Source organism: Neofelis nebulosa, chromosome 16 (genome assembly GCF_028018385.1).
Source record: "Neofelis nebulosa isolate mNeoNeb1 chromosome 16, mNeoNeb1.pri, whole genome shotgun sequence".
Lineage (NCBI taxonomy): Eukaryota > Metazoa > Chordata > Mammalia > Carnivora > Felidae > Neofelis > Neofelis nebulosa.
In genome coordinates, this window is record NC_080797.1 from 2,322,124 (window position 1) to 2,441,986 (window position 119,863).

The 119,863-nt window shown below is 59.4% G+C and overlaps 13 protein-coding genes across 26 annotated transcripts; 10 read left to right on the forward strand and 3 right to left on the reverse strand.

Annotated features, from left to right (window-relative positions):
- Positions 1 to 5,957: 5,957 nt before the first annotated feature.
- TNK1 (tyrosine kinase non receptor 1) lies at positions 5,958 to 12,785 on the forward strand. Of its 5 annotated transcripts, none has more exons than XM_058703091.1 (13): positions 5,958 to 6,039; positions 7,354 to 7,581; positions 7,756 to 7,826; positions 7,941 to 8,135; positions 8,276 to 8,431; positions 8,524 to 8,807; positions 8,990 to 9,263; positions 10,380 to 10,474; positions 10,820 to 10,984; positions 11,219 to 11,298; positions 11,603 to 11,901; positions 11,983 to 12,078; positions 12,162 to 12,785. In XM_058703091.1, the coding sequence occupies exons 2-13, from the start codon at positions 7,419 to 7,421 to the stop codon at positions 12,273 to 12,275; spliced, it is 1,992 nt and encodes a 663-aa protein (XP_058559074.1). In that variant the 5' UTR covers positions 5,958 to 6,039; positions 7,354 to 7,418; the 3' UTR covers positions 12,276 to 12,785. The 5 variants fall into 5 exon arrangements, 4 of the variants coding, with proteins under 4 accessions (XP_058559074.1, XP_058559072.1, XP_058559073.1 ...); XR_009254767.1 differs by having other exon boundaries at positions 5,981 to 6,101; positions 11,745 to 11,901; positions 12,162 to 12,213; XM_058703089.1 differs by having other exon boundaries at positions 5,981 to 6,101.
- A 131-nt stretch (positions 12,786 to 12,916) lies between these two features.
- On the reverse strand, positions 12,917 to 17,759 carry PLSCR3 (phospholipid scramblase 3). Of its 3 annotated transcripts, none has more exons than XM_058703094.1 (8): positions 17,221 to 17,759; positions 16,824 to 17,000; positions 16,330 to 16,565; positions 16,180 to 16,222; positions 15,860 to 16,080; positions 15,453 to 15,614; positions 13,756 to 13,917; positions 12,917 to 13,566 (listed from the first exon to the last, which is right to left on the reverse strand). In XM_058703094.1, exons 2-8 carry the CDS (start codon positions 16,828 to 16,830, stop codon positions 13,510 to 13,512), a joined length of 888 nt encoding a protein of 295 aa, XP_058559077.1. In that variant the 5' UTR covers positions 16,831 to 17,000; positions 17,221 to 17,759; the 3' UTR covers positions 12,917 to 13,509. The 3 variants fall into 3 exon arrangements, with proteins under 3 accessions (XP_058559077.1, XP_058559078.1, XP_058559076.1); XM_058703095.1 differs by having other exon boundaries at positions 16,824 to 17,004; XM_058703093.1 differs by lacking the exon at positions 17,221 to 17,759 and having other exon boundaries at positions 16,824 to 17,214.
- A 6,790-nt stretch (positions 17,760 to 24,549) lies between these two features.
- TMEM256 (transmembrane protein 256) lies at positions 24,550 to 25,633 on the reverse strand. The gene is made up of 4 exons (XM_058705724.1): positions 25,493 to 25,633; positions 25,209 to 25,240; positions 24,878 to 24,958; positions 24,550 to 24,783 (listed from the first exon to the last, which is right to left on the reverse strand). The coding sequence occupies exons 1-4, from the start codon at positions 25,575 to 25,577 to the stop codon at positions 24,640 to 24,642; spliced, it is 342 nt and encodes a 113-aa protein (XP_058561707.1). The 5' UTR covers positions 25,578 to 25,633; the 3' UTR covers positions 24,550 to 24,639.
- A 701-nt stretch (positions 25,634 to 26,334) lies between these two features.
- NLGN2 (neuroligin 2) lies at positions 26,335 to 41,070 on the forward strand. 2 transcript variants are annotated; one of them, XM_058705715.1, is made up of 8 exons: positions 26,336 to 27,125; positions 29,561 to 30,259; positions 33,127 to 33,177; positions 35,303 to 35,452; positions 35,626 to 35,811; positions 35,936 to 36,128; positions 36,480 to 37,076; positions 37,984 to 41,070. In XM_058705715.1, the coding sequence occupies exons 2-8, from the start codon at positions 29,806 to 29,808 to the stop codon at positions 38,855 to 38,857; spliced, it is 2,505 nt and encodes an 834-aa protein (XP_058561698.1). In that variant the 5' UTR covers positions 26,336 to 27,125; positions 29,561 to 29,805; the 3' UTR covers positions 38,858 to 41,070. The 2 variants fall into 2 exon arrangements, with proteins under 2 accessions (XP_058561699.1, XP_058561698.1); XM_058705716.1 differs by lacking the exon at positions 33,127 to 33,177 and having other exon boundaries at positions 26,335 to 27,125.
- A 363-nt stretch (positions 41,071 to 41,433) lies between these two features.
- On the forward strand, positions 41,434 to 42,758 carry SPEM1 (spermatid maturation 1). The gene is made up of 3 exons (XM_058705720.1): positions 41,434 to 41,649; positions 41,747 to 41,804; positions 42,012 to 42,758. The coding sequence occupies exons 1-3, from the start codon at positions 41,512 to 41,514 to the stop codon at positions 42,728 to 42,730; spliced, it is 915 nt and encodes a 304-aa protein (XP_058561703.1). The 5' UTR covers positions 41,434 to 41,511; the 3' UTR covers positions 42,731 to 42,758.
- Positions 42,759 to 44,759: 2,001 nt separating this feature from the next.
- Positions 44,760 to 46,626, forward strand: SPEM2 (SPEM family member 2). Its single transcript, XM_058705718.1, has 3 exons — positions 44,760 to 44,965; positions 45,064 to 45,121; positions 45,264 to 46,626. Exons 1-3 carry the CDS (start codon positions 44,828 to 44,830, stop codon positions 46,559 to 46,561), a joined length of 1,494 nt encoding a protein of 497 aa, XP_058561701.1. The 5' UTR covers positions 44,760 to 44,827; the 3' UTR covers positions 46,562 to 46,626.
- Positions 46,627 to 47,274: 648 nt separating this feature from the next.
- Positions 47,275 to 51,189, forward strand: SPEM3 (SPEM family member 3). Its single transcript, XM_058705714.1, is given in 4 exon segments — positions 47,275 to 47,488; positions 47,611 to 47,668; positions 47,769 to 50,893; positions 50,895 to 51,189. Coding segments are annotated over 4 exon segments (3,429 nt in total). The 5' UTR covers positions 47,275 to 47,350; the 3' UTR covers positions 51,003 to 51,189.
- Positions 51,190 to 51,314: 125 nt separating this feature from the next.
- On the forward strand, positions 51,315 to 55,160 carry TMEM102 (transmembrane protein 102). The gene is made up of 3 exons (XM_058705717.1): positions 51,315 to 53,114; positions 53,450 to 53,682; positions 53,828 to 55,160. Exons 2-3 carry the CDS (start codon positions 53,469 to 53,471, stop codon positions 55,144 to 55,146), a joined length of 1,533 nt encoding a protein of 510 aa, XP_058561700.1. The 5' UTR covers positions 51,315 to 53,114; positions 53,450 to 53,468; the 3' UTR covers positions 55,147 to 55,160.
- A 1,251-nt stretch (positions 55,161 to 56,411) lies between these two features.
- On the forward strand, positions 56,412 to 60,885 carry FGF11 (fibroblast growth factor 11). 3 transcript variants are annotated; one of them, XM_058705721.1, is made up of 5 exons: positions 56,412 to 57,371; positions 59,028 to 59,138; positions 59,334 to 59,437; positions 60,216 to 60,414; positions 60,712 to 60,885. In XM_058705721.1, exons 1-5 carry the CDS (start codon positions 57,179 to 57,181, stop codon positions 60,780 to 60,782), a joined length of 678 nt encoding a protein of 225 aa, XP_058561704.1. In that variant the 5' UTR covers positions 56,412 to 57,178; the 3' UTR covers positions 60,783 to 60,885. The 3 variants fall into 3 exon arrangements, with proteins under 3 accessions (XP_058561704.1, XP_058561706.1, XP_058561705.1); XM_058705723.1 differs by having other exon boundaries at positions 56,412 to 57,325; positions 59,072 to 59,138; XM_058705722.1 differs by lacking the exons at positions 60,216 to 60,414; positions 60,712 to 60,885 and adding an exon at positions 59,849 to 60,206.
- Positions 60,886 to 62,667: 1,782 nt separating this feature from the next.
- On the forward strand, positions 62,668 to 70,801 carry CHRNB1 (cholinergic receptor nicotinic beta 1 subunit). 2 transcript variants are annotated; one of them, XM_058704396.1, is made up of 11 exons: positions 62,668 to 62,786; positions 62,872 to 63,011; positions 63,603 to 63,647; positions 64,325 to 64,434; positions 64,524 to 64,632; positions 65,175 to 65,322; positions 65,654 to 65,863; positions 68,520 to 68,743; positions 69,240 to 69,421; positions 69,744 to 69,891; positions 70,182 to 70,801. In XM_058704396.1, the coding sequence occupies exons 1-11, from the start codon at positions 62,726 to 62,728 to the stop codon at positions 70,320 to 70,322; spliced, it is 1,518 nt and encodes a 505-aa protein (XP_058560379.1). In that variant the 5' UTR covers positions 62,668 to 62,725; the 3' UTR covers positions 70,323 to 70,801. The 2 variants fall into 2 exon arrangements, with proteins under 2 accessions (XP_058560379.1, XP_058560380.1); XM_058704397.1 differs by lacking the exon at positions 62,872 to 63,011 and having other exon boundaries at positions 62,683 to 62,786.
- Positions 70,802 to 71,837: 1,036 nt separating this feature from the next.
- Positions 71,838 to 86,969, reverse strand: ZBTB4 (zinc finger and BTB domain containing 4). 4 transcript variants are annotated; one of them, XM_058704392.1, is made up of 6 exons: positions 86,838 to 86,947; positions 84,514 to 84,545; positions 78,990 to 79,085; positions 78,658 to 78,728; positions 77,160 to 78,265; positions 71,838 to 76,471 (listed from the first exon to the last, which is right to left on the reverse strand). In XM_058704392.1, the coding sequence occupies exons 5-6, from the start codon at positions 78,254 to 78,256 to the stop codon at positions 74,500 to 74,502; spliced, it is 3,069 nt and encodes a 1,022-aa protein (XP_058560375.1). In that variant the 5' UTR covers positions 78,257 to 78,265; positions 78,658 to 78,728; positions 78,990 to 79,085; positions 84,514 to 84,545; positions 86,838 to 86,947; the 3' UTR covers positions 71,838 to 74,499. The 4 variants fall into 4 exon arrangements, with proteins under 4 accessions (XP_058560375.1, XP_058560376.1, XP_058560374.1 ...); XM_058704393.1 differs by lacking the exon at positions 84,514 to 84,545 and having other exon boundaries at positions 78,990 to 79,077; positions 86,838 to 86,950; XM_058704391.1 differs by lacking the exon at positions 84,514 to 84,545 and having other exon boundaries at positions 86,838 to 86,948.
- Positions 86,313 to 89,903, forward strand: SLC35G6 (solute carrier family 35 member G6). The gene is made up of 4 exons (XM_058704898.1): positions 86,313 to 86,439; positions 87,055 to 87,281; positions 87,973 to 88,167; positions 88,667 to 89,903. The coding sequence occupies exons 1-4, from the start codon at positions 86,313 to 86,315 to the stop codon at positions 89,678 to 89,680; spliced, it is 1,563 nt and encodes a 520-aa protein (XP_058560881.1). The 3' UTR covers positions 89,681 to 89,903.
- A 1,516-nt stretch (positions 89,904 to 91,419) lies between these two features.
- Positions 91,420 to 114,320, forward strand: POLR2A (RNA polymerase II subunit A). Its single transcript, XM_058704390.1, has 29 exons — positions 91,420 to 91,927; positions 100,806 to 100,938; positions 101,056 to 101,192; positions 101,296 to 101,469; positions 101,580 to 101,861; positions 102,113 to 102,274; positions 102,373 to 102,593; positions 102,730 to 102,862; positions 103,345 to 103,469; positions 103,568 to 103,778; positions 104,374 to 104,583; positions 104,720 to 104,888; positions 105,058 to 105,152; positions 105,261 to 105,464; positions 105,590 to 105,812; positions 106,311 to 106,494; positions 106,874 to 107,045; positions 107,138 to 107,243; positions 107,337 to 107,542; positions 109,224 to 109,448; positions 109,586 to 109,832; positions 110,087 to 110,187; positions 111,063 to 111,167; positions 111,310 to 111,492; positions 111,680 to 111,883; positions 112,080 to 112,266; positions 112,367 to 112,480; positions 112,638 to 112,787; positions 112,896 to 114,320. Exons 1-29 carry the CDS (start codon positions 91,835 to 91,837, stop codon positions 114,050 to 114,052), a joined length of 5,913 nt encoding a protein of 1,970 aa, XP_058560373.1. The 5' UTR covers positions 91,420 to 91,834; the 3' UTR covers positions 114,053 to 114,320.
- The last annotated feature ends 5,543 nt before the right edge of the window (positions 114,321 to 119,863 follow it).

A 119,863-nucleotide genomic window follows, 5' to 3' on the forward strand; every position in this document is an offset into this window, starting at 1 on the left:
AGGCAAAGTGAACTGGGCCACTCCCTGGGCCAAGGCCTTGAGAAACTGGCAACTTCTGCCCTCTGCCTCCGAGGACATTCACTCTGAAACCCAGTGACCATACTGTGACGATGTGCAGGCTACAGGGAGAGTCCACCCTGCGGCGGACGGGGGGGGGGGGGGGGCGGGTTTCAGTCAAAAGGCAATATCTTCTCCTACCACGGGAGCGATAATACAGTCCCCAGCTGTCAGGTCACCTGCAGACTGTGCGTTTTTCCAACGACGGCCCCAGACCCAGTAGGGCAGAGAACTTGTCCCCACCTTGCTCTCTTGGAGTTCCAGACTCTCAGAGCCCAGGAGCGTGAGCAAGTGGTTGGTTTAGGCCACTAGATATCACTACTCAGCAGTCGAGGACAGTGGGGACAGAAGAAAGGAGCCTGGGACTGGGCACCTAAGGGCCTCACGACACAACTGGCCGCGTCACCATCTAGCTACGTGCAGGAGAAACATCACTCACCAGCTTCAGCCTTAGTCTTCCTACCAGTGCGGAGCCCGATGCAGGGCTTGAACTCATGAACTGTGAGTTCATGACCTGAGTCGAAACCAAGAGTCGGCTGCTTAACTCTTGAGCCACCTGGGCGCCCCCCTACCTGCAAAGTCAATGTTAATGGTGGCTAATGTATGGAGACGATGTGTCAGACACAGCCAGTTAGCTAAAGCTGTGTAACAAATGATGCCAAAGGTTAATTGTCTAAGGCAATAAACATCATCTCATAGTTTCTGTGGGTCAGAAATTCGGGAGAAGCTTCCCCGGGTGGTTCTGGCTCATGGTTTCCCATGAGGGTGCTTCAAGACGTCCATCAGGGTTGCGGAAGTCTAGGGTTTGACCGGGGCCGGAGGATCATCTCTCAAGATGTCTCATTCACGTGCCTGGCAGGTTGGCGTTGGCTTGTTGGCAAGAGGCCTCAGTCCTTTGACTCGCGGAGCCCCTCCACAGGGCTGCTTGAGCGTCCTCATGGCCTGGTGCCTCGGTTCCCCCAGAGCGAGGGGTCCAAGAGAGCGGGGCAGAATCCTCGCAGTCTCGTACGAGCTCACTCGGAAGTCACACACCATCCTTTCTGCGACGTCCCTCTGATGACACAGAGGAGCCCTCGTCACTGTGGGAAGGCACCGTATTCAACAGTGCTGGTGCCGGGAAGGAGTTTCATCGGCAGCCACTTGGCTACCGGCTGGCGACCACCCAGCTGTGTAGACACAGCTAATTCTCCAATGACACCGAAGGTACGTACTGCTAACAGATGCAGCTCGAAGAGGAGGACACAGAGGCCCAGAAATGGGAAGTAACTTGCTCAGATTCACAGGGGGGTAAGTGACAGAGTCACAGGATGCCAACTCAGGTGGTCAGGCTCCCAAGGTGGGGTCTAAGCTACCATGACCCTGAAGACAGACCTTCAGCTCCTCTGTGGCCCGGAAGGAACAGGGTGGATTCAGGACCGCTTCCACTCCGGAAAGCCAACCGACAGACGCGTACAGGGTGGTGGGCTGGTGACTCCAAAAACTAGCAAGACAAATGCAGCCTGGGAAGGATGGGACCTGGGGATGGGGTGATGGGACGGGAGGGTTTCACCCAAGGGTCTAGGGAGAGCCAAACTTGGGGGCCCAAACAGTGAGGAAGCAGGGACGGGTTGACCAGAGGATGCTTACGGTGAGGTCTGGGCACTCCTGTCCCCATCACTACCAGCAAAGGAGCTCTTGGCGTCAAAAAGTCTCCTTGGCCTCACCCTACCCAGATGGCATTGTCTCACCCACTTGTTCAACAAAGGTTACTGAGCGCTTATCGTACGAGCCAGGCACAGGACTGGGCAAGAGGGACGCAGCAAGACCCAGGCGAGGTAAAGTCCTTTTCTACCTGGAGCTTGGAATCTAGCAAGGGAGACAGACAAGTTACCGGCAAATTCTACAAGAACAACGAGTGCGATGATGGGAAGGCGCAGGGATCTTGGGGTTTGGGGGAAGGGAGCAGATCAGGGAGGGACAGGCTTCCTGCGCTCAGCCAGATTGGGATAAGGGTGGGAGGACTTCCAAGCAGAGGGAAGAGCCACACAAAGGCTCTGAAGAGAGGTGATTCCCCTCATTGAGAGGTTGGCGTGGGTAAGGCGGAAGGGGAGAGCCCAGTGACTTCAGAGATCAGGGCAGGAAAGTGGGAGCTAAGGGGGAACGAACGTGGTTCCCCAAAGGAGAGGGGAGTTTTCCGCAGAGCGATGGACCCTACCCCCGACCCGAACCCAAGGCCGTAGATTGGGAGGACCCCAGCAGACCTCTCTGCTTCCCCTTCTGGTTCCCTGGCCTGTGGGGAAAGACTTGGCCGGTGGTGCCAATGTGCTCATCCTTCCCGGATACAGAGCCCGCGGGGCAGGGCAGGGGTTGGGGAAAAGCAGACGAAGCGGGAGTGATGCCAGATCTGGGCCGCCAGGTTTAAGGGTGAGCAGGACCCCCCATCGTGGCTTAGAAGGGGCGCTCCTGAGGGTGGTCAGACAGTGCTTCCCCACACAGGTGCGGATGACAGAAGCTTAACTCCAAAAGTAAGAGATGAATAGGGACAAGGGGAGGAATAAAGAGGCCTCTCTGATTCCCTGGGTTTTGTCCAAGCCCAAGATGAAGGTGGGGTGAGCCTCTGTGTCTGGTTTCCTGCTGGGGCAGAGGACCTGGGCCTGGAGTCCAGTCAATAATGCCCCCTCTCTTCACCGCCTCTCCATCCCGTCGCCAAGGCCGAAGCAGGGCCAGTCTCTGTCTCCGGAACCAATGGGAAGAGCCCCTTCCCTGAACTCCCTGCTCCTTCTCCCTCACCTTTGCCCAGCCCCTTCCTGCACTAGGCTGGTTCTGTCACTCCTCCGTTCAAACCTTTCAGTGGTTATCAGGGCCCTCAGGCAAGGCCCAAGCTCCTGACCACGTTCTCCAAAGCGTTGTGGAAATCCAACCAGGGCCATGGTCATGGCTGCTTGTCCACTCGGGTCCCCAAAACCTGGCATGGTGCAAGCTTGCTGAGGGGGGTGAACTGATGCCCGGTCTGGCTTCCACCAACCTCTCTGGCTGCACCTGCCTTCATATACCCCCAAGCGCGCTTCACGCACACGTTCAACTCCCAGAGGACCCCAAGGCACTGGACTCAGAGAAAACTCAGGCGTTACACGCTCTTCCTCGAAGAAGCTCACGGAGCCACGTGTTTCCCACCAAGAACTTGGGCGACATCAAGACGAATCTCAGAAGCGCGTTGAGTCAAAGAAGCCAAGTGCAATTATAAACAGTGTGTGACTCCGTTGATAAGAAGGTTGGGAGCAAGCAACAGTGATCTTCGCTCTATAGAAATCAGAATAGTAGTTGCCTCTGGGAAGTGCAATTGACAAAAAACGGGCACGAGGCAAGTTTCTGGGATCGTTGGAATGTTCCGAGTCTTTTTGTACATTGGCTGACGTGCATTGCGCCACGTGGTTAAATCTGGGCATGTTACTGAATGTGAGTTATACCTCAATAAAGGACTGTCAGTATACAAAGTACAGTAACGATCGCACGAATATAACAATAACGAAAGACCCTCCGTGTCCGGATTAAAGAGCACATCAGATGTAAGCAAAGAGAGAACAATGAGCTGGAAGATGGACCCAAGGAGATTATCTAGATGGCAACACAGTGACACAAAGATTGAAAGATACAGAAGGGAGGCAGATTACATGGAGGACGGGTTGAAAAGGTCTAGCATACTTTTTTTTAAAATTTATTTTGAGAGAGAGAGAGAGACAGAGAGCGAGTGGAGGAGGGACAGAGAGAGAGAGAGAGAGAGAGAGAGAGAGAGGGAATCCCAAGCAGACTCCATGCTGTCAGCACGGAGCCCAGCATGGGGCTTGAACTCACAAACTATGAGATCATGACCTGAACCGAAATCAAGAGGTGGCCGCTTACCCGAGAGTCACCCAGGTGCCCCTAAAAGGTCTAGCATACTTCTAGCCATAGTCCCCAAAGGACCAAAGAATGGACGAAAAAGAATATTTGACGAGATACTAGCTGAGAATTTCTCCAAACTGATGAAAGGTATGAATTCACAGATACAGGAAATACAAAATACTAAGAGAATAAATTAAAGAAGAATCTCTTCCTGGATACTTTGTAAAGAACTACAAAATACCAACGAATACCAACGATAGCTCTTTTTTTTTCTTTTTTCTTTTTTTTTAGAAATGTTGACACTTTTTTAAAAAAGTTTATTTATTTATTTCGAGAGAGAGAGAGAGAGAGAGCGAGCACAAGCAGGGTAGGGGCAGAGAGAGGGAGAGAGAGAGAATCCCCAAGCAGGCTCTGCACAGTGTGGAGCCTGACGTGGGGCTCAAACTCACGAGCTGTGAGATCATGACCGGAGCCAAAACCAAGAGTCGGACGCTTAAGTCCCTGAGACACCCAGGTGCCCCACCAATGGTATCTCGAAAGCAGGGAGAAGAAGGCAGATCACCCACAAAGGAATGACCAGGTGACTGAGCAGACGTCTTCCCCAACAATATGCACCTGTTATATGCCCACACTGTCCCAGGTGCTAAGAACGCTAGGGTGAACAAGACAGCCCCGGCCCCTACCACGCGGAGCCCACGGTATATCAGGAACAACAGACGTGGAGGAAGCAATTATAGCGTGATGAGCTGGCCTGGCTGGAGGGCACGAGAATTGGCAAAAACATCAAACAGGTAGATCTGTGAACTGGGAAAAATTTCTCATCGGTGCCGCAATACCCTGCGTGTTTACCGAGATGGGGTAGGTTTTTTTTTCCTCCACGGGACTCTCGGGGCAGCTCACACATCCTTCCGAAGACTTGGTGACTTCCTCCCTGGAGCCCTGGAGGAAAGGGAGAGGGATGGTCCTCTTCAGACCCTTCTTCAAAGTCCTAGACTCTCTCCTGTGGCCACAGTCCAGGTAGCAGCGCGCAGAGGCTACATGGGGGGAAGGAGGGTTATGCCAGAATGAGGCCACTTAAATGCCAGTGATGGGGAGGGGTGTCCCATGGGATGGGGCTTAGGAGCCCACTCCCAACTTCTCCCCACCCTGCACCCACACACAAGACCTTCCACATGCTCCCCAAAAGGTCCCTTTCAGGGGCAGCACACTGGACCCAGGTTCAGAGCTGGGAAACGGACAATCCCTCCAATTTTAGACTCTGTCTAGGCTGGGGGTTGACTTCCTGCACCATCAACACCTCTCTGGCCTGGCTCCATTTGTTTTTTTTTTTTTAAACTTTTAATGTTTATTTATTTTTGAGAGAGAGAGAGAGAGAGAGAGAGAGAGCGAGCGCACAACTGGGGGAGGGACAGGGAGAGAGGGAGACACAGAATCCGAAGCAGGCTCCAGGCTCTGAGTGGTCAGCACAGAGCCTGACGCGGGGCTCGAACCCGCAAACGTGATCATGGCCTGAGCCAAAGTCGGATGCTTAACGGAGTGAGCCCCCACACACCCCGCCACCCCCCAGGCGCCCCTGCCCTGGCTCCATTTCAAGGCACCTGCGCACCTTGCCTTTCTCCACGTGGGGGCTAGGAAGCTCTCTCCCCTGCTGGGACCCGGGGACTTTGTCCTGTTTAGCCTTATACTCCCGGCGCCCGGGCCCGTTATCTCCATCTGAGGCCGATTCCTTCGAAGGGGGGGCTCTGGCTGAGAGAGGTGATCTGGGGAGAGGGGAGCATGGGGGACAGGACACCGAGGACGAAGTCTGGGAGGGGCGCAAGGTTCTTTGAAAGGGGCTGGAAAGAGGGTGTGCAGCAGGGGAGAGGGAAACGACGGAGAAGGGCTTCTCGGGGTCTGGCCTGGCCGAGGAGGGGCCCCCAGCCCGCGGTCGCGGGGCTCCAGGAGTCGGGCCCGGGGACCCGGGCGTGGCGTGGGCTGGCCGGGACCCGCGCCAGGCCCCGCCCCTCGGTCCCAGGCCCCGCCCCCACAGGCCCCGCCCCGCCGCCTCGGCCCCGCCCCCCCCCCGGGATTTAGCGCTGGCGGCCTGGGCGGCTCCGCAGCCGCCGTTTCCGCTTTCTCCAGGTGAGGGTCCGGAGGAGCCGGGACGCCCCGCGCAGGGGCTGGCGGAGCCGCCGTCACTTGGGGTGCGTCCGCGGGTGCCCTGTTCGCCTTCCCTCCTTCCCTCCTCCCCCTCTCCTTCCCCCCTCCGCGGCCGCGTTTCCCCCGGTCCCCCTTCCCGTGCTTTCTCCCTCTCACCTGGCAGGTGGTCCCGGGTCTCTCGTGTCGTGGCCTCTCCCCCCCGCCCCGCCCCTCCTCGCGCCCAGTTCCTCATTCAACCCTTCCTCCAGGTCTCCCTCGCGTGGGGGGACGGAGAGGTCCCGGCGTGTGTCAGGGAGAGCGCTGTGCAGGCAGCGGGCGCCCGGAGCACCGGGCCTTAGCGAGCGAAGATTGGTGGAGTTGGGTTGGTGACGCTCAAGGTGGCTTGAGTGACTCAGGGGTGCGGGCCGGGCGCTACCTGGAGCTGAGCTCAGGTGGGTGTGGAAGGGACTGTGCGCCTGGCAGCACCTGCCTCTGTAGGCAGCGCCCGAGCTCAGCTGGCCTGCACCTGACCGCCAATCACAGACGCCCAGCGCGATTTCAAGCGTTGCCGCCTCCGGTGTAGGAAAGGCAGTGACCCTGGGCTTCTGTGGGCGGAGGGGCGGGATGCCCGAATGATTCAGGCCTGCGCGCCCAGGGTGCCCTGGCGTCCCCGTGGGTTGTGGCTTTACGGGGACCTTCACGTCTCGGACACGTGGACGGCCGTATCTCCCAGGCGGTGAGCTGCCGGGTCACAAGTAGGCACAGGAGGGAGGGTATGTGGCAATATGAGCTGCGTTTCATGGCAGCGTCCCGAAGTGTCTCAGATCCGCGAGGCCACCTACCTGGGTGGCTCAGACACCCTCTGCAGCATGTTGTAGATCTCTGTGCGTGTGGCAGTGTTTTGAGCGTGGGAGGCATTGTACCTGTGTGTGTGTGTGTGTGTGTGTGTGTGTGTGTGTGTGTGGTTAGCATATCTGGGCATGTCTGGTAGGTCCCTGGTCCCTGGGCGTCTGGTCTGGGTGCGCTAAGCATACACAGGCTGCGTGCCTTCACAGCTCAGGAGTGAGCAGAGGAACGTGCCTGGGGTCTCCAGGGTGCTCAGCTCTCAGGTGTGAGGAGGGCCGGTTTCTCACTGCTGAGGGGGGTAGGGTAGTGGATCTCAGGCATGGGGGGCGCTCTCCCTGGGGTTTGTGGGAGCGGCGGGATTCCTGGCTGCTCCGGGTGTGTCCCTCCCTCTGCCCCCGCCTCCCCCGAGCGTTTCTGATGGGTGGAGGGTGGAGGCGGCTGGCGAGCGTGTTTCTGGGGTCTCGGTCTCAGGTGCCTTCCTTGGGCTATTGTGTCTGGAGGTGACTGCATCATCCTGAGGGGTTCCTTCTCCAGACATGCTCCCTGAGGCCAGCTCGCTGTGGCTGCTGCGCCTGCTCCGGGACATCCAGCTGGCCCAGTTCTACCGACCCATCCTCGAGGAACTTAATGTTACTCGGCCGGAGCATTTCGACTTTGTAAAGCCTGAGGACCTGGACGGCATCGGCATGGGCCGGCCCGGTAAGGGGCCCCTGCGCAGAGGTCCTGCTCTCTTGGTCCCCAGCCTCGTAGTTTCGAACCCCCTCTGCCCCCCCGCCCCGACACACCAGCCCTCTTCTTTGCCTGTAAATCCTTCTGCAACCTCCACCCCCACCCCCACGTACCACCAAGTCCTCTGATTCTGACCTTCCCCAGCCCAGCGCAGACTGGCCGAAGCCCTGAAGAGACACCGTTCCGGGCTTAAGTCTAAGAACTGGGTCTACAAGGTGTGCATTTCCCGGTGGGGGCCGTGGACTTAAAGGGCCAGCTTAGGCCCGGGAATGGGGTGGGTTGAGTGTCAGGGAGGAGGGCACCCACTTAATTTCCCACCCCTGCTTCAGATCCTTGGGGGCTTTGTACCTGAGCAGAAGGAGACCACCCCCCCTTCAGACAGCCCCCTGTTGTCCCTCCCTGAGCCCGAGGGGGGACTCAAGTGTCTGATCCCGGATGGTGCTGTGTGCAGAGGGGAGCTGCTGGGCTCTGGCTGCTTTGGAGTGGTGCACCGAGGGTTATGGACACTGCCCAGCGGTCAGAGTGTGAGTACCCGGGGAACCCAGTGCATTCTGGGTGCTGGGGCCGGCCGCCCGACTCTTCCGCGTGCCCTCTGTGCTCTGGCCCCCACCGTAGCTGTTCCCTAAGCGTCCTTCCCATCCCCCCCACCCCCCACTCCTCCCAGGTCCCAGTGGCTGTCAAGTCCCTGCGCGTGGGTCCTGAAGGCCCCGTGGGCACCGAGCTGGGGGACTTCCTTCGAGAGGTGTCCATCATGATGAACCTGGAGCACCCACACGTGCTGCGTCTGCACGGCCTCGTCCTGGGCCAGCCTCTGCAGATGGTGAGCAGACCCGGACAGCGGCTCCCAGGGCAGGTGGGCGGCAGGGTCCCCTGGGGCCGGACCTCTGCTCACGCGGCGCCGTGCTCCCGCAGGTGATGGAGCTGGCGCCACTGGGCTCCCTGCACGCGCGCCTGGCCGCCCCGGCCCCCACGCCCCCGCTGCCCGTGGCCCTGCTCTGCCTCTTCCTGCGGCAGCTGGCGGGGGCCATGGCGTATCTGGGGGCCCGGGGGCTGGTGCACCGAGACCTCGCCACGCGCAACCTGCTGCTGGCCTCCCCGCGCACGATCAAGGTGGCCGACTTCGGGCTGGTGCGGCCGCTGCGCGGCGCCCGGGGCCGCTACGTCATGGGCGGACCCCGCCCCATCCCCTATGCCTGGTGAGGGCGCGGAGCCGGGATCCCCGGGCACTAGAGGGCTCTAGAGGGCTGGGGCGGTGTGGACGGCTCCCTCCGGGGAAGGCTGGGACGAGGATTCTGGGAGGGCCCCCGGAAGTCCTCGAGAAGATCACCCAGCTCCTCCGGGAGGGACCCGTGCGGCCCGTTCAGCTGCATTTCCACAGGTGCGCCCCAGAGAGCCTGCGCCACGGGGCCTTCTCTTCTGCGTCTGACGTGTGGATGTTTGGGGTGACGCTGTGGGAGATGTTCTCTGGGGGCGAGGAGCCCTGGGCCGGCGTCCCGCCGTACCTCATCCTGCAGCGGCTGGAGAAGGACCGAGCCCGGCTGCCTCGGCCTCCCCTCTGCCCCAGGGCTCTCTACGCCCTCGCCTTGCGCTGCTGGGCCCCCCACCCGGCCGACCGGCCCAGCTTTCCCCACCTGGAGGGGCTGCTCCAAGAGGTGGGAGCCCCCACCTCCCCAGATGCACCCAGTCTCTGGTTTCTCCCAGAGCTCCGCGCACAGGAGTGACAGATACTCCTGGGCTGGGGTCGGGGACCGGCTCTGGATAACCCGGATTCAGTGTCTACCTGCAGCGGGGCCCAGAGCCCTGGGGAGACAGCTTAGGGCTGCGGAGACAGATGCTGAGGGCTGGGGGACGGAGTACGGAACAGAGAGCAGTAGGTTTGACAGGCAGAGGGAAGAAAGGTCTGCGTGCGACTGGGAAATACAGCTAAGGCGGCCCCAGCATCTCAGGTGCCCCGTGGACGGCTATGTGAGGAATGATACGTAACCAGGGCCAGCCCTGGGCCCTGGGAGATACCGTGCTAAGTGCTTCACATGTCTCCTTCTTGCACGTTGGCCCGCTCCAATCTCACAACAACCCCGTAAGGCCATTATTATCTGGAGTTTACAGATGGGGGCACTTAAGGCAGTGACAGTTTAAGTGGAGGAGTTGGGATTTGAAGCAGTCAATCGACCCAAGAGTGGCGTCCCCTAAATCGGTAAACTGCGTTGTTGAAGACTCTGTCTTTACCCTGAAGGCACCTGGGAGCCATGGAGGGATTTTGAGCAGGGGAGTTCCCAGTCACTTTGCATGTTCTCTCACTCTGGCTTGGAGCAAGGAGGGATGAAAGGAAGGAGACTGAACAAGGGAAGAGCAGGTGGCTGACAGGGGTCATGAAGCAGAAATGAAAGGATGTCTGCGGTCAGGGTCAAGGCAGCGGGGCTGGGAAGAAAAGGAAAATATTTCCAGAGACGCTGGGAGGCAGAGCGGTGCGTGGAGTAAAAGCAGTGCGTGGGAGGACCCTCCCTTGGTTCTCCTGGGCAGAGACAGCCCCCCCCCCCTTTGTTGCTTCCTGACCCCTGGGGTACGTCCGGCTTGGTGTGGAACCCAGATCTGCCACCCCCTACTGGGGGATAGGGACAGTCCCCCCTGGGCCCGGGACGGAGAACATACCTGGTATGGGTTTGATGGGTGGGTACGTAAACAGGAGTCTCCTTCCTCTCCTGCTCACGTGATCTTGCCCTTCTGACTCAGGCCACAAGCCCTGCCACCCTTTCTTCCTGTCTCTGCAGGCGTGGCCTCCTGAGGCACATTGTGTGAGGGAGGTCACAGAGCCAGGCGCCCTAAGGATGGAGACTGGTGACCCCATCACCATCATCGAGGGCAGGTGACAGCCTCGGGCCTCGCGAACGTCCCCAAGGAGGAGGACTCCCACCCGACCTGCCTGACCCTGGTCCCAATCTGCTGCCCCCCCCCCCCCCCCCCCCCCGCCCAGCTCCCTGAACCCTGACCCTCTGCCTCCTCCCTTCCCCGCTGGGCCCCGGGAGCGCCACTAAAGTCGTGGCTCCCACTGGAGCCACCAAGCCCGTAGAGCCCTTTTGTGTTAGGGAGAAAAGAGCCTCCCTTCTTCCAGGCAGCTGCCGCTGCAGGCACACAGCTTGCGAGCTGAATGTGGGCCGGAGCCCAGCCCCCCCTCCCCCTCCGTCCCCTCTAACAGTGCCTCTTCCCACAGCCCGGACTCCACGACCTGGAAGGGCCAGAATGGCCGCACATTCAAAGTGGGCAGCTTCCCAGCCTCAGCAGTGACACTGGCAGACTCGGGGGGCTCGCCAGCCACCCGTCCGGTCCACAGAGTGTCCCCTGCCCGGGGCGAGCTGCACCAGGGAAGCACAGATGGGTGAGTGGGGGACATAAGCCCAGCAATGCCTCTGGAAGGGAAGCTTGGGAAGGGGGTCTGGGGGGGGGGGCGGGAAGCTGGAGGGAAGGCTGGACTTGCCTCCCAGCCGGGGCTTGCACTCTGGGGCTCAGCCTGCCTGGGAGCGCCCCCCCCCCCCCCCGCCCAGAGTTTCCGGTGGGGGGGTGCACACTGATGTGCCCGGTGGGGAGAATGAACCGGATTGCTCTCCAACAGGGACAGAGGGAAGGCCAAGCTTCGGGATTTGCCTCCGGCACGGGGCCAGAGAAGGAAAGTGCCCCTGCAGAGGGCGAGAGGTGGGTGTGGTGCCGGGGACCCGGCTTCTCGCAATTCTGCCCCCGCTCTGAGTCCTGACCTTGGTGTCGGCGACGTGACGGCCCCCCATCTGCCCTCTCTAGCGCCGTGCGTCTCCCCCTGCAGCACCCGCCCTCTCTGTTCTCTGGGGCCTCGGCTGCCTGGGCTGGGGTGTCTGTTTCGCACACCCGTCTTCCTGTCCCCCTAACCAAGGGCCCCCCACGAGCACGGCACAGACACAACGGGGAGAAGGCAGGGCCCAGCATCTGGGCCTCCTCTCAGGTTGATTACTTCTCAACTGTGCAGTCATTTCCAAGAGCCTGGAGTCTGTTCTGTCCCTGGGCCCCCGCCCCACAGGGGGTGGTTCCAGCCCCCCCGAACTTCGCCATGCCAGAGCCGTGACCCGGGGACCCCCTGGCCTGCCATCCTGCCCTCCCTTTGCCTCCAGTCCTTCTCAGCCCAGCCAGCCCCCCAGGGAGCGGCCTCCGTGGCCCAGAAGAGAACCCCTCCCCAGCCACCCCCCGGGAAAACCTGGAGCCGGCAAAGCCACCGTTCCCTCCGGAGGCCTCTTGCCCGACCCCGAGTTGCAGAGGAGGGTTATGGAGGTGAGAACTCCCTGAGGCGGCCTGGTGTCCCGAGGGGCTACAGGTGGGACCGTGGCCTAAGCCGGACTTCGTGCCCCGTAGGTGGAGCTGAGCGTTCACGGAGTCACCCACCAGGAGTGCCAGGCGGCACTAAGGGCCACTGGGGGAGACGTGGTTTCTGCCATCCGGAATCTCAAGGTAAAGCCAGACCCTTCTCTCGGGTTCCCACCCCTCCCGCCCCTGCCCTGTGGCAGCCACCGCCCTCCCTCCTGCCTCCGCAGGTGGACCAGCTCTTCCATCTGAGCAGCCGGTCCAGGGCCGACTGCCGACGCATCCTGGAGCATTACCAGTGGGACCTCTCGGCCGCCAGCCGCTACGTCCTGGCCCGGCCCTGAGCTCTGCTCCCTTGGGTGCGGATACTAGCCTGGATCAAGGGCCTGGCCACGTGGGACCAAGCAGAACCCGGACAGGTCCCATCAGGGCAGATTTTCCCACCTGGGGAGATCGTTGGCAGGTACGGGAGGAGCCCGGGGTCGGGCACTGCTGAATGTCTCCTCCCGCCCTGCCCCTTGGCCTCTGAGGGCTCAGGCTCCCTCGGCTGGTTCATAGAAGGATCTCCTCCGCTCTGCCTCCCACATTGCCAACCACGAGGAGAACTTGGAGGGACACAGCTGCCACACGTCGCACCCACAGGAAGCTTCCACTTGCTACAGAGGGCGATCCAATGGCCATCCTGGGCCTCGGGAACAGCCATCCCAAAGTGCCGTCAGCTGCCACACAGGTCTCTGTGGGAGCAGTCATCTCGGACGACGGAAGCGATCCCGCTGACTTGGGCTACGTGGCCCAGACTGCCTTGGCTTGGTCCCGGGCCATAATGGACGATGAAGTCGCCCTCTTGAACTCAGAGACGCTGGATCTTGGCAGCACGGATCATGAAACGGGCCGGCCCCCACCCAGCCCAGCCGTCCTATTTGCCCATCGTGTCTTCCCATACCAACTCCCTTCTCCTCTCTCCCATCACATACATCTTCCGAAATCCAAAAAGTTACAAAGTTTATATGAATATAACATACAAAGATACAGCCTCCTTCCTAAGGCAAAGGGCAGGATGGGGTGCTTAAGGCTCCGGAGGAAGCTGCGCGAAGCACCGGCTGTGGGCAGGGCCTGGGGGAGGCGGGGATCCCCTCAGAGCGCCACGGTCTGAGGTTGAACCGACTGGCCAAGCTGATGTGGGGCAAGAGCGGTCACGCCTGCCATCTTTGGTGCTGCAAACCCTTGCCCACCCAGCTCCTGCCAGAAAGCCTGAGGGCCCTGGATTCCCAAGGCCGGATCTGGAGCACAGGCCCCGGAAGGGGGCCGGGGGAAGGGAGGAGAAAGCGGACATGCCTGTGTGCCAAGGGCTCGGAGAGACAGCGGTGCGAGGGAGAAGGGTTCTCGTACATACCCTTCCCCAGGGGCCAAGGCGAAGGAGGCCAGGGGACCGGGGTAGGGGTAGGGCGCCGTGGCCCCTAGACTCTCGGGCATCCCCGTCTGTCCCCTGCGGCAAACGTCGCGGAAAGCGGCCGCCTCTGACAGGTGGCCATCCTGGATTCTGGTTGAGGTGATGGTCCCCTCGCCCTGAGGTGGCCTCTAACTGGTGACGGCAGAGGGCCCAGCGCCTCCTCGCTTCTCGAAGAACATGTAGTCCTGACGGGAGGGCACGGTCAACGGGGCTGGCGGGGCCGGCCCGGCTCAGCTCTCACAACCCAGGTCCGGAACCTGCACCCGCCCCCCGCCCCCATAGAGCGTGTCTCTAATCTAGCAGGAGGCCAAGGTGCGCACAGAGCCTTGATGGAGAGCGGGGTGGTGGGAGGGGAGGCGGGGCCGCCGACTCACAATGAGGAACGTGGCTCCCAGCAGCACTGCCTTCACCTTCACGTCCAGATCCAGCGGGAACTGCAGGCCGAAGTCATCCGCATCGGTGAGGGCTTCTTGGAGCAGCCCCCCCCACTGCTTGCTGATCCGGCCCACGCTGCGTGATTCATCCGGAGTCTTCACCTGTCGGGAAGGCAGGAGCCAACTGGGGGGTGGGGGGGGGCGCGGCTGACCTCCCCTGCCGCCAGGCCCCCCTCCCACCGTCGCCGCGTGTGAGCGGCGCCGGCTTTGTCCTCAGCGAATCCTTCCGGCGGGTTTCCCGGTGGCGTCCGGGGAAACCAAGTCACCCTCGGTCACACTGCGTGTGTATAGTGCAAATCTGAGTTCAGACTCACGTCTGTTGCTCCTGAAAGGCCATACGCGAAAACCGAACATAAGCAGCGGCAGGAACGGAAGCACCGAGTACTCGTCTCCGTGTAGGGCTGCTTCCCAGGTTTGTTTTGGTCACCAAAGTACCTGGCGCCCGTAGCTGTTGAGTGGCCTGGTCCAAGAGGGCTAGGGGGCTGCGCTCGACCAGCCAGCCAGGTGCCTAGAAGGCTGTGCCTGCCCAAAGAGGTGCCTTTACCCCGCAAAGTAGCGAGGGCCCTGTCCAAGCTTCATCCAGAGGGGATCCAAGCCCGTCTGGTGGGGGAGGGGCAGCAGTAAGTGGCCTCTGAGGACCAGGATTTCCACCGGCCTCTCCGGGCCCAAGAACAACAGGCCCTGGTGACGGAGGAGGTAATTCACTGCGATTTCCTGATCGTTTCCTATGCTTATTTTCAGGGGCTAGAACTGAAGTGATTGCCTTCTGTGCCCTCCCGGTCCCCTTCCCCCACTGACAGCTCTGGGGCACTTCCTGCAGACCAGTCTCCGGCTGGGCAGGGCCTCTCCCAGCCAGCCCTGCCATCCCCAGTGCAACCCCAAAGAAGGGCTGCTCATAACTACGGAAAAGGGAGCCTGGGTCTCCCAGGGCCCCACGGGCTGCACGTTCCCATGCAGAGGCCACCCAGTCATCTTTCTATCACTGAGCCTCCACCCAGCTCCCAAGGTGACTCGATTTGTAAAAGCAGGCTTAGGTAGGACACCTCATCGGAAGCCTTGGAAAGTCTACGGGCTTCTCCCTGTGATTTCTCCCTTATCTGCCCTGGTGATTATCCCTTAAAGAACCACAGTGTCGGGGAGGTGCCTCTGTCTTCTAGAAACGAAAGCGCTTCCCAGGCCTCACCCCTGGCACTGTCACCACTTGGGTTCTGATGACGAGGACATAGATCACCCGTGGGGGTGGGGGTGGGGGGGCAAGCCGCAGGATGCTGACAAGTGACACTGGTGCTGGCTCCAGGGCCCGGGCTCACACACTCACACATAGCAGCTAGCCCGCAGCAGACCCAGGGGTCATCCTGTGTCCCAAACCAAGCCTGGCCTTAGCTTGTTTCCCCCTCAACACGGGGCGGCAGGTGACAGTCAGCGTTGGTCCTTCCGAGGAAAGCCTCCCTGCCGAGCTTTCAGAAGGCCACCGGGCCACCCCCTTCTGCATGGAGAACACTGGAGATGTGCTAGGAGCCTCAGTGAACTTGGATCAGTGAGCTCAGGGTCTTGACCTTAGTGTTGGCCATCGTGCCTCACAGAAGCTGCCATCTTGGTTTATGAAGCTCCCAGGAATCTCCCCTTCTTCCTGGTACCTCAAAGTTGGTGTCTGTGCCACAGCCACAGGTCCAGCAGGGCCCCACCACGCGCAGGAGGGTCCGGCGATCGGCATCCTGGATGGACAACTTGGGGATGAAGGGATGCCAGGTCTGTAGCACGTGGCCAATGGTGGTGCCGGGAGGGGCCTGTACTTCCATCTGGAGCCAGGGGCAGGCAGGGTCACTGCCAAGCCAGGGCACCCTGGCCCAAGCCCTCAGCTCCCGGGGCTACCACCCGCCCCGCTCCCCACTAGATCTCCCATCCCGCCTGCCACCCCCACCCGAGCTAAGCTTCATCCCAGGCCTCATCACGAGCGGACCACGTTCCATCCTCGGTCCTCCCCATTCCGGCCTGCCCCTCCCCCCACCCAACCCCGTCCCTGGCCCCAGCCCGCCCAGCCCACCTCCTGGAGGCCACATGGGCAGCAGCTGCAGCCACAGTGCAGGGGGCGGAGCAGACGCAGCACCTCTCGATCACTGGGGTCCACCACGCGGACACGCAGGGGCCGGCGGGCGCCACAGCACAGGCGCGCGCAGCAGTGGCTCTCTTCGGCCGCCTGCCCCAGGGGCTGTCCGGCCCCCGAGCGCAGTTCATACCGGTTACATGTCTCCCAGCCCAGGAGCGCTGCCAAGGGGGACACGCTGAGGCTCAGGCCCCGCCACCTGCCCAAGAGCCCCCTGTCTCTGCCCTCGTCACGAGGCCCAACCTACTCCTTCCACTCACTTTCCACTCGCTCGGCCTTCTGGTGAATCAAGATCTGATCAATCTGGAAAGGCAGGAAGGTCCGCGCCCGATGTCAGCTGGCTGGTCTGGACGCCAGGGTCCCCTCCTCGTCACTCTCCCCGCCCCCCCACCCCGCGCCCTCCCACTCACCTGCACCAGGAATTCGAGGCCGGAAGGCACCCCGGGCAGTGGCAAGAACGGGGCAGCAGGCCCTGGGGCCCCGGGGCCGGGCGAAGGGAAAAGAGAGAAGCCGGGCGCAGGGGCAGGCATGTGGGGGGGCACTGGTGCCTGCCCGGGCCCGGGGTGCAGCGCCGGCTCCGGGTACCCAGCCGTCACAGGGTAGGGAGGAGGGGGTGAAGGGGCGTGGCCCTTGGGGGGCAAGTAGCCTGTTGGTGGGGGGACAGGGGTAGATTAGACGGGGACCCGCGGCCACATCCCCTCTCCCCTTGGGCCGCGAGGCTGCAGGGCGATGAGATGGGAAGAGACTGAGGACGACGGGGCGGGGGAGCAGGGCGGCGGCTCCCCGGGAGGAAGGGAGGGGCCCCACACGGCCAGTCGGAGCACATTCCCGCAGGGTGTGCTCGACGCCCAGCTCCCGAGTCCGTGGGGGGATAACGGAGACCCTCAGCCTCGCGCCCACTTACCTGCCATGGGAAAGGGGCGAGAGTTCGCCGGTGTCAGTGTCCGGGAGGCTTAGTTTTGGAGGTGGTGGCAAGTTCGGACACAGCCAGACAGACACAGAGACAGACACAAAGACGGACAGGCAAACGCGGAGAGGCGGCCGCGCGCGGCGCGGGCCCAGGGTCTCTTGGGCGGCGCCTCTGACTCAGGGAGAAACCGAAAGTGTCAGCGGGCAGGGCGGGTACCTGGGACCCTGGATTCCCTCGGGGGCCCCAGAACCGCCCCCTCCCTTTGTTCTCCCATTCTCCGCGGAGGCGGCGGCTGGCAGACGGCCGGAAGGATGGACCCGCGGTCCGAGCGACGGCCCGGCCTCGAGGGAGGCCTCCCGGGCCCCCTGCGCCCCAGTCCCCCCCGGCTCACCTGAAGCCCCTAGAAGAGCTGGCGTGCCCAGCGCTCGGCGGCTCGCAGGAGCTCGGGGAGGCGGGCCCGGGCCCCGACCCCGCCCCTCGACCCGTCCAGGCCCCGCCCCTCCCGGCCCGGGCGGCGCGCGTGCGCACAAAGGAAGCCGGCTCTCCTGCGGGGCCGCGAGCCGTGCGCCGGGGAGCTCGCTGGCGTGGCCGGCGTCCCCGCCCGCTCCGCCCCGCCGCTCGACACCAGAGGAGGCCCGCCTGGGGAGGGCCGCCGGCCCAGACCTAGCCCGGCGACCCCCGCCGCGTCTGCGGGCGCAGAGCGCTCGGTGTCCCCGGTTGGGAAGCCAGGGCGGCTGGCGCGGCGCTGGACCCCAGGCTCCTCCTCCCGAGGGCGGTTCGGGCCTCGCTGACGCAGCGGAACACCCTCCACACTCCTTCTTTGGCTTCTAGGACTGGCCCCCCGGCTCCCTTTCCACCTCCCCGGGGGGCTGCCCCCGCGGCTGCTCGCCGTGACGCTGCGGTCATCCACACAGACACCTTGCTACGACAGTACGTCTTCCAGGAGCCCCTGGCCACGTGGGTGACAGGCCGCCAAACGGTGGCAACAGTGAGCGTGCGCGCAGTGAGGTCCGGGGGTGGCCAGAGGACGCGGCGCGGTTAGCAGGAAAGCCTCCCCCCCCCCCCACCCCGGTCCCCACTGCCAGAGGAGTCGCTTCTTCTGGGTCCTGAGCAGAGAGGCCCGCAGGTGTAAGGAGGTGCTGAGCCTGGGGCCCTGTAGGCAGAGCAACGAGAGAAGAGTTGAGAGAGGGAGGCCACCCACCTACCTGCACGGAAGGCCTGGTGGCAGCTGGGACTTGGCCCCAGGGGCAGCGGGGGGGCCCACCGAAAGATGTTAAGACCCAAAGAGAAGGTCGAATTTGGGTTTTAGAAAGACACATCGAAACCACAAGGTGGAGAACCACGAGGGCGCCCGGGCTGGGTGGTGGACGGCGGCCGGAGGAGCGGGTGCTGTGCTAGGTGCAGACAGGAGTGGTAAATCGGGGAGATGCTGACACAGCAAATCTAGAGCTTGTTTGAGGGGTGACATGTGGAGGTGAGGCGTTCCGGATGACCCCAGGTACCTGTCTGGTGACCACGCAGGTGGAGGGGTCACCCACCAAGATGAACATACAGGGAGGGGCGGCGGCTGGGTGGCTCAGTCGGCTGAGTGTCTGTCTTTGGCTCAGGTCACCATCTCCCGGTTTGTGAGTTCAAGCCCCGAATTGGGGTGTCTGCTGTTAGAGCCCACTTCCGATCCTCTGTCGCCCTCTCAATGCCCCTCCCCTGCTTGTGTGCGCGCTCTCTCTCAAAAATAAATAAATATTAAAAAAATATATATGTGAACATAGAAGCAGGTTTTCAGAGATGGGTCCAAGTTCTTCTGGGCTGGTCAGCTGCTCCCACAGCTTCAGCCATCATCAGCTTCGGACCCAAGTGCCTGACCTCTCCCCCCCGGGGGTGCTTAAGTACCCCAGATTCTACGTGGCCCAAACCATGCACCGGCATCCACCAAAACATCAACATACAGAAACTCAGTTACTCAACAAAGATTTAGTGAGCGCCTACTATATGTCAGCTTTTGAGAGGAATATACAGCAGTTTTTAAAAAAATTAACCAAAATTGCTGATCTCCTGGGGCTTACGTTCTAGCAGAGAAGAGACAGATAGTGTAAAATATACTAGAAGTCAGAGGGTAACAAGTGCTATGGAGAAAAATTGAGCAAGATGAGGACAGAGAGTGGTGGGCAAGGGTTGCAGTTTTGCAGAGGGTGAACTTGGAAGGTATCACCAAGAAGGTGGTAGTTGAGCCAAGACCTAACTGTAGGAGGTCAAGGACGGAACCAGGCTGGCCTCTGGCATAAAAAAAAAAAAAAAAAAAAAAAAAAAAAAAAAAAAAAAAAAAGTTTCAGACAGCGCAAACAAGAAAGGCAAAGTGTGCCTTAGTCATTCAGTGAACAAAAGTGACCCCAGTGTGGCTGGAATGGAACGAACCAGGCAGAAGGAATGGAGATCCCAGGAGCCCAGATCACATACAGCCTTGCAGACCACTGGATTATACTGAGCGAGACAGGAAGTGTTGCAAGGTTCGGATAGAGACGTGAGCCTTACACACGCGGTGGTCCTCAGCTCTGGCCACAAGATAGAATCATCTGGGTGCTTCACAAAATACCTCTGCACAGGCCCCATGTCGTATCAACAATTGAATTAGAGTATCTGGGGTAAGGTGCAGCTATCAGAACTTTCTGGGAATTTCTCCAAAGACTTTAATGTGCAGCTAAGGCTGAAGATCACTGTTACAGGGTCTCTCTCTCTCTCTCTCTCTGTCAGGCTGCTTTGTCTAGAGCAGGCTGTAGTTAGGCAAGGGCAGAAGGACATTCTTGCAAAAAGCGAGGGGGGATGTGATGGTGACTTTGACCAGGGGCCAGATCGGTAGCAATGGAGGTGGTGGGAAATGGTCAGATTCTGGTTATGCATTCAGCCAATGACGTGTTGACTTGATAATGGCTTGGATACAGGATGTGAGGAAAAGGGCAAAGTTGACTCAGGCTTGGCCCAGGAGGCCATTCCCAGCGGGCCCTGCTCTTCCTGTTTGGTCATTTCCTGTCTGCCCACTCCATCCTGAGCTCCAGGCACTTCTGCTGTCTCTCTCGTCTTGTCACCAGTATGGTGTGTCCCTTTTCTTCTGGGGAACAAGTCACGCTGAAAGCTGGCAGATGGACAGAAGTCTGTACCAGGCTCCAAAAACCAAAGGAGCCCACCTGGGCTGTACCAAACTATCTCTTGAAAGGATCGGTCTTCGCTGCGGAAGATTGGAGTTTCTTGGTGCTCACAGGAAGGAAAGAGCTTAGCTCTGGGAATTGGACAGAGGAGAGTTTGAACCCCAGGCCACGCTGGTCCCAACTACGATACAGAACAAGTCACTTCACCTCCGTGAGCTTTAGTTCCCATGCAGGACTATCGAGAAGATTAGACACAGTGCGCAGTAATAATAGGGACCGATTATCAAGCAGGCCTTATTTATCCTGGTTCCTCAAGAGCCCCGCTCAGGGCCAGGGTCAAAGCTAAGGGATCACATTACACGGAGGGTGGCCATTCCAGATGTTGGCGCCTCCCCCACCTGGAGGTTTCCTCTGAGGCTGTATTTCAGTCATCACTACAATGAAATATTGTGATCTACTAATATACCTCAAATCATGCCTCCTCCCTGGATATCAATGCTTCAGTGGCTCCCCATTGCCCTCAGAAGAGAGTCCAACATCTCAGCCCAAGGCCCTCCATCGTTTGCCCTGCTATTTGCCATTTTTCCCTACGACCCTCTCAAGGTCTTTCAAGCCAGCCACCAGGAATTTTTTGACGTCTCAAATGCCCCGGGCTCTCTTTGGCTTCAGGGCTGCCCGGATAGCTCTTGCCTGGGGTCTGGAACACACCCCTTCCCCTTCTGCATCACCGAACTCCTTCAAGGTCCCCACTGAACATTCTGGCACCCAACAGCTGCTCCGAGGCTCTGGAGCTCAGTAGGGACTAGTTGGAGGGGAGACAGAAATTCTAGTATCCCTCTCATTTACAGAAATGGTCCATTTTTTTTGTTTGTTCATTTATTTCTGAGACAGAGACAGAGCATGAGTGGGGGAGGGGCAGAGAGAGAGAGGGAGACACAGAATCGGAAGTAGGCTCCAGGCTCTGAGCCATCAGCCCAGAGCCCGACGCGGGGCTCGAACTCACGGACCGCAAGATCATGACCTGAGCCAAAGCTGGACGCTCAACCGACTGAGCCACCCAGGCGCCCCTGGTCCGTGCTTTTTTGAATGCAACTTTCTGAAAAGTTAAGCATGCACCTCTGATATATCACACAGATATGAACTTTATGAGACGTACACAAAAATGAAAAGTAAAAAGATGGAAGTTAAAATTTGTGTACATAGGGGCGCCTGGGTGGCTCAGTTGGTTGAGCATCTGACCTCGGCTCAGGTCACGATCTCATAGTTTGTGGGTTCGAGCCCCACGTCGGGCTCTGTGCTGACAGCTCAGAGCCTGGAACCTGCTTCGGATACTGTGTCTCCCTCTCTCTGCCCCTCCCCTCTCTCAAAAATAAATAAACATTAAAAAGAAAATTGTGTACTGGGGCGCCTGGGTGGCTCAGTCGGTTGAGTGTCTGACTTCACTCAGGTCATGATCTCACAGTTGATGGGTTCGAGCCCCCACATCAGGCTCTGTGCTGACAGCTCGGAGCCTGGAATCTGGTTCAGATTCTGTCTCCCTCTCTCTGCCCCTCCCCTGCTCACACTCTATCTCTCTCTCTCTCAAAAATACACACTACAATTTTTTAAAAAAATTTGTGTGCTTAGGAGCTCTAACTTTTTTCCATTAAAATTTGAAAACCACTGATTTAAAGTGGATAGAGAAGCCAGCCAGGCAGTCACAGCCAGAGGGAAAACCAGGAGGGGTGTCCTAGAAACAACAGGATGTATTTTAAGGACAGTGTGGCCAACTGTGTCAAATGCTGCAGAGGCTAAAGACAAGATTAAGTCAACCATTGAGGGCACCAGCCTGGCTCAGTCGGTACAGTGTGGGACGCTTGATCTCAGGGTTGTGAGTTCAAGCCCCACATTGAGCATGGAACCTACTTAAAAAAAAAAAAAAAAAAAAAAAAAAAGGGAGGTGCCTGGATGGCTCAGTTGATTGGGGTCCGATTCTTTTTTTTTTTTTTTTTAATTTTTTTTTTCAACGTTTTTTATTTATTTTTGGGACAGAGAGAGACAGAGCATGAACGGGGAAGGGGCAGAGAGAGAGGGAGACACAGAATCGGAAACAGGCTCCAGGCTCCGAGCCATCAACCCAGAGCCCGACGCGGGGCTCGAACTCACAGACCGTGAGATCGTGACCTGGCTGAAGTCGGACGCTTAACCGACTGCGCCACCCAGGCGCCCCTATTGGGGTCCGATTCTTGATTTCAGCTCAGGTCTTGATCTTGGGGTCCTGTAATCAAGCCCCTGTTGGGTTTCACGCCCAGCGTGGAGCCTAATTTTTAAAAAGAAAGAAAGGGGAAAAAAAAAAAAAAGAAAGAAAATCATCCATTGGATCAGGCAACCAAGACCTCTAAGCGATCCGTGGATCCTTCCGAGGGCATTTGTGGGGAAGAGAGGGGATGGGAGACCGGTCAGAAGAGGGGTGCTGAGTAAACCTGAGTCCAGATCTTTCCCAAGCCCCCACACTTCCCCGAGCTCCCCAACAACCTACTTGGATGTGTCCCAGGCATTTCAGAAGCAACCTGCCCCAAACTGACTGCCTCCCCCTCATCTTCCCCCTCCTTCCGTTCTTCTCATCTGAGTAACAGCACCTCCAACCACTAGGTGTATAAACAGGAAGCCTCCTGCTCATTTCACCCTTACATCCAATCCATTAGCAGTTCCTATCGGTACGACCCTCAAAATATATCCTGCATCGGACCCTTTCCACCACCTCTTCCACCCTAAGCCAAGCCAGCACCATCATCTCATCCCTGGCCTTCCCGACTGGCCTGTGGCCACCCTGGCTTCTTCCAGATCTTTTAAGCGCCCTGGGTTAAGTGGGTTGAGCATCCAACTCTTGGTTTGGGCTCAGATCATCATCTCGCGGTTTCATGAGTTCGAGCCCCAAGTCAGGATTCTCTCTCTCTCTGCCCCTCCTCCTGTCTCTAAATAGATAAATCCGTAAAAATTACATGTATAAAAGGGCCTAGCCTTCTCTTACTTGAAACCTTTCAACAACTCACTGTTGCTCTACAGATTTCAAGCGCTTTACTACTCCCTGCAAGGCCTGCAAGGAGTACCTGGGGGCCCTCATCACTACCCATCAGCCACATGGTTTTTGCTCTGTCTCCAACCACCCTCCCCCCTGCCTGATTTTCTCCTGCCTCAATGATTTTGGACTGCTCCTTTCTAGCCCGTTTCGCCAGCTTGTCTTTCCACCTAGGACATGCTTCCCCTCCAACTCTGTACCTGGTTAGCTCCAGCTTCAATGGGACCTCCTCTGTGAGGCCTTCCCATCGGAGGGGGGGGACACACCCTCCACGACCCCACTGTCCCGCTGCCTCCCTGCTCTTTTCCTGCGCGTTCAGAGCACAACTCACAACCATCCATTTGTATGCTGAGCTGTTAAAGCCCGTTTTTACTACTTTGAAACTCGGCCCACACAGATCGTGGAGCCCCACTCTGCCCCACCTTCCCCACCTCTGTCTCTGTTTGTGGTCTCCTCCACAACAGAGTCTTCTTTTTAAGTTTATTTATTTAAAAAAATTTTTGTTAATGTTTATTTTTGAGAGAGAGAGTGCACGAGCGCGAGCAGGGGAGGGGCAGAGGGAGAGGAAGTCACAGAATCAGAAGCAGGCTATTGGCTCTGAGCTGTTAGCACAGAGCCTGACGTGGGGCTCAAACTCACAGACCGCGAGTTCATGACCTGAGCCGAAATAGGGCGCTTCACCGACTGAGCCACCCAGGTGCCCCTAAGTTTATTTATTTTTTTGGGGGGGGGGAGGGGCAGAGAGAGAGAGGAAGACACAGAATGGGAAGCTGGCTCCTGGCTCTGAGCTGTCAGCACAGAGCCTGATGTGGGGCTCGAACTCACGGACCACGAGATCATGCCCTGAGCTGAGACAGGACGCTTAACCAACCGAGCCACCCAGGTTCCCCTCAGTTTGTTTTTGAGCTAGAGGAAGAGAGAGTGCAGAGAGTGGAAGAGGGAGACAGAATCCCAACCCTGCTCAGTGCTGTCAGTGCAGAGCCCGACGCAGGGCTCGATCCCATGAACCGTGAGATCATGACCTGATCTGAGATCAAGAGTTGGGCGCTTAATGGACTGAGCCACCCAGGCGGCCCCGCAACAGAGCTCTTTTAAGGATCATCTCAAGCACTGAAGCCTTTTATGCGCCCCCCATACATGAAGATCTGTCCCTGCGTTGAACCCCAAAGAATTTTGTAACTAATGGCACTACTCCTGAGCTGCCTTGCCTTAACTCTGACTTCTAGAGTGAATGTTCAATAAATGTGTGGCCTGGCAGGCCTGAAAACTTTACCCTACAGTAACCCTCAGTTCTAGTGGGCAGCAGAACCGCATGGTGACTTGGGCCCAAAGAGTGCTTCCGAAAGATTCTGCAGTATTTCCAACATTCTTTAGGACTCTGACGCCCACCGGTTTCAGAACCTCCTAACGAGCTAATCTCGAATGAACAGAATCCCCAGACCCAAGATTCAGTCTCAGGAAAGGGAAGGAGTCCAGAGGTGGACAATGCTTACCCTTCTTTCTCCACGAGGTTAGACGAACAAAGACTCGAGTTCTTTATTTGCCTTTCCCTTTTAATCCCCTCCCTGCTCCAACTCTTAAAGAAGTACCCAGCAATCAATTACAAAGAAGTTCAAAGGGCCAAGGCAAGCCAGCCCAAGATTAACAGGCTCCCTCCCACGGGGGCCAAAGTCTGGATGCTGGGGTCTCCACTCAGAGCCTGGTAGTAAAAGCTGGTGCAGAATAAGGTGGTTCCAGAGGCTAGCAGTAACCCGGCCTGAAGGAGATACAAGAATACAGGCCAGTAAGAACAGGGCGGACGGAGGGAGCTGGTGGGGCACGGTCAGGGTTGGGCATGGGGGTAGGATTACCCAGAGGGGCTTTCTGCAATGGGGCACCCCTAACAGAGCCAGGCTGTGTAAGAAGTGGTGTTTGTTGGCCTTGTCGAAGAGCTGTAAGAAAAAGAGACATGGAAGGCGGGGTGGGGGAAGACACTTCCTAAGCAACGCTGGTGCCTGCATCCCGTGGGGGCACATCGGAAAAAGTTCGTCCCCCCGCTAAAGTCCCGGCTCGCCTGTCCCACCAGCACCCACGGCACATGCTCGCCGCCCTCGGTGCTCCGCCCCTCCCCTACTTCCCTCAGCGACCCCAGACTTGGGGCGCTCCTAGACCCGGAAGCTGGGCAGCCCCAAGTCCCTTCACCTCCTTCCCGTAGGCATCCGGGAACTGGGCGCCTGTAGAAGGAGAGGCAAAGGTTACCAGTCCGAGCACCTGCCTCCACCGCCCCGACTCCCGGGTGGAGGGAGGGCCCAGGGAGGGCCCAGGTGGGTGCCCCCAGAAGGCGTCTCATTGGTGGAAACGCACATGGGCGCTTCTGGGGACCAAACTGGACCAGGCAGAGGGCTGTCCGGTGGAGGGGAAAGCCGGCACTTCCCATAGACCCCGCCCCTGCACCAGACCCCGAAAGTCGACCCCAGCCCCCTGACCGTGCGCCCCGTAGGAGGCCAAGCCTAAGGCCCCGGCTCCGGACAAGGCGCCCAAGCGGCGGAAAGCAGCCCCCGGCCCGGCCATGGCAGTGGATGGTCACGCGCCGGAGGAACACCGCCCAGGCCACCCAAGAGGCCAGCCAATCCCAATCTCCCATGCAAATAATGTCCAAAAGTGCCCAATCCGGGACGTGTTCATTCCAGCGTCCAGGTCCTCACCCGGGTACTTGCGCCTTTGTAAAAGCTCTGCTGAGTGGCGAAGCCGCGTGGCGGGCGGAGAAACAAGAACCAATCAGGGTCGGAGGAGCGGAGCAGTGAGGGGCGGGGCGCGGAGGCGGGACTAGAGGATTTGCGTCACGGATTGGCCCACTTTCAAAGTTGATCGCTCCTTCCGATACCTACCCCCACCCCCCCACCTCCGGCCAATTTCCAAAGATCCCGGTCCCCACGCGGAGTTCCGCCCCTTTCCCCACTGGCTCCTCCTTTTCAGCTTTAAACCAGGCCTACTCTCACAAGGAGGCGGCCGCTCGGGTAACCAAGCCCCACCCACCGCCGTCAAAACCCCGCCCACTGTCGAGATGGCCCCTCCCACGGATCCAAGGCCCCGCCCTCTTCGTGTGATGCCCCGCCCCCTTGAGTTCACCCTCCCCCTCCCCCCCCCCCGCCCCCGCCCCCAACCCACCAACCGCGGGAGCCTGGAGGGTGGGAGACCCGGTGGGGGCGATGTCTCCACCCTGCCCCGGCCCGCTTCGTCCATCCGTCGGTCTGTCCGCTCCCGCCCCCTTCTCCCGTCTCCAATCCCCCCACACTCTGGAGGGCGGGCGGGCAGGCGGGTACGAGCGAGGGGTGTGCGCCGCTCTCTCCGCAGGGGGCGGGGGAGGCGGCCGCGCGGTGACGCGCGGGGCTGCTGCGGCTGCTCCGCCGGCGGATCATCACTCTCGGGCTGGGATGGACGCGGGGCGGGCGGGCCCCGGCGCGCGGAGCCAGGAGTCCGGGCCTCCTGGCTGCTGAGCGTCTCCCGAAGCCTCCCCTTTACCCCCGCTGCCCCTCCTAGGAGCCCTGCCGACCCCCACCCCGGGGCTCCAGACCCGGCTCCCGCCCTCCTCTGACTCCCTGGACCTCCCCCTCCCGCCCGCCCTCGGGATCGACTAGATCCCTCCCCCTCCCCGAGGATTCCGGCTGGATCCCTGCCCCTGCACCGCGGATCCTGCGCTCCCGGGCTCCGGGCCCCTGGGGATTGCCGTGGACACCTCCTCCCGCACCCGATCCCTTAGGATCTTCCGCCTGTACCACCTTCTGGTCCCTCGAAGCCGGCCCACGGAGCCAGTGGATCCCCAATCCAGTCCTGTCTCGTTGCCCCCTCTTCGCTCCGCCGGCCCCACTGCGGGGTTCCCTGTTCTCGGGTTCCTCCTGACCCCATCCCCTACCTCTCCTTTCCCCGGGGATCGACTGGATCCCGGCCCCGCCCCCCGGGGCTGGGGCGATCCCCCTCCCCCGCCCGGTGAGGCGCTGCGGGCGGGGGCTGGGCCTGCGGGGCCGCGGGGGCTCAGAGGCCGCCGCCCCCCTCCCGAAGCCCATCCGCCCCCTACTCGGAGCCCTGGATGGAGGCACCACGGCCCCAGGGCTGAGCCAGGTAGGAGCTAAGCCGGGCCGGGTGGAGGGGGGTGCGTGGCGGTCCACTGGGGTCTCCTTTTCCCCATCTCTCTCCCTGCGCCTGGTTTCCCCCCAGCCTGCTCTGTCTGCGTGTCTCCGCCTAGGGATGCTCTCGCCGTGTCTCTGCGTCTCGGTCTCTTTGTCTCTGCCTCTCTCCAGCCCATGAATGATCCTTTGAATGGGCCCACAGACCCCGTGTGTTCCCATCTCCCCCTCCCCCTCCTTCTCCCCTTCCCGGCCAAGCCATTTTCCCCACTGCAGGAAGAGGGGGGGGCCTGCGGCCTGAGCCCCCCTCCCTCAATTCTCCCCGGCTGGGGGAGTCAGGCCTGGGCAGGAATGGAGAGAGCAAGGCAGAGGGACAGGGAGAAGGAGGGGGAGAAAGATGTGGCAGACAGAGATGGGGCGAGAAAATGGGGGAGACAGAGATAGGGAAAGAGGGGAGAGAGAGAGAGAAGTAGAAAGGGCTTAAGGGAGAAATTTGGGGAAGAGGTTTGAAGGAGAGAGAAAGATGAGCCACGGCGAGGAGGGAGATGTGGAAAGATGTAGAAGAGAGAAGGGGAAAGGACTGAAGGCAGAAACGAGAGCAAGCTGGAAGAGGCCGGGAAAGATGCTCCGAGGGAGCATCATGGAGAGGAGAGAGGTGAGGGGAGGGAAGGGAGAGAAGCTGGCAGTGAGGAGGCCAGGGGCCCAAAGTACCTTAAAGGGGGGGGGGGTGGCGGCAGAAACAGACCATGTTAGTAGGGGGGGGAGGGGGAGGCAGGGCCATGGAAGCAGAACCCAGCCTGGCTTGGACAGAGGAGATCCTGAGGGAGCCAGCCCCAAGCCCCCTCCTGGTGATGGGGGAACAGGAGCTTAAGAGGACCTGAAGAGGGGGAGGGCACGACTGGGTGTGTGTGGTAAGGATTCCTGTGTCCTCAGCTCTGGAATAAATTGACACCTGCAGAGAGCCACCCGCGGGCTGGCGCCTGGCTCCGAAAACCCCGCGTCAGCAAACAGCTCTGGCGGCTGTTGGGGGGGCGGGGGGGGGGGGACAGGGGGCGCTTGCTGGAATGACCTGGGTGTCTGCCCCTTTGGTCTGATCTTGTCTCTTGTCCTGTCCCTGCTGTCCTGAGCATCCAGGCATCAGAGCAGCAACTGTGGGGGGCTGGCAAGGGGAAGGAAGGGGACATCAGTAGCTGAGATGGGGTGAGCAGAAAGCCGAGGTTTGACCCCCCCCCCCCAGGACGGAGGTCAAAATGCCACGCATGGAAGAGGCGTCTGGGGTCCAAGGCTGTTGGAGACTGTGGGAGGGGGGCAGTGGGTGGACGCATGTGATGCCCTCCAAACCCACCTCAGCACCCCTTCTCCCCAGCCAGAGGCCTGGTCACTAGGGCTAGGCTCTGATTGGCCCACAAGGGGCAAGAGGCGGATCTTTTAGGGTTCTCCAGGCCCCAATCTCCCGCTCCCCTCAACATATACACTTCTTTCTCTATGCTAAGGTTGGGGAAAACTCACGCCTCTGCCCTCATGCCCTGAATGTGCCCCGTGACCAAGCCAGCCCCTTCCCCTCTTCCTCCAGACCCCCCTCTAGGGTTAAAGCTGCAGCCGGTTGCCGAGGTAACATTGCGGGGCAGCATCCCGTCGCCCGGCAACCGGCCGCAGGATCACACATCTGTCCCCGGATTTGCCCCTCCAGCATCCCCTGCCTATTCGAGGCCCTGCCTCAAGGCACCTTAACTCCTGATGGAAGGAATGAGGAACACCTGGGGGAAAGGGGTTCCCCCCCCCCCGCCCCTGCTGCACAGATTCTTAGGGGATGGGCTGTGGAAGGAAGGAAAAGGTGCTGGGCTCCTGTGGTCCCAAGAAGGGCCCGAGTCTGGCCGGGTTGGGGGTTCAGTGCCTGGAAATCACAGCTGAGGAGTAATTAACACGTATAAACAAACCCGCCACTTCCTGCTAATTAATGACTTGGTATTTTTATTTTCTCTTCCTTGTCTCTCTCATCCCTCCCAGGGAGGTGGGAACTGGGACTCCTGAGTCCCCCAGCAACGCCTGCCTAGGAGGGACAAAGCAGCTGGAAGGGTGGGGGGCAGGCTGGTTCTGGGGAGCTGGCCTGCTTCTCCTCTGGCTCTGTCCTGGACCTGTGCGGCATCTTGACCCTACCCTAGCCTTAGACTTTTCTATCTGGGTCCCTGCTTTGGGGGTGGGGTGCTGGGGTGGGAGGGGGAGGCGCTAGGGGGCCGGACGGTGGAAGAAGGGGGGCAACTTGGTGTGGATTCCAAGTCACTAACCACTTGTCTCTTGTTTTCCCCATTCCCTTCTGTCTGCCCTGTCCAATTTCCCTTCCCTTCTTCCACTTCTCCGTATTGTTCTGTCTGTCTGTCTGTCTGTCTGTCTGTCTGTCTCTTGCATACCCCGTCCCTCCTCCCCCTGCAGGTCGGGCCTGCCTTCACCTTCTCCCATTTCTTTCCCCTTCCCCACCCCTCGCCCCCTCCATGGAGAGGAACAGACCCCTTCTCTGTCCAGTCTAACCCAGGTCCCTCCCCACCCCCCTCCTCCCTCCTTTCCCCCACCCCCTTCCCCCCTCCTGGGGCAAGGGGGGCCTCCCTCCCTCTCCCCCCCCTTCTCTCTCTCTCCGAGGGGGGGGGTCCCGGGGAGGGAGGGGGGGTCCCCCGATCAGCATGTGGCTCCTGGCGCTGTGTCTGGTGGGGCTGGCAGGGGCTCAACGGGGGGGAGGGGGTCCTGGCGGCTCCCCGGGTGGCCCGGGCCTGGGCCTCAGCAGCCTCGGGGAGGAGCGCTTCCCAGTGGTGAACACGGCCTATGGGCGAGTGCGCGGCGTGCGCCGTGAGCTCAACAACGAGATCCTGGGCCCCGTCGTGCAGTTTTTGGGCGTACCCTACGCCACGCCACCCCTGGGCGCCCGCCGCTTCCAGCCGCCCGAGGCCCCCGCCTCGTGGCCCGGCGTGCGCAACGCCACCACCCTGCCGCCCGCCTGCCCGCAGAACCTGCACGGGGCGCTGCCCGCAATCATGCTGCCTGTGTGGTTCACCGACAACTTGGAGGCGGCCGCCACCTACGTGCAGAACCAGAGCGAGGACTGCCTGTATCTGAACCTCTACGTGCCCACCGAGGACGGTAAGGGCGCGGGCACCAGGCGGGGCACCCCGTGGACGCAGGCCACAAACGCGCATGCGGACCCTCGGGCGCCGGCACCTGCTGGCCTTTGCGGGGGGGGGGGGGGGGGGGGGGGGGACGTGAGAGGCGCTGTGTGCCTGCGGGCGCCGAGTGCCCTCCGAGGGTGGCCCCGGGCGCCTGGCGGGCAGTCCCAGGAACGCATCCCACAGACAGCCACCCCGGACGTTCTCTGGGGGCTTAGCGACCCCATCCCCGCAAAGGCGCGCACAGAGTGGCCCCTGAGGGTGACCAGGCATCGGAAGGACCTGTTACCCGCCTAGACGCCCACTCCAGCTCTGTGCCACCTCCCACGCCCAGGCCTGGGCTCCTCCCGAGGAATACCCACTTCAGTGACTTCTGCCCCTCAAGACAGACAGAGACTCCCTTTCCTCCAGGTGTGCTTGGACAGACTGCCACCTCCCACATCGCATCCAGAGGGCCTCACCCGAGCTCAGCGTCTCCTCTTCAGACAGCTCTGTCCCCGACCCCTGTGCACCCCTGAAGGATCAGGGACCCCCTGCCTCGCCAGGGGCCCCTCCATTCAGAGCCCAGCACACCCATCCCCATCAGAACATCTTTCCCTCAGGGCTCTGGAGCGGGCTGCCCTCGTGAGGTGCGCCCCAGCAGGGCACATGGCCCCCAGCACACTGCCCGGAAAGTTCTCCCCGGGCCAGCCTTCAGCACACGGGGTATCTCTCAGGGTACCTTCCAGCTGTCCTTATATGATATCCTTGTATCACTGCTTCCGTCTATGTCCATGAACACCCCCATATCATTACTCCAGAACACCCCCACACGGCCACCTATGGATCACGTGACCTAGCGAGAGCGCTGACCCGAGTAACCCCGCACGTGGCCATTCACACCACAGTCCCCAGCACCCTCAACACTTCCCAGGCGTCGCTTACCCCAACCCTCCCTAGCCCCAGGAAGGGACTCGCGTCACGACTCAGGCTGTGACAGTGCGCCCAACAGCCCTTTCCCCTACCCACAGATCCAGTGCTCGGACACCTCACTCCCAACACGTTCCGTTCCAGCCACCCTGTGTTCCTTGTACCAGCCATGCACCCCAACACCGTAACCACCCTTCCCATAGAAACCATGCCTCCTAGCAACCCATGCCCACGACGCTCAGAAGTCTCATCTACTGTAATCCTACCCAGATCCCAAGCACCTCAATGCACCCCACACCTCCTCCCCAATACCGCGACCCCCTCCACGTGAGGGCCGTCCACCCCCGCCCCCCTGCCCTCTCACGGGCCACCCACCCCGACAGCCTACCTACCCCTAACGATGGCCTGTGAGTCGTCCACCCGGTACTCTGTATTTTTAACCGTCTCTTATCACAGACCTGCTTGGGGCCTGACACATTCAGGTGATCTCACTGAATCTTCACATCAGCTCTGGGAGGAAGAGGTTGACTCAGGCAGGCGCGCCCTCGCGCTCGCGCACGCGCGGGCACAGACGCACAACATTCTCACGCCCACACGTGCCCTGCTGACTTCATCCCCAGTCGCTTCCTGGTGTAGAGAGCGGGTCCTGATCCTACTGGGTCCCTACGGGGCCATCACCGCCAGCTGGGAGAAGCCTTCCAGAGACTGGCTTAGGCCTTGCAGACCCGTCCCTCCCCGCGCTGGTCCTTATGTCAATGCGGAGAGATCAATCAGCCGGCGGGGACGGAGGCGGGGGGGGGGGGGGGGGGGGGGGGACCCCTCCGATTCCTGGGCTCTAGCTCTCCCCTGACCATTCCCCAGTCTGGAAGAAACCTGAAACCAAACTGCGAGCCCAGTCTGGGGCCTTTCCTTGACAAGGGGCACACTTTGTGCCTCCCGGCACCTTCTGGCTGGCACCTTATGTGTCAGGCTGGCTCAGGGCACTGTGTTTCCTGTTCCCTATGTGGGGACCGAACCCCGAACTGGGGAGGGGGCGCTTTCTGGCGTTAGAGCAGTGGCGGGGTGGGGGTGGGGTGGGGGGTGGTGCTCACGCCCCCGGTGGGAAGTTTACCGTTCTGGACCGGGGTGGGGGAGAGTAGGCCTGGGTAAGGGGGGAGGTTGGGGGGTGCAGAGGGAAAAGGTGGAATGGAGGGCAAGACCTGATGACCCCTTTCCCTGCTTCGCCCCACACTGGGGAGGTGGGGTGAGAAGCCAGGCCCGTGAGTGCGGAAGGGAGAGGCGTGCTGGCGGGTGAGAGGCTGGACAGGCGGGCGGGCGGCCCGACTGATCTACCCCCAGCCCTCCGGTGGGCAGCTGAGGGCCTCCAGGGGCTGTGAGCTGGGGGGGGGGGGGTGTCTCTGCTCTGCCCCCCCGGATCGGTCCTTTCCGCTGCAGCCCCCGTCTCTCAGTCTGGGGGAGCAGGCAGGTGCCGCGCGGGCCCTGAAGAGGGCCTGTGCGAGTGGTGGCCCCGTGGTACAGCTGGCCTTGGTGACCCGGGCTCGGGTGGGCCTCCCCTCCCCTCCCCACCCCCACCTCTAACACCGCTTAATTTCCAGCGATTAGCAAACACTTCGACAAGCCAAGTCAATGTCTTTCAAACAGGCTTCAGCCCACTCAGGCCCCGGCCCCCCCCCCCCCCACCTCCAAAACCAGCCTTTTCTTTGGGGCATGACTTTTTCCGGGAAGGGGAACAAAATCGGGTTGTAGAAACGTTTTTCTCTTTTCTTGGTTTCTTTTTCTTGCGACCAAATTTTGCTTTTTTTGGCTTATTTTTTCTGCCCCCACCCTCCCCTTTTCTGCTTTCTGCCCTCCCCTCCCCATCCACCACCTCCCCCCGACCCCCATCTTTCCCCACAAAATTGTCCTTTTTTCTCTGTTTTGTGTTCCCGGTCTTAGGTCCGCTCACAAAAAAACGTGACGAGGCGACGCTCAATCCGCCGGACACAGGTAGATTTAAAAATCCGGCCGCTGCATGTGGTTGCTGATAAGAGGACGGTCACGGCCCTGCCCCTAACTAAATGCCCCCCGCAGCCCTCCAGGCCCCTAAGTCGTTGTCCCAACTAAAAACGAAAAAGAAAAGAAAAGAAAAACTTGTAATAATTCGAAACGCGAATTACGAAAACTGCAAAGGCAATCCGCACCATGTCGGACCCACTAGCCAACCTGCAAGAAAAGCTAAACACAGCAAAAATAAAAGTGAAAACACAATTGGATGTTGAGAGTTTGACAGAAATTTGGGCTGGTTTGCCACTCGTGACAAGTAACATTTGAGGGAAAAAACAAACAAACAAAAAAAAAAAACCACACAAACTTTAATTTGGAGCAAAACGACATTGGAAACAAACAAAAATCTAAAGTTGGCAAATTGATGGCACAATTGAAACGGCAGAACCAAAAGCCTGCTACGATTTCCAAAAGCCTATCAGATGCAGGAAACGCAAACATTCGAAGCAAATTAAAGAATTTGGAAATTTTTGAAAGCAGGGCCCAATATCTTGGAGTTTCACCGCAAAATTTTGAAAAGGAAAACAAAATGCAAAGAACTTTTTTCTTTTTTTCTTTTTTTCCGAAAAAAAAAAAAGGATCTTTTTGGTTTTTGGGTTTTTTTTTTTTTTTCTTTTCTTGTCGAATCTGCCCCCCGAGAGCTTCTTGTTTTTTGGTTGTTGTTTTTTTTTCTTTCTTTCTTCTTTCTTGATCCTGTTTCTTGTTGTTGGTTTTGAATTCTTGTCGCCCCCAGCTCCCCTCCCTGCTCCTTCCCTTTCTGACCCCCCCCTCCTCCCACACTGGGAGTGGAGGTGCCGGGTGGGGCGGAGGGGGAGAACTGAGGACTTTAAGAGAGAGCCTTGCAGGGCGGACTCCAGCCCGGGTCTGGAGCAAGGGGAAGAACGAGGTTTGGAGAGGGCACAGAGAGGGCAGCAGGCAGGGGGAGGTGGCAGAGAAGGTCCTGAGAGACTGGAGGCTGGAAAGCTGTCCGTAGGGGTGGAGGGGAGTGTCTCAGTGGCCTGCGGGCTGACCTCGTGGCAGGAGCAAAGTTTCCAGCAGGAGGGAGGTGAGCAGAGGCCCTGGGGATGGGCTGTGGAGGCCCAGGCCCGGCTCTCGTTTGTTGAATGCCCAGGCTAGTCAGACATGGCAGGTGTCAAGGAGGAGGAGGGCCCATGGGGCCATGGGTGACCCCAGCCTGGCGCTGTGGCTGAATCGTGTGGGAGGGGCTGCAAGGGAGGGTACTTGCCATAGCCCTGGGGACCACTGTGGCGGGCCCTCCCAGGCTCCCACCCTCTTCTGGAATCTGTCACTCCTCGGTGTGGTCTGGAGGGCCTCAAGGGCCTACCACATGTGGCAGTGATTGACGGGATCCTTTAGGGACATGGCAAGAGGGATGTCCGGTGCAGAACCCAGGGTCAGGCCAGTTTGTTGGGTGGGGGGGGTGGTCTGAGAGTACAGAGCCGGGCCCTGGCTTTATCAGGCAGGCTCTCTCCCACCCTGCCTCCTCCTGCACAGTAATTAGGCTGGGGGTTGCCATGGTAACTGGGGAGGTGACCTAGAAAGGAATTAGGGCGGGGAGGAGACCAAGCCCCCAGGGACCCTAGGCTGGCACCCCCTCACCCACAGACCAGGCTACCACATGGACTTGAGGCCCAAGGCCTGAGTCTGAGGAGCGGCCAGGACCCTCCCAGCATCCCTAGCGCCAGACTTGGGAGTCTGGTCTCCCTAGGAGCGGGAAGGCGATTTGCTGCGTGTGTGTGTGGGTTGGGGGGTCCCCCGGGTCCAGCAGATGCCCTGGGGAGGGTCCCCCACTCACCCCGGCCTCTTAGGCTTCTCGGAAGGTCTGTGTGGCATTGGGAGACGTGCCGTGGGGCAGACTGGCAGGAGGTGAGGAGGGACCTTCGGCCAGGGCTAGACGGGGAGGGGGGGGAGGGGAATCCGGTCTTGCCCCCCCAGGGATGGGAGCGACACGTCCCCTGAGCTCCGGGGCCGGTCCTCCGTAGCCCCGGGAGCTGGGCGGTGCTGCTTCTGGTCTGACTGTGCTCTTGTCCCCCGACCCTGGCCCACCGCCCACCCCCTCCCCACGCAGATATCCGGGACTCTGGGAAGAAGCCCGTGATGCTGTTTCTGCACGGCGGCTCCTACATGGAGGGCACCGGCAACATGTTCGACGGCTCCGTCCTGGCCGCCTACGGCAACGTCATTGTAGCCACGCTCAACTACCGACTTGGGGTGCTCGGTGAGGGTGGACGGCCAACTCTAGGGGCTGGAGTCCGGGAGGGGGCCCTGGCGGGCGGCGTTCCCTTCAACCCGGCAGAAGCGGAAGGGCTTCTGGGCTAGACCGGGCTGCCCAGAGAGGGGGCCGGGGTGCTGCGACACCCCCAGGAAGGCCCTCTCCTCCTCTCCTCCCAGGTTTTCTCAGCACCGGGGACCAGGCTGCAAAAGGGAACTACGGCCTCCTGGACCAGATCCAGGCCCTGCGCTGGCTCAGCGAAAACGTTGCCCACTTTGGGGGTGACCCCGAGCGCATCACCATCTTTGGATCTGGAGCAGGGGCCTCCTGTGTCAACCTTCTGATCCTCTCTCACCATTCGGAAGGTACTGGCCACCCCGCCGCCTGCCCCCTCCTCCCGTCCCCTTTCCCACACTCGGATGCTCCCGGGCGCCCCCTTCCCGCCTTGGGCTAACACAGCCCAGCCTGAGGTCTGCCTGTCCCTGCCAGGGTTGTTCCAGAAGGCCATCGCCCAGAGCGGCACTGCCATTTCCAGCTGGTCGGTCAACTACCAGCCGCTCAAGTACACGCGGCTGCTGGCGGCCAAGGTGGGCTGCGACCGCGAGGACAGCGCCGAGGCTGTGGAGTGTCTGCGCCGGAAGCCTTCCCGGGAGCTGGTGGACCAGGATGTGCAGCCCGCCCGGTATGGGGGTGGGAGAGGGCCCGGGGCCAGGCCTTCACTTGCCTTGTTGGTTCCAAGGAGGTTGAGGGTGAGAGGTGTCCGCAGGCAAGGAGAGGTGGGCTTCGGGCCCCCCCACCGGCCCCGCCTTCTTCTCTCGGAAGCCTTCCCTAAGCGGAGGTGCCCAAACAGAGCGAGGGGGCGCACGGTGCCATGAGGTGCTTCAGGGACGACTTCCCGAGAGGCCAAGCGCCCCGAAGGACTCGGCAGATTTTTAAGTAGGGGAGAAGGGTCTTGTGAGCACAGGGCTCAGCAGGCTATGAGCTGAGAGGAGGCCAGGGGGCAGGTGATGAGACCCTGACCCCTTCTCCCCAGCTACCACATCGCCTTCGGGCCCGTGGTGGACGGTGACGTCGTCCCCGATGACCCTGAGATCCTCATGCAGCAGGGAGAATTCCTCAACTATGACATGCTCATTGGTGTCAACCAAGGAGAAGGCCTCAAGTTCGTAGAGGACTCGGCGGAGAGCGAGGACGGGGTCTCCGCCAGCGCGTTTGACTTCACCGTCTCCAACTTCGTGGACAACCTGTATGGCTATCCGGAGGGCAAGGATGTGCTTCGAGAGACCATCAAGTTCATGTACACGGACTGGGCCGACCGGGACAACGGCGAGATGCGCCGAAAGACGCTGCTTGCGCTCTTTACAGACCACCAGTGGGTGGCGCCGGCCGTGGCCACCGCCAAGCTGCACGCTGACTACCAGTCCCCGGTGTACTTTTACACCTTCTACCACCACTGCCAGGCGGAGGGCCGGCCCGAGTGGGCGGACGCAGCGCACGGGGACGAACTACCCTACGTCTTCGGCGTGCCCATGGTGGGCGCCACCGACCTCTTCCCGTGCAACTTCTCCAAGAATGACGTCATGCTCAGCGCCGTGGTCATGACCTACTGGACCAACTTCGCCAAGACCGGGTGAGGGCCGGCGGGGCCGGGTGGGGCGCCCCCTGCAGGCCAAGGCGCACACACCCTCCACCCTCCGCGCGGTCTCCCTCGCGCCCCCCACTCCCCAAGTCGTCATTCCGGCATCTAACCCTGACCCTTCTCCGCCCAGGCACCTGCTGGACGCCTCCTCAGTGCCACGCACTGACCGTCCGCGGGGTCCGACACAGAGGGCCCTGTCCTTCGCGGGGTGGGGCGGCTCGCTTGGCGGCTTTGGCTCCGGGTCTGTCTCTCCCGCCCTCCTCCTCCCTCTCTCCGGACACTCTGCTCGCGGTCTGATGCTCGGGGCTGTGTATGTGAGCGTGTGTGGGGATTTGTGTCTGTCCGGCTCTCTCTCACCGTCTCTTCGAATCCACGGATGCCTCTCCCCCTCTCTCTCTTCTGTTTACCTTTTGCCTGCTGGTTTCTCTCCTGTGTCTTCGACTCTCGGTTTCTGACGTTTTTATTTATTTTTGAGAGCTACAGACAGAGCGCGAGCAGGGGAGGGGCAGAGAGACAGACAGAGAGAGAGAGAGGGGGGGAGACACAGAATCCGAGGCAGGCTCCGGGCTCTGAGCTGTCAGCCCAGAGCCCGATGCGGGGCTCGAACCCAGGAGATGTGAGATCACGACCTGAGCCGAGTCGGACGCTTAACCTACTGAGCCGCCCAGGCGCCCCTCTAAAATGTGTCCATCTCACTCGGTCTCAGCGGCTGCCTCTCTCCCTGGCTGTCTCTCTTCCTGTCTCGTGTTCTCTGGCTTTCCTTCCGTGTCCCGGGCTCTCTGCATCTCTGTGGGGCGCGCGCGCGCGCGCACACACACGCACACACACCCCGTCCCCCACCCCTCCCCCTCGGGGCCTCCCCCTCACTCCCCCTCTCCCCGCCCTCCTGTGCCCACAGCGACCCCAACCAGCCGGTGCCGCAGGACACCAAGTTCATCCACACCAAGCCCAACCGCTTCGAGGAGGTCGTGTGGAGCAAGTTCAACAGCAAGGAGAAGCAGTACCTGCACATCGGCCTGAAGCCGCGCGTGCGCGACAACTACCGCGCCAACAAGGTGGCCTTCTGGCTGGAGCTCGTGCCGCACCTGCACAACCTGCACACGGAGCTCTTCACCACCACCACGCGCCTGCCGCCCTACGCCACGCGCTGGCCGCCGCGCCCCCCGCCCGGCGCCCCGGGCACCCGCCGGCCCCCGCCGCCCGCCACGCTGCCGCCCGAGCCCGAGCCCGAGCCGGGGCCCCGGGCCTACGACCGCTTCCCCGGGGACTCCCGAGACTACTCCACGGAGCTCAGCGTCACGGTGGCCGTGGGCGCCTCGCTCCTCTTCCTCAACATCCTCGCCTTCGCCGCGCTCTACTACAAGCGGGACCGGCGGCAGGAGCTGCGGTGCCGGCGGCTCAGCCCCCCGGGCGGCTCGGGCTCCGGCGTGCCGGGAGGGGGCGCCCTGCTGCCCGCCGCCGGCCGCGAGCTGCCGCCCGAGGAGGAGCTCGTGTCGCTGCAGCTGAAGCGGGCGGGCGGCGTCGGGGCGGACCCCGCCGAGGCCCTGCGCCCCGCCTGCCCGCCCGACTACACCCTGGCCCTGCGCCGGGCGCCGGACGACGTGCCTCTGCTGGCCCCCGGGGCGCTGACCCTGCTGCCCAGCGGCCTGGGGCCCCCGCCGCCGCCGCCGCCCCCCTCCCTCCACCCCTTCGGGCCCTTCCCCCCGCCGCCCCCCACCGCTACCAGCCACAACAACACGCTACCGCACCCCCACTCCACCACTCGGGTATAGGGGGCGGCGGGGGGAGGCCCTCCTCCTCCCCAGCCGTCCCCCCACCCCCACGAACCCCCCACCCCCCACCCCCCGCCGGCGGGCAGTGCCGCTGGGGGGGGGAGGCAGGGAGGACCGCTCGGCGGCGACAGGCTTTTCCTGCGCGGGGAGTGGCGGGGGCGGGGGGGGGGGGGGCGTCACGCGCGGAAGAGCATGAGGTGGACACGGGTTTTCCTCGCCAGGATGCCGAGAGGCCCTTTCTCTTCTCTGGACCTGGGCCTCGGAACAACTCGGGGGGGGGCGTTTCGTCCCCTCCATTGGGACACCAGTCTTAGGTGTGCGGAAACGTGGAAGTGTTTTCCCACGTGGAGGTGTGCTTTCTCACGAGGGGGTGCGTTTTGCCATGTGCAGGGTGAGGTTTTTTTTTTGCCGCCCTGGACACATGTTGGCCCCCTCGAAGAGTTTCTGCGGGGATTTGTACCCCAGAATCCCGTTCCCTCCTGCCTTCTCCCACCTCCTCCCCTCCCCCACCCCATGGAGACCCTGGAAATGGCGTGTTCACGGACCCGTGACCCTTGGCCACCGGACAGACACGGCAGGGTGGTGCCTGGGAAGTAGCGAGGAAATCACAGTCCCCCCGCCCACCCCCACCCCGGCCCCCTGCCCCACCCCTCTCTGCCCCAGCCAAGCATGTTTATTCCCCCCACCCCTGGCATATGTCAGATGAAGCACGTTCTCTGGGTGGGCCTGGCCTTCGCAGACGACAGACACAGATTCCCTGCCAGGGGGAGGGAGGGAGGAGATCCGTGCACCCCCGTGCTCCCCGGGGAACTTGTTTCCCCACGGGTCCGGGACACATTTCTCTGGGTGGAAACGCCTTCATGCATGAGGATGTGTGTGTTCCCATGCGGATGGCCCCCGGCTCTCCGGCGCTCCTTGGCCTCCCCGCCGGGTCCAAGAAGGCCTAGCGCCCCGTTCCTCCCCACCCGGCAGGTGGGGACAGACTCCCGACAGACAGAAGCTGGGGGGGTGGGGGGAGGTACAACTCCTGGGGGCAGAGCTCTGCCCCTCTCCAAGAGATGCTAAGTTGGGGGGGCATGGCGTGCCACCCACAGAGGCCATGCATGTTTGACCAAAGCCCTCACTGGGGTCTGAGGACAGCCTTTCCCTCAGTCCTCAGATCATTGCTCATCCGTGCCAAACTGCGTAGGTGGGTTTGAGGGGTGGGGTGGGGGGAAGACCCTCAAAACGTGCCAAGGATTCCCCAGTCCTGGGCCAGGGCAGGTAACTGTGGAGACAGGGGAGGGGGGGATACGGGGTGGGGGGGAGGGGAAGCGGCAGCTACAAGGGTCCCGCCTGTGTCTCCGCTCTTCACTGTGTCTCATCCCCTCCCTCGGTGCCTCGGTGTCCTAATCCCCCAACCCTGTCTCCCTCTTTGAAGCCATCCCGTCTCGATGTCAGACCACCTTCTCCCCTTGGATGTCCTCCCCTTCTCTGACCTGGCCCCCCTTCCCTCAGCCGGCCAGGGCTCAAGGAAAGGCGCGGGGGAGAGCAGGGGGGCGAGGCTTCGAGGGACAGGTTGGGGAGAGAATGAGGTCAGCCGTGCCCAGGAACAGATGGAGGGGCAGTGGGGGGCGGGGCCTGGGCAGACAGCAGCAGGGAGAATCTGAAAGGACATGTGTGAGGTGACTGCCCGGGAAGGAGGTGCCCCAGGACAAAGGGCTTGGGCCTCTGGGGACAGGAACGTCGTCAGGAAGGGTTTGAAGGGACACCAGCAGGAGGAGAATCCTCGCCTGCTGGCATTTTGCGGGTTTGTGCCAAACTTGAGTAGGGGTGGGGTGCTGTCTTCCACACCCGGGTCCAGAACCCCTGGCCTTGGCTCCCCAAAGCCCTTGCCTCCTGACTGTCCCTTCTCCCACCTCCCCCCATGGAGACTTAGTTCTTTTCTGCCCCCTCCCCTTGCCTGGTCTAGCTCCTCTCCAAACAGCCACGTCCTCTAAATGCTAGGGACCTGGGCCCCGAACCCTGTAGACAGATGCCCCCCCCAAGCTGGGGCACGGGAGGGGGGCTGGGGGACCCCATGATTCAGCCACGGACTCCAATGCCCAGCCCCTCTCCCCAGAACAACCCCCTGACAATCCCATGTCCCTGCCCCAACCCTTCGCGGCTCTGTACACATTTTTAAACCTGGCAAAAGATGAAGAGAATATTGTAAATATAAAAATTTAACTGTTGTTCGTGCGTGCTCTGATGGGGGTGGGGGCCCGAGGAAACGAGCCGTCGGGAGGCCCCCCTGCCCGCGCCGGGGAGGCAGTCGGAGCCCACGGCCCATCTCGGCTGATGGCTTCAAGGGCTGAGAGAAAGGGGGAAAGGGTGCTGGGGTGAGGCTGCTATGGTGGCAGGGTTGTTTGGGGAGTTCCGTTCAGGGCCCAAGTGTGGGCAGGGGCTGAGCCTGGTGTAGAGGAGGAGCGGGCAGGGGCTGATGGGGGCAGACAGGCCAGAGGGTCAGCCACGGGCCCAAGACTCTCCCTCTTGGCACATTGTGAGGGAGAGCCCCGGCATCATTGTGACCCACTTACCCCCAGGAGCTTCTGGGACAGGCAGGCGGGCAGACACTGTGGGCACAGTGGGCTGGGGGCCTAGGGGCCCCGGTGGCCCTAGGGACCCCCACGGCCATGGCTGAGCGGCCGCGGCCTGGCTGGGCCTCATATCCCAGCTCCAGCACCAACAGCTGTCAGGACCTGGGCAACTCCATCCTGTTGCTGCTGGGTCTCATCATCTGCATTAACATTGGCATCAATATGGTGACGCTGGTCAGGGCGGTTCTGGTGGGAGGGGGACGGCAGGAGGGCTGGGGGAGAGCCTGGTGGCTGGGGCCTGCCCGGGGTCATTGTGTTCTCCATCGCCTAGCTCTGGCGCAGACTCCGCGCCTTCTTACATCGGGTGTTCCGTGTCGTTTATGAGAAAGGTAAGCGGAGGCTGCTGGGGGCATAGGAGAGGCAGGACCCAGGGGTCTCCAGGCCTGACCCTGAGCCGGCCCCTTCCCCTCCGGCTCTCCCCTCTCAGACCCCACGGCGGTGCCCCCTCTCCCCCCACCCCGCGCCCCGCCCTCCCCATCCCTGGAGGAACCAGCCTCCCCCCCTCCCCCGGCCTCTCGCCTCCCCTCGATCCACAGAAGCTTCTAAGCCATCCTCACCTGAGAAGCAGACCCAGCCTCCGAAAGAGAGCGCCCCTGCGGTCCACCTTCGATGCACCATGGACCCCGTGAAAATGACCGTGACCCCCCCACCCACTCGCCGCCATCGCCACAGGGGCTCCTCGAGGCGCCGGGCGCACCGCCCGGTCGCCTGGGCCCCCGACACCGACGACGACGAGAAGCCCCCACATCGGCACCCAGCAGTCTGCTCCCACAACTGGGATCACTGCGCAGACTGGGAAAGCTTCCAATCCACCCAGGGGCTCTGGGCTCCCCACACCATTCGCTTCCAGCAGACCGTAGAAGGAAAGCCCCTCAAAGGAGGGATGCAGTCGGAGCTGGGCCCGGAGGCCTACGTGTACCCGGTGAACCCCCCACCCCCGAGCCCAAAGGGCCTGAGCCACGACAGCTCTGGGGCGGGCGCGGGCGCGGGGGTGGGGGCCCAGGCCGAGCAGGAGCAGGGCACCCCTGCCCCTCCGGCCCCGCCCCCTGCCCAGGGCCCCGCAATCGTCCCTGACCTCCCCGGGCGCCCCTCCTCGCGCCGCGTATTGTATGACGCCCGAGAAGTGAGGCGGCGCCTCCGGGAGCTGACCCGCGAGGTAGAGGCCCTGTCCCATTGCTACCCGCTGATCTCCAAGTCCAGCAATGCCGAGGGGACGGGCAGGGACTGGGTATACCGTTCCCTGGCAGAGAGGTGACCGGGAGACAAATAAAAGGAAGAGAGGAGGTGGTTTGTGATGGTGTGGGGGGGAAGGGGGTGCCAGGGCCCCCAGGCACCCAAAAGCCCTGGTCGCTAAGACAACGCTCTCCCTGGCAACGGGGCCTAGAGAGCCCTAAGGACCCTCATCCACCTCTTGGCTGCCCTGGGCCCTGCCCGCAGCTCTTTCTTCCTTCCAACGTTCCCACCTGTAGCTCCCCTGTTTCCCTTTGTGCCCAGACCAGGCCCCCCAAATCCCTCCCCAGATCCTCAGGCAGACCTGCACTAGAGGGGGACCCCATCCCCATGGCCCCAGCCCTTGAGCGGCCTGGTTTCCGCCAGAGGTAGGCTGCAGCCACAGGGCGCGGTGTGGTTGCCTCTTAAGCCCTGGTTTCTTGGAGGGTGGCTGGCCGGCCGAGAGATCCAGGCCTTCAGAATTTCCCGGCCGGGACCTGAGGCTGTCGTACCCCAGAGCAGGCTCAGAGCAGAGGATGAAATCCTGGGGACATTCTCTGTGACTTCGCTCCTCTGATTGGCACCTGCCTGTCACAACGAGGAGAGCGAGGCTCAGAGAGGATAAGGGACTTATTCGCGGTCACACAGACACCAGGGATCAACCTCGCGGCCCCTGAGGCTTCGGGTAGATTTCACGGGTAGATTTCACGGCCACCGAGTCAGCCTGGCCCAGCAGAATCTCCCACCTTCCTCAGCTTGCCGTGTGAACTCATCAGAATATTCCATCCACAGAGAGCAGGGAAACCCAGGCCCTACCCCACTCCTAGACAGTTGGGGTCACAGGCATGCACCCACGTACACGTGCACAGGCACGACCTTAGGGAAGGGAAGCCACGTGAGGGCAGGCACCCAGGCGGAAGCAGCTTGGACCTCACCTTCCGTAGCAGGTGGAGTCCTCGAAGGCCCTTTGTGAATCAGCCTGCTTTAAGCTGATTCCCTTCAGTGAGCGTGTACCTACTAGGCGTTTGGAGGCTGGAGGGGAAACACCCTGCCCATCGGCTCTTCCTTTATTTTTTTGCCGAGTTGTTCCTCAAGCCAACAAAAGACTAGAGGTCCCCGGGGCACCACTTGCACGGACCCCCAGCCACGAACCTGGTTTAAAAGAAGACTCCTTTGGGGCGCCTGGGTGGCGCAGTCGGTTAAGCGTCCGACTTCAGCCAGGTCACGATCTCGCGGTCCGTGAGTTCGAGCCCCGCGTCAGGCTCTGGGCTGATGGCTCAGAGCCTGGAGCCTGTTTCCGATTCTGTGTCTCCCTCTCTCTCTGCCCCTCCCCCGTTCATGCTATGTCTCTCTCTGTCCCAAAAATAAATAAAAAACGTTGAAAAAAAAATTTAAAAAAAAAAAAAAAGAAGACTCCTTTTGGCACATCGACAATTACATCTGTGCTGTGCTTTGTGTATTTCATGAGTTTTTTTTCTTAAGGTGGGAGCCAACAGTGTTTCAACTTGGAGGGATGGGCCAGTGGGAGGGCAGTGGGTTAGGAAGGGGAGAGACCACGGTTGGCGGTCAGTCTTGCTCTGAAGCCAAGAGCTTCAGAGCTTGGCTTCAGTGACCACAACGCCTATGGCTGCAGCCGCTGGCAGGACAGGGAGAGAAAACTGCAACCCTAGAGGGGACTCTCGCTGTCACCTTAGCTGCTGGCCCCAAGTGGGCGCGGGTGGAGGGTTCCATCAGGCTACTAAGCTGCCCTAAGGTCTCGAAAGAACAACGCACTGGAGGAAATCCTTTCTGGCTGATTCAGTCCCTATGAAGACTGTCTTGTACCCACAGCCACCATATTTTGCAAATCCGCAATCAGGTGTTGACTTAAGCAAAGCCCTATGGAGACAGAGAGACCAAGGGAGCTCTGGGGTATCTGGGGACCGGACTCCCATCAGGTGGCAGCCAAGGTCAGAGACGGCCATATAAAGAGCAAGCCAAGTGGATAAAAGAGATGCTCATTGTGACTCCCCTGCCATGTGCCTCATTGTGACCCAACAGCCTCACCAGCTGGTAGGTGTCCCCAGGTCCTGGCATGAGCACAGTGTGGTCACGGGCGGGGGGGGGGGCGCGGTGGCCCAGGTGGCCCTAGGACCCCCCCACCATGGAAAACCAGCTCTATTATGACAGCCTGGGGTCCTGCAGTCAATACCAAGAAGCTCCCCAGGGTGCCAACGACTTACTGCTCCTGCTGCTGGGTCTCGTCATTCTTGTCAACATTGGGATCAACGTGGTAACCGCGGTCAGTGACGGCATGGCCGTGGGCCCCCCCGCCCCCCCCCGGGGTGGAGAGGGCTGGGGGCGGGCGTGGTCTTCACTCCCACCCCACCGTACCCCCAGATGTGGCATGAACTCCAGAATGCCTTAGACAAGATGATACAGTGGATTCATCTGGAAAGTGAGTATGGCAGCAAGAGAGATAGGGGACACCCCCCCCCCACGATGTCACCATCACCACCCTAGAAACCCAGGCCGCACTGTTCCCAACCCCGAGCTCTTCTGACATTCACCCTGTCCTCACGGACTCTCGTCGCCCCCAGATGAAATCTTCCAGGCTTCCGAAGGTTCCCCCAAAGACGCCCCGGCCAAGACCCAAGACGTTCACATCCACTGTGCCCTGGACCCTGTAGAAGTGAAGATGGCCTGGCCCACCTGCCATCGCTCTTCCTCCTACCGCCGTCTCCGCAGCCCCCACTGCAGCTGTCGCCGCCACCGCCGCTGCAGCCACCGCCGTGGCCGGCACCCCGGCCACCACCGCCCCTGCAGCCACCAGTGGGGACTGAGGAACCATAGGCATTTCCCTCCCAACCGCTCCGTCTTCCACAGTCACTGTCACAGCCGCAAGATGTCACAGCTGCGGCCAGTGCCCTCCTTTGATGAGGACAACCTAGACTCCTGCCTGGAGGAGGATGACCTATCCTTCCCGCACCCCAAGTACCCATGGCGGGGCTGGGGAGGGCTCTACCAGCCGGTGGGCCTGCCCTCCAACTTGGGGCTGTGGGGCCGCCAGGGTGGGATCCTGGCCAGCCTGCCACCACCTTCTCTGTACCTGTCACCTGAGCTGCGCCGCATGCCCAGGCGCGTGGAGGCCAAGTCGGAGCTGAGGCTGAAGTCCTACGGGCCCCACTGCCCCCAGTCCCGAATCTGGGGCAATCTGGAGGCTGAGCGGCAGACCCCGTCTCCACCACCCCTCCGCCGGCTGCCCCCCGGCCCCTCCCGAGTCCCCGCGGAACACAGCCCTTACCCCTCAGGGGCCCAGCTACTCCATGACTCCCGGGATCAGCGGCGGCGTGGTCTGGAGGGCTCCGGACCCCCCTGTGCCCTGGTGCCCCGGGGGTCCCGGCCCGAGGCCCGGGAGCCCTGCTCCCCCCAGGCCCACCGGCAGAGCCTCCCTGGCCACGCTCACAGCCAGTCCAACCGCAGCCCCCACCCATCCACGGGGCACTTGGGCCAAGGCGCCCAGGACCCCCACGAGGTTCGGCGCCGGACCGGCGAATGCACCGAGGCAACGCCCGCCCGGCACCCTCTGACCACCGCATCCCTCACCGTGCTGGGCGAGACCTCCCACCGACGGGCCCCGGCTCCCGGCTCAGCCCTGCTGCCCCGCTCCTCCCAGCCCCTGCCCGAAGTCCAGGCTCCCGAGCGGCCCCCAGCCCAGCCCACCTTCAGGCCACTCAGCCGGACCCCGGGGGCCAATGGCAGCTACCAGGTATACGACAGCCTGGAGCTGAAGCGGCAGGTCCAGGAGAGCAGAGCGCGGGCCAGCTCCCTGCCGCCCCCCTGCACCTCGGCCTCCAGGCCCTCCCTGCACAGGAGCCAGAACGGGAAACTCCACTGACCGGCGGGGAACGTGGGCGGTGGGGGGGCGTGGAGAGAGGAATAAAGAGCCACAAAGTCCAGGAAGCGCTGTGATGCTCTGTGGCTTGGAAGCGTCCCCTCCTCCTGCCAGCCCGGGTCCCTGCTCTTGGCTTCCTGACACGAGAAGCCAGTGTCCCCTTATCGGTGTGAGGCTCCCCTCGGCGGCGGCCACGCCCCCCCCCGCCCCCGCAGACCCCCCCCTCCCCCCCGTCCCGTGCCACGCACTAAGGACATCTTGCAGCGGCAGACTCCAAACCACGGGTCCCTGAGCACCTACGCTGGGTCCCTGTCACCCTGATCCCAAAGTGGGCTCAGAGGCACAGCCCCACGCGAGACCGTGAGGTCAGATTCCAGACCCGTGGGTTCCACGTGTGGGCACAGCCGGGACCACGGCCCGGGGAAGGGCAGGAAGCGTGCCAGGGCTCTGGGGTCCAGCCGGGCCTTCCCCAGGGCTCTGAGGCCAAGGTCTCCCCGGCCTCAGGAGCCGCCAAGGGGATGGAATGTGCGTGTTTGATGGAGTGAGGCAGCGGGCAGTGGGGGACCCAGCCAGGGCCGCGGGGCAGGCACGCGGGCTTCCAGGCCCCACCTGACTGTCCGGGCTCAGGTGACCTAGTTACCAGGGCACACTGTCCCCGGCCCTCCCTCATTGTGACCCCAGCCGCCCGCCCCATTATGACCCAGTCCTTCTCCCCCTCCCCCGCCAGGGGAGCCTGGCTCCTAGCGAGTATGTGGGGGCCAGGGGGCCCAGGCAGTCCTGGGACCCCCGGCCATGGGACAGCGAGCCCACCCCGGAGCGCCAGGGTGCTCTGGCACCCACCCCAGGAAGTGCCAGGACCTCGGAGACTCAATTCTTCTGATTCTGGGCAGCTTCATCTTGCTCAATGTGGGGATCAACGTGGTGACTCTGGTCAGGGCAGGGCTGGGCACCAGGGGCGGGGGAGGGGGGCCTCAAAGGGGCCGAGGCGGGAGGGCAGCGGGCCTTCGGGGCTCACCCCACTTCCGGACTCCCCCTTTCCCCGCGTCCCTCAGCTCTGGAGGCATCTGAAGAGCAACCTGAGGATCCTCTTCCGTCACCTCTTCCCCAAAGGTGAGCGGGCCCCAGCGTGGCCTCAAGGGGATGTGGGCCTGTCCCCCTTTCTCGGGCCCCTCAGGAAGCCGGGCCTCGTCCCATCCCGATTTCCCTGCAGACAAACAAGCCAGAGGCGTGGGCCACCGTCCCACGTGCGCGTGCTGCTCCGAGGACCCCAAGAACCTGTGCTCGAGAGTCCCTTCCGGCTACCATCGGCGCTTCCTGCCGGGGCGCTCCGACCACCTGGACTCCTGGAGAGTAGGCAGAAACGACGAGAAGGCCTCCGGGTGCCGCTGGATGCCGCCTCGTGGTGGACACACAGGGGGTCCTGTGGACGCGCCATGGGGACTGTGGAAGGAAGGGGTGATGGGAGCCGGGGAGGCCCCTCAGGTCACAGCCTTAGAGGCCCGGGCGCCCTTCCTCTCCAGGCACGAGACACCTTCCCAGTTCCCCAGGATGAGCAAGGCAGACATGGCTCCCCTCCACTTGCCTGAGAGCAAGACTGAGACCCCAGACTACGACTCGGCCCAGGCCCAGACCTCCCCGCCAGCCCACACCCCTGAGCACAACCCCCTCCAGGCCCAGACCCAGACCCAGACCTCCCCCCCGGCCCACACCCCTGAGCACAACCCCCTCCAGGCCCAGCCCTCCTCCCCGGCCCTCACTCCTGAGCACCCCGACCCCCAAGCCCAGATCCTCTCCCCAGCCCCTGCCCCCGAGCATGCCTCAGCCCAGGCCCCTCCACATCCCCCAGGCCTCACCCCTGAGCACACCCAGCACACTGCTGCCCAGGCCCATGACCCTGAGCACCCCTCAGCCCATTCCCTGGGTCACAGTCCTGAGCACACAATAGCCCATGCCCCAGCCTTCCCTCCGGCCCATGCTCCTGTGACCTATACCTCCACCCCTCACACCCTGCTCCCTGCTCCCGCCTCTGCCCCAGTGCCTCCCCCAACTGCTACCCCAGCCCCTGGCTCAATCTCTGTCCCAACCTCAGCTCTGGTCATGACCCTGACTACCGCTCCTGTCCCTATTCCTATCTCTGTCTCTGCCACCATACCTACCCCCATCCTAACTCCTATTCCCTCTACCCCGACTGCCTTCAGCCAAGGCCTCTCCACTGGCCAGGTGGTCTACGATGCCCGCAGGACAAAGCAGAACTTATGCCACGTGTGCCCGCCCCAGAACTCTGGGTATTCCAGAAAGGACTTGGGCACCCTCCCCAGGGCCCAAGAGGGGCAGGGTCTGGGCAGTTCTGGTGCAGCGGAGCAGACACCGAAGCCACATAGTGGGGACAGTGCCAAGCCCTCCGCAGGGTCCATACTGGGTTACCTGGAGTTGGGGAATATGGAATGGAAGATCTCAAATGACGCCAAAGACAAGTTCCTACAGCCCAAGACCTTCCCTTACTGCAGCTTCCACCCTTGCAGCTCTGAGAGGAAACACACAGACTCCCAGACTCCAGTCTACCCCAAGTGCGTGGTCTACTCCAAGGGTGCCATACCTTCACAACCTTGCGTTCATTCTCCAACCGGTGGCCAGAGCGTGCTGGGCACTATTCCTCCACCATGCACTCTATCTCTGCCTCTTATGCCTCCCAAATCCTTCGTCCTCCGTCAACTCTCCAACCATCAAAATCCCCCAGCCTCCAAGTCTTCTCCATCCACCCCCTCCTCCCAGTTTCCCATCCCTCCCCAGCTCTCCAAGACGTTCCAACCCCCAATCCAACCCCAGGCCCCTGAACTTCACGAGAGTCCGGGCCTCAACCAAAACTCTGACCTCCAAAGGACTCCAAACCTTTCAAGAGACTCAAGAGTTCCTAGGAACCCAGGCCTTGCCCCAAATCCAGGCCCCTACAAGAACCCAGGCCTTGTTCAAGATCTTGGCCTGAACAAGCCCCCAGGCCTTCCCCAAGACCCCTATCTTTACAAGAGTCCAAGCCCTTCCCAAGACTCTGGACTTCCCAAGAATCTAGTCCTTACCCAAGATTCTGGCCCCCAGAAGAATCTAGGTCCTATTCAAGATGGAGGTATCTCTAGGAGCCCATGTCTCACCCAACCTTCTGACCTCTACAAAAACACACCATTTCCCCAAACTTCTGACATTCAGAGGAGCTCAGGCTTTATGCAAAACTCTGGAGTCTATAGGAATCTAGAACAAAACCAAGAGACTATACTCTATAAAAGCCAAGATTGCTCCCAAACAACTGGTCTCCATAACAGCCCAGGCCCTTCTCAAGATTCTGGTGGTTATAAGAGTACAGGTAATGCCAATGAGTCGGGAGTCTCTAGGAGTCTAGACCTTCCCCAAGATTCTTGCCCACGTAAGAGCCCATACCTTGCCCAAGACTCTGGAGTCAACAAAAGTCCAGGCTTGGTCCAAACCTCTGGCCTTCATAAGGGCTCAGGCCTTACCCAAGACTCAGGAGACTACAAGAACCCAGGCCTTCCCCAAGATTCTGGAGTCTACAGAAGCGTAGGCCTTACTCAAGATTCTGATCTCCATAAGAATCCAGGCCTTACACAAGCCACTGAAGTCGAAAGGAGATGCGGCCATACACACGATGTTGGAACTCACAGGAGCCCGGAACGCACCCAAGACCCTAACTTCCACAAGTACCCAGGAATCAATCAAGATCCTGGCCCCCACAAGGGCCCAGCCCTTACCCAAGACCATGGCCTCCCCAGGACTCAAGGCCTTACTGGGGGATCGGGCCTCTGCAAGGATTCGTGCCTTACCCCAAGTCCCGACCACCACAAGAACCCAGGCCTTGTCCTAGGTACTGACACTGTCCAGGTCTCGGGCCTACCTCAGACCCCAAGGTCAACACAAATGACAAAGTCATTTGTACCCAAGGAGGCTGCTCGGAAGGAGGGTCCAGAGCAGCACCTATCATGGATTTCTGTTCCACTGAGTCAGAACTCCTACTCCTCCAAACCCCAGGTGGTCTACAGTGACCTGCACACCTTCTCAGAGGTACCCGTACTGATCGAGCTGCAGCCATCCCCCCGGCGAGCAGGCAGCCAAGACTGGGTGTATCGTCCCGTGAACACCATCCCTTCAGCCTGCCAGAACTATCGCCAGAAGTCTATGCCTCCCCAAAACAACTGGAGGCCCTACTGTCCTGGGTCGGGCACCCGGGTAGGGCATGTGGTCTTTGACGCCCGCCAAAGACAGCTGGGCAGGGACAAGTGCGAAGCTCTGTCTCCCAGGCGCATTCGCCAAGAGACACCCAGCAACTCACCGGAGACCATCAGGGAGTGGGGACATCAGTGTGTGGAGAGGACCCTGGAAAAAGAGGGGACAAAGGTGCATTGGGAATAAAGAGACAAGAGAAGTGTTCTGTGGTTGATTGAGGACATCCACCCCAGCCCCATTCCCGACGCTGGCCAGCCACGGGGCCTCAGGAAGACTGATGCTAGCCTTGTCCCTGCTCCTGCATTGCCACGTAGCGAAACCCATTGTCCCCAAGGCCCTCGAGCTGCATTGTCCGATACAGTAGCCACTGGCCACATATGGCGATTAAAACGTAATTTGATGAAAAGTAAACAAGCTTCAGGGGCGCCTGGCACAGTAGGTGGGGCGCGTAATTCTTGATCTCGGGCTCACGAGTTCAAGCCCCCTACTTTAAAAAAATGAAAACAAAACAAAAACAAAAAGAGTAAAATCCTGTTCCTCAGTCTCAGCATCTACATTTCAAGGGCTCAGTAGGCACGGGTGGCTACTATTTTGGACGGCACAGATTCAGAACATTTCCATCGTCGCAGATAATCCTGATGGACGGCAGCGCTTTATTTAGAGTTTAGAGAAACTTTTCCTTTCGCTAGTCACCCAAACCCACCATCGTCAAAGCTCCCCCAGAACCCGGAGAACTTCGTTGTTTTTAGTGTGACTGAGAGGTCACCCTCTGGGGAGGAGGGAAGATGTAGGGGTGCCCTTTGCCTGATCACCCCAAAACTGTGAGATAGAGCCTCGTCCTCAGTTTTCTCAATCAGGTCTCTTGGGTCACAGCCAGATATATGGGAACCTGCCTCCCCAGTTCTGGGCTGTGTTTTGGGGCTCAAGGTGGCCGAGGGAGAAGGGTTCTCTTTGTCAATGACTAGGAACCCCTGATTTCTGGACTCCCCAAATTGAGCTCTGGGTTCTGAGAGGTCCCCTCCACAGGCCACTATAATTTTTCTCGGTGTCTCTGCTTCATTCTCTCGCCATTGACTCAGGCTTATCTCGCTTCAGACCCAGTCCCCAGGGTGGGAGGAGAGGGGAGGGCACCTGGTCCAGCCATGGGTCGGCCTGAGCTGTGAGCCTGTCCCTGGTTTCCTGTGGCTCTGTCTTCTCGTTCTGGCTCCTAGTCTCATCCCCGACTTAAGCTGTGCCTCTGATAGCCGTGGTAACTGAAAGCCATTTCTTCTCTTGATAATTTCCCCTTGCCCTGCCCCAGCCCAGCTGGGATTTTCCTCTGGACTTGATTTTTTGGTCCCGATAACTCTTCCATGTACATACACGAGCTGGCAGATGTCAAAGTGGCTTTTTTTTTCCCCCTGACCTCACTCGTGTCTGAGGTGGGCATCATTAATATGCAGGTCCCTTCCCTGAGCCAGATGTGTATTCCTGGGTCACCTCCTGTGTGTTCTTGCTTACCCCTGACTCCAAAGAGATGCCTCCCTACCCAGCTGCGAGCCGCTTTCCGACACCCCTCTGGCTCAGCTCTATCACGGGCAACCTTCGTAGGCTGCAGTCTCTTCTCTAAAATGCAGTTATGGGGGGCACCTGGGTGGCTCAGTCGGCTAAGCACGCCAATCCACTCAGGTCACGATCTCGAGGTTTGTGAGTTCCGGTCCCATATTGAGGGGTCTTCACCGACGATGCTTGGGATTCTCTCTCTCTCAAAATAAACTTAAAAAATAAAATAAAATGCAGTTAGAATCGCATGGATGAACCCTCCTACGTCTAAGCGATTAGGGCTCCTCCACTCACACAAGGGATGCGGAGACCCCTATTTCTCCCCGGGCTCTGGGGTGTGTCCCCCACTATTATCTGCTGTTCAGATCCATCCTCTGTCCCAACCCCACGGGATGTTTTTGTGCCTGGCTGACCTGGGCTCGAAAGTCACGAACAGTTGATCTCCATAGAAACTACAACTTCCATCAGGCACTACTTCAGCGGAACAGGAAAGGATGTGGGGGCGTGGCCCCAACGCCCTGGTAGCTCGGAAAACAAACCTACAACCCCCAGGACAGCGCGAGATCTCAGCAGAGGGAAGAGTGACTGAGCTCCGGCTGGAGGCGAGGCCGGCCCGGAACCACCAGGCCGGCGGCCGGAAGGGGGCGTGGTCGCAGTGGGGGGCGTGGCCCTGGGAGCTACAGGAAGACACCTGTTGAACCTTTCCATCCGTTCCCTTCCCAGCCCTTGCAGCTGCCCCTGAGAGGGAAGCCGCAGGCCACAAGCCTCTTCCCTTCCCAAATAGGTGAGTGGAGGTAGACAAGGGGCGGCGGCGGAGACTAGCTATTTCATCCCGCAGGAGGGGCCTAACGGCTACTTTTTACCTGCCGAGTCAGGTGAGCCGCTCCATGGGGGCGGGGACCGGCGTGTGAGAAAAGGGCAACGCCGGAGGAGGTATTTACTGGCTCGTTTTCAAGACTAAATTTAGAGCCCTCCATCTGCAGACCCGTTGACGAACTGTGCTTGCGCTCGCTCGCTCGCTCGCTCGCTCGGCCTGGGGAAGCGAGAAGAACGCGGGCGACTTTTTGGCAGCAAAGGAACGGCCCGTCTAAGCTTCCTCCCGTCCGTGTTCTCCCCTAGCCCCAAACGATTGAGCTGCATGGCTTCCGCGGTCTGGGGGAGTGCGCCCTGGTGGGGCCCGCCGCCCCCAGCCCCCGCCCGGCCGCTCACGGACATCGACTTTTGCTCTGGGGCGCAGCTGCAGGAACTAACCCAGCTGATCCAGGAGCTGGGTGTGCAGGAAAGCTGGAGTGACGCGCCCAAGCCGGGGCCAGACCTCCTCCGGGCCAAGGACTTTGTCTTCTCTTTGCTGGGTAAGTAACTCTCCCTGCCTTCGGGTGCTCGCGGTTCTCAGTCCCTCCCCGTCCAGTCCCGCCCCGCCCCGCCCCGCCCCGCCCCGTCCCGTCCCGTCCGTCCCGGCTTTGGGTCTTGCCCTCCCGATCCTGTCTTTTCTTGTAGGTCTTATTCACCGCCGGGACCCCCGCTTTCCTCCCCAAGCGGAGCTCTTGCTGCTTCGTGGCGGGGTTCGCGAGGGCTCCCTGGATCTGGGACCTGCACCCTTAGGTCCCTACGTCCGGGGACCTCATTACGACGCCGGCTTTACACTCCTAGTGCCCGTGTTTTCGCTAGACGGCACCGGGCAGGAGCTGCGACTGGACGTGGACTCCTCTTACGCGTGGCTGTGCCTCCCAGAGCGCATCCGCGGAACCTCGGTCCGGGAGGCATGGCAGGATTGCCTAGGACCTCCAGCCCCAGGAGGACGTGATTCCACCCACCGAACCGAAAGTGAAGGAAGTCCCAAGAGCCTGCAAAGCTCCGTGGACCGGCCGCACGGTTCTGCCACTGAGGCTGATCCAAACGTGGCTTTGGAAAAAGCACCTCCTAACGTTTCGGGGCAAGAGCCGCCTGGGCAAGGCATCATGGATCTTGGCTCTCCCACCCCGCTGGAAAACCTGAATGGTGACGTCACGAAAGCAGCCGTCGTTAGCCCAGGCCTGCAGCAGACGGAGGGGTGGGAGGCATGGCCCACGCTTTGCCCCGCCCAGGTGGCCGCGTGGTTCTTTGCTTCACTGGCCGCGGTCGCCGAGTCCCTGTTCCCGGTCCCGGGTGCCCCGCGCTTGGTCCACGCAGCCCGCCACGCGGGGTTCACCACCGTCCTCCTGGCTACGCCGGAGCCCCCGCGCCACCTCCTGCTCTTCGACCTGATTCCCGTGGTGTCGGTGGCCGGCTGGCCCGAGGGCGCTCGGAGCCACTCGTGGGCCGGCCCGCTGGCCTCCGAGTCGTCATCCTTCTACCTGGTGCCCGGCGGCCACAGCGAGCAGCCAGGCGCCTCCGGTTGGCAGCTCTGCTTCGCCCGCCAGGAGCTGGCGCTCAAGGCGCGCATACCCGCTCCGCTGCTGCAAGCGCACGCGGCGGCCCAGGCGCTGCTGCGCCCGCTGGTGGCCGGGACCCGGGCCGCGGCGCCCTACCTCCTGCGGACGTTGCTCTACTGGGCGTGCGAGCGGCTGCCCGCGCTCTATCTCGCGCGGCCGGAGAACGCGGGCGCCTGCTGCCTCGGGCTGCTGGATGAGCTGGGCCGTGTGCTCGAGGCCGGGACGCTGCCCCACTATTTCCTGAGCGGCCGAAAGCTCCGTGCGGGGGACGGCGCCGCTGGGCTGCTCGGGGCGTTGGCCGGGCTCCGCGGGGACCCTGCCCGGGCCCTGCGCGCCGCGGTGGAGGAGGCCAAGGCTGCGCGCAAGGGGGGCGGCTTAGCTGGCGTGGGAGGCGGGGCCCATTAAAGACGCTGCTCCTACCCGCGTGGAAAGTGCTTCTGTTGGCCGGCGGGGTGTGGTGGGGGGGCCGCCGGCCCCTCGCCTGGAAGGCAGGCTGAGCGTCCTGGGCCCGAAGATCAGTCTGGAAGGCTTCCTCGCGGGTCGTTCCCCACCCTCCTGCCCCGTCCCCAGGCCCTGACCTGTGGTCGTCCCACTTCTGGCCCCTCTGCTCCTCGGATCTGTGGCCAGCACCCCTCCCCGCCCGGTGCTTCCTCAGGCAACCATCTTCCCCAATTCTTATGGTCTTTTCTCTTAGGAGTCAGTAGGGAAGGGGGAGGGGGGCATATTGCTGACAAAACGCAGAGAGAAGGCACGGAGACCAGGGACTGACCAATCTGGCTCACACAAAATCGGAGATTAAGAAGGCCGGATTCGGCCCCACGCTAGACCTCACCACCACCTCTACCTACTCTCCCCCACTTTCCCCCTTCAGTTCTGCCCTCCCATCCGGGGCAGTAGGGTCCCCTTCTCCATCCTCCCAGCGTCCGCCATTCCATCCATCTTAAGCCCAACCTCTCCTCCCATCCAGGGATCCGCTCAGTGGAGTCGCCTCCTTGCCCCTCCTCCTCTGAACCCCAAGACGTGCGGCCTGGCCTCGGCTCCGCCCGCCTCTGAGACCGTCCCCACTCCCTGCCTCCGAGGAACCCCGGGGTTCCTCCCGCCCGGCTTCACCCCCCGCTCCTCCTTCCCGGCGTCTCCGCCCCCTGCCCCGCCCCCGGGCCGGCTCTCGGAGGAGGGGGAGCCGCTGTCGCCGCCGCTGCCTCAGCTCCCCACTGCCGCTGCCGCCGCCGCTGCCGCCGCCGCTCTGCTGGGTCCAGCCGCCAGGCCCGGGGCTCTGACTTCGCCGGACCAGGGCGCTCTGCGGAGACACCCTCCCTCCTTCCTGGGGGTCCGGGGCGCCTACCCGGCGTGGAGGGAGGCTCGGCTCGCGAGGGACAGGGAGGGAGGAGCCTGGAACCGGAGCCAGAGCCACCCGTCGCCGGATCAACAAGACAGGACAGGTTGAGGGGCGTCGGGGAAGGAAGAGGGTGCTATAGGCTGTCCCGGGGAAGCCCTGTCGCAGAAAGCTCTGACGCGCCCTGACTTGTAGGGAGCCTGTTCACATTCGGGGACTGGTGATAACGTGGGTGCACGCCTCTCGGGGGGCTGGTTGGATTGGAGGGCGTGGGATCTAAACAAGCACCAGCTGTCCCCGAGGAAATTAAGGGGCAACCCGGGGGGGGGGGCGGGAAGCAACGGATGCTCCTTATCGCGAGGTGACAGAGGCCCTCCAGACAACCACCTACCTGGTGAACCCACTAGGAAGGGTGGATTTGGAGGTGACTTCAAAAGGAGTGGGGGGTAACAAGGTGAGGAAGGGGGTTCGGCAGCTGGGAACCATGTGAAAAAAAGGTATTGCCCAGAGACAGGGTCGGGGAACCCCTAATCGCTGAGCGGGGGACAGCCTGGGCTTCCCCAGACATAGTTTTGGGGGACTTCAGTGGAAAAAAGTGGGGGACCCACTTAGAAGGTGGCAAAGACACCACCTTGGGTTCCTCCCTGACATTGGCAGTGCCCCAGTAGGGATGAGTCAAAGCTAAGGACCCACACCCTTTAGATTACAAGGGTGGGTTTGGCAGGAGTGCGGGTCCCCAAAATAGGGTGGAAAGGTGCTTGGGGGTATTGCAACCACATCTTGGAAATTTTAAGGGTCTTGACTTTGGGATAAGGGAAGAGGGACAGGGACACCGGAGAACAGGGAAAGGGGGTAGTTTTCAGTAGGGGGCAAAAGTCGAGGGTGGGGTCAACAGAGATACATAGGCTGCTGGGTCCAGTGGGGCTAGCACGGGGCCCAAGGGTGGGAGCTGGCGACCGAGGGGCGGCAGGGGGCAGGGGCCCTGGGGCTTATCCTCAGCTCCAGTGGGTGGGGCGGTGAGTTGGGACCCCAGCGTCAAGAGCATGCCCCGGTGAGCGCGCTGGGGGCGCCTGCCGGTTTGGGGGTGTCTCCTCCCGGGGCGCCATGGCGGCGCTGGCCAGTAGCCTGATCCGGCAGAAGCGGGAGGTCCGCGAGCCCGGGGGCAGCCGGCCGGTGTCGGCGCAGCGGCGCGTGTGTCCCCGCGGCACCAAGTCCCTTTGCCAGAAGCAGCTCGTCATCCTTCTGTCCAAGGTGCGACTGTGCGGGGGGCGGCCCTCGCGGCCGGACCGCGGCCCTGGTGAGTGGCTGGAGCGGGGTCTCCGGGTCTGGGAGGTTGAGGCCAGGGACGCCGAAGGATGGGGCCCGACTGAGGGGGGCTCCCCGAAAGTGAGAGGTGGGGTGGGCCAGGACGAGACAGCTCCTGCCAGATCGTGCCTCAGTTTCCCTTCTCTTTTGCCCATACCCCCGAGTTTCCTTGCTGTCGAGGGCAAGGGGAAGGCTTGAGGGGCTAGGTCTGGCGCTCCGAAGCCCGCGGCTCCGGCTCGGCCCCCCACTCCTCCCCCCCCCCGCCCCCAACACAGGAGTCCCCACCCCCACCGTCCACCGCCTACGTGCCGGCTCTCGCGATTCTTTCAATCCCGAGCGCAGGGGCCTGGGGGTTCCGGACGCCTGGGTCACCCCGAGGGTTTCTGCAGCTCTGGCGGCCCCGCCCCCGCCCCGGTTCTCCCGCCCCTCCACGCCTTGGCTCGGTTCCCGCTGGCCGAGCCTGCCTGGCGCGGCGCCAATCTCCCCAGCTCTCCCCCGGGTGTCCTTTGCAGCTACCTCGCCAGCCCGCCCCTCTGTGCGCCCGCCTCTGTGACCTGCGCTTCGAGAGGGGAGCCGGCCACCCGCCCCCCCCCCCATTACCCCCTACGCGACTCCGAAGGGGGCTCCCACACGATCGGGGGACCCTCCGGCGCGAGCAGCTCCGACCCAGTACAGGGCTGGGGACCCGCTGGGAGACTGGGGGGTCGTACCACCTACAAGGGGGTACAGGGAAGTCGGCCGAGCGCAAGCGACGGGGGAAGGAGAGTTGTGAGGGTTAGCGCGTGGTCCCCGTCCAGGCTCGGCTGGCAGCAGGCCCTCTGGCCCCGCTCCCGCCGGCTCCCAGCTCCCCCAGGGGCAGCCCCCTCGTGCCCTCCTCCCCCCGCCGCCGGCCCTCCGCTTGGTACGGTCCGCAGCCCACCCTCTGAGTGGGACCCGGCCCCCACGTGACTCAGCCTGCCTCGCCAGCTCCCGGGCCCCCTTCTCCGGTTTCCTCGCTTTGGTACCGCACGTCCCCCACCTCAGGCGGGTTACCTGGCTGAAAGGGAGAGGCTGAGCCTCGGGGAGGGCTGGGCCCCCGCGAGCCAGCAGACTGACAGACAGACAGACAGACAGACAGATGGGTCAGTGTCAGACAGGCCGGCACTGGGCCAAGGCAAGGCCCGCGCCAAGCGAGCGGCAGCCGCGGCAGCAGGTGCTGAGTCAGCGTCAGCCCCACCCCCGCTCCCGAGGGGGCGCCCCTACCCCGCGGTCACCGGGCCGCCCCCCGCGGCCGCGAGCACACTGCCCCTTCAGCGGTCCGGCCTGGCTCCCTCTGCCTTTGGATGGATCTCCCCTTCCTTTTCCAACTCTTCTCCCCTCCCCCACTGGTGGTTGAGCTGTAGGGTAGGAATTAAGCCATTTAAATAAATTTCAATAAATTAAACAGAAAGCTGGGGGTTAGAGGAAGCAGAAGGGCCCCACCCCCCAGCTTCCTCCCGAGTCAAAGAGAGGTGGCTGAGGGCGTGCTTAGAGGGGCTGAGGGCTGGGGCCCTGGGACCTGCGTCCTCCCCTCCATTCTCCCCTGGTTCTCTCCTCTGATCCCGCCAAGTGTAGGAATGTTTCTGGGAACAGAGATGTCATTTTCAAAGATGAATGTCTCTCTCTCCAGAGCCTCAGCTCAAAGGCATCGTCACCAAATTGTTCTGCCGCCAGGGTTTCTACCTCCAGGCGAATCCTGACGGGACCATCCAGGGCACCCCAGAGGACACCAGCTCTTTCAGTGAGAGAGGAAGCCAGCTGCTGGGCGGGAGGGGAGGGGAGAGCGGGGCTAGGAGGTGGCCATCCTGTGCCTGCTTCAAGTGCTGTCGTTCTCCGTCTGGCTCTTTGACACCCCTCCCCCCCACCAAGGGAAGCAGGGGAGCCAGGATGGGGGTCTGAGGCTCGGGACACTGATGCCCCCTCTCTCCACCCCCAGCCCACTTCAACCTGATCCCCGTGGGGCTCCGTGTGGTCACCATCCAGAGTGCCAAGCTGGGTCACTACATGGCCATGAACGCCGAGGGGCTGCTCTACAGCTCGGTGAGACACTGAGGCCGAGTGGCCAGGGGATCGCCGCCCCTGCCAGGGCTCCCCAGCTACAGCCTTAACTACCGCTAGGACTCCCTCTCCCTCCAGCTCTTGCTGATGTGCTGTTATTGCCCACCGCAGAGCACCTCCGCTAGGGTCCCTCCCATCCCTGCTGCCTGCGTAGCCCCCCAAGAACCACCAGGCTCTTTGGCCAACTCTTCCAGCCTTTGGGAACTCCTGCACATCCTACTCCCTCCAGATTTCATGTTTACTGAACTTCGCCAGACTCAGCCCGGAGAGGGGCTGGCAAGAGAGGCTGGAAGGAGAATAGAGAGCAGGTATCTTCTTATTCCAGGCCCCACCCCCACCTCCTGGGGGGGGGGAGTGCTGACCAGATGCTCCCTCGTTCCCCCTTTCTCCTAGTTTCTATATGGAGTAAGAAGTTGGCCCTCCAGCCCAAAACGCAGGGGTTGTATCCTGACTGGTTCTTTTTTTTTTTTTAAGTTTATTTATTTTAGAGAGAGAGAGCAGGGGAGGGGGCAGAGAGAGAGAGAGAGAGAGGGAGACGCAGAATCCAAAGCAGGCTCCAGGCTCCGAGCTGTCTGCACAGAGCCCGATGCGGGGCTCGAAATCACGAGCTGTGAGATCATGACCTGAGCCGAAGCAGGACGCTCAACCCACCGAGCCACCCAGGCGCCCCCTGGCTGGTTCCTCTCAGGGCTCCTTCGGTCCAGTGATAAGTCTTTTCGTCTCTGTCTCTGTGTGCCTTTCTGGCTCTTTGTCTTGTCAGCCGCATTTCACAGCTGAGTGTCGCTTTAAGGAATGCGTCTTCGAGAATTACTACGTCTTGTACGCCTCTGCTCTCTATCGCCAGCGCCGCTCTGGCCGGGCCTGGTACCTGGGCCTGGACAAGGAGGGCCGCGTCATGAAGGGAAATCGAGTCAAGAAGACCAAGGCAGCGGCCCACTTTGTGCCCAAGCTCCTGGAAGGTGAGTATGGATGGACTCAAGGAAAGGACGTCGGGGGGAGGGTGCTGGCCTCGATGTGAACATTGAGTGACACACAGCTGAGGTACTACGAGTGTTGAAGAGGACACCTGTTATGAGGGGTGTCCCTCCTGCCGGAAGGCTCCGGCCCCTGGCCCCCGGGACTTTGGGGAGCCCTTCTCCTGTGGGTTGGGATTCCCAGAGGAAGGGTGTAGTGGATGGGAGCCCTTTCAAAGCTGATTCTTCCCACGTCTCTCCGTGCCTAATTCTCTTTCCTGCTCCTCTCTCTCCCCTTCACAGTGGCCATGTACCGGGAGCCTTCTCTCCACAGTGTCCCTGAGACCTCCCCTTCCAGTCCCCCTGCGCCCTGAAATGTAGTCCGTGGACTGGAGGCTCCTGGCACTTGCACGGAGCCAGCCACAGCCACAGCCTGTCTCCCAGCCCTGCTCCCGGCCCCGCCCCCACCCATGCCCTGAGCAGCCAGGTCCCACCAGGTGCTCGATCCTGAGGGAGCCAAGGGGCTGGTTGTGACTCCCCAGGCTTCCCTGCTCCTCGGGCCTGGGAGTTCAGAGAGGGGGAGGCTGACAGTGGTCCCGGCTGATCCCTTCTTTCCTTCCACACTCACAGCCCCGCAAAGCCTTTTCCCAAGAAGGCACCCGGGTTCCCACAATGACAGAACCAGGACATAAATATTCCCCACCCCGGGGCTCCGCCAGTTCCTGGAGCCCTATGCCCTTTTCATTGCCACTGAACCATAGATTTGTAGGTCTACTGGAGCTCAGGATCAGTTCCCTTTTTTCCCTCCTCCACCTTCTGCCTTGTTCTGGACAGGTTCTGGACCATCAGGCACCCTAGCCAGGGCCCTTTTTGCACTCAGGCTCTGGGCTGGAATGCTGGCATGCTGCCAGGCTCTGTTCTGGATCCATCAGGCTTCTGTCCTTGACCCAGATGGACCCCCTGGTTTCCAGGTAGAGAGGGGCTGGGTATGAGCCCTGTCCAGCTGCTGGCCTTGGCCTGAACTAGGACCAGTCCCAGAACACCACAGTTTTAACTTTCTTATCCCAAAGACACCCACTGCTAGAGCATGGTGTTCTAGACACATATGGAGCCATACTTCCTCCTGAATCTCGGCTCTAGGACATAGACCAGGACTCAGCCCTTTCCTCCAGGATGGAAATGAGGCCTGAATAGCCCTATTAATGCTCATATAGAGGAAGCTCTAGACCCACCCTCCTACCTTCTCTAGTAATGCGTTTCTCGGTGAATCGAGAAACACTTCTTGTTTTTCCTAGGTTTTCTAAAAATCTGATTCTTCCTATAGAATGCTAACCTTATTTATACGTGCAGTTTCTAGCTCCTGCAACTCAGCTGGGGTCCCGCCGGGGAAACAGAGTCTGAGGAAGGGCAGAGGAGTTTGGGCAGGAATCCTTGGCTCATAGTAGGGAGGTTGGGATGGACAGGGGGCCACAACCGTGGCATGTTTTGGCTGTGCTTGGGTTGTGGGGGGGGGGACATGAACACTTAGCTACCTCAGCAGGAATTCCTCCCAGGTCCCCTTTAAAGCTGAGGTCTTTAGGGTAATGAGTCTAGAATAAAAAGGATAAGAGGAGGGACACAACCTTGATCCCCCAGTGCAGAGACCCCAGTTCAGCAATAAGTTCCACCCCACTCCCCTACAAATCAGGCCAAGGAGGGTGAGGGCCTCTCGGGGCTCTAGACCTCATATACTCCCAGAGCTTCTAACTGACTAGAACTTGCTTAACTTACAGCTTATAACCTCAGCTAAGTTTTAGGTACCCAAAAAGGGCCTGACTAGATTTTCCCAAAAAAGCGTGGAGAGCTTGGGGCAGGCCTGGAAAAGACCGGGAAGCCACCACCAGTGACTAGGAGGGACACTCTGAGTAGCCTCGGACCTGGGCAGGGTAGAGAAGAGGGCCCTAAAGGGAGGGGCTGGGGCCCAGAGGCTGGTCACTTTTCCTCAGGCTCTACTTCTGGCTTGTTGCAAGAGGGGCGCATATTCCCCTCACCCACACAGAACCCGCTCAGGCTCCACCCGTCTCCTGGCTCTGCTCCCAGGGGACAGGGTCTCCACTCCATGCTTTCTCAATTAAAGACGATTTGTACAACGATTTACACGTTGTCTGTCATCTGTGGGTGGCGGGCATTGGCAGTTGCTTGGGGCGGGACCAAGTCCCAGGGGCGGGGCGGGTGGGCTGGCGGCTGTCCCCCAACAACAGGTGCACATTTCTGGGCGCCTCGTCACTTCCCCTGCGCTGGCGAACGGAGCGAAGTCACTGAGCTACGCGGCCGGGCTATGACCTCAGGGGCGCTGCTGCTGCTGCTGCTGGGGGCGCTGGGGGCGCCGCTCGCCCCGGGTAAGTGCGGGCCTCAGAGGAGCAGTGACAGGACCAGGGGTCGTGGCAGGGCACGGTGGCTTCACTCAGTGCCCTCCTCTTCCAGGCGCCCATGGCTCGGAGGCGGAGGGCCGGCTCCTCGAGAAGCTTTTCTCGGGCTACGATAGCTCGGTGCGGCCGGCGCGGGAGGTGGGAGACCGTGTCGGGGTCAGCATTGGCCTCAGCCTGGCGCAGCTCATCAGCCTGGTGAGGGCGCACGCCGGGGTTTGAGGTCCGACTTGCTGAACGGCTGGGGGCGTGGCCTGGGGCGTGGCGGGGCCGTCTGGGGGCGTGGCCAGGCCGGGAGATAGGCCGTGAGCCGAGATTGGGTCGAAATCGGACCAATGGACAAGCTGTAGGCGTGGCCGCCGGACGGGCCAGGGGTGGGGCGGGCTAGGGCGGCGAGCCGGACTGCGGGCGGGTCCTGAAGTGAAGCCGGGACTCCACGACGCGCTGGGGGGCGGGTCTTGAGGCGGGGTCGCAGGCTGGGGCGGAGCTTGGTGCGGGACCGGGTCAAGAGACCACAGCGGCCGGAGATGCAGGGTTGGGTGAACTGTAGGCTGTGGGCGGGGCCGGGGGTGGGCGGACTGGTAGATGAATTGGCTGGCCGGGTAGACGGCCGGAAGTTTCTGAGATAGAGGCGGGGCTCAAACCAGGGCAGCATCTTGGAGGCGGGGCTTGGACCCGAGAGAGTGGGACTCCGGAAAAAGAGGGGTTTCCAGAGGGCGCTTGACCCTCCGAGCCCCTTCATTGCTCTCTATTCACGTCACCTCTACCCTTGAAATTTTTCCCTTCTAGAACGAGAAGGATGAAGAGATGAGCACAAAGGTGTACTTAGACCTGGTACGGAGACCCCGTGGGGTGGGAAAGGGCGTCCCGCTGCCTTTACAATTTCCTCCAACGTCCCGCTCAGTAAGAGTATTATTTCTAAGAATCACGACCTCGGAGCACATGACCCAAAGGGAAGCTTCAGGAAACAATACGTATATTTACTATGAGAGTTGCGTTCCATATTCTAATTTTTTTTCACACTTTGGGTACACCAAGTTTTTTATTTATTTTTGAGAGTGTGTGTGCACAAGCAGGGGAGGGGCAGAGAGACAGAGAGAGACACAAAGGCGGAAGCAGTCTCCGGGCTCTGAGCGGTCAGCCCAGAGCCTGACGCGGGGCTGGAGCTCACCAACTATGAGGTCATGACCTGAGCCAAAGATTGACGTCTAACTAAGCCCCCAGGGGCCGCTTATTTGATTCCAGACTCGCTGAAGGGTCGCCAGCTGTAGTTTGAAAAACACTGTTTTAGTGGCTAGCTAGTGCCACCTGCTCAGTGGGGGAGGGGGAAATTAGCCGACGGGGTCCCAGCCAGTGAAGGTGCAGCCGGGATCAGAACCCCGATTTCCAGAACCCTAGTACCTGCCTGCCGGCTTCCCTCCCTGGCACTCCCTTCCCGGGCTTCCTTCGGCCATCCCCAGTCCCCTCCCAGCCTCCAGCCCCGGACAGCCCCTCGGCCTCTGCTTCCACAGGGGTGGACTGACTACAGGCTGAGCTGGGACCCCGCGGAGCACGAGGGCATCGATTCACTGCGCATCGCGGCTGCATCCGTGTGGTTACCGGACGTGGTGCTCCTAAACAAGTAGGGTCTTCCCAAAGACCGGGAGGTGGGCGGGGTCTCCGGTGGGCGGGGTCCTGATCCCGGCGGCTGAGAAGACCCTTCACCCGCAGCAACGACGGAAATTTTGGCGTTGCTCTGGACTTGAACGTGGTTGTGTCCTCCGACGGCTCCGTGCGCTGGCAGCCTCCAGGCCTCTACCGCAGCAGCTGCAGCATCGAGGTGGCCGGGCTCCCCCTGGGAAGCTCAGGGCTCACAGAAACCTTGCTTCTCCCCAGAGGCTGACGCCCCTCCCTCCTCCCATATGCCCTCAACCTCACATCTCTCCCGCCCTCCTGATTTTCCGTTGTCGTGTGTGGTTTTTTTTTTTTTTTTAATGTTTATTTATTCTTCAGAGAGAGACAGAGACAGAGCGTGAGCGGGGGAGGGGCAGAGAGAGAGGGAGACACAGAATCTAAGCAGGCACCAGGCTCTGAGCTGTCAGCACAGAGCCTGCCGCAGGGCTGGAACCCACAAACCACGTGATCGTGACCTGAGCTGAAGTCAGACACCTAACCGACTGAGCCACCCAGGTGGCCCGATTTTCCGTTGTTTCTTCTCCCGTCACCGTCCCTGACTTCCAGTCTTTCTCAGTGATCCCGCTTCCGTTGGCCAAGGCCTCCCCCAATAACCTTCCAATTCGTCTGTGACCTTCCAACTCCCCCAGCACCCCCCCGCAACAGTTCTCTGGCAGCCCTGGTGACACCCCCCCCCCCTCCATCCAGGTCACCTACTTCCCCTTCGACTGGCAGAACTGCACCATGGTGTTCAGTTCTTACAGCTATGACAGCTCAGAGGTCAGCCTGCAGACCGCGTTGGGTCCTGACAAGCAGAAACGGCAGGAAGTGTACATTCATGAAGGGACCTTCATTGGTGAGCGGGCATGGCTCCCACGTCCATGGGCTTTATGCTTTCCGGTTTCTAACAGGCTGATAAATACCGCCCCCTCTCCACCCCCCTCCCCATCAGCAATGCCCGGGGACAGCCCTGTGGGGTCAGCAAGACAAGTTTCACAGATATGGAAAACTGAGACTTGTTCACGTTTATCAGAGATGGGCTGCCCAGCCTGATGTCCACAGCTAGCCCTTATCACATCAGCCACCTGAGGGTTAGGATGTGGCAGATCAAGCCGTATCTGGCACCAGTAAGGTCGGGTCCTACATCTGTGTCCCGTTCTTCTCTCTTCCCTTCTCCTTCCTCCCAGGGAATGGCCAATGGGAAATTATCCACAAGCCTTCTCGGCTAATCCAGCCTCCGGCGGATCTGAGGGGGGGCGGGGAAGGACAGCGGGAAGAAGTCACCTTCTATCTCATTATTCGTCGGAAGCCTCTCTTCTACCTGGTCAATGTCATTGCCCCGTGCATCCTCATCACTCTCCTGGCCATCTTCGTCTTCTACCTGCCTCCAGATGCAGGTAAGGGAGGGAAGGGCCCTGCCAACCTCCCCACTTCTCTCCATCCAGTAACTTCTGCCTCTTCCCTTTCAGAATCCTAGGATCTCCTTCTTGGGCCAACAAGCTCCTGGGATTAGACAATTCTCCTTTATCCTTCTCCCATTCCTGGTATCCTCCCCAGCTCACTCCCTTCTTTTCCGGACACCTACTAGTCCCTTGGCCTCCTATCCCCCTTCGAAACAATAGTGACATTTCTCTAGGAGGCAGCAGAGTAACCTTGGGCAAATTCTTTCCTCTCTCTGTGTCTCAATTTCCTGATCTGGAAATGGGGACAATTGTTGTCTCGACCTGATAGGATTATTCTGACGATGAATTGAGTTAATAGAACCGTGCCCAGCACCAAGTAAGTTCTGTGTAAGCATTAGTATTATTTTGACTATTTTTGAGCCTTGCTAGAAGTAGTATAATGAACATGTTGCATATATTAATTCAGTTCTAATCTTTACAACTCTGTGAGATAAGTACTGAACTGTCTTCCCATTTTACAGAGGAAGACAAAGAGGCTGAGAGAGTTTAAGTCATTTGCCCGACATTAGGCAGTCAGAGAGAGTTGGTGCCAGCCTGATTCACAGACAGAAATCCTCAACTCTGGTATTTAAAGCACTCTTTCCTTCTCTCTGGCATTGAGTTCTCCGTCTAGAGAAGGAGAATGATCCAGCTCTAGAACACACTTCCAAATGTAACTTCTACTTCCTCCCTGAGCAGGGCAAATCTTGGAACCCAATATTATAGGACTAAAGTAGAGCAGACCATAAAAGTTATTTATTTCCATACCTTCCTTGAAGTTTGAGGTGCCTGTTGTATGCCCCGAGAATAATCAGCCACCTGGCACATCCTTATATACTTTGTTTCATTTTTAGATCCTTCAAATTGCTATTTAGTTCCTTAAGAAAGCTACAAGGGTTGGTCTATTCATTCGTGCAATGATATTTGTTGAGCATCTATAACGCGCTAGGCACTGGGGAGACATCAGTGAATAAAAGACACAAAAATCTCTGCCCTCCTGGAGTTTATGTTCTAGTGGGGGAAACAGCCAACGACCAAAATAAATAAATCTATTAGGTTGTATACTGGGAGAGGACAAGTCCTGAAGAGGAAAATAAAGTAGGAAAAACAGTTAGGGAGGGTGAGAATGGGGGTAGGGGTTGTAATTCAAACTAGAATGGTCAGCGGTGCCTGGCTGGCTCTGTCGGTATAGCACGTGACTCTTGATCTCAGGGTTGTGAGTTCAAACCCCATAGGGGGTGTAGAGATTACTTAAAATCTTAAGGGGCGCCTTGGTGGCTCAGTCAGATGAGGGACCACCTCTTGATTTCAGCTCAGGTCATGATCCCAGGGTCATGGGATCAAGCCCCATGGCGGGCTCTTGGTGCTGAGCATGGAGCCTGCTTACGATTTTCTCTCTCCCTCTCCCTCTCCTTCTCTCTCTCTCTCTCTCTGTCTCTTCCCTGCTCATGCTATCTCTATCTCTCTGTCTAAAAAATAAATAAAATAAAATCTTAAGGAATAGAATGGTCAGCCAGTGCCTCACTAAAAAGGAAATATTGGATCAGTATTTGAACAAAGAGTGAAGGGGTTGAGAGAATGTTCCCTGGCAGACATCTGGGGGGAAGAATGGACCAGGTGGAGTTAGCGGTGACTGCGGACTCTGGAGTGGGAGTGAGCCTTGCGTATTCGAGAAGTAGCCAGAATGACTGAATGAAGTAAGCGAGAAGGAAAACAGTAGGAGATAAAGTCAGAGAATTAGCAGAAGGCCTTGTCAACCATACTAAACACTTTGGCTTTTATGCCGAAGAAGATGAGAAGCCGCTGGAAGGTTCTGAGAAGGAAAGGGATGTATCTGATTTCCATTTTAACAGGATCAGTCTGGCTGCTCTGTTGAGAACAGTCAGCAGGGGTAAAGACAATGAAGCAAAGAGGAAGCCTTCTATTTTTTTTTAAATTTACTTATTTTTTAATGTTTATTTATTTTTGAGGAGAGAGAAACAGTGCGTGTGAGTGGGGGAGGAGCAGAGATCTGGGGGTGGGTACAGAGGATCTGAAGCGGGCTCTGCGCTGACAGCAAAGAGCCCCAGGTGGGGCTCGAACTCACCAACCGTAAGATCATGACCTGAGCAGAAGTCGCACGCTTAACCAACTGAGCCACCCAGGCGCCCTGAGGAGGCCTTTACAATAACTCAGACCTGAGGTAATGGTACTTTGTATGGATATATTTTGAAAGGAAAACCAGTAGGGTTTGCTATGGATTGGGTATGGGTTAAGAGAGAGGGAGGAGATTGAGCAGGACTGAGAGCCACAGAAAAGATGGATTTGTCACTTCTGAAGTGGGAAAGGCTGTGGGAGGGGTTGGTGATCAAGGGATTAGGTTTTGGACAGGTTAATTTTGAGATGTCTCTTGGACATCCAGGTGGAGAAGTTAAATCGGCAGGTGGCTATAAATCTGGAGTTTAGGAGAGTAAGTCCGAGCTGGAGGTTATCGTTGTAGGACTCATCTGCCTGCAGTTGGCCCTTCCAAAAGCCTGTCCTTGAGTGGGCTGGAGACATGGTCACTGATTATGCCATGGAAATCGCCTTCTGGCAAAGCCTAATCCTTCCACCTTCCTCTCTGCCCCGCAAGGAGAGAAGATGGGGCTCTCGATCTTTGCCCTGCTGACCCTGACTGTGTTCCTGCTGCTGCTGGCAGACAAAGTTCCTGAGACCTCCCTGTCTGTCCCCATCATTATCAAGTACCTCATGTTCACCATGGTGCTCGTCACTTTCTCAGTCATCCTTAGCGTCGTAGTCCTCAACCTGCACCATCGCTCACCCCACACCCACCAAATGCCCATTTGGGTCCGTCAGGTAAGATGTCCTTCTCCAACCAGTGTTAACTCTCAGTCCTAGCGTTCGTCTTTTTGTGCAGGTGCCACTCCTCTCTCCTACCAACTTCACAGACCTGAACGATAACTACAACCCCTGGTAGAGTGTTCAAGTGCCAAGGCCAGTTGGGTGTTGAAAGGTTGCACAGTCAATTTTACCCTCCTGACATTATCATGTCCTAGATCCCATATTGGCTTCATCAATACTGCCCATCCCTGGGTCGCAGGGAAACATCCTCGGGGTCAGGTCCTATCAGGGTGGAAGCCCTCGGAACTTTGTTTTCGGGACAGGATGCCTCCAACCCACTTAAGTTAAGGCCGTGTGGTTGCACTTCCTCGCTGTGCAGCTGGGGGACGCGCGCACGCATGCGCAGGGATGGGAAGGTGGTTGGGGACGGTGAGCTACTTCCCTTCCCGTCCGAAAGCATGAGAGCGCCCCCCCCAGCCCCCCACGACCAATATGCCTTTCTACTCAGCAGATCTTCATCCACAAACTCCCTCCATACCTGGGTCTGAAGAGGCCCAAACCTGAGAGAGACCTGATGCCGGAGCCACCTCCTGTAGCCCTCAGGGACTCTCCAGCAAGTGGCTGGGGTCGAGGAACAGATGAATATTTCATCCGGAAGCCACCGAACGATTTTCTCTTCCCCAAACCCAACAGGTAGTACCTACTCTCCGTCGCCTACAAGGAAGGGAGAGCGTGAACTACCGTTCCCAGAAGGCTGTGCAGAGGCAGGCGGCTTAAGGTCCCGGAAGATGCCCTTGAGCATCATGGGAAGTGTAGTACCCCTTCTGCCGCCTACTTTGCGGAAAGGCGGAAACTAAAGCGTAGAGGGATGGGAGGAATTGCGGAAGACTGGAGAGGTCGTCGCTGACGGGGAGAGCCTAGAGGGCCCTCTCACGTTTCGAAAACTGACAAGAATGTTGGAGGAGGGAATTGGGATGGAGCCTAGAGCGTGGCCAAACTGTCCCGCCTCTTCCAGGTTCCAGCCTGAACTGTCTGCCCCGGACCTGCGGCGATCTATCGATGGCCCAAACCGGGCTGTGGGCCTGCCTCCCGAGCTGCGGGAGGTCGTTTCCTCGATCAGCTACATCGCTCGACAGCTGCAGGAACAGGAGGACCACGACGCGGTAAGTCCAATGAGGGTGGAGCAGGGCAGGGCCTGGGTGGCCTTGGCTCCACCCGCCAATCCAGGCTCCGCCCCTAGCACTCGGTTTGGTTTCTGATTGGAAGCTTGCCTCCTTTGGTTCCGCCCCCTGTTTTCCGACTGGCTCTTCACTCCATCCATCGCCCGCAGTTTCGCTTTCCTCTGTCCCACGGCCCGCCCCTGTCTCAGAGCTCGTAGGACAGGGTAAGGGTAGCGGGCAGACCTTCCCTGGGGGTCTGCAGCTCAGGAACAGTTTACTCTGCCTACCCCCAGCTAAAGGAAGACTGGCAATTTGTGGCCATGGTAGTGGATCGCCTTTTCCTCTGGACCTTCATCATCTTCACGAGCGTTGGGACCCTCGTCATCTTCCTGGATGCCTCGTACCACTTGCCCCCTGCCGACCCCTTTCCTTGAGGACAGAGGGCCAAGACCCAGGTCCTCTGCGGGCTGCATTGAGAGTCCGGCGGTACTCTCGAGTCCTATCCCTTTCTGCCTCTCGACTCCACTAGGAATCCGGCCCTCCCAGGTCATTGCCTTTATGGGGAGCGAGCCGAAGTGGGACGGGGCCGACTGAAGCCTTGGGCCCCGCTAGACATGCGCTATCAGTTTATTTAGTCTTTGGTTTCTTGTAGAAGTTCCTTTGGTTAGCAACACTAGCTTCCCAGTATAATGGAACAAAGAACAAGAACTAGACTGTAAGCCTTTTGAGGGCAGGAACTGTGCCTTGTTCACTGTAATATCCCCAGCTCCTAGCACAGGTCCTGACCTATAGGATTGTAGGTGCTTAACGTCTGTTGAGTGAATAGGGTTTTTTTTTTGTTGTTGTTGTTGTTGTTGTTGTTTTCTCCTGGAAGGAAATGCACCAAATAATAGTGCTTATGCTTGCATGTTGAGACTAGTGATCTTTGTTTTCACCTTTCTGTAATTTATTTTTTTGTAATAAGTATTATCTTTAGGATAAAAAAAAAGGTTATGTCTAAAAGGATGCATTTGTAATAAGGGGGGGGGAAGAGCCCTTTAAAATCCTTCCTTCAGGTTTCAGCTTTGGTGCTCAAACTTTGGATAAGCTAAGCTATTGAACTGCTGTGGGCCTAAGTTTCCACATCTGTAAAATGAGGCAAATGACAGGACCTACTCCCTTAGTCTGAGAGTCATGTGACAAGATGGGAGCAAACGCACGATACAGCAGACATCAGAGGTTGCCAACTGGTGTGTTTTGTTTGACCTGCGTCGTTGACCTCACAGGTTTCAGTGTGAGTTCGCTACTTTAAAAGTTTGGATAGTGCACAGAGAAATTTGGATTTCCGGCTTCGCTTGGGGGAGGGAAATTAAAAGTACGGTAACACCAGGCCTGACTCCCCTGTTGGCAGCGACCTGAGGGTTAGTGGCTGCCTGGTCTGGTCAAGGTTATTTGTACCAGAATTCTTCAAAGCCCCCACCCACCTGACCCACGACTTCCCTCATTTTACTTGCCTGTCCCATTAGACAAAGGGCAGGGGAGGTGGGGTATGAGGAGTTGAAGGTAGTGGGGGGCTAGGAGTGGAAAAAGAAAGCTTGCCGCATCCCATGGCTGTCACTTGTTTTGTGCGTCGGTTTCCTTTCAATTTGGAGACAGGGTTGCACCTGGTTTAAGGCGCATGGGCCACTAGGATCTTGTGCCCAGCAGGCTGTGTGAACTGGACTGAGTTCATGTTTCTGCCTGGAGGTCAGACCAAAGTCAGCTTGAGCCTGGTGGCTGCGGCCATTATGGTGAAGCATGTAGGGTCACCAGGCCCTCACGCCTCCTCGGTTGCTGGAAGCTGTGGCCCCAAGAGGGATAATACAGCTGCAGCTCCCAGGATCCCTGTGGGACAGGGCAAGCGTGTCCCTGTCCGGCCGACCCACCAGCCACGAAAACAAGTGCACTTGGCGTACTACTGAGGAGGACAGTTTGTTTGTCTTGTTGGTTTATTGGCCTAGAGAGTTGGACACACACACAGATGCGGAGATAAATATTGGTCAGTTTCTCTAAATCTGGGTCCTCACTACATATAGAGCTATAGTCTGTAGAATTCTAAACCTTGCGTGCTGTGGCACAGAACCAGTGGCCTTCCCATTCCTCCGTCACCCCTCTTCCCAGGGAGCATGGGGAAAGAGGGCACAAACTGACAAGACCCGAATGACTTTCAAAAGACGAGATTGCAAAATCCCAAATTTCCAACCTCTGAAATTCACAATATTCAGGTTCCCCAGCTCAGATACATAATTTTTAATCTCCGATTTTGCCACAATCTCATGGATTGCCCAGAACGACCACATTCTGGAAACTATTTTCCTAAATCGTCATTAAAAAAAAAAAAAAAAAAAAAAATGTCTACAATCTCAGTTCTCCCAAAATGTCCACAGTTTTGGAATTTTGACCTGTTCTGAAATTCGAATTGCCCAGTCCACCCTCAACTCCTTCCATTTCCTGTGCCTTTTTGCCTCAGAGGAGTGCAGGTTAAGGATCTAGGGGAGGCAATTAGAGCATCTGCTCCCTGCCTCCGAGGCCTTTCTGTCTCTCTTGTGGTTCCGCTGTGTGTATGTGTGTGTGTGTGTGTGTGTGTGTGTGTGTAGGTGTATATATATATGTGTGTGTAGATATATATATAAAATTTGTGTGTAGATATATATATACGTATTTTTTATTATGTTCCTTTTTCGCAGTTTTTCTAAAGTGCCAGAAACAAGATTTGTGGGAATTTTTTAGTGATTTTTTTTTTTGCATTTTCCCATTTTAAGCATTTTTCCCCCTTAAAAATTGGAACTTGGTACATTCAGTAGGAAACTCTTCACTCGGACTGTGGCCAAGACCAAGAAAAGTGCAAAGAGACAGAGGAGGAGTGGAGGAGTGATACTCCTCCATGGTTAACATTCAGGAGCCTGTCAGAAACCCCCCCCCCCCCTTCCTATATACTAGGAGGGTCAGATGCTCCTGGTCCTTCCCTCGAGCTCACCTCCCTCCAAAAGCCATGGTCTTGCCCTTTCAGCATCGTTGAGAGGGCGGCCATCTTGGCCCCAGAAAACAGTAGCTGGGAAAAAGCTGCCATTTAGGTGACGGCAGCCTTTCCCCTTTTTAAACTGCACTCCTGTAATTCCCATTTGTCAAATTTCCTCCCCCAAACTGGCTCTCCCCTTGTGAGCTGTTTTTATTTGGGGGGGGGGGGGAGGAGGTGGGTGGGATAGGAAATGTTCATCCAATCACAGAGTGGGGACGCCCGGTCATCAAAGAGAATTAGGAGCAAACGTTTCTTCAACTCCCCCGCTGGAAGGAAACATACGGACCCCTGACCAGGGTTAACTAGTGCAAATTAGGGATTAGGGACTGCTTAGGGTCCCTGCACCCCATCCCTAGGCTGGGATCTTTGGGTGTGGGGGACTGAGTCAAAGATGGGGTGTAAGGTGCTATTTTGGAGGAAAAATTGGTGGGGATACCCCAGAGCCCACCAAGGGAGTAGGATGGTTCCCCAAAAACCACCTGGAGTGAATGGTGAGGGAAGCGACACTGGGGAAGATGGAGGTAAAAGTGAGGACGGGAGGTCATGTGCAAATCTTGGGCTTACCCACCCATCCAACCCCCATCACTTTTCTGGCTATTTGGTCTAGTCTGGGAGAAACCATCAGGAAAAAAACACAAAAAACCAGGGAGAAAGTAGATTCTCTTCCCCATCCCATATGGAGCTCCTCCCTCCTGGCCCCCAAATCTGATTTAGCCCAGAAGAGGCCATAGGTAGAGGCAGGAAGAGGTGTGATCTACTCACCTCTTTGCCTTGGAAGAAGAATCTGGGGCTCACTGGATTTGAGGGTCAAGATAGGGCCGAGATTAGTGCTGCCCTGGGCTGGGGAAGTGCTCAGCCGTGGAACAGATGGGTAGCCCTCCCCCCAACACCTCCTTGACCTGGATGGGAAGAGGCCATCTCCAGAGTCTAGGAGAACGAGGAGGAATGTGGAAGATCCAAAGGCATGGAAGCCAAAGAAGGCATGGCGTCTTAACGTGAAGGGAACAGGGACACAGAACCCCACCCCTGGGAAGAATGGAACCTGGAGCCAAGCTCCCAGATGGGTGGGTGTCGGGTATCACAATGGTCTGGTCCAGGCCCTGGGCCACAGAGAATGGAATGTGCTAGGAAGCATCTAGGCAGGGGCTTGGAGAAAGCTGCACAACGAGGGGAGGTCACTAGGCGAGAGAGATGGTTCCCCCCCTCCCCCGGGTTTACGAATCAGGAGGGTGGGTTAGACATTCAGAGCTGGTGGGGGCCGTGAGTAGAGATTCCTAGAAGTATATTGCTCAGTTGCCCCAAGGGCTGAAGAAGGGATGGGGGCTGGCCCTGCCCCTCGCGGAGGCCATTCCCTGGAGGAGAACCGAGAGGGGAACCACCAAAGATCCCTCCCCAGGAGACGGGAAAACTACAATCTCACACAAAGCAGCCTGACCCCTGAGCTCCAGGGGCCCCCAAGTCCCTGCACAAGAGTGTGGAGGGGCTCCCAAGGGGCAGGGAAGCCAGGGAGCTGGTAGTGGCAGGGGGTTCAGGGAGGGTGGCATCTGGTGAAAGGGGGGAGGCGGGCCCAGAGCTCACCCCACATCTCCCTTCTGGGTTCTCTCAAGCCCCGCCCTTTCCCCCTCTCCCTTAGGGGGGACTGGGGGAGGAAGAGTCGGGGGAGGTGGAGTCGGGGGCGTAGGGGGTGCTGCTTGAGGATTGACTGCGTAGCCAAAGACCCCTGGAAGGAAGGGGAGGGCGCCCCCACCCTTCTCGTCAGGTAGGACCATGTTGAGAGCCACCGGGAGTGCGGTCAAGTTGCTGAAGTTATAAGGGTAGGCGGCAAGGAGCTGGGGGCCATAGACCAGTGGGTAGGGCTCGGGGTAGAAGGTGACTTTGGCGGCCCCCATCCCCTCCACGCGGTCCCCCTCCCCGGCCCCCACGGGCCCCTCGCTCCCCGCTTTGCCCCTCCCACCACTAGGTTCCCTGCCGCTCCCGATCAGAGCCAGTGGAAATTCCTGCACGGGCGGATAGGCATAGGTGCCCCCTCCTGCCACCAGCGGGGGCTCCTCACCCCCGGAGATGACAGGGTCCTGGAGAGACGCGGTCTCGGAAGCTTCCTCCGCGGCCGCCCCCCCGCCCCCTGCCTCCCCGCTGGAAGAGGAGACTTGCATCTCCTGGGGGGCCTCCTCCTTGACATCCCCGGGTCTGGTGGCAGCGCTGCCCTTGGAGTAGGCGATGACGGGCGTGGGGGTGCCCCCGGGCCGCTCGGCGGCGTGCCTCTGCGCGTGGCGGCTCAGGGCGGCCGCCGTCTTGCACACCTTGGCGCAGTGAGGGCAGGCGAAGCGGGTGGAGGGCCGCCGGCCGGCCCGGGAGCCGTGCGCGCCGCCTCCGTGCGCCTCCTGGTGCTTGCGCAGCTTCCGCAGGGTGGCGAAGGTCTGGGCGCAGTCCCCGCAGCGGTGCCTCCGCTCGCCCCGGGCGCGCCCCGCGGGGCCCTCGGCCGCCGCCGCCGCCGCCGGGGTGTCCTCCCAGCTCCGGCGCTCCGACTTCTGTCTCCAGCGGGGCTGCCGGCGGCCTCTGGGCAGCGCGCTGCCCCCGGTGCTGCCCGCGCCCGCGGCTCCGGCCTTGCGCTTGGGCTTGTAGGAGTAGTAGGGCCTCCAGAGCTGGTCCTCCCCGCCGGCGCTCGCTTCCTCGTCGTCGTCGTCGTCGTCGTCGTCCTCGTCGTCGTCGTCGTCCTCGTCGTCGTCGTCCTCCTCGCTCTCCTCCACCTCCTCTCCGCTCAGCTCCCCGGGACGCAGGTCAGTCTCTGAGATGCGGCGCTTGACAATGGCCTCCTCCCCGATGCGCACAGTGATCTGACACAGTGGAGGTGGAGCCTGTAGCTGAGAGGGGCCCCGGCCAGGCCCCGCGGGGGGACCCCCACCCCCGCCAATCCCGCCGGCTGGCTTGGCCGTGTAGGTCAGTGTCCTTCCGGCCCGTGGGTTCCGGCCCTTGGCCTCCTCCGTGGCTGTGGCCGGCCCCGCGGCTGTGGCCGGGCTGCCCGCCGTGGCGGGGCTGGTCGGTGTGGCTGCAGGCTGAGGGGGAGGAGGCGGGTACTCACGTTTTTTGGGGGGCCTCGGGGGAGCGGTGTAAGTGATGACCGAGGCAGCCTGGGCTCCCCCGGTGCTGGCCGGGCCCCCCCCTGCTCCACCACCGCTCCCGCCCCCGTGCACAATGACCGAGGGAGCCGGGTGGGCAAAAGTGATAACAGAGGGTGGGGGGCCGGGCTGGGGGGCGGGTGGGGGGCCGGGTGGGGGGCTGGCAGGCATTGCTACGGGGGCCGGCGTGTTGAGGCTTGGAGAAAGGGGGGCCTCGGGGGCTCCCTGGCTGTAGGTCTTATAGGGTCGCTTGGCTGCCCGCATGGGGAGCAGGCGGTACAGCTTGAGGGTATTGAGCTTGGGCTTGTAGCCTCCATTGGGCGTCTTCTCACTGGCTAAGAGGCCGGGGCTAATGCCATGGAAGGCTCGCTGGTGGGTCTTCAGGTTATAATAAGTGACAAAGGTCTCCCAGCAGAAGATGCACTGGTACCTGGGCCGGGACAGCAGGGAACAGGGCGGGGACAGAGACGCTGGAGTCAGGGGCCCGGCAGCCAGGGCCTCAGCTTCCCACGTCCTCCGCTCAGACCTAGAACTCCCCCGGCCTTTCCCTCGCGCTCCTTTCCTGCTGCCTGTCCTATCCTGCCAGCTTCCGGGGAGCAACACCCCCCCACTCGTCCTAGCTCAGGGCCCCCCCCCCCCCCCCGAGTGGCTGGGAGTCACCAGGCCCCAGCTGCTCCATCTGTGAACCGGGAATAAGCACGCACCTCGCCTAACTCACAGCTCCGGGGACAGAACGGGGACACGTCTTATGAACGGGGACGTATTACGGAGATACGTGTCACAACTACTGGACAGGCCTGCGCTCCCCACAGTCTTGTCCTGGGAGGACAGCTTCTTCTGCCCTCCTCGGCCTCGGGCACAGTACCGGGCCCCACCCCACCCGGGGCATCTGGGGGCACTGGTGAGCATTCGCGGAGGGAGCGGAGGCAGGGGGGAGGCAGGTGCGTGAGCGACCACGAGCAGGCGAGCAGGGGCGAGTGGGTGAGCAGGCCAGCCTCTTGGTGACTCTCTCGGCCCCCCCTCCTTCCCTTGTCAGTGGTCCGCGCGCGCGCGCGCGCGCGGCCTCCTGACCCTGCGCTGCCACCCGCGCCCCGATCTCCAGGACCCCCCACGCTCACCTGCGCTCCCCAGTGTGCCACACCTCGTGCTTGGTTCGGTACTCAGCCAGGGCGAACACCTTCTCACAGTAGCGGCAGGGGTACTTCCTCCGCCAGGAGTGCACGTTGCTGTGCCGCTTCAGGCTGGACAGGGTCACGTAGGAACGCTCGCAGGCCGCGCACACGTACAGCACGTGGCCACCCACCACCTTCACCACGTGCTCAGGGCCACCTCGGAAGCCCACCGGCGGGGGCAGGGCTGAGGCATCCACTCCCGCAGGACCACTGGGGCCGGAGCCCCCGGGGCCCAGCCCCGCAGGCCCTCGAGGGCCGGCCCCCCGTCGGCACTGCGCCTCATGGGTCTGCAGCCGCTTGGGATGGATGAAGCTCTTCCCACATCGGGGGCAGGGGAGGGGCCGCCGGGACAGCGGGGGCTGGGATTCAGAGGCCTGGGCCTCGGCCCTGTCGCCCTCCCAGTCCCCGGCCGGCCTAGGCCGGGGCCCGAAGCTGTCGTCTTCAGCCTGCGAGCTGGCCATGGGGGCTGGGGCAGGAGGTATCCAGGCATCGCCTCCCTCCCCCAGGCCCTGCAGGCGGGAGATGCCCAGACGCCGCCCCAGAGCCCCGATCTCTGCCACCGCTGCCCCGTCCCCTCCGCCGCCTGGGAGTGCGAGCCGGGCGCTATAGATGAAGTTGAGGACATCAGAGAAGGCGGCGGCCGGGACCCCCGGCAGCTCCAGGACCCGGGGTGGGGAGGAAGTGGGGGGTGAGGCCGGAGGGGGAGAAGACGAGGAAGAGGAAGAAGACGAGGAGGAAGAGGAAGAAGAGGAGGACGAGGAGGACGAGGAGGAGGAGGAGGAGGAGGAAGAGGCAGCTGTGGTGGTGGCCGGGTTGGGGGCAGGGCCCCCAGTCACTGGTGGGAGGGGCAGCGGAGCCGAAGCAAGCAGGGCCTCTCTGAAGAAAGGACTAGACGCGGCCAGGACACTGCGGTGCGCGGGGAACTTGGTGTCTCCAGCTATGAGGGTGACGTCACAGAAGAGGCCACGGAGCCGCTGCTCGTTGAGCTGGCGCAAGACGGCGGGGGCGTGGGACGGGTCCGTCACCTCTGCTGGGGGGGGCATGGCGCCAGCCTAGACAGACGAGAACAGGAAGGGGGGGGTGAGCGGGGAGGGCAGTGGAGGCTGTTGGTCAGAGACCAGTGGGAGGCTGACGACCTTCCGCTCACAGAAGGCAGGGGTTAATCTTAGCCACGCGAGTCTGGCGGCCATCTCACAGTAGTACGTCAAACCTCTGGGGCTGGAAGAGGCTAGGAATGGCTCAGGTCACGATGAAGGTCAAGGGTGAAAGCCTCCAAAGCCACAGACAGAGGGGAAAGCAGTGGCCACTTCTCTCCTGGCGGGAGGAAGAGGGAGCCCCCACGGGGACTGGTGACCCCTTCACAGGACGCCCGCGTCTAGAAAAACATGACTGCCCTTGCCTCCCGTCCGACTTCTCCCAGCCTCAGACTCTCGCAACGTCTCACCTGAGGGCACAGTCAACATGGAGCAGAGCGGGGGCTGGCTCAGCGAGTCCCTTCTGTGGGGCCTCTTCCTTCTGCGGAGACACAGAAACCGTGTTCTCAGGAAGGGAGCCGGGAAGGAAAGGACCCCAGGAGGGGGGGGGAGTGGCCACAGCACTTGGGGTCAAAGAGGACGCCCGGGGCTGCTCTGGAGACCCGGACCCTTCCGGGGACCTGTCAGGTTATTTGTCTAACCGCATCCGATTGGACCTAGGAGGTCACACGCAGATAATTGCAGACCCCTGCCTGCTGGCCCAGAGTACAGGCACAAGGCAATTTGCATAGTCCCAATTCACCTCAAAACAACACGACGGCAGTGGCGTAGTTCAGTCCCATAGGTCCAGGGGAGCCTCTCGGATCAGTCTCAAGTCCCTTTGGCCCAATCTTCGGGGCTCAAAGAAAATCAAAGATTTGCATGTTGTCTTTCATTATAAGAGTCTCATTTCCACATCAAAATAGATTTGCTAGAGCTTTTTTTTTTCATTGGACCAAACTGCTAGATATTCCACTTAGGAGAGGACTGCACACACGCGCACGCGTGCGCACACACACACACACACACACACACCAGGCCCACAAATCTTACAGGGGGTTTCTGGTGCCAGGTGACCACCAAAGACCATGGGTTCATACATACGTGCCAGCTCGCTGCCGTCTCTGGAGGGCACTGGAAAAAGGCCGCCAGACCGAGAGTGAGGAGGCTTGGGTCCCACTCCTTACTCTGAAAGCTGGTGGCTTTGGGACTTTGGCTTAAAAGGGGGGGAGAGAAAGACACCCCCTACCTCACCTCTTGCTAGAAGGCTCATCCGAAAGGAATAGCAGGCACCCCAAATTTGAGCCGTTGTGGTCACCGCACAGAAAGCACCCCACAGCCACTGTGGGCACAGTCAGGGCTTTGGGGGCCCATTTTTCAGTTGAAGATCCAAGTTCCAGAGCCGTACGGTGACATAGCCAAAGTCACACACAGCTGATAATAACCGGAGGCGGGGGGGCTGGCGCTGATCACAGAGCCAGACCTACGGACCCGAGGGCAGAGCTCTGGGCCCCTCATCCACCCTGCATGAAACCCAGGAACACTCTCCTTCCAAATGCCCTGGGTCACACACGTCCTCTGAGATATACCGCATCTGGGGTTCCTCATTACCCGCCCCCAAAGGCTCTTTAGCATCTGGGCTGAAAGGCCTCCCTGCCACAGCCCACTTCATGCTCTGATTCCTCCTGGAGGAGGAAGGTGGCAATGGGGGGGGGGGGTGATATTCAAAAGTTCTAACAGCCCCAAGTGCTAGGCACACAGCAGTACTGGGCCAGGTGTTCCCCGTAACATTGCCACATTGCACGGGGGTCGGGAATCCTGCAGAAGCGCCCCTGCCCCCGCCAGCCGCCCTGCGTGTGGCCTGGGGTCCAGTTCTGGCTGTAAAGTGACAAGAGAGGAGGCTTCCCACTCCCTTCCAAGGTAGCCACTGGCCCCCTGGGACCCTTAAGATCCAGTACCTTCCTTGTATTACCTCCTCTCCTCCTCATCACTATCCTACAAGGTAGTGCTTAGCTCCCCCATTTTAAAGATTTTAAGTAATCCCTACACCCAACGTGGGGCTCGAACTCACAACTCTGAGGTCAAGCGTTGCATCGACTGAGCCAGCCAGGCGCCCTGGCTTCCCCATTTTTAATGGACAGGCTTGAGCTAGAGATGTGTGGCCAGTTAGTAGGAGGGCTGAAATCTGATACCAGAAAAGTGTGGTGAAAAGTCTGTATTCTGGGGGCGCCTGGGTGGTTCAGTTGGTTAAGTGTCCGACTTCAGCTTGGGTCATGATCTCACAGTTCATGGGTTCGAGCCCCACATCAGGCTCTGTGCTGAGAGCTCAGAGCCCGGAGCCTGCTTCGGATTCTGTCTCTCTCTCTCTCTCTCTCTCTCTCTCTCTGCCCTTGCCCCTGCTCACGCTCTCTCTCTCTCAAAAATCAATAAACATTAACAACAACAACAACAACCCCAAAAAACAAAGCCGGTGTTCTGGACTATAGCCCCTCATGATGAAGGACCAGTTTATAGCTGTGATATTTATGATACAATAAAAAATACGTACATAATTGGTCTTCATCCCCATTCCTGACACAGAGCTCCTCAAACTCCTCTAATTTCCCAAGTGATAAGCGTTCTGGGAGCATCTTTGTTGCTAACATTTGGTGGTTGACCCTGAGCCCTGACACAGAGCTCCTCAATCCCTTGGAATTTCCTGGGTGACAGGAGCGTCTTTTGTTCTAATGAGGTGACCTTGGTAGTCTCCTGGAAAGCTTCGGGATGGGGGCCGGTCACCAGAAATACCAAACCATGAGTGGAAGCTTGAAACGTTCAGCCCACATCCATCCGCCACGGAGGGGAGAGGGGCTGGGGACTGAGTTAATCACAGATCGTGACTACTTGCTGAGGCTTCCATGAAAATCTCTAGCCTGTGGGGTTCAGAGAGCTTCTAGGTCGGTGAACATCCATGGGACAGGAGGGTGGTGAACCCCAGCCCGGGGAGACGGCAGGTCCTGTGCTCAGGGCCTCTCCAGATTTCGCCCTATGTATCTCCTTCGTTTGGCCGTTCGCCTGTCATTACCGTATCCTTAATTATACAATAAACCGGTAAACCCTAAGTAAGCGTCTCCCTCCGTTCCATGAGCCACCCTGGCAAATTTTCAAAGCTGAAGGGGGGGGGCCACGGGAAACCCCGATTTACAGCTGGTCAGAGGCCCAGGCTTGTGGGTGACTGACATCCGAAGCGGGTGGGACTCACGGGACTGAGTCCTTAACCTGTGGGATCTGACGGTACCTCCAGGGAGACAGGGTCAGAATTGAGCTGAGCTGCAGGACGCCCAGCTGGCGTCAGAGCCTTGGTCGGTGTGGGAAAACCCCACGCATTTGCTGTCGCCAGTGTTGTGAGGAGAGTGGATAGAAAAACAGCACCCGCTAGGGCCCCCGCCGGCCCATCTAGTACCTTTGTGAAAACGAGAGGAAGGGAAAAAAATTCAAGGAGGGGCCCCTTCCTCCGGAGGTAGCAGGCCTGTCTGTACAGGCAAGCATGACAGAAGTTCAGTTCCAGCCCCCACGGCCCCCCTCGGCCAGGCCTGGCCACCTGCACGGGCACGCGGGCTTGGTGCCTCCTGAGGCGTAGCTGTGTGCCGCCTGCCAAAATGCTTGGACGAGGCCCGTGAGGGCTTCTTAGAACCACGGAGGTCCCAAGCTGGCCTGGCCCTCAGCGACCGGCCGGACGCATCGTCATCATCATGGAACCTGCAGCTGCCGTGTGTGACATCCTTATGTGAGGGGCACGGTGCTAAGCATTTTATCTGCACTCGAGTGTCATTTCGACACTTGCAAGGCCCCCAGATGGCCGCAGCGGGGGCTATCGTCAACCCCGCTGTCCAGAGGAGGAAACTGAGGCTTGAAATACGCCAACCCCCTCACCTGGGAGTGGAGAGAACGCGGTGCCGGGGGGGGGGGGGGGGGCGACCTGCCCCTGGTCTCGGGGTTTGGACCCAGCTCCCCGGAGTTCAGCCGCTACCCTACGAGGTTTGACGGGAGGTGAAGATGGCACTTACGTGACCCGGGGCCGGTCGCTTCACCCCTCCGTATCTCAGTTTCCTTGTCTGTAGGGCGGGGATAAGGAGCGGTTCCCACTTGGCCGGGTGGCGAGGACGAATGCGCTCCTGGCCGGCAGGACCCAGGGCAGTACTAGGTACTAGGTACGTGCTGAAAGTCCAGTTAATGCTGGTTCTTTTTATCTCGGAACTCAGTCCCGGAAAATGGGGGGCGGGGGCAGGGGGAAGCCATAGAGAAGAAATTCAGCTTCATGGGCAGTTTGGCGGCCCTGTGGTTTTTTAGTTTTTTGTTTGTTTTCACGGGTCCCTCCACTCTTGACCAGCTGTGTGATCTGGGCGGCGTGACTGACGTGGGGCTCTGTGCACCGCCACCAGACGCGCTCTGTCTCTTGCTGTCCCCCCTGCCCAGAATGTTCTTCCCTCGGGCAGCCCCGGGCCTCGCCGCCCCACCTCCTTGAAGCCTTGACTCAAGTCACCATCTCCTGGAGGCCTTGGTGGCCACCCCCACCTCCCCAGACTTCCTACCCCCTCCCTTCCCCCTTCTCCTTGGCACTTAGCAAGGCGTACTATTCATGTGTTTCTAGAACGTAAGCTCCAAGGGAGAGAGATTCTTACTGCTGTTTTCACTGCTGTCACCAGTGCTTAGGCCGGTGCCTGGTACAAGGGGAGATTTAAAATTGGTGAATGAACGAATCTGCCTTCTTCAGGGTCTTCCTGGGGTCTGTCCACCCCCAGGAAAGGAGCCGTCCCTCAGTGCCAGACGGAGCTGGCCAGCAGCCGGGATGACGCATATAACTCGACCCCTTCCGGGGCCCTCACGCTTTGCCTGATAGACTTCCAGTGCTTTCCGTGGGCAGTCTCACTGAACGACTTCCTCAAAACAGCCACCCAGAGTCAGTATTTATATGATCCCAGTTTGACAGATGAGGAAACCGAGGCTCGTGGAGGGGCACGTCCTGCTCAAGGTCACACAGCTTGTGAGCACCAGAGTCAGAATTCAAATCTGGGCTTATGTGAACCCAGATGCTAAATCTTTTCCCCCTGCCACGGCCCTGATCCTGCTCTGGAGGGGCCTACGGCTGGCCGGCGGGTTACAGAAATCACAGAAGGGCTCACGTGCTGAGTGCTAACTGTGTCACGACTGACCCCGCCCTTTCCTCCACTCCCCGCATCCAGCCGTCACCAGGCTGGGTCGGATCTGCGGCCGAGCTCGGGAATGGCTCTGGAAACCTTCCCTTCAACCCGCCTCTGGCCCCTGAGCAAGCTCAGGCCCCAGTTAACACTTGCGTGGCCCAAGGCTCTTCTCCCGCCTCCAGGCCTCCTCTCACTGACGGTCCGCGTCCCCAGAAACCTCCGCTGGTCTCCATTCACTCGGGAATGAGGTTCAGATTCCTCAGCCAGACACTCAAGGGTCCAATTCCAATCTTCCTTTCCAATCTTGCCCGGTGTTGGACTCCCCTCAAGCACCCAGGGCGCTCCCCCCCCCACCCCCCAACGCGCCCCACAGCCCCTTGCCTTTACCCTCCTGGCATAAATGCAACCTTCCCTAACCTCTTCCCCAAAGCCCTCCAAAATGTGCAGATGTAATTCAAATGCCACCTCCCTCTCGGCCCTCCCTGACCCACAGGGCAAGGACAATCCCTCCTGTGCCTGGCTTATCAACATTCTGTGCCCCCATGGCCGGCACCCAGCAGCAGATATTAGATTAGGTTCTCACTCCCAAGGCCAGGACTGTCCGAGTCACTGTCTCAGCACACTGATCTTCCGACACGACACCGATTGGTACAGGTACTAAATTCTGGAGAGACTGGGGAGAAGTGTGTGTGTGTGTGTGTGTGTGTGTGTGTGTGTGTGTGTGTGTAGGTGGGGGGTGCACAGAGAGGCCCGCAGAAAGCTTCAGAAAGGCAGCAGAAAACAGTGTATAAGCACACAGGATCTAGAAGCTGACTGCCAGGGTTCAAATCCAGCTTTACCTCTTAGCAGCTGAGTGACTTTGAGCAAATTACTTAACTTCTCTGGGCCTCAGCTGTCCCATCTGAAAAAGGGGGGTAATCAGGACACCTACCTCCATGGGGGTTTGCAGAGAGTAAATGAACGATCATATGTGAAAGCACAGAGGACAGCGTCCTGGTACACAGCGAGCGCCAAATACGGGCTTACTACTATTGTCATCAGCCAAGCCCCGAGGAGGGGACCCCCAGCGGCTGGCACAGGCGTAGCCCCCAAACCGTAGCTACTTACCAGGTACATCTCCCATAGTGCCACTTACGCCCCTGTTGGAAGATAGGCAGGGCAGGTAATTAGCCCCATTTTACAGATGAGGACCTGAGGCTCACTCGGGCAAAGTGCCGGTGAGGTCGGTGAGGTCGAGGCAGGGCCAGAACTCCTCACTCCCAGGCCTCCTTCCCCCCGACCAGGCCACGGTGCACCTGTTGTTCAGGCCTCACACAGCAGACAGCACCCCCCACTCCCATCTGACAAGAGGGCCCCCGCTATGGTGCCCTCCCCACCCACCCCCTGCACAATCACCCTCCCCCCAGCCAGGCCAGGCACAGCACACACACACACGCACACACGCACACACGCACACACGCACACACACATCTACAGAAGGGCCCAGGCACCAAAGGTGAGGAAAACCTGTTCTGAGCAATCTGCCTAGCGAGCGAATTCCATTCCCAGACCCCTCCACAGTGGCGGGAGCGGCCCAGTGTGCGTCACAGAGAGCAGGAAAAGCAGAGATCCCCGCCAGGGGGGCAGAGAGAGGGTGAAGCAGGAGGAGGGGACTGCAAACTTCGTGTTTCTTTTTCCTTTCAGTGACAAGAGTCACACCCGGCCTTTACGTAAACACGGCCAAGAAGGCGCTGCGTCCCAGCTTGGTTTCCTTGCGGCCGCCAGGCCTCTCCTCCCGGTGACCCTGACACGCCGGGCGGGCCGTTGAGGGGCCAAGCGCTCAGACCCTGCACGGGGACCAGCTGGGCCACCCGACAGCTCCCAGGCCTGCCCTTGTCTGCCCCATATTTATCTCCCGGCCTTCCTCCTCCCGTATCCCCACAGCAGCCTCACGCGGCCACTCCAGCGCGGAAGGCAGGCTGCACACAAGGCTGGCGGCTGATCTCTCCAGTCTGAGGCCCACATTGCCCTTGTCACGCCACCTCCCTCCCCACAAGTGTTTTCTGACCAGCTCGCCTCCTGGTCCAACAGCACGGACGGGCTCCCACAAACAACGTCACAAAAGAATCCCATAGAGAACGTTATAAACACACAGCCTTCCCCTCGCTCGGCTGCCCACGATCCCATAAACACAACCTGCACTTTCCACACACACCGCCCCCCCCAGCCCCTCGCACGCCGGTGCCCGCTGCCCCACAAGTACCTGGGACACACCCTGGGGGCCCCCACTCCCCACAGATCCTCGGGACCTGAGTTCTAGACGTGCTCTCCACTTACAACTCACTCCACACACAGACACACAAACCCAACCTGCGGGGGGGGGGGGGGGGGGCGACCTCGCTGACACCGGACCACACCTCAGCAGGGCCACAGAAAGGGGACCCGGACGAGACGCCTTCTGACTCAAAGGTACACAACCGCCCCCTCCAAAGGGGCGCGCGTGCACGCTGCACTCTGGTGCCCTCCACAAGCACGCACACTAACCACGACAGCTATGCAGAAAACAACAGTTCAGAAATAGTTCATGTGTACAGCAAAAGACACATACGTGCAAGAAAACACACGCGGGTCTCAAACCTACAGAAAACCACCCATCTGACAAACTCCGCATGTATCATTGCCCCGCGCCCCAATGCGGACCTGTCACCCAAAGCCACCGGGCCGCATCTTGTAATTCTGCCCCCCACACCATCGGACGCCCCTCCACGAGGCTTCCTGTCCCCGTGGCCCACGGAGGGCCCTACCCGGACCCCTGGCTGCCGGACCAGCAAACAGTGGTGCCCAGGACAGGTTTACCTTGCCCCACAACACAGCAGGAGATACACAATCTCCAGGACTCACAGCCACGACCCTGCCCCGACGGCACGATGGCTCCGGGGCCCCTGCCCGCCCCGCGCACCCCGCACACCCCAACTCTGGGGCGCTGGGCGGCCCACCCCTCCCCCTCTCCGCCTGGCTCCTACGCCATCGCCCTCCCGGCAGCTTGCAGCGCCGGCCCGGGCTCACACCCGCCCCACCCCACCCCCAACCTGCCCCACGGGGGGGAGGGGGGCACCGGGCTGCAGAATTAACCCTTCCGAAGGGGAGGGCGCGGGGCCCCCCTCCCCGGCCCCGGGCGATCGCGCCCCCCCCTCCACCGGCCGCCGCCGCCGCCGCCGCCGCCGCCGGACCGGCCGCCGCACCGGGGCCCCCTTAGCCGCCCCCCAGCGCCGCGCGCGCCTGGAGGCGGGGCTAGGCTCAGCCCCCGACCCCGGAGCCCCCAGGTCAACCCCAAAGGGAGCGGTCGCGGCGCGGGGCGCGGCCCGGGCCCCCGCGGCGCCGGGCAGCGGGGAGGGGGCCCGGCTGTTGGCTCCGGTCCGCCCTGGCCCTGCCCGGTTCGCCCCGGGGCCCACCTGACTGCGATGGCGCCGAGTCCGCCAGGCCCGGCTCATCCCCGTGGCCGCCCCCGGCCGCTCCGCTCTCGCCCGCCTCCAGCTCCGGCTCCGGCTCCGGCCCCGGCCCCCCCAGCGCCCGGCCCCGGCCCGGCCCCGCCGCCGCCGCCGCCGCCGCCGCTGACATCATCGGCTCCCCCCGCCCCGGTCCTACCCCCACCCCCACCCCCGGAAACAGTACCCCCCCAGCGCCGCCGCCGCCGCCGAGAGGAGGCCGGCGCAGCGCAGCCGACACCGACGCAGGGCTCCGGGCTCGGGCTCCGGGCGAGCGCGCCCGACGGCCTCGGCCCGGACCGATCGCGGGACGGGACCCGCGCGGCGCAGGGCCGCCGGACGGGCGGGCACCGAGCGGGCGCGGGGCTGGCTGCGGCACCCCCGCCGGGCCGCACGACCACCCGCCGCCTAGCGAGGGACGCCCCCCTCCCTCCCGCCCCCTGCACGCCCTTCACTCGGCGGGGCACAGCGCCCGGAGCACGCACACCCTCTCCGCGGACACACAACATGGCAGGCTCGCGATCCGGCCGGGTGGGTCCCTCAGACCCGGGCTCAGCACACGCACAGGGGCAGCCCCGGACACACGCACGTGCCCACCCACCCTTCCCAGAAACGCGCAGGGACCCCCACCAGGCCGCGGCCCGGGCAGGCCCCAGCCCTAAGGAGCAGACACACGTAAATGACTACCAGTGCAGACGACCACGAAGCTTGGTATTTTGTCCCCACCGGCAGAAATATCCACATCTATCTACTTCTGCGTAAATGCAGAGGCCCTGGTGTGCGCCTCCCGGGGCGGCACCGACAAAACACCAGGTGAAAGCACACACAAGAAACACATTCCTGAAACTCCAGAGGGACAGTCCCAGAGACTCCTCCCTGGTGTTCAAAAATCCACAACTCGGGGGAGACAGAGCGGTCGGCCCTCAGCTCCCTCCCGCAAAACCTTTCTTTGGAAACAAGGTGAGACATAAACGGGTTCATTTAAAACCAAACAAGTCTCATCACAGAGCTACTCCTCCAGAGAAAAAGAGAAGGAGGCCCACTTCGGAGGCGCAGAGACAGACACAAAGCAAGCAGGGCTGGAGACCACGAGAGAAACTAGGCCCACCCCCACCCCACCCCTACCCCACCCCCACCCCTGCCTCAGGAAGGTTCCAGGGGAGAACCTCCCACCCCCACCTCAGGAAGGTTCCAGAGAAGAACCCCGCTCCCGCTCCATCCAGGTCACAAGGGCTGGAGCTCCGAAGGGCCCAGGCCCCCTGAGCCAGGCATAGAGGAGGAGGTCCGAGCAAAGATGGTGAGTGCTGGGGTCAGGGAGACAGAGCCCCCTTCCCTGTGGCTCCTGGCTGCTCCCTTTGGTCTCTTCCCCCCCAAACTTCCCAGCTGTGCTAGAGACACCCCCAAATGAAACTCACAATGGTGTACCCAGATGTCCCTGGAACCTGTGACATCACACGGACCGCACGGCATCTGAGGCTGCCTCCCCTTCCCCAGACCAACAGGGCACCCCCCCCCCCCCCCCGGGTCCTCCTTTTCTTCTCTCAGGAATTTACCCAGAGAAACACGATGCCCCTGGCCCGCTCACCCCCTGCTTCCTGCTTTAGAGGCCCAGGGCCCACGCTGCATCCCCTCATCCACGTTCAGGCCCTTTCCAGCTCCCAAGAGCTCCTCAGCGAGACGGCCCGCCCCTCTACGGTCCCGAGAGACGGGTCCCACAGCCCAGCCTGGCGTTCGCCCTGCCCCCGGTGCCCCGGGCTACGGCTGCCCTAATGCCCGAGCTCCTTTCTCCCTGACAGGCCGGCAGTCACCCCTGCTTCAACCTGCCCGACTTCGCCCAGCCCTCGCCGCCCTCCACTCCGCCCAGCCTCCCCTCGCACCAGCGCTGCCGGCCCTCCGATGCCACCAAGGGCCTGCTTGTGGCCCTGCTGGGTGGGGGCCTGCCCGCTGGCTTCGTGGGCCCCTTCTCTCGTATGGCTTACCAGGCTTCCCACTTCCCCTCGCTGGAGCTGCTCATCTGTCGATGTCTCTTCCACCTCCCCATTGCCCTACTACTAAAACTGCGCGGCGACCCTCTGTTGGGACCTCCCGACGTCCGGGCCCGGGCCTGCCTCCACGCCCTGCTCAACGTCCTCAGCATCGGATGTGCCTACAGTGCGGTTCAGGTGGTGCCGGCCGGCAACGCTGCCACGGTCCGCAAGGGCGCTTCCACAATGTGCTCTGCCCTCCTCTCCCTCTGCCTCGAGAGCCAGGGTCTCAGCGGTTACGACTGGTGTGGCCTGTTGGGCAGCACCCTGGGACTCATCATCATTGTGGGACCGGGACTAGGGACACTGCAGGAGGGGACCACGGGCCTCTACACCGCCCTGGGCTACGTGCTCGCCTTCCTGGGCGGCCTGGCGCTGTCGCTGGGGCTGCTGGTCTACCGCTCTCTGGACTTCCCCTCTTGCCTCCCGACGGTGGCCTTCCTGTTTGGCTTGGTGGGGCTGGTGGGCTCTGTGCCAGGCCTCTTTGTACTGCAGACCCCCGTGCTGCCCAACGACCCTCTGAGCTGGAGCTGCGTGGGGGCGGTGGGGATCCTGGCCCTGGTCTCCTTTGTGTGCGTGAGCTACGCGGTCACCAAGGTCCACCCGGCCCTGGTGTGCGCCGTCCTGCACTCCGAGGTGGTGGTGGCCCTGATGCTGCAGTACTACGTGCTCTATGAGACAGTGGCACCTTCTGACATCATGGGGGCAGGGGTGGTGTTGGGTAGCATTGCCATCATCACCGCCCAGAACCTCAGCTGTGAGAAGGAAGGGCAGGTGGAGGAGTGACATCGGACTTGAGAGCCTGGGGGTTGGGGCGGGGGTGGGGGGGGAAGGGGGAAATAGAAGGAGAAGGAGAGACTGGCAGGCAAGCAGGGGAGGGCACGTGACCGGGAAAGAACTGGAGATGGGAGAGGGGCACCCCTTGGGAGTCAAGGGTGACCTGGGGACTCAGCGGAGAAGGGACTGTCTGGAAGAGCTGGGACGAGCGTGGGGATCAAGAGATGTGGAGTCTAGGGGCGCCTGGGTGGCGCAGTCGGTGAAGCGTCCGACTTCAGCCAGGTCACGATCTCGCGGTCCGTGAGTTCGAGCCCCGCGTCGGGCTCTGGGCTGATGGCTCGGAGCCTGGAGCCTGCTTCCGATTCTGTGTCTCCCTCTCTCTCTGCCCCTCCCCCGTTCATGCTCTGTCTCTCTCTGTCCCAAAAATAAATAAAAAAAAAACGTTGGAAAAAAAAAATTTTTTTTTTAAATAAAAAAAAAAAAAGAGATGTGGAGTCTAGGCTGGGGCTTGGGGATCAGGACGTGCCTGTGGGGTAAGTAAGGTCTGAGGAGCACATCAAAGGGGTGAGGCAGGCCGGCCGTGAACCACGGGGAGGATTTTCCCCTCAGTGGCAGACAGAAGAGCACTGGGGCTGGGCTCTTTGGGGCTTTCAGGGGAGTGGACAGAGCCAGCGGCCAGCGCGAGGGAGTGTGCTTTTTTCCCTGAGAGGCAGTTTCCTTTCCTCATGGTTATGCTCCCCCCCCCCCCCCCGGGGTGGTGACGTGACATTGACATCAAACAAGGATCACTCTGAATGTGGCTGTGCCGTTGGTGTCATCTCTGCTTTGGAAGGAGAGCGAGAGCCCTACTCCGCTCTCATTGGAGAATCCCTTGGGATCCTTGCCCCCTCTCCCCCCCGCCAGTCTTATTTCTGAAATAATTCTGGAAGGGGGAGGATGTCCTAACGTTCAGATGCCTTGACCCCGAATCCCGCAGGACTTCTGTGTCCCGCCCCGTGGCTAATCTGCTTTTCCTGGATTGTGGCGGTCCCGTGATCTCTCCCGGACGGTGGCCAGCCTCCTTCCGGAGAAGGCTCCCCGAGCCCAGAGTCCAGGCCTCTTCGAGCGGCTCAGAGCCTGGGGGGGGGGAGGGGGGGGGGGGAAGGACCCAGGACCCGAGTTCCGGGCGGCGCTCCATTTGAGGCCCGGAGGTGCCCACCCGTCCCAGGAGGCCGCTCCACAAACATCAGCTACTTCCGGACAGGCGATTGGCTTCGCCATCTTGATCGATTCATGCATATTCAGCGTGGTTACTGCATATTCATGACCAAGGACGGTCCCAGCGCTCTCCCCGCCGCCCCCCCCCCAGGAACCCTCTTGGGAGGACCCGACCGGCCCCGCCTCCTTCATTACCGATTCGCCGAACAGACCATTTTCCAGCGGGAGGGGGGGGGAGACTTTTGCTGAAGACGAAAGCACAGTCCAAACTAGAATAAAAGCGGCCTATATTTGCCCTAGATCCTTCACACCTTAAATCTCAGCCGGGAGGGAAGCAGAAAGGGGAGGCGGCGGGGTAAAAAAAAAAAAAAAAAGTCCCCCTCCCCCTTGTCGCTTCAAAAGGCCGCCCAACCCGGGTGCCGGGGAGGGAGGACCAACGACTCGAGCGCGCGCTCCGTGCAGGCCGGCGCAGGCGACCCCGTAGCGCAAGGGAGGGCGGGAAAGGAAGGGGCGGGGATGCAGGGGGCGAATCTATAAAGGGCGTCATTCGGCCAGTTCGCTCCTCAGAAGCGCCGAGAGCGCGGCCGGGACGGTTGGAGAAGAAGGCGGCTCCCGGAAGGGGGAGAGACAAACTGCCGTAACCTCTGCCGTTCAGGAGCCTGGTTACTTATTTATTCGTTACCCTTTTTCTTCTTCCTCCCCCCGAAACCTTTTCCTTTCCCCCTCCCTCTTTTTTTTCCTTTTTGGGAGACGAAAAATCTCCGGAAAGGGGGAGGACAGCTCCTTTCGCTCCTTTTCACTTCCCCGCCTTCTTCCCTCCCCCACCTTTCCCTCCTCCGGCTTTTTCCTCCCAACTCGGGGAGGTCCTTCCCGGTGGCCGCCCCGACGGGGTCTGAGCACCTAGGCGGAGGCGGCGCAGGGTTTTTGTAGAGAGGTTTGCGCCTGCGCAGCGCGCCCGCCTCCGCGATGCACGGGGGTGGCCCCCCCTCCGGGGACAGCGCATGCCCGCTGCGCACCATCAAGCGAGTGCAGTTCGGAGTCCTCAGTCCGGATGAACTGGTAAGCGGCCTGCCCTCCCTCTGCGCTCTGCCGCGCCGCGGGCGGGGCTCCACGGTGGCCTGGGGGACGGGCCTCGAGCACGGGCCGCCGGGGCGGACTGGTCGCAGCCGGGAGGGAGTAGATGCAGCAGGACTTCTGGGGGGGTGGGCGGTGGGGAAGGCTTTTCAAGTTCGGATACGAAGCCGGACCCCAGATCTTTTTCTTCTCCCCCCTTCTGCAAGTTTGAATTGAACGCCTGTCGTGGGATAGACGCAGAGCAGACACTAAACACATAAATGAATGAACGAGGGGATTCCGTTAATGGCGAGTACTTTGAATGGAGTGAAGCGGTGCGCGCTGCCACGAGGTGTGAAGTTCCTGTAGATGGGGTAGTGTCAGGGTCCACAGGCCCTGCCTGGGGAGGTGACATTACCTGAATGAGGAGAAGCAGCCAGTAGTCTAGGCCACAAATTGGGGGACAAAAGCTCTTCAGACAGAGGAGACAGCAGGTGCAAAGGGCCTGAGGGAGGCATGAATTTGGTGTGGCCCCAGGGGCTTCAAAGAATTGGTGTGTGACTGGGGTTCAGCCGAGTGAGGACAGTTGTGGAAATGGGCTGGAGAAGCATGAGACCGGGCAGGCCAGGTGAGATGTTGGAAATCACGGTAAGGAATCCTGGGGTTTAATTCTATTTTTCATAGGAAGCCATTGGAGAATTAGAAGTAGGAGAGGGACATCAAGTTTACATTAAAAAAAAAAAACACAAACAAAACGGACTACTCCTACTTCGGTTGCCCTGTGAAGAACCCATTGCCGAGGAAGAGGAGGGCTAAGAAGGGAAGCAGGAGAGATCAGGGAGGAGGGGAGTTCTGGGGGAGAACTGTTGGTGACTCGGACTCCTTTGTGGAGGGAACTGGAGGGAGCCAGTGGGCTGGAGAGAATGGAGTTGAATGGCTGTGTTTGTGGATGGAGATCGTTTTGCTGGAGGACAGGGCTCAGCCACGTGAATTGAAAGTCGTGTCAGGAGTCAGGACCTCGTAAACGCACCATTCCAAAGAAATTCCAGGTGGAGTTAAGGTGTAAGTCTAGAAAGATAAACTAGGAAGCCCTAGAGACACACAGAAGCCTTGTGGGGGCCGATTCCGGGGACAGAACCCCTCAATAGGAATGAATGAATTATAGGCGGGGCACATGATAGGCACTGAGCTAAGCATTTTATATACAGGGAAGAGCCTGTATATAGTTTCGCTACTTGAAAATAAGAGGTACTTCTCTTTATCGGAGGCACCGGGGACAGCTAAAAAACAGATTGGGAAACAGTATTTGCACGGTGACAGACAAGGTCAGATTTCTTAATACACAAGGAACGTTTATAAACCAGTAAGGAAAGCACACACCTGTTAGGCAAGCGGAAAAAGGATACAGACAGTTCACAGAAGTAGGGCAAGTGGCCAATAAAAAATATTCAGCTTACTAATAAAAACATGCAAATTTATATGAAGTGTTTTTTCTTTATCTGCTTGTTCTCTGCTGGCCCAAATCCTGGGGAGTGAGCACGCTTAGCCGCTCTTGGTAGGAGGCTAATAAACTGGTGTCGCCTTTTTGGGGGACCGTCTGACAAGTTGATGTTTAATATGCGTCTACCTTGCTCCGGCCCTACCGCTTCTAAAAACGTATCCTGAAACGAAAACCTCTTTAATTTCTCCTCTTGAGCGTGCCCCTCCCCGGGTCTCGCCCGGTTCGCCAAGCGCCTCTACCACTCACCCACTTCCTCGGGCCAGAAACCCAAAAGCCGTCTTTGATTCCGCGCCTTCTCACAACTTCCACTTGGTCCATCTGCCAGTCTGTCAGCTCTGCCTTTCAAAATAGGCCTGGAATCCAGCCATCTGTGACCATCTCCATCTGGACCGGCAGGGTCCGCGCTGCCCTCGTCTTTCCGGGCAGTAGCCCCGGCTGCTCGCTGTTCCTTCTGCGCTGCGCAGAGCGGCTAGAGAGCTCTTTTTCCCCGGGCTCTTCCCTGCGCCCAGTCCTCTCCGAAGGGTCCGAGCGGCTTACTCTGACCTGCGGGGTCCTGCATTACCTGCCCCCTGCCTGCCTCTCCAGCTCCTCGCCAGACTCCTCTGTCGCTCTTTAACCACACCCATGTGCCCGTCCTTCCAACGGTACCAGTTCCTGCCTCAGGGACTTTATTATTCACTGCTCCTGCTGCTTAGGGCATTGCCCGCAGCTCCCCAGGCTTCTGCCTTTCTGTCCGTGTGTTCTCTGCTCAGATGGCCTATTGTTATGGGGTGCTTTCCTGACCTGTGCCTTCTCTAACCCCTGGCTCTTGGTTTTCTTATTTTTTTATTTTTAAATAATCTCGACACCCAATGTGGGGCCCGAATCTACAACCCCGAGATCCAAGAGTTATGTGCTCCACCGACTGAGCCAGCCAGGCACCCCTCTACCCCTTGGTCTTGACCTTATTTTACCTCATAGCCTGTCACAACCTGAAAGGATTACTTTTTCTGTTCCTCGCTCCCTCGGGAGGATGTAAATTTTGTGAGGGACCTCGTATTCACGTCTATAACGCCAGCCTCTCAAATCGTGCCCAGCACATAATCCTGGTGTGTAATTAGAGCCCGTTAAATGAATGAGAGAATGAAATAATTGCCAAGTTCACAAAGATATGTGTGGGAGGATTTTTATCACAACGTCGTTTGACAAGGATATTGTTTGAAATTATAAATTGCCTAGATATTTACTGATAGGAATCTTAGGGAGTAACTCTGGGCGTGTATTCCTAGAAGAGAAAAGATCTTCCCGTTAGGCTGAGTTCCCTGTTCCCCAAACTGTGCTGAGCCACCTCGGCGAACTCTCAGGGGCCCAGTGAGGGGTTTTAAATTTTCAGGAGAAGCGCCAGAGCTCAGCTCCATGTGTCTGATGTCTTGGGAATTTGGAGTTCCTGGTAGCTGCCTTTCAGCGTTAGATGGCGCCAGATCCCTTTCAGTGACGTCATATCTTTGGGAAGCTGGGTTTTTAGCAGCTGCTAATAGATACAGGGGGAAAAAATCAGTCTACAGCAAGAAATCGGGGTGGTGCTGACCAATCTGGTTCCAAGATCTGCCAAGCAGTACCGTGCCCAACAGGTGTCGTAAGTAATTGTGGTTATCTAGGAAATAAAAATATTTTTCTTTCTAAAATACTGGAATCTTTTTCTCAATTTGTGTGTATTGTTTCAAATGGCTATTGAGTCGGTAGGATATAGATGTTTAGTGAGTTGTTTGGATTTAGGTACTTAGTAAGTGGATCTCTCTTGGCCCAGGGAGTGCTGTGAAAATTACTGAGACACCAAGGGCACTAGGAACCAATAAAGTTTAGGAATGGGATAAATGTTACTGAACAGTGTGCAGAATGAGACCCTGTTTATGTAAAAATAGGAACATAGTTGCATTTTATTTTTTTATTTTATTTAAAAAAAAATTTTTTTTAACGTTTATTTATTTTTGAGACAGAGAGAGACAGAGCATGAACAGGGGAGGGGCAGAGAGAGAGAGGGAGACACAGAATCCGAAGCAGGCTCCAGGCTCCGAGCCATCAGCCCAGAGACCGAGGCGGGGCTCGAACTCACGGCCCGCGAGATCGTGACCTGAGCTGAAGTCGGACGCTTAACCGACTGAGCCACCCAGGCGTCCCTTATTTTTTTATTTTAAAAAAATGTTAAGGTTTATTCATTTTAGAGAGACAGAACGTGACTGGAGGATGGGCAGACACACACACACACACACACACACACACACACACACACACAGAATCCGAAGCAGCTCCAGGCTCTGAGCTGTCAGCCCAGAGCCAGATGCACGAACCTGAGAGATCGTCACCTGAGCCATCCAGGTGCCCCGGAACATACTTGCATTTTAAAAAGCGTGTGGCAGGCCAGCTGTTCGCAAAACTGGACGGGGGTGGGGGTGGGGGTCATCTCTGGTGGGCAGGCTTATGGGAAACTGATTTTACCCTGCGTGGCTTGCAGTTTATATAGTGCTCTTGTAGTTTGGGGGAATAACAGCTCCACTTTGGGTAGGAGGACCGGCGGGCAAGGGACCTCTTATGGAACAGGTAGTATTTAAGAGTAGGGCTGTGTGTCGAGGTACTGAGGGCTCCTAGAATTGACTGTAAGACGGGGCACCTGGGTCGCTCAGTCGGTTAAGCGTCCGACTCTCGGTTTCAGCTCAGGTCGTGATCTCGTGGTTTTGTGAGTTCGAGCCCCACGTCAGGCTGTGGGCTGGCGGTGCAGAGCCTGCTTAGGATTCTCTCTCCCCCTCCTCTTGCTCCTCCCCTACTCACGCTGTCTCTGTCTCAAAATAAAGAAATAACCTTAAAAAAAAAAAAATGGCCGTAAGATAGAGCTGCTCTCTCGGCCATTGTGGCGGGTCTGGATGTTGCGGAGTGAGGGCGGGGACGCGAGGAGGGCTGGCGCTGGGACTTCCCTGCAAAGCCGGTACCAAGCCAGGGGAGACGGGTGCTCCGTTACACGTGACGAGATTGGCTCCTTTTCGTTAAAAGCCGCCATCTGCCAGGAAGAGTATGACTTTATTTATTTACACCCCAACTTACTCCCAGAAGGATTTAAAACAATAATAGCTTCTGATACGTGCGGGTTATGTCGGCGGATCAGAAGCTTATTCTCGTCCTCACGTTATTTATGATATAAGCAAGGGCTTCCTGTACTTGTAGCAGCTACTTGCTGAGCCCTATCACGTGCTGGCCACCGTGCAGCATGATCCTTGCCCTCAAGGACTGCGGGCCGGTGCGAGAGACAGGAGGAAACAAGGAAAGACGGCGGGCCGAGCACCCCTTGGGGCGTGGATGAGGCCAGGGACAGCTCAGCGACCATTACGGAGAGGGGACATTGGATTGGATCTTAAAGAATGGAAAGAAGTGTACCGGGAAGGGGGCATGTGAAGGAAAGGAATTTTTTTTTTTTTTTAATTTTTTTTGCAACGTTTTTTATTTATTTTTGGGACAGAGAGAGACAGAGCATGAACGGGGGAGGGGCAGAGAGAGAGGGAGACGCAGAATCGGAAACAGGCTCCAGGCTCCGAGCCATCGGCCCAGAGCCTGACGCGGGGCTCGAACTCACGGACCGCGAGATGGTGACCTGGCTGAAGTCGGACGCTCAACCGACTGCGCCACCCAGGCGCCCCTGAAGGAAAGGAATTTTGAGAGATCTCTGTGGTTGGAGCATAGATGTCAAGGGGGCAGGGTGGGTACCGCATCTGTACCAGTGGCCCAAAGCCCAGTTCCAAGGACAAGTGTTTTCTTCTTTCCTTCCTTCCTTCCTTCCTTCCTTCCTTCCTTCCTTCCTTCCTTCCTTCCTTCCTTCCCTTCCCTTCCTTCCCTTCCTTCCTTCCCTTCCCTTCCCTTCCCTTCCCTTCCCTTCCCTCCCTCCCTCCCTCCTTCTTTCTTTCTTTCTTTCTTTCTTTCTTTCTTTCTTTCTTTCTTTCTTTCTTTCTTTCTTTCTTTCTTTCTTTCCTGTTTATCTATTTTAAATTTTTTTTTTTTCAACGTTTTTTATTTATTTTGGGGACAGAGAGAGACAGAGCATGAACGGGGGAGGGGCAGAGAGAGAGGGAGGCACAGAAGCGGAAACAGGCTCCAGGCTCTGAGCCATCAGCCCAGAGCCTGACGCGGGGCTCGAACTCACGGACTGCGAGATCGTGACCTGGCTGAAGTCGGACGCTTAACCGACTGCGCCACCCAGGCGCCCCTCCTGTTTATCTATTTTGAGAGAGCACACATGCAGGTTGGGGAGGGGCAGAGAGAGAGAGAGAGACAGAGAGAGAATCCCAAGCAGGCTCTGCACTGTCAGCTCAGAGCCCGACATGGGGCTCAATCTCACAAACCATGGGATCGTGACCTGAGCCAAGATCAAGAGACAGATGCCTAACCGACTGAGCCACGCAGGCGCCCCTCCAAGTGTGTTTCTCTAAAGGCAGAGAAAAGAGAATAAGTGTTTCTTGAGACTCTGTGGCAGGCTTCTGTTCTGTGACCTCAGGGCCACCCTCTGGGACCAGCCACCCCCTCAGGAGCCTACCCCTTACGTAGGCCATGAGAACCAGGGTTTGGATGAAAGGCTGCGGGCTGATGTCATGTATATATATAACCCAAAACCAAGTGTGTTACCTTCTGGTAGAGAGAGATTCCAGAATATTCCAGGACAGCCCCCAGCTGCTTCCCAATACCTGCAAGCAGAATAGTCCTTGCAGGTGGGTGGCTTGGTGGGCTTGGGCTCAGAGCAGAGAAAGCCACAAAGTTTTGAGCTTGATCGCCCTGAGCTCTCTAGTGACCCTTGTGGCAGCCAGAGTCAGGCCCGCTTCTGCCTTCCTGTGTTTCCTTCAAGGTGAGCAGAGCCTTTCGTTTTCTCACAAGACACGATGCAGCTGAAGGGGTTCCAGCTCTGGGAATCCAGTCACCCCAGCTTTGTCTTCCCGAAGAACGCTGCGGGTGCTCAGAGCCTTCTCAGCCTCACATCAGTAGACCGTTAGGTTTCTGCTCAGCATGGCTGGTCAGACCCGTTATGAGGGGATCACGGGCTTGGCTGGCAGGGGCCGGTCTTTTTTCCAAGTTCTTCGAACACACTTCCCTGTACCGGAGGGTCCTGAGCGGTTGAGTTCCGTCTCACAAACATTCATTAGGGGCCGTGGGGTCCAGGACGAGAGAGAAATGCTGTCTGCCGAGGGATGCTTATAATCTGTGGGAAGACAGACCCCCCCCAGTAGGTAATTTGATTGCATTAGGAGAGGTGCAGTGGGACAGGGGTTATGGAAGCCTAGAGGAGGGGTGCCGGTCTGTCTTGGGGAGGCTCTGGAAAGGCTTTCTGGAAGAAGCAATGCCTGAGCTGGGTCTTTACATAGCAATTTGCCTTGTGGGGAAGGGCCTTCCAGAAGACAGTGAGGAGGGCAGCACACGTGCTGGCGGATGGGGAGACCACAGGGAGTCTGTTATCCAGGTGGGAAAAGAAAGGAAGGTAGAAACATCATAAAACCCATTTTGCAAGCTCTGCTTACTCCTACTGAGCTTGGATGTCATTCCGAGGACGGGAGGGTACAAAGATCAGATTTCCGTTTTAAGAGGAGCACCCCACGTGTGTGGACGGATTGACGAGAGGCAGGCTGGCCACTGAAGGAAAGCTCTGATGTAGACGGCAAAGGAAAGGCCTGACCTGAGGCAGGGCTTGTGGGGTTGGAGAAGAGGGGCGAGATTCAGAACCCGTTTAGGAGGTGAAAGTGACCAGAGCTTGCTGAGTGATTAGATCATGAGCGCTGTCATTTACTGAGCACCTGTCACGTGCTGGGTTTAAGCAGGTAAATGAAGTTGCATGGTTGGTAAATGGTGGAGCCAGGATTGCAAACCAGAGGTCTCTGGCCCCAGCCCGTGCTCTCTCAACCATTTTGTGCCTGAGGGTGAGGAAGGGCAGGTACTGGCTTCTGACGTGAGTGCCCCCCTCTTAGGTGGGAAGGATATGAGGCTTGGTGAAGTGGCCCACCTGCCGAGTGTCACAGGCCCACAAGCTCAGACTGGCCGGCTCCGCTGGCTCGGGCAGAGTGCAGCTCCTTGGTCCGTCTGGCGTGGTTTCGGGGACTTGGTGGTGGCCGTAGTGGAAGGAGGTGGAGTCGCCGCGTTGTGCCAGTTAGAACCCACTGTCCGTTTTCTCGGCATGATGCGCTGGAAAGGATGCACAGGTGATCCGGGCCCCGTGTCCTTGGGCCCCTCGGTGTTGTAATCTGTAAAATGGGACTGTGGTGCCTGTCGGTCAGCTGTGAAGAGAAGACTAGTCAGCCAGTGCTGTGCTTGCCGCCGAGAAGCTGCACCCCAGAGCTTAGGTGCTTACCGGGCCGCGGGACGGACTGTGATTGGCCCACAGAGGCTTGGGTCCGACTTCCGGTGGCTCCTGGAGGTAGAGGCCTTGGACGAGTCCCTTCGCGCAGCCTCAGGTTTCTCCTGTCTAAGGACAGGACCTCATTCCTGGAAGGTGAGCAGTTAGGGTTAGACAGACAAGGTGCACCGAGCGCGGTTGGTGCCGGCCTGAAGTTGACGTGCTGATCAAAGCTTTTATTCGGTTTAAGTTCGCCCTGGAAGTCGAGTGGGCCAAACCCAGCTCGTTGCAAAGCCCTTGGTTTTCAGGGTGTGAAAAGTAAAGGTTTCCTTAGCCCGCCTCTCGCCCAGGGCAGAGATCTCTTCTCTAACACACACAGACCTCTGAACTCCTCTGTCCCCCGCTCCCGCCCCTGTCGGCATCCCACCCCGGGTTCTGCCTCCCTCTCCTGGGGCGCCCGGATACCCTTCTCCGGATCATTCTCACCGACCTTCCACTCCCACACCTGCCTTTCCCGTCTTACCACGGGCTCTCCATCTGAAGAGGAAGGGTTCTGCAGAGCTGGCCGGGCCCTTGTTGGGGAGGAGGAGGTGGCAAGGATGAGAGCCGGTTGTTCGGCAGGCCACGTCTTGGGGCGGGACACGTGCACGGTCACGGCGGGGTGCCATACAGAGGGGTTCCTGCCAGGGGCTCGGATTCTGGGCTTGTTTTCAGCTTTGGGGATGCATCCTGTGGATTCCAGAGACCAGGAATTCGGTCTGGAGGGGTGTCTGGAGCTTGAGTCCAAGAGCTAGCCAGCTTCTCTGGAGGCTGGGGTCCACGGCCCGCTAGTGTGAGCACCCCCTCCCACTCTGGCAGTGGCCGGGACCCCGATACTCTGGCTCTGTCCCTCGCAGAGGAGCACACACACTGGTGCCCTGTTCCCCTCACCCCGGGCTATACCCGGCTCTTTCTGCTCTGGGTAGTTGGGGTTCTTCGAGGCCTTAGCATACGAAAGCTGGAAAGTAGGAATCCTGTTTAGTTGTTATTGGTCTTTTTCTCTGTAGAAACGAATGTCCGTGACCGAGGGGGGTATCAAATACCCCGAGACGACTGAGGGAGGCCGCCCCAAGCTTGGGGGGCTGATGGATCCAAGGCAGGGGGTGATCGAGCGGACTGGCCGCTGCCAGACCTGTGCAGGTGAGCGCTGGGGGGGCTGGCGCGGCGCCCCAAAGGGAGCGGGAGGCTGGGCTCCTTGGACCCCGGCCTGAGGGCGGACACCTGGGGGCCTGGTCTCTGAGGTGTGTGTCCCCACAGGAAACATGACAGAGTGCCCCGGCCACTTTGGCCACATTGAGCTGGCCAAACCTGTGTTTCACGTGGGCTTCCTGGTGAAGACGATGAAGGTTCTGCGCTGCGTCTGCTTCTTCTGCTCCAAGCTTCTCGTCGACTCTGTGAGTGGGGCGGGGGGGGGGGGGCGGCCCTGGCCCCGGGGGAGGGGATGCCTGGGGGGGCCGAGGAGCAGGCCCAACCGACCCTGCTCTGCCGTGTCCCCAGAACAACCCAAAGATCAAGGACATTCTGGCCAAGTCCAAGGGGCAGCCCAAGAAGCGGCTCACACACGTGTACGACCTGTGCAAGGGCAAGAACATCTGCGAGGGCGGAGAGGAGATGGACAATAAGTTCGGTGTGGAGCAGCCGGAGGGCGACGAGGACCTGGCCAAGGAGAAGGTAGCGGCCGTCGGGGACGCCGCGCGGGAGGGGGGGCGGCAGAAGACACCGGGAGGGCACAGAGGCGCCGGCACCTCCCGGCTCTGACGGACCCCCCCTCTGTCTGGAAGGGCCACGGTGGCTGCGGACGTTACCAGCCCAGGATCCGGCGCTCCGGCCTCGAGCTGTATGCCGAGTGGAAGCACGTCAACGAGGACTCGCAGGAGAAGAAGATCCTGCTGAGTCCTGAGCGCGTGCACGAGATCTTCAAGCGCATCTCCGACGAGGAGTGTTTCGTGCTGGGCATGGAGCCCCGCTTCGCGCGGCCCGAGTGGATGATCGTTACGGTGCTGCCCGTGCCCCCGCTGTCCGTGCGGCCCGCCGTCGTGATGCAGGGCTCCGCCCGCAACCAGGTCGGCGGCCCGGGGACCCTGCCTGTCCGGGGCGGATGGGGGGTGGGGGGGGACAGGGAACAACGCGGGTACGGGTGTGCAGAGGTGACCGCCGCTTACTAGCCGTGCGCCTTTCAACGAGGCCCTTAACGCGGTGACGGTCACAGAGGTGCCTCTGTACCTGGGAGAGGAGGGATGGGCAGGGCCCGCCCGCCCGGGGGTGAGGGAGACCCCGAGCGCCTGGCGGTGAGGACGCCGACTCTCCGCCGCAGGACGACCTGACGCACAAGCTGGCCGACATCGTGAAGATCAACAACCAGCTGCGGCGGAACGAGCAGAACGGCGCGGCGGCACATGTCATCGCCGAGGACGTGAAGCTCCTCCAGTTCCACGTGGCCACCATGGTGGACAACGAGCTGCCCGGCCTGCCCCGCGTGAGTCCGCACGCCCCCCGCCTGCCCTGCGCCCCTGCGCCCCTGCCCCGGAGGAGGGGCCGTGCTGACTGCGGCCGCCTCCCCGTGTGTCCTCACAGGCCATGCAGAAGTCCGGACGCCCCCTCAAGTCCCTGAAGCAGCGGTTGAAGGGCAAGGAAGGCCGGGTCCGGGGGAACCTGATGGGCAAGCGAGTGGACTTCTCGGCCCGCACCGTCATCACCCCCGACCCCAACCTCTCCATCGACCAGGTCGGCGTGCCCCGCTCCATCGCTGCCAACATGACTTTTGCGGAGATCGTCACGCCCTTCAACATCGACAGGTGGGCTCCGTGTTGGGACCCTGCCGGGAGGGCTGTGGACACACGAGGGGAGTGGGCCCGCACCGAGAGCTCCGGTTGAGTGTGGCGGCGGGGGCTCCTGGGAGGTGTGTGTTCATCGTGCCTCTGTCCTCCTTAGACTTCAGGAGCTGGTGCGCAGGGGGAACAGCCAGTACCCGGGCGCCAAGTACATCATCCGGGACAACGGCGATCGTATCGACCTGCGTTTCCACCCCAAGCCCAGTGACCTTCACCTGCAGACCGGCTACAAGGCACGTGACAGGCCAGGGCCTCTGTCCCCTGAGCAGGAAGCTCTCTGGCAGGGGGGCCCTGGGGGCGGGGGGATCCTGTCCTCTTGGTTAGGATCCAGGTGCGTGGAGACTCTGAGACCTGCCGCCTCCTAGTGGAGCCAGAGCTGCTGGCCGTGGGCATCTGGGGTGGGGGTCGCATAAACCCAAGCGCAGCGCGAGGGGTGTATGTGGCAGGGAAGGGAGATCCAGGGGAGGAACAGAACAGGAGGCTTCGTGTCCAGGGTCTCTGGGCTTTCTCTCACAGCTGAGTTCCCTGAGGCTGGTGGATAACTGTGCCTTGTCATCGCTGATAACCCGGCCCGAAGCTCGTGGTTGACACGTGTTCCATGTGAAACTAACCCCACAGCGTCGTCTGCTTCCACGTGTAGCGCATTTCAGGCCCACGGTCCTGTCCTCCCACTCACAGCGCCTTCCCTAAGACCTGTCCACACTTCCCCCGACAGGTGGAGCGGCACATGTGCGACGGAGACATTGTTATCTTCAACCGGCAGCCGACTTTGCACAAAATGTCCATGATGGGGCATCGGGTCCGCATCCTGCCCTGGTCGACTTTCCGCTTGAATCTGAGGTCAGCGCCCTGGCTGAGGGAGGCAGGCGGGGCCGGGCTGCTCCCTGACGCCTCCCTGCAGGCGTCTTCCTGACCCCGGCTTCCGTCCGTCACCACAGCGTGACAACTCCGTACAATGCTGATTTTGACGGGGACGAGATGAACTTGCACCTGCCACAGTCTCTGGAGACCCGGGCGGAGATCCAGGAGCTCGCCATGGTGCCACGCATGATTGTCACCCCCCAGAGCAATCGCCCCGTCATGGGCATCGTGCAGGACACGCTCACCGCAGTGCGCAAATTCACAAAGAGAGACGTCTTCTTGGAGCGGGTGTGTGCCCCTGGGGAGGGAGCCCGACTCGGGACGGGCAGAGGGGCCCCAGGGCGGCGAGGGGATGATTGGGAGGGAGAGCCAGGACTCTTGCCTTGACTCGCGTCACACGGACCTGCATGTGAGGCAGAAGGAAAATGGGTCAGGCGGATCACGGGCCGAAACGTTTACCACTTTAGCTCACTGTTCAAGTCATGTTTTGTCCGTTTATTTTTGAGAGCGAGAGAGCATGAGTGGGGAGGGGCAGAGAGAGGAGGAGCCGGAGGAGCCGAGGCAGGGCTCCACCCTGACAGCATCGAGCCCGACACGGGGCTCGAACTCATGAACGGCGAGGTCATGACCTGAGCCGAAGTTGGACACAACTGACAGCCACCCGGGCGCCCCGGTTACTTCCTAATTATTTAAAGTAATTTGTACTTCTTGTTTAAAAGAAGAAAAACCTAAAATCTAGCTATTGTATTTTCAATTAAAATTTTGGAGAACACTTCCTGGCATCTCTCTGCCTCCAGAATCTGGCTGTCACCCTTGGGCAGGTGACATTCCCAAGAGCGGGGCCTGCAGTTCTGAAGTCTGTTGGCCCGCTCTTCCCTCCCAGGGTGAGGTGATGAACCTCCTGATGTTCCTGTCCACGTGGGACGGGAAGGTCCCACAGCCAGCCATTCTGAAGCCCCGTCCCCTGTGGACGGGCAAGCAGATCTTCTCCCTCATCATACCGGGCCACATCAACTGCATCCGCACCCACAGCACCCATCCCGACGATGAGGACAGTGGTCCCTACAAGCACATCTCTCCCGGGGACACCAAGGTAGGACCTGGTCTCTGCGTGTGTGGGAACGGCATTCGGACCTGGCCGCCACCTTGCCTCTTGGCCTTCTGGCTGAAATCCATGGGATTTCCAGGGGAGCCATTGCAGGGGCCTTGAGAGGGTGCTCTGTGCACAGGTGGTGGTGGAGAACGGGGAGCTGATCATGGGCATCTTGTGTAAGAAGTCCCTGGGCACGTCCGCTGGCTCGCTGGTCCACATCTCATACCTGGAGATGGGTCACGACATCACTCGCCTCTTCTACTCCAACATTCAGACCGTCATTAACAACTGGCTGCTCATCGAGGGTGAGTAGAAGGCTCTAGCAAACCTGCTTTGAATCCTTACTCTGTCTTTTTACTGCTCTTCTCCAGCCTCTTCTCTTCCCTGCTTGGATTTGGCACTCTCTTGGCTGTGATTCTATCCCAGGTCTTTGGGGAGCCCTCAGAGGGTGTTGATGCTTCTCCTTCTCCCTAGGTCATACCATTGGCATCGGGGACTCCATTGCGGACTCTAAAACTTACCAGGACATTCAGAACACGATCAAGAAGGCCAAGCAGGATGTGATAGAGGTGGGCAGAACACTCAGAGACTTTGAACGTGATGTCCGCGAGAGCCCAGCGGGTGTGAGGGAAGGGGAGTAGGACGGCACTGAGGTCTGCCCCCGCCCACGTACCCAGGTCATCGAGAAGGCTCATAACAATGAGCTGGAGCCCACCCCGGGGAATACTCTGCGGCAGACGTTTGAGAACCAGGTGAACCGCATTCTCAACGACGCCCGAGACAAGACCGGCTCCTCCGCCCAGAAGTCCCTGTCTGAATACAACAACTTCAAGTCTATGGTCGTGTCCGGGGCCAAAGGTTCCAAGATCAACATCTCCCAGGTGGGGAGCCCTGTCTTTCCAGATCTGGGCCGCAGAGAAGGCTGGGAGCGGCGGAGGGGGTAGTGCTGGGAGCCCCCGGTCCTGGTGCAGAGGGCGCCGGGTGCACCCCGCCTCTCGCTTCCCAGGTCATCGCCGTCGTCGGGCAGCAGAACGTAGAGGGCAAGCGGATCCCGTTCGGCTTCAAGCACCGGACCCTGCCCCACTTCATCAAGGACGACTACGGGCCCGAGAGCCGAGGCTTCGTGGAGAACTCCTACCTGGCCGGCCTCACGCCCACCGAGTTCTTCTTCCATGCCATGGGGGGTCGCGAGGGGCTCATCGACACCGCTGTCAAGACAGCTGAGACTGGTGAGGCCTTCGGGCCCGTGCGTATCGGTCGGGGCCGGGGGGGGGGGGGGGGGGGGGCGGGAGCGGGGGCAGGGCGTGGAGGGAGGGGTAGGCGTTCTCCTGGACATGTGGTTTTGTCCCTCGGGGGGGGGGAACGGCAGCCACAGCCAGGGAGCCGCCCCCGTGTGACGGCCCTGCAGCCTTCCATGTGCAGGGGAGGAGCTCGGGGTCTCTGTCGTGCACTATGACGCAGGGGCTGGTTCCTAGGGCACCCTTCTGGGCCCCGTCCGGTGGCTGGTTCCTAAGGGGCTCTTCTAGGCCCGGTTCCGGTCGGTGGTAGGCTCGGCTTTCACGGAGAGGCCTCGGGGACCAGGGGGCTACCGGCTGCCCCCTCTGAGGTTCGGGTGGGCTAAGGCCCTCGGGCCGCCGGCAGGGCTCGCTCTGAGAGAGGCTCTTCGGGCCACGTGTTCGCCTCGTTGCCCTGCGGCCCGTGGTGAGGCCCCGGTGACCTCCTCGCAGGGTACATCCAGCGGCGGCTCATCAAGTCCATGGAGTCGGTGATGGTGAAGTACGACGCCACCGTGCGCAACTCCATCAACCAGGTGGTGCAGCTGCGCTACGGCGAGGACGGCCTGGCCGGCGAGAGCGTCGAGTTCCAGAACCTGGCCACCCTCAAGCCGTCCAACAAGGCTTTTGAGAAGAAGTGAGGAGGAGGCAGGGGGTGGTTCTCGCCTCCTGGGGGGCCCCCCTCCCTGCACGCAGACTGCTCGCCTGGACTGTGCCTTGCAGGCAGCTCGATCCCCCAGAGCCCCGCGCCCACCCGGGTGACGGACGCCGCGTGGTGGGAGTGGGTGGGTGGGGAACAGACCTGAGACCCGTCCCCGGCCCGTGCCCGATGACCCCACAGAGCAAACCCAGACGGGCTGCCCCGCTCCAGGTCCTATTTGCAGTTTCCCTGCCCGAGAGTCTCGCCTCCACAGCCCCGTTGCGCAGACCGTGCCCCTTCGGGAACCTCGGTGCCCCGGGCAGGGGTCAGGCCCTGGGCCCGCCTGCCCCTTGACGCCACCTCCTGCCGCATGCAGGTTCCGCTTCGATTACACCAACGAGAGGGCCCTGCGGCGGACTCTGCAGGAGGACCTGGTGAAGGACGTGCTGAGCAACGCGCACATTCAGAACGAGCTGGAGCGCGAATTTGAGCGGATGCGTGAGGATCGGGAGGTGCTCAGGGTCATCTTCCCAACCGGCGACAGCAAGGTACGCGTGGACGGGAAGGCTGAGCTGGCGAGCTGCCGCTCCCGCGAGACTGTGCCCATTCGCGATCCTCGCTCCCTCTCGTCCTCCCGCAGGTGGTCCTCCCCTGCAACCTGCTGCGCATGATCTGGAACGCTCAGAAGATCTTCCACATCAACCCTCGCCTCCCCTCCGACCTGCACCCCATCAAGGTCGTAGAGGGTGAGTAGCTGCTCTGGGCCTCCGGCCGGGCGGGGGGACAGGAGGGAGCTGGGCCCCGGTCTGCAACTTCTTTATCTCCTTTGGGCGTCCCAGGAGTCAAGGAATTGAGCAAGAAGCTGGTGATCGTGAATGGGGATGACCCCCTGAGCCGGCAAGCCCAGGAGAACGCCACGCTTCTCTTCAATATCCACCTGCGCTCCACGCTGTGCTCCCGCCGCATGGCCGAGGAGTTCCGGCTCAGCGGGGAGGCCTTCGACTGGCTGCTCGGAGAGATCGAGTCCAAGTTCAACCAAGCCATTGTGAGTGGTGTTCTCAGCCTTGCTCTTCTCCTTTGACCTGCTGACGCGTCTGGGCTCTGAGAGCAGCCCCCCCACCCCCCGCCGATGATGGCCCTTGTTCGTGGAGGGGCTGCTTCAGTTCTTAGCGGTCTCGAGACCACCGGGCGACTTGGGAGCCCCATGTTTCAGACACGAAACCTGGGCCTTGGAGGGACAGAGTGACCACTCTAGGACAGGCAGTTGTACAGGAAAGAAGCTGCGTGGTTGCGCTATGAAATGGGAGGGTTGTTCTTTATCTTCTTCGAGTGCCTGCCGTGTGCCGAGTTGCAGTTTAGGTGGAGGTAGGGGATCGGGGAGAGTGAGCAAGACAGCAGCTAGGTGTACTACCAGTGGTTTGGTTTTTTTTTTTTTTTAACTTTATTGAGAGTGCGTGAGTGGGAGAGGGGCAGAGAGAGGAAGAGACAGGATCCCAAGCAGACCCCGCGTTGTCAGCACAGAGCCCCACGTGGGGCTCACACTCATGGTTGCGAGATCATGACCTGAGCAGAAATGAAGAGTCAGACGCCTGACTGACTGAGCCAGCCAGGCGCCACACCGTCACTGTCTTCAAGGATTTTACAGAGTAGTGGGAAGAGAGAAGCGTTATAATTATAGGCGTACTTCCGAATATGTTTGACGTAAATCCAGTATCAGGATACCAGCAAGAACATGAGAAGACAATCCAGAACAGGAGGAAGTGTTTGCAGATCACATACGTGATAAGGTTGTGTATGAAAAATACACGAGGGACTATTGAGAGTCAGCAACAAAAAGAAAAACGTCAAAGGATTCGAGTAGACCTTTCCCCCGAAGAGTTCACTGAAGTAAGCGAGCGGTAAACACGTGAAGAGATGCTCGACGTCCTCAGCCGTCAAGGAACTGTGGGTGAAAGCCACGGTGAGCTACCAGTTCACGCCCCACGAGTTTAGGATGGCTACAGTGGGGAATAAAGGGACGGCGGGCGCGGATGTGGAGGAATCAGAAGTCTCCTGGACTGCTGCTGGGGATCAGGGCCCGCTGCTCCACTCCAGGTGGGACACAGAGTTCCCGTTTGAACCAGCAGTCCCACTAGGAGTGTCCCCAAGAGACGGCGGAGTGTGTGTCCACAAGACCCAGTACGAGTGTTCAGGGCCCCATCATTCCTAATAGCCAGGCGGTGGAAACAGGCCGAAAGTCCATCCACTGACGAATGGGTAAACCAAACTGCCAAACCCGTACAAAGGAATATTATCCTGTGATGAAAGCCGTGAGGAGCCCAGCCCTCAGAAGACGATACAGTAACTTGTATCTAAGTGAAAGAAGTCGGTCTGAAAAGGCTACGTACCGTATGATTCGCGTTGAAAGGTTAAATTTTATGTGCTCACGACCTCGATGACAATTGGGAGCTTCCCATTTGGAAGACTGCTATAGAGTGAACATTTAGCCTGTAATGTTGGCGTACTTTAGAAATGGGGGTTTTGGATGGGAGAGCCTTTTTCTGGGTGTGCACCCCCTGGGGGCAAACGTGTGTCACTTGAGGCACCGAGGAAGGGAGGGGTACGCGGGACTCCACTTTAAGTCTCTGCCTCGTGCAGACGCCTCTGTCCCCGTCCTGACTGCGTCTCGTTCTCGGCCGGAAGGGAGGGGTTTGCTGATTCTGATGCTGGCCTTTCTTACTCCGCAGGCCCATCCCGGGGAGATGGTGGGGGCCCTGGCTGCACAGTCCCTTGGAGAACCTGCCACCCAGATGACCTTGAACACCTTCCACTACGCCGGTGTGTCTGCCAAGAACGTGACCCTGGGCGTGCCGCGACTCAAGGAGCTGATCAACATTTCCAAGAAACCAAAGACCCCGTCACTCACGGTCTTCCTGCTGGGCCAGTCTGCTCGGGACGCCGAGAGGGCCAAGGTAGGGGGTGGGTCGATGGACTTCCTGGCAGGATGAAAAGGAGAACTCTCATCCTGGAATAACTCCTCTCTACAGAGGGTTTGGAGGGGCCTTTGGAGCCACCCACGTGCCGTGTCCTCAATCCCTCTTTGTCCCAGGACATTCTGTGCCGCCTGGAGCATACGACGTTGAGGAAGGTGACCGCCAACACAGCCATCTACTACGACCCCAACCCCCAGAGCACAGTGGTGGCCGAGGACCAGGAGTGGGTGAACGTCTACTACGAGATGCCTGACTTTGACGTGGCCCGCATTTCCCCCTGGCTTCTGCGGGTGGAGCTGGACCGGAAGCACATGACTGACCGGAAGCTGACCATGGAGCAGATTGCCGAAAAGATCAATGCTGGTGAGGCGGCGGGGCAGGCCCGGCTCGGGGTCCTGCCTGGGCTCCCCGTCTGTCACGTCACCGCCCGCCCATCCCCAGCGAGCCGCCCTCCCTTCCCTCTCTGCCCTCCGCGCTCAGTGTTTCCCCCCCCTTCTGGACAGTGCTGTGAGAGGGAGGAGAAGCCAGAAGGAGCCCCGGCTGGGAGAGCAGTGGACGAACAGTGACCGCGAGGTGTGGTCGCGGCCGTCTTTCTCACAGTTCTTGCTCCCCACCAGGTTTTGGCGATGACTTGAATTGCATCTTTAACGATGATAACGCGGAGAAGCTGGTGCTGCGGATCCGCATCATGAACAGCGACGAGAACAAGATGCAGGAGGTAACGGACGCCCTAGGGGATCGGCAGCGTCGGGTGTGGAAGGCTGTGAAGCCTCGCTCGGGCCAGAGAAGTCCCGATGGAAGCGTTGAGGGACCAGGCACGCCGGCTGCCATGGGGACGGGGAGTGGGGGAGTGGCAGCGATCCCCAGACTTGTAGCCGCAGAAGCCTTGGAAAACCGGGGCAGCGGCCCCGTCGAAAAAACAGATGGTGTCGAAGCAGGGGAGTCACTGGGCTTTCCTCCCGGGAGGCTCCTGCATGAGGGCAGAGCCAGGGGCGGGTTGACAGCAAAATTGCCGTGTCCCGTGGAAAGTGGCATGCCAGCGGGTAACACAAGACCCAAGGGAACGTTGGACCGGTGACTTCCCTCCTGAGCACCGCTCCGAAAATACCGCTCAGCATGTGGGGTGCCTGGTGTATTAATAACAAAAACTCAGAACTTACTCTCGAACTATCGGAGAGTAGACCCCAGGATTTCGACGTGTCCCGACATCTTCTGCTCTAGATCTCCATGAACGAGCTCATCTGTCCAGGAAGTAGCGGCCTGGGCAAGTAGTGAGTGCCATGAAGGCAGGGGGTGGTGCTGCTTGTGCAGTTACAGTCCTGGGGCCGTGTGTGCACAGATGCACACACACACACATACACACACACACACACACGGAAATTGTGTCAGGAGGGTGGAGTGTGGGTGCTTTTCCTTAGGTTTCTTTTACTAGGATCGTAAAAACACGATAAAAGGGAACTCGGTGGGACGGAGGGGGGCAGGGTCTGGCGCCTGACTCGACTTGTGGGTTCCCTGGGGGCACGCTGAGGTTGGGCGTGAGTGAGCCCAGGACACGACGAGGGTTCTGAGACTCTGGCTTCGCTCTTGGCGCAGGAAGAAGAGGTGGTGGACAAGATGGACGACGACGTTTTCCTGCGCTGCATCGAGTCCAACATGCTGACGGACATGACCCTGCAGGGCATTGAGCAGATCAGCAAGGTCAGCCCTCCCCTCCCGCCCCCCGCCCCCGCCCCCGCCCCCGCCCCCAGTGAGCTCCCGCCCCGCCCCCCGCCCCCGCCCCCAGTGAGCTCCCGCCCCGCCCCCCGCCCCCGCCCCCAGTGAGCTCCCGCCATCCCCGCAGGTGTACATGCACCTGCCGCAGACGGACAACAAGAAGAAGATCATCATCACAGAGGACGGAGAGTTCAAGGCCCTGCAGGAGTGGATCCTGGAGACCGACGGTGTGAGCCTGATGCGGGTGCTGAGTGAGAAGGACGTGGACCCTGTGCGCACCACGTCCAACGACATCGTGGAGATCTTCACGGTGAGCCGCTCGAGCCCGGAAGCTCCCACGCCGCATCTCCTCGCCCAGGGTTATCCGTGCCCGAGTCCACTGTTGAGTCTGGGCTGCACCGACTCCCGACTGTCCCTCCGGATGGGGGGCGGGGGCGGGTGGCGAGAGGAGAGCGCGGCCACTCGGTCTTGACCCTTCACCCCCCACCCCGTGCCAGGTGCTGGGCATCGAAGCCGTGCGGAAGGCCTTGGAGCGAGAGCTCTACCACGTCATCTCCTTTGACGGTTCCTACGTCAACTACCGCCACCTGGCTCTCCTGTGCGATACCATGACCTGTCGTGGCCACTTAATGGCCATCACGCGACACGGGGTGAACCGCCAGGATACGGGACCTCTCATGAAATGCTCCTTTGAGGAAACGGTAATGGCGGAACGGAGCAGGGGCGGGCAGAGGGGGCAGGAGGAGGGAGCGCCGCGGGGAGAGGGGAGGCGTTGCCGCTGCCCTTGCCCCGTCGGGCGGGTGTGTGCACCGGGGGCGGAGCGGCCCCGGAGCACTGGGAGTGGCGGGTCTCACGCGCCCCCCCCCCCCCCCGCCCCCCCGTCCTCCGGCCGTTCAGGTGGATGTGCTCATGGAAGCGGCCGCGCACGGAGAGAGCGACCCCATGAAGGGGGTGTCTGAGAACATCATGCTGGGCCAGCTCGCTCCGGCCGGCACCGGCTGCTTCGACCTCCTGCTCGACGCGGAGAAGTGCAAGTACGGCATGGAGATCCCCACCAACATCCCCGGCCTGGGGGCCGCCGGACGTGAGTAGGAGGGGGCGGGGGGCGGCGGGGGGGGGGGGGGGTGGACAGGCCGGTCCCCAGACGCCGTGCTCACCAGTCCCTGTGCATCCTCCTCGCACAGCCACTGGCATGTTCTTCGGCTCAGCGCCCAGTCCCATGGGAGGGATTTCTCCGGCCATGACTCCCTGGAACCAGGGTGCCACTCCGGCCTATGGCGCCTGGTCTCCCAGTGTCGGTGAGTGACCCCGGCTGGCAGACGGGCCCCCCGGGGGGGGGGTCACAGGAGGGTGAGGAGTCTCCGTGTCAGAAGGCGTGGGGTGGGGCAAGTTGGGGGGCGGGGGGGGCTCCAGCTCTGGTTTTAATGCCTGTTTCCTCTGTCTGTCACTCCACAGGAAGTGGGATGACCCCAGGGGCGGCTGGCTTCTCCCCTAGTGCTGCTTCGGATGCCAGCGGCTTCAGTCCAGGCTACTCCCCTGCGTGGTCCCCCACGCCAGGCTCGCCGGGCTCCCCGGGCCCCTCGAGCCCCTACATCCCCTCACCAGGTGAGCAGGCCCTGTCCGTCTGTGGGGGCCAAGTTCATCATTTCGTCCCGGTCCTTTCCTCCGGGTGACTCTCCCTCACGTGGCTCCTCTCGGCTTTTCCTCCTCCAGGTGGTGCCATGTCTCCTAGCTACTCACCCACGTCTCCTGCCTACGAGCCTCGCTCCCCCGGGGGCTACACACCCCAGAGCCCCTCCTACTCCCCCACCTCGCCCTCCTACTCCCCGACCTCTCCGTCCTACTCTCCCACCAGTCCTAACTATAGCCCCACGTCACCCAGCTACTCCCCAACCTCCCCCAGCTATTCTCCCACGTCTCCCAGCTACTCCCCGACTTCTCCCAGCTACTCCCCGACCTCTCCCAGCTACTCTCCCACCTCCCCGAGCTACTCTCCCACCTCTCCCAGCTACTCCCCGACCTCTCCCAGCTACTCTCCCACTTCTCCCAGCTACTCCCCGACCTCTCCCAGCTACTCCCCGACCTCTCCCAGCTACTCCCCCACCTCCCCCAGCTACTCCCCCACATCCCCCAGCTATTCTCCCACATCCCCCAGCTACTCCCCAACATCCCCGAGCTACTCCCCGACCAGCCCTAACTACTCTCCGACCAGTCCCAATTATACCCCAACGTCCCCCAGCTATAGCCCAACATCACCCAGCTACTCCCCCACGAGCCCCAACTACACACCGACAAGCCCTAACTACAGCCCAACCTCTCCCAGCTACTCTCCGACTTCACCCAGCTACTCCCCGACCTCACCAAGCTACTCCCCGTCAAGCCCACGATACACACCGCAGTCTCCGACCTACACCCCGAGCTCCCCCAGCTACAGCCCCAGCTCCCCCAGCTATAGCCCCACCTCGCCGAAGTATACCCCCACCAGTCCCTCTTACAGCCCCAGTTCCCCGGAGTACACCCCGACCTCCCCCAAGTACTCCCCCACCAGCCCCAAGTACTCACCCACCTCCCCCAAGTACTCACCCACCAGCCCCACCTACTCACCTACCACCCCAAAATATTCCCCAACGTCTCCTACTTACTCGCCAACCTCTCCGGTCTATACCCCAACCTCCCCCAAGTACTCGCCTACCAGCCCCACCTACTCGCCCACCTCCCCCAAGTACTCGCCCACCAGCCCCACCTACTCGCCCACCTCCCCCAAAGGCTCCACCTACTCGCCCACCTCCCCCGGCTACTCGCCCACCAGCCCCACCTACAGCCTCACCAGCCCGGCCATCAGCCCAGACGACAGTGATGAGGAGAACTGAGGGTGAGCGGGGCACCGCGGCCATCGGCCAGGGCGAAGGGCAGCCCGGGGGGTGCCCTCACGAGGCGCAGGCCCCCGGCCCGCCTCCCTTGTACATAGTTCTTGTGACAAAGTTCCTCGTTGACGTTCTGGTTCTGTTTCCGCTGGGGCTGCTTGTCTCGTTCTCCACTTGTGCTGTCTCAGAATCCACTCGCCTGGCTCTGGTGGTCTTCCTGCCCCACCCACCCCAGGCCCGTCCCCGAATTGAGGATCCCTCCTTGCCTGTGGCTTGACTTCTTAGGGGTAGTTCCTGCTTTGGGTCATTCTATCCGACCCTATGGAAGAACAAAGCTAAAGCTGCCTTTCGTCTGTTATTTTATTTTTTTGAAGTTCAAATAAAGCTTACTAATTTTGGCCAAAAACGTGACGTTGAGTGCTTTACTGGGAGGCAGCTGTGTCTGGCCCACCCGCCTGGGCTGCTGCTGAGTGTGGGGCCCCCTGCCCAGGCCGGGAAGAGGCGGGGAGATGCCCCCGAGGGTACACGTATTCTCTGAACAAATACCTACCACGTGCTCCGTGGTGCTTTTCACCAGCTTGCTGGGCGAGCAGCTCAGGCCCCTGCCTTAGGTTAGAGCGTGTTCCACGTGACAGCTTTTTAGCCCGTCCGCCTCTCCCGGTCCGGAGTTTGGACAAGTGTGGCAACGTACGCGCCACAGAAGCAGAACACGTCTTGCCCTTCAAGCCGCCACCAGGAGGCACGTTTTCTTTTGGTATTTTTCCTGCACGTTTCTCAAGTCACTACTGACCAGTTTTTGTTTTGGCCTCCAACCAACAATGAGAAGGTTCTGGATGCTGTAATACGTTTGAAAACTAGAATTAAAGGATTTGGGAATAATTTATTGTTTTCGGCCACTTCATATTGTTTTCATTAGTTTCTTGTTCGTTTGGAGATCAACATTCCTCTGTCCTCTGCAAGTCATTTCCGCTTCACTTTGAATGTTTTAAATTCATGTTTTAAATTGAAGTATTTCAAAGAACGGTATGGCAAGTATTATGACCAAGATCTATTAACATCACCGAAATTATGTAGATGCCATTTGGGTATATTCAACCCCAATCTTAAGTTGTTTTGAAAGAAATGACTTCTTTTTTTTAAAGTTTTTTTTAACACTCATATTTGAGAAAGAGAGAGGGAGACTCAGAATCCGAAGCAGGCTCCAGGCTCCGAGCCATCAGCACAGAGCCCGTCGCGGGGCCAGAACCCACAAACTGTGAGATCATGATCTGAGCCGAAGTCGGACACTCAACCGACTGAGCCGCCCAAGCGCCCGAGAAATGACTTATTTTTATAAAAAGGGTATACGTTTATTATAAAAGATCGAAACACTGTAGAAAGAAATGCCAAATCTTCCCAAATCCCACCACCAAAAACTGAACACCAGAACTTGGTGAATGTAAGTGCAGACGTCTCTCGGGTTGCGTAGGAAGATAGGAGATTACACAGAAGTCATGTAAGAATAGGATTGTTTGGGGGCGCCTGGGTGGCACAGTCGGTTAAGCGTCCGACTTCAGCCAGGTCACGATCTCACGGTCCGTGAGTTCGAGCCCCGCGTCGGGCTCTGGGCTGATGGCTCGGAGCCTGGAGCCTGTTTCCGATTCTGTGTCTCCCTCTCTCTCTGCCCCTCCCCCGTTCATGCTCTGTCTCTCTCTGTCCCAAAAATAAATAAAAAACATTGAAAAAAAAATTTAAAAAAATAAAAAAAAGAATAGGATTGTTTGCATACTGTCTGGATCTGGGCCGCTACAACCGTACCATAAACTGGCTTATAAGCAACAGCGATTTCTCGAAACAGCTCTGGAGGCTGGGGAATCCAAGGTCAAGGCAACTGACAGATTTGGTACCTGAGGAGGGTTCATACATGGCCATCTTTGCACTGCGTCCTCACGCTCAGAAGGGGCAGGGAGCCCTTGGGGGTCTTTTCTGAGACCCCCATCCCAAGAGGGCTTCACCCTCGTGACCTAAGCACCTCCCCAAAGCGCCACCTCCAAATAACGTTAGGGATTTGTTTTCAATGTGGGCATTTGGGGGAGACCAACGTTCAGCACACGGCACATACTATTTAATAAACCCGATCATGTTTAAGGAGAAAACGCTTCGGCGAATTCATAAATCTCCACGAGAAATCTTCCTAAAAGGTCCCTCCCCATTAACATACGTGTGAAAACAAATGAATAAACGAAAGGCAGAGTCAGACCCATAAATAGAACAAACTTGGTGGCCAGAGGGGGCGACGAAGGGGATGGTGGGTGGAGGGGAGGTGAGAAGCCCATCCAGGCTTCCAGTTCTGGAATGAAGAAGTCCTGGGGGATGAAAAGCAGCGTGGGAATTCTAGCCCCCGGTATCCTGTGGGGGCAGGAAGCAGCCACACTTGTGGAGAAGGCAACATAACGTATAGACACGTCCACTCGCTACTGTGCACCTGACTTCCGTGGAACACTGCCAACTCTGCTTCAGTTTAAAAAAGTAAACGGGTTGGGGCGCCTGGGTGGCGCAGTCGGTTAAGCGTCCGACTTCAGCCAGGTCACGATCTCGCGGTCCGTGAGTTCGAGCCCCGCGTCGGGCTCTGGGCTGATGGCTCGGAGCCTGGAGCCTGTTTCCGATTCTGTGTCTCCCTCTCTCTCTGCCCCTCCCCCGTTCATGCTCTGTCTCTCTCTGTCCCAAAAATAAATTTAAAAAGTTGAAAAAAAATAAAAAAGTAAACGGGGGGGCGTCTGGGTGGCTCAGTCGGTTGAGCGTCCGACTTCGGCTCAGGTCATGATCTCACGGTTCGTGGGTTCGAGCCCCGCGTCGGGCTCTGTGCTGACAGCTCAGAGCCTGGAGCCTGCTTCCGATTCTGTGTCTCCCTCTCTCTCTGCCCCTCCCCTGCTCACGCTCTATCTCTCTCTCTTTCAAAAATATGTAAACATTTAAAATAAAGTTTCATTATATCTATAGCTCATATAATTAATGTATTTATATATAGTTAATATATCATAGTTTATGTATATTAATTGTTTTTATTTGAGAGGGAGAGAGATCATGCATGTAAGTAGGGGAGAGGAGCAGAGAGAGAGAATCTCAAGCAGGCTCCTTGCTCAGCACAGAGCCCCACGCATAGCTCGATCCTACAACCCTGGGATCATGATCTGAGCCGAAATCAAGAGTCAGACTCTCACCTTTATGTTCTCTCCAGTCTTATATTTTTTATATTTCTTTTTTTTTTAAATTTTTTTTTTCAACGTTTTTTATTTATTTTTGGGACAGAGAGAGACAGAGCATGAACGGGGGAGGGGCAGAGAAAGAGGGAGACACAGAATCGGAAACAGGCTCCAGGCTCCGAGCCATCAGCCCAGAGCCTGACGCGGGGCTCGAACTCACGGACCGCGAGATCGTGACCTGGCTGAAGTCGGACGCTTAACCGACTGCGCCACCCAGGCGCCCCAAATTCTTTATATTTTTATAGATATAATACAGTATCCTTTTCCATACCTCATTTTCTCACATCTTGATGTACAGAAACGAAATAATTTCTGTATATTGAGTTTATATCCAGCAAACTCCATAATCTCTCAATAATCTCTTAATTTATATGTAGGACTTTTGCTCCATACATAAAGAGTCATGTCATATACACATGATGCCGACACTGTTTCTACCCTTCCCAGTTATCAAAACCTTTATTCCTGGGGCACTTGGCTGGCTCAGTCAGTGGAGCATGCAAATTTTGATCTCAGGGTCATGAGTTCAAGCCCCCTGTAGGGTGTAGAGCTTACTTAGAAAAAAACAAACAAGGAAAACAACAACAACAAAAAAAACCCTTTATTCCCTGTGTTACTCTATGTATTCTGACGAATTTGCACAAGTTGTTTACTAGAATGACTCACCTTCGTGAGCTCTTGATCTTAAAAAAGAATGCTTTCATTATTTCACCATGAGTATGATGTACATTGTAGTTTTATTTTATTTTTTGTTAAAAATATTTTAAATGTCTTTAAATTTATTTTTGAGAGAAAGAGAGAGAGAGACAGAGCATGAGCAGGGGAGGGGCAGAGAGCGAGGGGGACACAGAATCGGAAGCAGGCTCCAGGCTCCGAGCCGTCAGCCCAGAGCCCAGCGTGGGGCTTGAACCCACGAGCTGTGAGATCATGACCTGAGCTGAAGTCGGACGCTCAACCGACTGAGCCCCCCAGGCACCCCTGGTTTTATTTTTCTTTAAATAAACATTTATCAAGTTAAGGACGTATCCTTCTACATCTAGTTTGCCGTAAGATCTAACTATGAATAAATATCAAATTTTATGAAACATACTTTTTTTCTTTTTAAAAATTTTCTAAGTTTATTTCTCTTTTTTAGTAATCTCTACACCCAAGGTGAGGCTAAAACTCACGACCCTGAGGTCAAGAGTTGCACACTCTTCCGACTGAACAAGCCAAGCACTCCTATGAAACTTATTTTGTCCAAGGCTTTCCTAGCCTCAAAAGTGTTTGGGATTATTTCCTCACTTCCTGACCTTTCAGAATAATACAAGACTACCTGTCCTCTATTTGGCAACACTGTCCTTAAATAGTCAGGGCCAACTGCGATGTGTTTTCTTTGTGGGAAGACAGATATATATCCATTCAGTCTCCTTATCAATAGGACTAGTCGTGTTTTCTGTTTCTTCTTGACTTAGTTTTTTTTTAAAGTATATATACGTATATATAGAGATTTTATTTTAAGTAATCTCTACACCCAACATAGGACTCGAACTCATAATCCCAAGATCAGGCATCGCACACTCCATTAACTGAGCCAGCCAGGGGCCCCTCTTCTCGACTTAGTTTTAGTAAATGGCATATTTTCCTAGGATCATGTTATCAAATAAAGTTATTTGTATCTTATTTCCATCATCTTTATTTATTATTATTATCTGTTTAATTTCTTCTGTTTCTGGAGTTCTACCATTTTGTGCCTTGTACTGTTTGTTTATTCTTTGTTTAGCCATCTTGCCATAGGGTTGTCTCTTTACTTCTAAACAATGGATTTTTGGCCATGTTGATTTTTCCATGTTTGAATTCTAATTAATTTCTATGTTTAGTTATTGTTTCCTACTTTCTTTGGATTTATTCCACTATTTTCATGGTTTCGTTAATTTGGGGTTTGTTTTGTTTTGTTTTGGTTTTGTTTTTGCTGTCAACAGTTATGTCGTATTTCAAACAAATTAATACAAAAACAAGAGTCTTGTATTTACTTAGAGATTGATTGATTGATTGCTTGATCAATTGATTTTTATGCCTGGAGATTTAGCATTTCCCAAGCTCTCATTCCTTCCCCCAAAGTGTGAGTTTCCTTCTGGTATCTTCCCTTCAGCCGAAACAACTTCCTTCAGTATTTCTTTTTTTTTTTTTTTTTTTAACGTTTTTTTTTTTTTTTTTTTTTTTTTAATTTATTTTTGGGACAGAGAGAGACAGAGCATGAACGGGGGAGGGGCAGAGAGAGAGGGAGACACAGAATCGGAAACAGGCTCCAGGCTCTGAGCCATCAGCCCAGAGCCTGACGCGGGGCTCGAACTCACGGACCGCGAGATCGTGACCTGGCTGAAGTCGGACGCTTAACCGACTGCGCCATCCAGGTGCCCCATTCCTTCAGTATTTCCTAAAGAGTCAGGCTGCTGTCGACAAGTGATCTTTGTTTTCTTTCATCCACAAATGCCTATTTCATTTTAATTCCTCAAGGATATCTTCACTGGATATTAGATTCTGGTGTGAGGTTTATTTTTTTCTTTTAGCCCTTTTTTTTTCTTTGCTCCCATTC

Coding starts and splice junctions, on each gene's coding strand:
- TNK1 (XM_058703091.1), top strand. CDS start 7,419: ATGCTCCCTGAGGCCAGCTCGCTGTGGCTGCTGCGCCTGCTCCGGGAC. Junction 8,136..8,275: donor CACTGCCCAGCGGTCAGAGT/GTGAGTACCCGG, acceptor CACTCCTCCCAG/GTCCCAGTGGCTGTCAAGTC. Junction 10,475..10,819: donor ATCACCATCATCGAGGGCAG/GTGACAGCCTCG, acceptor CTCTTCCCACAG/CCCGGACTCCACGACCTGGA.
- PLSCR3 (XM_058703094.1), bottom strand. Junction 16,081..16,179: donor GAAGGCCGAGCGAGTGGAAA/GTGAGTGGAAGG, acceptor CCCCCTTGGCAG/CGCTCCTGGGCTGGGAGACA. Junction 13,567..13,755: donor TGGGAGCCACGTTCCTCATT/GTGAGTCGGCGG, acceptor CCCTCCCGTCAG/GACTACATGTTCTTCGAGAA.
- TMEM256 (XM_058705724.1), bottom strand. CDS start 25,577: ATGGCCGGGCCGGGGGCTGCTTTCCGCCGCTTGGGCGCCTTGTCCGGA. Junction 24,959..25,208: donor CGGATGCCTACGGGAAGGAG/GTGAAGGGACTT, acceptor TTTTTCTTACAG/CTCTTCGACAAGGCCAACAA. Junction 24,784..24,877: donor ATTGCAGAAAGCCCCTCTGG/GTAATCCTACCC, acceptor TATCTCCTTCAG/GCCGGGTTACTGCTAGCCTC.
- NLGN2 (XM_058705715.1), top strand. CDS start 29,806: ATGTGGCTCCTGGCGCTGTGTCTGGTGGGGCTGGCAGGGGCTCAACGG. Junction 35,812..35,935: donor CCTCTCTCACCATTCGGAAG/GTACTGGCCACC, acceptor TGTCCCTGCCAG/GGTTGTTCCAGAAGGCCATC. Junction 37,077..37,983: donor ACCAACTTCGCCAAGACCGG/GTGAGGGCCGGC, acceptor CTGTGCCCACAG/CGACCCCAACCAGCCGGTGC.
- SPEM1 (XM_058705720.1), top strand. CDS start 41,512: ATGGCTGAGCGGCCGCGGCCTGGCTGGGCCTCATATCCCAGCTCCAGC. Junction 41,650..41,746: donor GCATCAATATGGTGACGCTG/GTCAGGGCGGTT, acceptor TCCATCGCCTAG/CTCTGGCGCAGACTCCGCGC. Junction 41,805..42,011: donor CCGTGTCGTTTATGAGAAAG/GTAAGCGGAGGC, acceptor CTCGATCCACAG/AAGCTTCTAAGCCATCCTCA.
- SPEM2 (XM_058705718.1), top strand. CDS start 44,828: ATGGAAAACCAGCTCTATTATGACAGCCTGGGGTCCTGCAGTCAATAC. Junction 44,966..45,063: donor GGATCAACGTGGTAACCGCG/GTCAGTGACGGC, acceptor CCGTACCCCCAG/ATGTGGCATGAACTCCAGAA. Junction 45,122..45,263: donor ACAGTGGATTCATCTGGAAA/GTGAGTATGGCA, acceptor CGTCGCCCCCAG/ATGAAATCTTCCAGGCTTCC.
- TMEM102 (XM_058705717.1), top strand. CDS start 53,469: ATGGCTTCCGCGGTCTGGGGGAGTGCGCCCTGGTGGGGCCCGCCGCCC. Junction 53,683..53,827: donor CTTTGTCTTCTCTTTGCTGG/GTAAGTAACTCT, acceptor CTTTTCTTGTAG/GTCTTATTCACCGCCGGGAC.
- FGF11 (XM_058705721.1), top strand. CDS start 57,179: ATGGCGGCGCTGGCCAGTAGCCTGATCCGGCAGAAGCGGGAGGTCCGC. Junction 59,139..59,333: donor AGAGGACACCAGCTCTTTCA/GTGAGAGAGGAA, acceptor CTCCACCCCCAG/CCCACTTCAACCTGATCCCC. Junction 59,438..60,215: donor AGGGGCTGCTCTACAGCTCG/GTGAGACACTGA, acceptor TTGTCTTGTCAG/CCGCATTTCACAGCTGAGTG.
- CHRNB1 (XM_058704396.1), top strand. CDS start 62,726: ATGACCTCAGGGGCGCTGCTGCTGCTGCTGCTGGGGGCGCTGGGGGCG. Junction 64,435..64,523: donor GACGTGGTGCTCCTAAACAA/GTAGGGTCTTCC, acceptor CTTCACCCGCAG/CAACGACGGAAATTTTGGCG. Junction 69,892..70,181: donor AACAGGAGGACCACGACGCG/GTAAGTCCAATG, acceptor GCCTACCCCCAG/CTAAAGGAAGACTGGCAATT.
- ZBTB4 (XM_058704394.1), bottom strand. CDS start 78,256: ATGCCCCCCCCAGCAGAGGTGACGGACCCGTCCCACGCCCCCGCCGTC. Junction 76,472..77,159: donor TGGCACACTGGGGAGCGCAG/GTGAGCGTGGGG, acceptor GTCCCGGCCCAG/GTACCAGTGCATCTTCTGCT.
- SLC35G6 (XM_058704898.1), top strand. CDS start 86,313: ATGGCTCCGGGGCCCCTGCCCGCCCCGCGCACCCCGCACACCCCAACT. Junction 86,440..87,054: donor CCCGGCAGCTTGCAGCGCCG/GCCCGGGCTCAC, acceptor CCCCGGAAACAG/TACCCCCCCAGCGCCGCCGC. Junction 87,282..87,972: donor GCACGACCACCCGCCGCCTA/GCGAGGGACGCC, acceptor GAGAGAAACTAG/GCCCACCCCCACCCCACCCC.
- POLR2A (XM_058704390.1), top strand. CDS start 91,835: ATGCACGGGGGTGGCCCCCCCTCCGGGGACAGCGCATGCCCGCTGCGC. Junction 102,863..103,344: donor ACCTGCAGACCGGCTACAAG/GCACGTGACAGG, acceptor TTCCCCCGACAG/GTGGAGCGGCACATGTGCGA. Junction 109,833..110,086: donor TGCCGAAAAGATCAATGCTG/GTGAGGCGGCGG, acceptor GCTCCCCACCAG/GTTTTGGCGATGACTTGAAT.